Raw genomic sequence first — 144,179 nt, forward strand, 5'->3', positions numbered from 1 at the left:
ATTTCCACGTACCAGATCTGAGTGATTCACGTCCCGTACCTAGTTTAAGCTATAGTTTAGTGTGTGAGTATCTTTGTGCAATGTCATCCCCATTATTTTATATGATACCCTTTTCTTTTGAAAGCGTGTGTGGGGTGTTTAGAACTCAGTTAGGCGTTTTGAATAGCATGCATGCGGTATTTCATAGCACTCGAAACGTTAGTGTTGAATAGTAATCAAAAAGCGGGTTCTGGATTGCATCTCCCTGGTATTACATCAAACCCCAACCCCAACCCCCACATATATGTATGTAGTATATCTTTAACAGTTCGTAAACTTTGCCTGGGATTGTATGGGTGTGTTTGTGGACAATATGTGTGATATGACGAATTGTCAAGGCGTGTGTAGCATTGTAAATAAAAATTAGCATTGTCATTCCCGTTTGTCCCCATAACTATTTTGTCTGCAATATTATGTATATTTAATTTATATCATGAGCTTAAACTCTTCCGTGACTGAGGATAGAGGCTTGGCCTCCAGTACTATTATCATGGTTATAAATGGTAAACAATATGTTTCCTAATATTTAAGTTCAAAGCCCGACCATGGTTACGAATTATTGATTTCTTTTATTACAAATCATTAGTTTTCCAGAAAATAATACTGCGTCATAAGTCAGGTGACAGTTTATATATAAAGAGAACAAGTATTCATTCCTGTTTTATATGTCTTTGGGGATCTATGATCAGAGTGTTTAGTTGTGTTCAGATAAAACATTAGAGGAATCGTTTACTGAAATTATTCATCAGACCTACAAACTGTTCATTGACATTTTTTTTTACTAAAACACTACTTTGGGATTATTTTGAATTCCTTCAAAGACAGGATTATATCATTGTGATACATCAAGACGATCAAAACTATTGAAATCGTTTCTGAACATTGCATTTTTTACATTGATAAGACATTTATGAATATTAGCGATTTAATTCACAAAAATGCAAGTTCCACTTAAATTTTCAGATTGTAGCTTAGCAAAACAAATTTATTTGTTGATTTTACTAAACTTGATGGTTTCGCTTCTTTCATTACATATTTTATGACCTTGAGTTTTAACACTATAAATATTTTTGTCATTCTAAATTCGTATGCCCCCATAATAATGTTACCAAGTTAAACCTATGCTCAAATTGAACATCAGATTTTCCTTGCCCGAATATCGTCTCATACAACAAACTACTGCAGGCATTTGTAATGCCGTATTACCAACTTATTTCTGTTTCTCACTTTTCAAATAGAAACTGTCTACGGACAGTATCGATAAACTCATAATCAAATACAGAACTCAGTGAGTTTTCCATGATTTGAAATTTCTCACGCAACTGATTCTAGCTAATTACCTATAGTCAATTATACGAATAATAAGTAGTGACTGTTCAAATTCAAAGGCACTTAACATTATGCAGAAATTCACCTGTATCTAGAATATCAAAGACTTTTTCCATTTGCATAAACTTACAAAATCATTCTCAGCAGGGGCGGATTAAGGCTCACTGGTGCCCTAAGCACTGACAAATCTTGGTGCCCCCCTCCTTTCCACGTACACCTGGGAAGATAACCCTACTGTGCACCATGATCAAGAAACAGAACATTATGATCAATTTGCACTAGTTTTATCAATTATTTTTTACAAATCTTCATTCGTTTGTTTTTCTTTTCACCCTTTTCTCAACTTTGTGGTGCCCCCTTTGGCCCTGGCGCCCTAAGCACGTGCTTAGTCTGCTTAACGGTTAATACGCCCCTGATTCTCAGTCATGAATAACACGAATCCTTGAAACAAAACACTTTGTTCAGTATAGACTTTCCTGGTTTCAGCTTTGAAATAACAATGCGAATGCTGTGCGGCTAGCAAAGGGAATACCTTATGAATCTTGATTAACCATCTAACACTTTTGGTAATAATTATGTGTTGATACGCCTCTCCGATTGCCCCAATGTTTAAAACTCAGATCATTGTATGTATGTATCCTGTGTAGCAAATTGTATTTCAGATACACACGTACACATGTAAAAACAAAGAGTAGCGTGAGAGCCTCAAAAACAAAAGAAATACATCGATGTCATCAAGCTTTTAATTCCAGCTTGCTATATTGTGGTTCAAACAACAGAATATTTAAATTGTTTGTCACAACCTCGATCATTATCCTATAGATCTGTGGACGTAGCTTAACTAGACTAGTTTTCCCGGATGTTCATTATATCGATAAAACTTGCAAACATGAATGCTTACGTTTATTCACTGTCACGTGATTAATTTGATTCATGTGGATTGACTCGTGAGATTTTGATGTACCACTAATAATACGTGCAAATGGAATATTGCGTAACCTTCCATCTCAAATACCCAACTCACAAAATTACTATCTTCTACCTGCCAGATATCGTCAAGTCTTGTTGCAATGTGTAGCTGCAGACTGCACACAGGCGGCTCAGGGGATAGGGCTGCTTTTTACGGGAGTGAAGCTACAGTGGAACTCGGCATCTCCCGGGTGATGAGTGGCCCTTGTTAACATTACACTGCTCGCCTCTTTAGCATCAGGAATGCGTTTTAAACGGTGCCCTAAGCAATGCTTGCTTTCACCTAACCCTGGTCAGCATTCCACGGCTGATAGGGATCCCACTGTAGCGGTTTAAACCGTCACAAGAAGACGTAAGTGACGCTTCTCACCAGCCGTACATGGAAAAATCACATACTAATGGACAGTACATAGCTCTTGTTGGTAGAGAACTGGCTAATTTAACATCAGTAAGTGAATCTCGCCAGCTGAGGAATTACAACTAATCGAAGTAGGAGCCACCGTCTGGAGCTGCCGAAGTAAGTAACATCGACTTGAAGCTGGTGATGGGTTTGCCCAAGTCACAGCCAGTTTGCAAGGTCCCAAATTGTTGGAATGACAGACTAATGCAAATTAGAATCGCAGTCTGCTAACAACGAGATGCAACTATCATCAGTGTATATGCGCAAGGAAACTTTTATGTACAGCCTACCATCACCAAACCTCACCTGCAGTGGACACGTTCACCTATTACTGAATTGCTGAAGCAAGTGTCGCATTTACCAGAGGACGCCCAAAAAGTCAGGCGCGTTTGAGGTACTTATTGAAAGACCGGTTTTTTATAGATACTTCCCGCGATTGACCCCCAAAAACAACTGCGCTAAATCAGTTAAACGCAAATATAGTTACTAATGCATTACCTTTAATCTAGTCGTAGAAATCGCAATAACTCGTAATGTTCTTTATTTTGACAGTTTGCGAAGTGTACAAAAAAAAAACGTTTTTCCTAAGATCAGAACAGATGTAAATATTCAGCTTACATAATGCTGGCATATTTCCTATGAAGTTGTATTACGTTCTTTCAATTCCATCCTGCTCTGATTATTCCTGTATTATGTGACTTTGTTCGTATCTGTTCTATTATGTTCAGAAAATGTATCGATAAAACATAGAAAGAAAAAGTGTCGATTGTGAGGATGACAATAAGATCTAAAGACAATGACGTAAACCAAAACAAATTATGTTGTGGATTGAATATTTATTTTTTAGTCGAATAATTAGGCAGACGGTCTGAACTGCCGGTATTCTTAAGCAGTTAGGTACTACCATCATGTGAAAATGTTACTACCTATCTACTTGCACTAGTGCACAAATATATATGTATGTATGGATGGATGGATGGATGGATGGGTGGGTGGGTGGGTGGGTGGGTGGGTGGATGGATGTGTGTGTGTGTGTGTGTGTAGGTATGAAAGGTAGATATGTATGTATATATGTGTATGTATGTATGTATGTATGTATGTATGTATGTTTCTACAGAACGATAGAGAAATGGAAGAACAGACAGAAATGTGAACTGAAGTATAAACTGATCAATAGCTTGCTTAATTTATGGTTCTATGGGTCAACCAAAATATCCTGAATTAAACTATCATCTCTCGTTATGATCGACAACAACGCAGTAGAGGAACCTTGTGTTTAATATGAGTAATAACCAAATCACCTAAAATGAAGGTCAGTAATAACCACTTTTGGGTAAAAACAACATCATTATGACCCAATATTCCGACAAACTGTATCTTTGAATTATCCATGTTATATTATAAGGAGTTATTCGAATATTTCAGTACAAAATGGTAATGCATGCAAAGAGGAACTATTCCAAATTTAGAACTAATCTCAAATAAAAAGTAAAATATATCGACGGAATTAAAACTGATAATTGGCATGACGACATGAACTGCAAGCTCTGTATAGAACATTTCTTTTACTGCAAAACTATATTTTTATGACGTGTAAATGTTTCTATATTGTCATCAAATACACTACAACAGTGGATTAATGAAACAAGAAGGCATGCAAGCTTTGATTCAACTGCATTATCATTCATTAAAATATGGTGGGCATATATCCTTTTACTCTTTTGGTGCAAATTTCAAGCTAACCTTTCTAAAGAAGAATATTTTAGCGTAAATAATGTTTTACAAAATCAAAATATTGTTCCCGTTGATGACTGGATCTATGATGTAATAGTCCACCAAATATTGACCCAATGCTTTTTATACAAAGACATATACATAGTATGAAAACATAATGGCCAGAATGTCTGAGATCCCCACACTTTCTTAGTATTCAATAATCTTAAGCCCTCCAAAACTCCAGGTTTATGTCCGGAAAGGTACTGCAGTCGACCATCGGATTGCTGTAAAATATTCAGAAATATCATTAACATACAAAGCGTGTTTTATTCGAGTCAGCACAAAGAAGTCATTCAAAGGCTTTATTAAACAAGTTTCTTCCAGACTCGGAACAAAAGATGAATACAAGTTTGTATTTATGAACAAATATATTTGATTAGATTTCCAAACATCTTAACAATATAGTTTGAATTTATTTCATAATTAATTGGAATTTATTAGCATTCGGTTCGATGCATCGAACAACGTTAGTGTAAATGTAAATCGTTTTAGTTCGAGTGTGTGATAAGAATTCACTGCTTGAACACTCACATCAAACAACAGGCCAATCTTCTAAGATTCAGTAGGAATTTAATTACCATAACATAGAAAGAGAGAATGATTATTTATCTGATATACCAAGCCGCCAATAATTATTACAGCTTAAATAACATAACAAAGTATTGCATACTTTTTTCTACTTTTTATATACAAATCTTAGAATATATATATATATATATATATATATATATATATATATATATATATATATATATATATATATATATATATATATATATATATATCACATGATTTATATTGAACCTATATTAAAAAGAAACGTTTGTCATTTAAATACCCACACTTTGCTAGGTAATCGGAATGGATCTATTTGTAGCCGGGTGAGGTGGAAGTGGGTACAAATTAGTCTAGCCAGAGTTGTTGTCTTGATGCTTTCTAACTGGGCTGAAAATGAAAGACGTTTTTATTTCATTAATATCTTTCTTATCATATGAGGTACAAAAAACAGCGGAAGAACAAAGTGTTCATAGAATAAACTAGCCAAAAAGTGTACACATATACATCTTTTGTCATGTGATTTTTAAATTATTAGAGAAAAAAATTATTTTGAAAAATACTATTAAAATTATGAGTCTTGATATGAAAACAAATATTCACATTGATTATACATTTGTATTGTGAGTAGTACTTTCATTCTCTAACAGTCTTCTGTTGTTTTTTTCTCTAATAAACCCTTCATCCGTTTGTTGCTTATTTTAATAATGTTATCCTGAAATTAGTCATGTTTCGTTATCAAAGAACTGAACCTCATTCTTACATGATCAATGAAATTATGAGGCTTTCATTGCACCCTGCAGCAATAGAGACTGTGTATGCATAGTGTGTTATCACTTTTTAAGGTTAAAAACCCATTACATACTGCAGCAATAGAGACTGTGTATGCATAGTGTGTTATCGTTTTTCAAGCTTAATAACCCATCGCACACTGCAGCAATAGAGATTATGTATGCGTATAGCGTTATCGCTTTTTAAGCTTAATAACCCATTGCACACTGCAGCAATAGAGATTATGTATGCATAGTGTGTTATCACTTTTCAACCTTGAGAATCTATTACATACTGCAGCACTGGAGATTATGTATGCATAGTGTATTATCGTTTTCCTAGCTTAAGAATCTATTACACACTGCATCAATAGAGATTATGTATGCATATTGTTTTCATTTTTCAAGCTTAATAACCCATTAAACACTGCATCAATAGAGATTATGTATGCATATTGTTTTCGTTTTTCAAGCTTAATAACCCATTAAACACTGCATCAATAGAGATTATGTATGCATATTGTTTTCGTTTTTCAAGCTTAATAACCCATTAAACACTGCAGGAATGGATTATATTTATGCACAATGTTTAATCGTTTCTACGGCTTAAGAATCCATTGCACACTGGAAGAATGAATTATGTTTATTTAGAGTGTATAATCGTTTCTACGGCTTAAGAATTCATTGCACACTGCAAGAATGAATTATGTTTATTTAGAGTGTGTAATTGTTTCTACAGCTTAAGAACCCAATACACAATGCAGTAACAGAGACAATGTTTATGCACAACGTGTAATCGTTCATATAACTTAAGAATCTATTACACACTGGAAGAATGAATTATGTTTATTTAGAGTGTGTAATTGTTTCTACAGCTTAAGAACCCAATACACACTGCAGTAACAGAGACAATGTTTATGCACAACGTGTAATCGTTCATATAACTTAAGAATATATTGCACACTGCAGGAATGAATTATGTTTATGCAGTGTGAAGTCGTTTCTACGGCTTAAGAATCCCATAACATACTGCATGAACGGAGGTTGTTTATGTTTAATGTGTAATCATTTTACAGTTTTATGACTTCATAAATCATATAAAACAATGTTCAGTTGTTAAAATTACAAACAGTTCAAAGTAAAACAATTAATCTCAATAAAATAAAATATGAACTTTAGCTCAGCCGTGAATTACAAACATTTTCGAAGAACACTAGAAGATGCATGAATACGGAAGTTTTCCTCCCTTTTGTTACTTACTAATAACTTATTGTTTTCTGAGTCTCATGATGATATTTTATCCAGTCAAAACACTTGTTAAAAAGGCTTGGTCAAACTATTTCATGATTCAATTCCAGCTCAAATCAAACAAACTATAAACATAATGTTACTCGGGATCAGGTTACTGTAAAATGGAATAATAGATCTCCTGTATTTTGTCAACAAGTAATGGCAACTATTTAAGTTCATGGTTGCAATGTATTATTTTGAAATGCATTCATTCAACGGTTTAATGTATTTGTGTTGAAACAGTTTTTTAATGTGCGAAATTTGTATTTCGTTTTAAGTCTATCGTGACTACAGTAACATGGAAAAACAAGTTATGTCTGGCCCAGAAATTTTAACGTTTGTATGCATACAACAAATGCTTATAAACATGCATATGTATGTATGTATGTATGTATGTATGTATGTATGTATGTATGTATGTATGTATGTATGTATGTATGTATGTGTGTGTGTATGTATTATGATTCTGAATTCTTGTGTCTACATGTTGCTTCGTTCGATAGAGATTTACCAGGAGTAAAGCCCGTGTCTTTAAATCCATTTTCAAAGTAGAATCTGTCTCCTCTTTTCAGATTGGAAAATTGTTGTGAAATAATGCAGCTAAAAAGTGGCCCTACAACACCACCTGGCATGGGCGTCTCTGAAAGACCTCCAGGGAAAAGATCAATATCGTCTGGATGACTGAAATGCCGTCAAAAAATATATTACCATCCGCAGATATATGGGGGTGGGTGGTATGACTGTCCGTCTATCCGTCTGTGTACGTCGGATTGACACATGTCAGGTCTATTCAGACATATGCACACCAAATCCGGCATAAAGAGAAGCATATAGCTGATTACCTTTTAAACTTATTGAAAGGATTGAAATAGAAATCAATATACAATCTCTATAGACAGGTATTTCGCACATTCATAAAAATCAATATACAAACTCTATAGATGGGTATTTCAAGATACCATCCGTAAAGACAGTGTTATGTGTATTTGATTTAATTTATTTCTTTGTTTGTTAGTTTGTTAGTTTTTTTTAATTTCCTATACTTGTAATTGTAATACAACTTTATTTACTGGAATAGAGCTCAGTTCTGACTGATTTGTGTTTACATTTTGGACGTAAACAACTTTATAGAAACATTGTATCTAATGCTGACCTAGTTCCTGACCTTGTATAAATACCTGACTAAAGAGCTTGTATCTTGACTTTTATTAATAAGTGAAAACCTGTCTATTGGGTATAGAGTTTGTATCTTGATTTTTATCAATGTGTTCCTGACCTTGATTCAGAACCAGTGATAGTGTGTGTGTGTGTGTGTGTGTTTGTGTGTGTGTAATTTGGATTTTTAACGTAGCCTTAACAATTTTTCAGTCATATCGCTACGATGTTTGCAGTGTGGCAGTTTATAGTGATGTCTAGCAGTGGGGCATCATGCTGCAGACATGTAGCATGATGTCCCACCCAGTCACATTATCCAGACAGTCCTAACACGCACATCTTAATGCTGAGCGCCAAGCGAGTCAGCAAATAGTACAATTTTTATAAGTCTTTGATATGAATTGGCCGGGGATCAAACCCACGACCTCACGACTTTATAGAAACATTGTATTTAATTCTAACTTAGTTCCTGACTTTGATTCAAAACCAGTGATAGTTTGCAGTAAACAACTTTTTATAGCTTTTTTTTTTATTCTTTCTCAGAGTAAGATTTATAAAAGGAAATCGAGGCCATACTTGGAGTACGTGACAAGTAACATGTAGCAATTGTTACAAACTCTGGTTTTTCCATGGATTGACCCACATCTGGGCATCTGTTTGGCGTTGTAACTAGATTTATTGTTGATGTTTTGAGAAATAATAGTATATTCCCCTTAACACTGGAGCCATCCATGCGTTCTACATTGTGACCAGTTGTGGGCTAAGTATTTTGTTTTCTTCAATTTATTTGGATTTCAAGTTTGTTTCTCCCTGGAAATACTAGTGCTCTAAATTAATTCTTTGACAAGGACATTTATCGAAATTTATACAGAATTCAAATTGGAAAATTATTTTCTGTGATTCAACAAGGAACTTTTGACACATCAGTACGACGCTGACCACAATATACGTCATCACCTTCCATTTTGGATTTTATCGGGATTCGAACTCAGTTTCATGAAGACATTTTGTTTCTAGGATTTCTATTTTTTAATTCATTGATTATTTTTGGATTTGATTCGTAAAGCCGTAAGTTCTTTTCCTTTCCTTTAGCTTGTTTTTCTAGGGAAATACATTATTTGTTAAATTTTATAAAGCTTGTTGTCTTCTCTTTTTTCTTGTTACGTTTTGTAGGAGCCTAAACACGTAACAATAGGTATTTCACACATTTATAGAAATGAAGATACAAACTCTATACTCTGTGGACAGGTATTTCACACATTAATATAAATCTAGATACAAACTCTATAGACAGGTATATCACACATTGATATAAATCACGATACAAACTATATACTCAATAGAAGGTTTTCACATATTGATCAAAGACAAGATACAAACTCTACAGACAGGTATTTCAGACTGTGATAGAAATCAAGATACATACTCTATAGACAGGCATTTCACACATTGATAGGAAATCAATATACAAACTTTATACACAGGTATTTCACACCCAAACAGAAATCAAGATACAAATTCTATAGACAGGTATCTCACACATTAATAGAAATAAAGAAACAAACTCTATAGACAGGTGTTTTATAAATTCGTAGAAATCAAGATTCAAACTCTATAAAAATCAAGATGGAAACTCTGTGTACAAGTACTTCTCACATTAATAGAAATAAAAATACAAACTCTATAGAAATGAAGATACAAGCCCTATAGACCGGTATTTCACACATTAATATAGATCAAGATAAAAATTCCATTAACAGGAATTTCACACATTTCAAGCAAAACACTTATAAAGTGAACACTTATAAATTGAAATCAAACTATCACGCAAAACAAAAGTATAAAACTTTTACCTTTTATCCATCACAAAAATGAAAGAATAAATTAATATTCAATGAAAGTTTTGTTGTATTTATGGACAATTCACGGAGTTCTCGTTAAAAGACAATATTTCTTTTTCTGATTGTAGCATGTATGATAAAACTAATATTTATATGTGTGTGTGGGGGGGGTGTATTTTCAAAAAGGTGCATTACATGTTTTTTAAAAAAATGTACATTAAAGGGTTTATATATTTTCAAAAATGTACATTACATGGTTTAAAAAACATGCAGATGCAGACGGTTGCCGGGGTCGGATATTGCAATATAACGCTTAAAACATGTCAAAGAAAATTATAGGCAATTCGTTTGGATAGATGTTTTAAGAATCATAAATTTCTTATATTATACAGTATCAGTGTTGCCTTCGACAATCTTGGAAGTTTCAAAAATAATGGAACAGTAAAGTGATGATGATAAACTTAAAGAATTTAAAATTATATAAGACTTTTGATACTGTGACCATGTGACCACTGCGGTAGAGACTCAAATAATACTTCAAGTATGAACAAAAGTTCTTGTTGCAGATGAATTCAAAATGTTATAACTCTCTTTAATTCTTACCACCCGATTGATGGTCAGTGCATATATTTACAATTCGTACAATCTAGGAAGAATAAATAGTTTAAGTGAAATCAGGGAATGCTGGATTAAAATTCATTTTCTGTCAATACCTTGAAATCAAAGCTAATGGATCAGATTTTACCTGTACACCGCTCGTAGCTTCTCCGCATTTTCTGTCAATACCTTGAAATCAAAGCTAATGGATCAGATTTTACCTGTACACCACTCGTAGTTTCTCTGCATTTTCTGTCAATACCTTGAAATCAAAGCTAATGGATCAGATTTTACCTGTACACCGCTCGTAGTTTCTCTGCATTTTCTGGGCTGTGATCTACCAGTCCTCCAGTGTCTTGGCCGAAATGGAACGCATACGGAAGTCCACAAAATTTTCTCCACGCGTTGTAACCAGGCACGCCATGATCACGACTTCGCTGGATGTTCAGGGATATAAGGTCTAGGCTATGGCCATCCATATCTTTGAAAAGGTTGTCTCTAACAGCGGTCACTACTTTTTCATCTGCTTTGCTTAGTGGTGCCTGAGATAAGCCAAATCCAACATACGATACGCCCATACCATTCTTTGAAAATGCCAGAGTTGGTCTGTTGAACATATCATCACTCCTAAAGAAAAGTGCCGCTTGATCATTTACGTAAGGAACTGTGTCCGACAGGAGAGTGTGTGCAAAACGAAATGCGGCCACTGCAAATCCATTGGCGACGGTGGGGTCTATTTCGTCATCGTAAACATTGGCATATCCGTGTTTTGATACTTTGAGACCATACTGGAGAACTCGATCTGGACCAACAATGTAGGGCAGCCAATAGGCGTACGTAATATGTTGAATCTGACCAATCACAATCTTTCTTGCCTCTAAATAAATGTCTTCATCAGACCATAGAGGATTCAGTTTTCCAAGAATGAGTGCTATGCGGTTGTGCTCCCTGAGAAACATGACCTGAACTGATGTTAAGCCAGGCATGACATGGATGCGAAAATCGCCTGCAAGTAAATTTAAGCAGAGCAATCAAGAAAAGAACAGGAACTTCCAGTATTAGTTTGCTTCGAAATCTTAAAACTGTTTGTTTAAATTCAACATATATTTTGGGAAAGGGTAATATCTGTTTCACATAAGTGTTATAACAAGGAAACAAAAGAATTGTTCTGCATGTTTCAAGCGAAGGAATTTCATGCAAATTCATACAGCGAGTCTTGGTTTATTTTTCACTTTCAGAAAGCAAACACTACACATGAAAGAGGAAAAAAACACCTTCCTCACGCATATACACATACACACACATAAAGACAACTGGCCTTAAATGAAATGACATAAGCAATCAATAAGATGCATTCAATTGAAGCAATTAGCATACTGTATCAATGATGTTGTTGTTGTTGGGTTTAACGCCATTTTTCAGCACACGATAGGCTATACATGGCGGCCAGTATTAAGGGTGGAGGAAGAACCCGGGAAAACCGCGGAAAGAACCACTGACCCACGAGAAGCTACTGGCAAGCTTTCTCACATACCCACATTGGCTGAATCCGAGACTCGAACCAGCGCAGACAGAGGTGAGATGGCAGTGATCCGTAACGGAGAGCGCTTTAGACCACTCGGCCACTCGGGGCCCCTGTATCAATGAAGTAGCAGCCGTTTTTACGGACGTTATTTATACTAGTATCAATGAAGAAGCAGACGTGTTGACGGACGTTATTTATAATAGTATCAATGAAGCAGCAGACGTTTTGACGGACGTTATTTATACCAGTATCAATAAAGCAGCAGACGTTTTGACGGACGTTATTTATACTAGTATCAATGAAGGAGTAGACGTTTTTACGGAAGTTATTTATAATAGTATCAATGAAGTAGCAGGCGTTTTTACGTACGTTATTTATACTAGTATCAATGAAGTAGCAGACGTTTTAACGGACGTTATTTATACTAGCATCAATGAAGCATCAGACGACTTTACAGCCGTTATTTAAGTCCTTCGAAAAAAATCTTGTTAGACTTTTTTATCTTTGTAATGTATTTCTCTACTTTAAAATACCTTCCTTAAATTTTAGATGAAGGTTTCAAATTTTAAGGATGAATATGACTAGTGAGGAAATGTAAACCCTTTAGAATAATTTGCATTTCCATGTACACTAGTTCTGGTAAATGGCATTCAATTTTGAAATTTTCTATACAACACTGCTCTAGACTAAGTCATTTATAATTAAAGTTTCTTTGTTGAAGCAAGACATGAGGAACTGATTCCTTCTCTGAGTGACAAATAAATAAATAAATATATATATATATATATATATATATATATATATATATATATATATATATATATATATATATATATATATATCATTATGTAACATTTTTATTACCAGAACGTAATACATCATTTTTACGTAAAAATCTTAACCTAAAATTTGCTATATTTTTTGTCATGGATAGGAGCAAATGAAAAGATTTATTAAATGGTCCTTGAGAACCATGATGTTTCATTTGATAGCGATATATATATAATATTTATTCATTTCTCCTGGTCAGGACGTCACTGACTTGTATGCTACCTCATAACGTTCAGTTCATGGCCTAGTGCAGTTGAAATGTCATATGTACAATTATACACGTTACTTGTTTCTCTAAATCAAATGGTTATGCAAGACAAAGACTTTGTTTACATGACTATGATGTTGTATAAGCATAGACTTTGTTTCCATGAATACAATCGTGATGGGCCTGTAACCTATCGTATTGGTCTTTGCTTGATTAACAAACATTATTTTCATTTCAATAAAGGTAAGTAATTGTATTAAAGTCCATCAGACATTTCCCCGCAATATTTTATTATATGCATTCAAACGTTCTGTTTTATTTCGATGACACGTCAGTTTTCTTTCTCTTCTTTTACAACAAATATATAGGAAGACACGATACGCTTTATTTGGGAGAAGTGTACAACTTACTCCATTAAACAATGATTCAAAATTACACCAAGAGCAGATGAAATGTTAGTAAAGATAATTAATAAACATAACACAAGATGGTATATAAATTGGTGTCAAACAGATGCAGAAAGGAACCTAGCAGAACGAGAGCCGTAATGATCTCTGCGTTCTGTTATTTATATATTCCTCGCTAATCATTTCAATAAAACATTTACGGATACAAGCAACCTCGTGCTCTTCAGAACCAAATAAAAACAGTAAGAAATAATGTACTTACGGTCCCAAATTATGTGACATGAAAACATTATCAAGCAAGCAAATATTAACATATATAATTTTCTTAAAACTACACACTTTAAATGAGATTTCATACGTGGCGTAAAGTTGCACGTGCCTATAGCTTTGTACCACTTCTACTATAGAAATGACCTAAAACTAACAGATTTAACTGATACTAAGATTATGTATGGATAAAATGACATGACGGTAGAATTTGAACATGTATGTATATGTTTATGTGCGTGGATAAAATATATATATATATATATATCCCAAAATGTACTTTCAGTCTCACTAACCTGATTTCATGCAGTATATACATCACAAAACGTACTTCCGGTCCCAAGGACCTGATTTTATACAGTATATACATCACAAAACATTTCCGGTTCCACTGACCTGGTTTCATGCAGTACATACATAAAAAACATACTACCGGTGCCACTGACCCGATTTCATGCAGTAATGCTTCGGCGAATCGAGTTGACAACTTCGAGTGTCCGTGGATCCAGGCGGGGGAAAAAGACCAGACGGCGATATTCGTAACATGCCTAAAATATTGCATTACTTCATTAGACAAAGAAGCATGACTAATGCAAAATCACTTGGAGCATAAAAAAATATATGGCCAGAATACGTAGTGAGTCTAAAAAGAAAAACACATTTTGAGTAGATTAGTTTCACTGAAACATTTGCACGGATATAACGACATCTCAGCGTAGCAAGTTTTGTATTGGATAGTTTTCTCGACCTGTTTTCAGTTCATAATGGTGTTTTAATTTAGCATAATGAAAATAAACAAACTTCTTCGATCAAAAGAATTTTTCCTCTGGTACATATTGACCATTAAACAATTATAGTATCGCTACAAAAACGGCAATGATATTAAAGATGCCAAAAAACAAAGCAGTGCGGCAAAATAGTAGTGTATCTTCCATTCTTTTGCAGATACAATACGTTTTAATTCTAGTCAGACCAGGAAAATTATCCCTCCAGTATATTTTTCTAATTTACATTTTAACACTTAGTACAATTATTACAGCTCCTCCTCCTTCTTCCAATATTGCTGCTACCATCGCCACTACTACCACCACCACTACTATTACTACTACTACAAAAAACTAATTATTATTATTATTTATTATTGTGGTTCTTCTTGTTCTCGTTGTAGTCACCATCCAAAATGTACCAACCTCTTTCAAAAGCACGAATGGTCTTGCTGTCCGCTGGTGTTTGGCCATAGAGAAAAGATGCATCGAGGAAGGAAGTCGCTTGGTTCACCTGATTTCTATGACCTAAAATGTCAATTTTACAAGAATAACAATGGTACTTTAGAAAAGTATCAAGAGTGAATGCGCCAAAAAATACATTAAAGAAATTTTACAAAATAACAGAAATGAAACTGAAAAGAATTTTGAATGAAGACTGAGAAGTAGATATATGCTAGCTCTACTTAGATATAACTCCTTGATGTGGGGATTTCAACCAATTCAATTTCATGATTGTAGACACGAAAGTGTCAATTACCACAACGATGTTCTTTTGCCGGTAGTTAGGACAGTGCAGTATTTATAGATCCTTTGATACACTTGGTCAGTTGCCACATGGGATTTCACACAGGTGATACAGTGTAGGTTAATTGGTCATTTGCCGCATTGGAATTTATTACCTTACAATCTGACTTAATAGCGCACCTAAGCTTTCCCATCCCAGTGTACTATTCTGGTCTCCTTCCTAATGTACTATTCTAATCCACTTCCCAACGTAATATTCTGGTCTACATCCCAGTTTATTATAGTAGCTAGACTTGGGGTACTAATGGTTATATATATGGCTCACAGTGAGCCAGTTTCTGGGTCTATTCTGGAATGTGATCCGTCGTTGAGTATCACTAGGTTAGAGCTGTATACCCATTCCTCAATTAATTTTCCTTTTATTGTTTTGGCGAACTCACCCCCATCTTTTACTGTGGGTGTTAAAATCTCAACAAATTATGTACTCGTTGCCACTACTGCTAGACATTTGGGCATACATTTGTGTAGGGACTGGGTGATTTCCTCTCCGGTCATAAATATTGAAAACCTCGAGCAAAAAATGTCCCGTGTGGATACTTACAGAATGGTACTCAAGTGTTTTCAGTGTGTTGTTACTAATTTGTTTTATTGTGTAATTGGCAATGAATCGCCGACGTAAATGGCTAGTCCCCTTCCCTTCATACCATTGTCTCTATTGTGAAAATTGCCAGTAGTAATCCTGGGATTTTCTGGATATGTCTGGTAGCACGCACCTTTATATGTGATTCTTGCAAGCAGACTATGTCTGGTTTGATAGTTTATTTTGTTTCGTTTGATTATTAATTCAGGGTTTTGCTGCAATAGTTCTCGCCAGTTTCAGTGATAGTTTCTTTAGTTGATTATTAATTCAGGGCTATTCTTCAATAGTCCTAGACAGTACCACTGATATTTTATTTATTTAGTTTGATTATTAATTCAGGGCTATTCTTCAATAGTCCTAGACAGTACCACTGATATTTTATTTATTTAGTTTGATTATTAATTCAGGGCTATTCTTCAATAGTCCTAGACAGTACCACTGATATTTTCTTTATTTAGTTTGATTATTAATTCAGGGCTATTCTTCAATAGTCCTAGACAGTACCACTGATATTTTCTTTATTTAGTTTGATTATTAATTCAGGGCTATTCTTCAATAGTCCTAGACAGTACCACTGATATTTTATTTATTTAGTTTGGTTATTAATTCAGGGCTATTCTTCAATAGTCCTAGACAGTACCACTGATGTTTTCTTTATTTAGTTTGATTATTAATTCAGGGCTATTCTTCAATAGTCCTAGACAGTACCACTGATGTTTTCTTTATTTAGTTTGATTATTAATTCAGGGCTATTCTTCAATAGTCCTAGACAGTACCACTGATGTTTTCTTTATTTAGTTTGATTATTAATTCAGGACTATTCTGAAGTAGTCCTCGGCAGTTCCATTGATATTTTATTTAGTTTCATTATTAATTCAGGGCTATTTTTCAACAGTCATCGGCAGTCACATTGATAGCTTCTTTAGTTTCATTATTAATTCAGGGCTATTCTTTAACAGTCCTCGGCAGTCACATTGATAATTCCTTTATTTAGTTTGATTCTTTTTTCATGGCTATTCTATTATATTGGCTTCCCTTTTCAGCAACTCTTCCCTTATTTCAGTGTTTCCTTTTTGGTTGTGTCTTCTATGTATTTTGAAGACATTTTTGTGGATGGAATATTTTGAGGGAATATTCAGGTCTTTCGTCTGCTTATTTCCTGAATTGATATTATTCTTGTTCCTGTCGAGATTCCTAAGTATTTGCTGCCTGAATTGATATCCTTCTTGTTCCTGTCGAGATTCCTAAGTATTTGCTGCCTGAATTGATATCCTTCTTGTTCCTGTCGAGATTCCTAAGTATTTGCTGCCTGAATTGATATCCTTCTTGTTCCTGTCGAGATTCCTAAGTATTTGCTGCCTGAATTGATATCCTTCTTGTTCCTGTCGAGATTCCTAAGTATTTGCTGCCTGAATTGATATCCTTCTTGTTCCTGTTGAGATTCCTAAGTACTTGCTGCCTGAATTGATATCCTTCTTGTTCCTGTCGAGATTCCTAAGTATTTGCTGCCTGAATTGATATCCCTCTTGTTCCTGTCGAGATTCCTAAGTATTTGCTGCCTGAATTGATATCCTTCTTGTTCCTGTCGAGATTCCTAAGTATTTGCTGCCTGAATTGCATGAGCTGGTGTTGAGATATATGTGTCTTGACACAGCTACTTTAATGATGTGACCAATGCGATCTAGCTCCATGTACTTAGCGGCTTGTTGGAGCATGCTGCATTTGACTATGATATAATGACGTCTTGGTCTAATTATTCTCAATTCGCCTCCTTGCGCTTTGGATAGGTTTGTTGCAATGCTCGTAGTGCTTTTGTTGAATACCTGAATGTTGTCACTGCTGATGTGTGCGGTATGCTCTTTTATGTGGTATTTGGTATTGTGACATTTTAGTTTGCTTGATCCCTCTGTCTTTTCTTTTTTTTGTGGGGGGTTGCTTCTATTGGAGCTATCAGTAGCCGTCATTTCATTGGTTTGCTGGTATCGAATTTTCATACCTTTTCCTTGTTCCGCTTGGTTGCCTTGGACTTTTCCCCTTGGTTGGACTTGTCATCTGTTTTAGTCGATCTGGCTTTGGATTGACCATTTTGGGAAGTTTATCCTTTCCCTTTGTACACGGCTAGTTCATGAGTGATTATCGGTACAGGGTTATTTCTCTTGGATCTGCCTAAGTAGGGGTAGAATTGTTCTATTTCAACTATCTAAGATATCTGTGAGTCGGTGCTCTTTGGAAGGTCCAGGTGTTTAACTGTTGTGGATCCTTTCTTGTTTCGATAACTTTTCTTTGGGTTTCAGTAGGTTATTCTTCTGTGGGGTTTCTGAAGATGCTGCTATTGAAGGGATTTTAGGTGAAGTGGTGTTCTTGAAAGCCAGTCCTATATTGTCGAGCACGTGATTCTGTTACGTCATATGTTACGTGCCTGTTACGGTATGCCTTCATGAAGGTGAGTGAAAACGTCTAATACAGAAGCACACTTTGATTTTAAGAACTTAAAACAGCCACATAATATTCTTGTATAAAATCAATATAATAAAAATTACGCTATATTATACGCTGAAGAATAAAGAAAACGATTATGTATATGTTCACTTTGCATGTGCAATAAAATAAAATATTATAGTGGCCACTACGTTTCTTGTAACTAATGTACTATGTTTTACCGAATCGGCAGAAATCATCTTTAGAAGGTAGATTCCGTACAAAGTTCATGCAGTTACTTTCGAAACGCAGGTCACCTGGCGGAATATGAATCGGAAAACACTCGGGTCTGCAAAATGAAAGAAAACCTAACAAGACGTATTCAACAAAAAATGAATACATGGGTTCGTAGATAAATATATTCAAACAGACGTCGACAAATGTCACAAAACCTACGGGTACGTAGCATTTTTTTTATCGCGTATTGTAAATAAATAATCATCATATTGTATAATGTACGCATTCCACTTTCTACACAAGTATTTCCAAAAAACCGGATAGAAACTGAGTCGTTTGAATTTAAATAAGATTAGAATTCATCACAAAGTGACATCATAATAAACGACAACTTTTGTTTCATCCTGGCTGCTGGCTACCCAGTTGTATTTACCTGTTTACGGACAATTATTCGAAGTATCATTTCTAGCCATTTTGGCATTAATACTGGCCGCCATGTATAGCCTATCTTGTGCTGAAAAATGGCGTTAAACCCTATAACAACAACATAACAACTAGCCATGTTGGTAACGTTTTTAGACAATCTTTCAGACACTATTATCATTGAGTATCTGACTGCAATAAATCTTGACACTCTGATACTGAAGAAAAAACTGGACAATAGACAGAAAATAATGAACAGTTTTCAAACAATTTTAAGTAATCGCATACTTCATGACCAATTTGATAACTGTATAATAATGTATTACTACGATATATGATTAAAGTATTACTACGGTATATGATTGATACATTAAGTATTATTACCATATATGACTAATACATTAAGTCTTACTACGATACATGATTGATACATTAAGTACTACTACGATATATCATTAATGCATTAAGTATTACTACGATATATGACAATGAATGCATTAAATGAGGTAAGCATACACACCTTTTTTCCAACAGTTTCTCTGAGATATTGCAACACATGATGCTGGAGTCGCTTACCCCTGAAATCCGAGATGAAATAAAACCCACAGAATGACACATATAGTCATTATTACTAAAATTGGCAATTGTTTTATCTAGTCATTAGTACCAAAAAAAAATTAATCGTTTCGTCTGTAGATATTGGTACAATATTTTGTCATCTATATTTTCCAAATGTAAAGCATTACATCCTCAAAAGACAGGAAACGGCTTAAAGCAGGTTTTCACGTAAAAGAAGACACTGCATTAATATGATTTGTTTTTTATGAAGGCATCATATATAAAATGTTAAGATCTGTATTTCATAAGGTAAAGTGAATTTTTTTTTTACATTCTCGAAATCTGAGACATGGACCTGATTTAGTCAAATGTTCGAAATAAGTAAATGGATACCTACTTATGGTATTTCTGAAAATGGGCATTTCATTCAAGAAAAATAAATTTCGACATTATTTAAATTATATCAAAGAATTTATTTTTCTATATTATAGAGCTTGCAATTTTTTCATATATGTTTCCCTATTTCCACTGAAAGTAAGAACATATGTCGTTTCTGCAACATACACAATAGAAACATATCACACGTTGAACTTCGATATATTTCAGTAAAAATTTGACAGGTATCATAATGTTCAGTCTTTTAATTCTTGTCGGATCACATATTTACCGCATGGATGTATTTAATTCATGTATTTAATTGATTTTAATCACCTTCAGATAGGCAGACAATTACTCGTTGTCATGTTGCTCTCCTTCTGTCATCAAATAATGTTGTTATAATTTATCCGTCTTACTCCAAACTCTTAACTTCCGTATTAAGATGACCACGTTCCTATTATCAGAATAAATCATTGTACAACAGGATATTCGTACTTTTTCTCAAAACACTACACTCCCCAATAAAGGTAGCTTACAAGGTCCGCGTAGTTTATAATGCCCTGCAGTTCCAAAGAAAAAAGGTGCCTGCATGTGTAAGGCAGAGTTGTAATTATACAACGATCGTACAAATAGCATTATATCACTTAGTGTACTATCCAGAACAAGTATACATATTCATTTACACAGCAATAAAGTAAGAAAGAAATTACAGCATAAACTATTTGACACCTAACAATGGATTTAGTCATATATATATCCAAACTCAATTTTACATTGTGTAATTTTAGTTCAGTTTTTGCCATCCACTGGCAAGTTGTAGCTTTAAAAAAAAACAACTATATATTGATGTGTCATATACTGGCTGGTTACAACGACAAAAATACTATACAACTTCTGTGTTCTTGTTACGACTCATTGATAATAATCTAACAGAATAATAGTTGTCGACAGTTTCATAATATTATTGCAATCCAAATAATGAGCATTTTCTATTTCCACCGAACAGTCCAAACAAAATGTTTTCCTCTCAAATAATATATAATTAAACACATCTGCAGACTTATAACAGGAACACAAGAAATGAGGATGAATCCAAAATCGGAATGCATCAGATTTCTGTTCTTTCCTTATATGCATCTTCTTTTGCGACTGTTTCACAATATACCCCACGTGAAGAATCTTACTACTCATCTTGTCTTGCCTATTCAGTTCACTTAGCCCAGCCAATCGGAAGTTACTGAATTCTTCTATAATCGCCTAAACCCCATCAGCCAATGAAAACTAAGCCAAAGACGTCATTCATTCTTAGTACTAAGCTTGTATGTAATTTTATGCTTTTTAAAACTCCGGTCGCGTAGGCAAAAGCTAACTAAGGATATTCTGTTCGATTTACAACCATGAATAAAATAACAAAAATATTAAATACAATCAACTACCAAGAGTTACAAAAAAATATAGATATATGTAACAGTTTAATACCGGCTAGCTTTAGCTGTAAAATACAATATACATTTTATTTTCATATACTGGTTTTTTGTTATAACGATAAAATACACTATTCATTTATGTGTCATAAAATGGCTCCTTGTACCGATAATATACGCTTTTCATTTACTTGTATGATTGGAAAGCAACTGGGTATAAAGTAAAAAGTTATGTTGATCTTGTCACTGTCAACCCCATTCATTATACTGTCAACCCCTTTCACTATACTGTCAAACTCATTCATTATACTGACAACCCCATTCATTATACTGTCAACCCTAGTAATTATACTGTCAACTCTAGTAATTAGACTGTCAATCCTATTCATTATTCTGTCAACCCCATTTGTTATACTGTCAGCACTATTCATGATGCTACAAAACCCATTCATTATATAAAAACACTGGCACAATATATTAATCAAGATATCTCTAAATCTATATTAGGTACCGTGAAAACAGTGGCAGTTTATGACTGCATCGTTTGATATACTATATATTTCTAATTCTGTGTGCAAATGGCAGATTTATAATACGGAACTTGAAACATGTGTGTAAATAGGAATATACCTACAATGACATCATTCAGTAAGACACGTATAAATAAGAATATTGATTAAGCTTATGTTGTTACACTAAACGTGCTCATCTAGTGAGTCGGACTGTGACCGTATGTGGTTATCCTATTTACCATATGTGGTTGTCCTATTTACCATATGTGGTTATCCTATTTACATTATTGGTTATCCTTTTTACCTTATGTGGTTATCCTATTTACTTTATGTGGTTATCCTATTTACTTTATGTGGTTATCCTATTTACCTTTTATGGCCATCCTATTTACCATATGTGGTTATCCTATTTACCATATGTGGTTATCCTATTTACTTTATGTGGTTATTCTATTTGCCATATGTGGTTATCCTATTTCCTATTTACTTTATATGGTTATCCTATTTACCTTATGTTGTTATCATAAACGTACTGATCTATACATGCATGCGGCAGGTCTTAGTCTACCCTCCAATGCAATTGGTAAAGTTTTATAATCGGGTAAGACAACATACCTTTTAATCCGGCGGTATCCACGATATCATGATCAACCATTTGACCCCATTGCATGACGTATAAACTGAGGTCCCTTTCAATTAGAGGGCAGCACGGATCTTGTCTATGCACAATATTGCTGACCATTCGGGCACTGGGAAGAGGATGTCCATCCACACTTAATTGGCGGGGTATGGATACACCTTTAATAAAAAAAACATTACAGTAGTAGTGGTGGCGGCGACGGAGGTACTTGTAAAGAATAAGGGGAGGAGAAGAGAATGCAATTCCATGCCAAAGGAGTTGAAAACCAAAAATATTTTGAAACAACGTTTGGGGCAAACCGTCAAAATTCAGATATAAAATACATTCTGTCAAATAGTGAAACTGAATTAAAATAGCATAATATCCAAGAAAACGAAATATTTCAATTGGAAAATCCCCAAACTAGGTTGGTAGATTATAATCGAATAAATCTACAAACAACCATGATACAGGCAATAGTTTGACTCCAGCATTGTAAAAAAGTAGAAAGTGTTAAAAGTTGAAATGCAAACTATTGCTCTGCCCTGATGTTGAATGACAAACAATATATGCAGTTGTGGACATGGAAGCTTCTTCTGGTACGATACGATAACATGCTGAGATAACCTAGACATTAAAGGACTAGTCCATGCGGAACAGGAAAGCTGTAAATGAACCTCTGAAAAATGGGAGATAGAAAGGGTAAGCTGCTAATGAATAAGTAGGAGCTCTGGAAATGAAACCTACACTCTGGCGCATTAAAACCCGGTGATTGACGGAGTTATAGAAAGTCTGACATAATATACTCCAGTGGATATACTTACTATTTTCAAGGCGAGTTACTGGAATTTCAATAAATTCTCAGCCTACGTTTCATCACTGTTACTCTAGTACGAGAGTTAGGACGACACGAGTCAGAATACCAGCTAACGTAGACCTCTGCTAGTTTTCTGATTAATGACCTGATGTTCGTGGACGAGATGAAGCTCTAAATATAGTGTGGTAAAACGACTCCATACTATAGATAAGGACGCTTGCTCAAAGAATAGAGATTCAAGAAGAGCTTGACTATAAGTATCCAGCGAGGCATAATGGACAAATACAGAGGACATCCAAATAGCGGTTTAAGATATGATCGCATTACAAACATTAGTGCGCAAGGGACAGTTTTATGCACACTTTTAATGTTGTATACACCTGCCTAATATAAAAATTCATTAAAAATAAATTACATTAGTTAGATCAAAAAGATCCATATTTTTGGATAGGTATAATATAGCAAAACAAAAGAATATCATTCACCTGACCTGACAATTCAGTGGAAATTCATAGAATTAAAGGTTTAAGCACCCCACCCCCCAAATCAATACATGCATTTTTCATGTCCGCAGGCCATTTTTTACAACACATGATCCTCACAGTGCAAACACACGCTCTTTCCCTTGCTGATAATTATTAAAACCATTGTGTACTTAATAGCTTGTTGCAATTCACAACAGTTTTCATCCAGGCAGTTTATGAGATATTCTACTTGCCTTGAACCAACGTGTCAACTGCTATAAGTGGCTACCTCTGCACCCTAGCCGACTATATCCTGTGCAGTGCCTTCATGAGGTGTGCATGCCCCACATCAATTTCAGTAACAATACAAGCCAGAAAGACCAAATTCACAAATATGTCCATATCTTTCATTATTATAATAATAGCAAAAAATCGTCATACCATAGCCTTTAAGACATTTGCCTTGGGCCAGCTTAAGAAACTATCCCCTGTCACCTTAAGGAAGAGACAGATTACAAATACTATGTGGTTCTTGACTAAGGCAGCATGGTACAAGACAAGAGTATGGGTATTATTGAAACTTCGAAAACACCAGCAATCAATACCGAAACTGATTTCAGAACGAGATACAGAGACGGTAATGTGGATAGCAACAACATGGAGCTGAAATATCGAAACATAGAGAATAGGAAGCTTTGATTTATATCCATGGTCGATGTCAAAATATGGCTGATGTACGCTGGCTTTACCTTCCCGTTTGAATCTCCGAAAGAGGAAATGTATGTCAGGGAATTAAGCAGAATTTTCAGCCTTTTTTCAGTTCCAAGACCTTGTCAAACAACAAATAAAACAGTGGGTGCGAGCATGCAAAATGCACAGTAAAGAATAGAATAAAAGAAAATGACACTTCATAAGCAGTTTATAATGGGAACATATTTCTATTAAGGATAACTGGACATGGAAACATGCAACAACTAAAGAAAGAAAGAAAGGAATTAAAGAAACGGACAAATTGCTCTAAAAAGTGCAGGTCTAGACACTCCATGTTAATAACGCAAATGTAAACCCATCAAAACTAGTCACAAATCCACAGAGTGAAGGTGACACGTGACACATCGTATTACTGAGCGTGAATGTGAGTATCAAAATCGGTACGACTATCCAGAAGTCTTCTATAAAATATGGGCATGAGTGAGCAAATAATTAAATAATTAAGAACAACGCAACTACAATCCTTTTTTTATTGCAACAGCCAGACCCACAACATGCTGCAGCATAAGACTTCAGACATACGGCACTAGGGAATCAGAAACAAAGACCAAGACAAATCAGTGATCGTGCCAATTTTAGTGGGACCACTGGAAGTAATGGCTAGTAAAATTTGAAATGGCCTCACAAATCTTTTGATCAGCCCTTAAATCATGTCTGTTATAGAAAGATGCTCTGAATAGTAATATAAATGCAGAATGATCGTAAGGTCTAATATAATGGAAAACGGTCTGATTTCAGGAGAATATACCAACAAAGCAATATAAAATAATAATAATAATAATAATAATAATAATAATGATAATAATAATAATAATAATAATATTAATAATAGGGTTTCACTACCGAGTGCCACAAACCACCTTCATGAGTCTGGCTTGAATCCCGTGCTTCCCCTATGTAAAAAGACAACAGTCATTGTCAGCTGAAAGGTTCTTAAACCCGCAAATACAACAATAATATCACTCTAATAACCTAATGGCCACACACGGTGACAATCTAATAAGTTCACACCTGTACGATTTTCTTTTGTCATATCTGTTTCATTCATTAGCAATAATTTCCAAGCTGAATATTTAGTACTTTACGCAACAGTTATAGTACGATGCGTCAATTTTTGAAAAATATTTAAAAGGTGTTACCGTCCAGGTATGCTGGTGGTACAAATCTCCTCTCCTCTCTGTTCGACATTCCCCACAATGGATACTTTAGATTATTGCATTCACCCGTCAACCTCCTGTATCGTTCTCCTGGAAAGCATCTGACGATCCTAGGTTGGCATACTGAACTTATCAACTTATCCCAGATTTCAACAATTCTTGGACAGGCCTGGATCTTGTCGATGGGCGCGTTGAAACTTAAATCCAAATAACAATACCATGTAAATGCACGTACAAAATATTTGTAATGTCTCCTCGATCCCGAATTTTTTCTTTCTAGAAGGCAGTCAAAGCTATATTACTTTATTATACATTTTCAGAGCACCTGATGGTAAGATCCACTACAATGATATGTGAAGTCTATGTATTGGACATATGTGAAAATGTTGCTAACATCGTTCACATACATGAGTTCTTTTAAGAGTTCGAGTTGTTTATGCTGGTGTTCTCAATGTATCGACAAAGAGTTCGAGTTATTTATGATGTGTTCTCGATGTATCTAGAAAGAGACGTGGTTAATAACCCATGAGAATTTAGAAATACCGAAAAGTATTGTGTGCAGGTTCCTTTAATACTTCACAAATCAAAGAAAATCATCAGCAAAACACATCAAATTCTATTGTCACTTTGTCCCAATCAAACTTTTGTGATTCCAACCATAAATAATCTCTTTTAATGTATTCATAAAGGATTTTTATACTCCGACTCCACCACCACCACACCCTTTTCCCCAATCCAACTCCACCACCATTATACTCTTTTCCACACTCCGACTCCACCACCACCACCTCTCTTTTTCCCACTCCGACTCCACCACCACCACACGCTTTTCTATCACCTGAAGTTTCACAAACGTTGACAATAATGTAGCTTTTCAACCATGTGATATTTTGGTTGTGTTATTTTATAACCATAACGAATGGTTCTAGCATTTCCTTTAGTGATAGATGGATCTTTTTAAGATGCTTTGAATTTCTGGGAATATACGATAATCCAATAATCATAAGGGTTGTTTCCAGTACCTCTTTAAGTGGATGATGGATTTTGAAAGCTGCATTGACTTTCTGTGAACAGATGGAAGTTTAGTCTACATTGAACCGAGAACCCAATAACCATGATGATTAGTTAACACTATAAATAACTTTGTTCTACTGTAAACAAAGGCCAATATTTCAAGTTCAATTTTTTTATAAAAAAGCAAGAACTATATATTTGGTGCTGCGCATACAAAACTCAATTGCTCCACATCTACGAAGGAAGACATAATAACGACTGATTACCCTATATCGCATAGAGATAGAGAAGTGTCCTTTTCTCTATGGTCACTCACTTCTATGTTTGGCTATAGGAAGAATGAAAGAAAATGTTGTTTAATAATTTTGAAAGAGCTCATCAATTAAAAGGCAGTTACTGGTACATTTCGACTTAGTGCTTTTGATTCTGGCCAAATCAACCAAATCGTCATTTAATATATAAATAGATAAGTAAATAAATAATGAAAACGGCAGGCGAAATCATGTACCTTTTAAATCTTTCTTATATTTACGAGACCAATCAGATAAGGAAACAAATGAGAAGATTTCTTAAAATAATATTTCATCATCCAAAACAATGTTTCAATTAAGAATTCCAAAGTGGGCTAAGAATGAATCAGCACGAAATGGCAATGGCGGTGAGTAGATAAGAAAGAATTTCCAAAGATAATAGGTATTGCTCCTAAATAATCTCTATTTGAAAACTGTATCGTTGTTGAAGATGAATTTCATTTTAGATTATATTATTGAAACCAAGGCCCCAACGCTTGACAGGCTTGAGGAAGCTGCTCCTGAATTTTGTGCTGCTTTTAATAATAAATGTGCTTTTTGACTATCTACGTTCATCATTCACTGGTTGTCGTCAACTTCGTTACTGTGTTACGTGTTTAGGCAAACAAGAAAAAAGTGAAGACAACAAGCTTTGTAAAATTTGACAAATAACTTATTTCCCTATTTAAACAAGATAAAAAATAAGAAAAAGAATTTACGGTTTTAAGAATCTAAGAAGAAAAAGATCCAAGAAAAAAAAATCCATGAATTAAAAATAAAAATTCTTAGTAATAAAATGTTCTAATGAATTTGAGTTTGAGTCCCGACGAAAATCCAAAATGGAATGCCGTGAGGAATGCCGTAGTCAGTATAGTACTGAAGTGTCAACATTGTTGAAACACAGAAAAAAATATTCCAGTTTTGAATTCCGAACAAAATTTCAATAAATATGTTTGTCCGAGAATTCTGTATGAGCACTTAAATATTCACAGGAAAAAGAATTAATAATTCCATAAAATAAAATTTCAGCTCAAACTGGTCACAATGGAAAACAACACCTTAATGTCTAAGTGTTTTAAAGCCCAAATAAGTTATTATCATAAAACATCACTATTAAATCTGGCTACTGCGCAATTCCGGTAAAACCAGAATTTCGAAATAACAACGTAGAGGCTATTTACATGTCTAAAGCCACATACTCCCAGTACAACCTCGATTTCACTCATAACTCCCACACTAAGAATGAATTTAAAAAAAAAAAAAGCCTTTTAAAAACGTTGTTTACTTCCAGTCATGAAATAAGTTCAGGAACTAGTGAGCTTTGGGATACAATGTTCTAATATTAGGTTTTCGAAAAACTGAACTGAATTTCTGAAAAATATCAAATCGAGAAAATCAAATTACATTACAATAGCATGTACTGGAATAAAAAAATTAAAACTAACAAACAAACAACTAAATTAAATCAAATACAAATTAGATATACATAACAGTTTTGTTCATCATACATAGACTGTGTTCGTCTATATTGGTGTGTTCATCAAGCACTGGCTGTCTTCGCCTACCTCAGTGTGTTCATCAAGCACTGGCTGTCTTCGTCTACCTCATTGTGTTCATCAAGCACTATCTGTCTTTGTCTATCTCATTGTGTTCATCAAGCATTGACTGTCTAAGTCTATCTTATTATGTTCATCAGGCATTGACTGTCTTCGTCTACCTCAGTGTGTTCATCAAGCACTGGCTGTCTTCGTCTACCTCATTGTGTTCATCAAGCATTGACTGTCTAAGTCTATCTTATTATGTTCATCAGGCATTGACTGTCTTCGTCTACCTCAGTGTGTTCATAAAGCACTGGCTGTCTTCGTCTACCTCACTGTGTTCATCAAACACTGACTGTCTTCGTCTATCTTATTGTGTTCATCATGCATTTACTGTCTTCGTCTACTTCAATGTGTTCATCAAGCACTGGCTGTCTTCGTCTACCTCACTGTGTTCATCAAGCATTGACTGTCTTCGTCTACCTCAGTGTGCTCATCAAGCACTGGCTGTCTTCGTCTACCTCAGTGTGTTCATCAAGCACTGGCTGATTTCGTCTACCTCATTGTGTTCATCAAGCATTGACTGTCTTCGTCTACCCCAGTGTGTTCATCAAGCATTGGCTGTCTTCGTCCACATTATTTTGTTCATCATGTATTGACTGTCATCGGTCTACACCATTGTGCTCATCAGGCATTGACTGTCTTCGTCTACATTATCAGTGGTGTCAGAAAGCATCTTAACACTGCTAAGCGAGAACGCCGTAAGGCTCAGCATCATTTGTTGTTATCTGGTCTTATTATTCATAAGCAAATATAAGAAGCCGCTCAGAAGAAAGTCACAAACAAAGTTTACGCAGCGAAATCAACTTACTTCAGTCCTAAGGTCAATGAAAGCTCTAGCAGCAGGGAGCCATTCTGTATTACCATATCTGTCTACTTCTTTTTCCAGAAAAGGAGGTACTATCTCTTGAAATTTCTTAAAACATTAAAAGTAGGACAGTGTTTTCCTTTGCCAGCTCTAATTCTTTTAAACGAATTTAAAATTCCCTTTCATCCTTCTCTTACTGTAAATGCGTTTGCTCTTTTCGTAACTGCATTTGGCTTTCTCTCTCCTCATTCTCTTTTTGCAACTCTATTCGTCTTACTTCCATCTCTCTTTCAACTTGTATCTATTCTATCTGAAACCAAACCTGTCTTATGTCTAATTCCAACCTTTTTATTAGCTCTACTTTCAGTTTTAAAATGTTTTACCACTCCTGGGTAAAATTCTAAAACATATTCTCTACTTTTCATGATATTGTAGAAAACGCTTGCCGATTTCACTAAAGATTTCAAAATTGTAAAATTATATTTGGGATTTTAAAAATTCAAACACATGGGGAATTCAAATTTCAAGAAACAAAGATTTCTGAAATATTTAAACAAAATTCATATATCCAAGGACGAGCAAGCCAATTTCTTTGTTACGTGTTTGGGTTCTCATAAACGGTAACAAGAAAAAATTAAAGACAACAAGCTTTGGAAAATTTATAAAGGTGTGTGTATATATGTATATATATATATGTGTGTGTGTGTGTGTGTGTGTGTGTGTGTGTGTGTGTGTGTGTTTATAATTCTCTATAATTAATTCTATATACCTTGATTTCTTTCATAGGAAACCGGAATGACTGTGTAGAAAAATGAGAATTAATTACTAGGTTGTCATGCGAGTGTGAATGCTACACACGAGCGCATTTAACACCGATTGAGTAGCATCATTCTTTTGGTGATGATTGCTTCGTCGTGAGTGAATACGGGCTCGTGTGTGTAGGCAAGGCGATCGGTGCCGGTTACTCATGGGTCTAGGATGGAATCTCCGTAGATTACGAATTAAAATTATATGGAGTATGCGCATTTGGTTATAGTTCCCCGTTTTAAGGAATTCTTATATTTGTGTGATTACTTGTGTGATTATTGGAATTCGGCGCAATGGAAATATTCCTAGCCTAAAATAATTAGCCAATTATTAGGAGTAAACGTCACGGAGTGAAGTGTTAGTGAGTTTCCATGATGCCATGGTTCACTAGTAGTGAATTCGGGCCAAAATCGAATGAATGTCCCGGTCATAAGATAGTCTGTATTAAAATCTAGTGGTGTACATTGGTGGTGGACTACAGTGGCAGTATTTACGGTAGGAAACCGGTAAATTAGACAAGGGAATAAATAAGAAGGGACTTGGCAGATACCGTTTATGTCACCATGGGGGCAAATGTGGTGCAGTTATATTGGCGTAATGTGTCTAGAGAGCATGCGTTGACTGGCCTAAGGTGGCAGAGTTAAAATAGTTCCCAGTGTTAGCGGGTACTCGTATATTTGCTAAGGCATGAACGGTTGGCGCTACGGAAACATGATGAAGATAAAACATGCAGATGTGCGGTTGATATATATTTGGCAGGTTGTTTTATCTGTGGTTTTACATTAATTAGAGTAAAATTTAGGTATAGAACGGACACGTACATGATATCAACATTTATGCATTGAATGGGCATCGAACTGTGTCTGCTCGATACAACAAAATAGAATGCAGGGCGAGAGTATGTAAATATCCAGTTTTAAAAATATCTCCCTCTATATATCTATATATAGTTCCCAGCTTGTCGTTGTTTGCAAATCTGTATGGCAAATCAATATATGTTTCTATGTTTAAATGTCCTTTCCACCTAATTCATGATATAAACCACCACAAAAATAGTTTTGTCACAAATATGAAATTTGTTGAAGAAACGTCCATGCATAATGTTCTGTTAATAATTTCAATTATTTAGAAAGCGCATACAACATGCATTTGACATTAAGATCTGGATGGGGTAAATATAATTCGTCTTCTAAGACTCATTTTAAAACATTCACCAGGTATATGAATATATTTGGAAGTGTCTTAATTTATAGCTTCACCACAACGACAGGCATTGCGTAAATATTTATTAATACATCTCAAGCCGAAGAAAACAGATCAGCAAACCACTTCCCAAAGCGAACGAATCTCGGCAAAGTAGACAGGTTGTGAGGGTACTACATATAAGGGATGTAATCATTCCTGCCTGCATGTATGCAGTAGCAGCGTGAAATTAAGGGCAACCTCACAACGTTACATTTTGTTCTTATGAAATGCGTGAAATACTGATTTCTATTTTTGCAATATTATGGGACAATCATAATGTTAATACCAGTAATTAACACTAATTTAATATTCTCCAGTACAGTAATTAATCTGCTGAACTGCATTTCCAAGTTATTGATTGATATCGAGATACCAAACATTTGGTTCTTTAAAACTAATGTTTACAATAAACGATTGGCATGGTAGATTCCATCGTGTCTGTATCGAAGATGCTTCCAGACATAACGACGTTTAGCAACTTGGAAAACAGGTCAGTTTACAACAACAATAAAACCCACCATCGGGTCAGTTCTGTCGATGCAAAATCAATGATGATTCCTTCGTCCACATCGGCAGCGGTACCACGTTTCAGATTCTGGAAAGCTGCGTAATGTTGGTGGTAAGTCCATGGTCCTTGCGATGCCGGTGGCTGATCTATTCCTATTAGATAAAAAAAATGTGCATTCAAGTAAAACTGTATGAAAATATTTTTATTCTTTATTAAGTTTCAAAAGACGTTAATTGTTAGGCGATATCCTTGGAACACATCTACCATGAAAAGAATCTGGCCCCAATGTCAAAATATTTACATAGCTCCTTCATACTTCGTGATATCGTACAAATCGTCTGTGAGATATATGAAGGCCATGAAAGGCCTTAATCACTGATGGGTCCAGAGTGTAAATATGCGAATTATCAGTTCAACTGCCATATGGTTTGCAATTAAATCCAGTACGTTAGTTATGGTAAAAAAATGCATGCGTATCGTTTTTTACACTGTGGACTGCTAAAGCAAGTGCTACAAAATGTGCTTTGCAAAGCCTATAAGTTAAAATTCTTCACCTTGGTTGTTTTCATTTGCTCGTGAAACGATGGTCATTTTTCCGTATGACTGAGTCGAAAGGCGCTTTAGGGAAGACAAAATGAGATGTCACCTTCGATGCACCTCTGCTCCAGTGATACGTAGACATTATAAATGTATTTCAATGCGGTGGACTTAATATGCACCGAATATAAAACGTTAGTAGCAATGCGGTAGTCCTATTTATAAGAGAGATGCATTGAAGATAAAATGTTAGTTCCACCACATTAAATATAATAACTCGACTTGTCTTTATTGTTTCATCGTAGCTTTTATAACAGATGGATTTTTTTCTTTCATCTTCCTCTACAAGATTGTTGCCACGGACAGTCTGGACCTTCCACTATCACCCATTCCTATATCTCAAACACATTTACAGTTGTGTCACATTCATTAATAGCTTTCTAATGCCCTGAATCTTTACTGGACATGTGTCACACCAATGACTATGCTGAGGCGGAATATTTGGAGACTTGTCTAATTCAATGAATATGCTGATACATAAATCTTTACCAGATACCCGTCAAACCAATGACCATGGTGATGCCCTGTATCTTTACTGGATACCTGTCAAACCAATGAATATACTGATGTCTGAATCTTTACTGGATACGTGTCAAACCAATGACCATGCTGATGCCCTGTATCTTTACTGGATACCTGTCAAACCAATGAATAAATCGATGCTTAAATCTTTACTGGATACCTGTCAAACCAATGAATAAATCGAGCTTAAATCTTTACTGGATACCTGTCAAACCAATGAATATACTGATGCCCTCAATCTTTACTGGATACCTGTCAAACCAAAGATTATGATGATGTTCTGAATCTTTACTGAATACCTATACTGATGCCTGAATCATCACTGGATACCTGTCAAACCAATGCCTATGCTGATGCCCTCACTCTTTACTGAATACCTGCCAAACCAATGATTATGCTGGTGCCCGAATATATACTGGATACCTGTCAAATCAAATTACTGTGCTGATGTCCTGAATCTTTACTGGAAATCCGTCAAACCAAGGAATATGCTGATGTCCTTAACCTTTACTGGATACCTGTCAAACCAATGAATATGCTGATGCCCTCAATCTTTACTGGATACCTGTCAAACCAATGAATATACTGATGCCCTCAATCTTTACTGGATACCTGTCAAACCAAAGATTATGATGATGTCCTGAATCTTTACTGAATACCTATACTGATGCCTGAATCATTACTGGATGCCTGTCAAACCAATGCCTATGCTGATGCCCTCACTCTTTACTGAATACCTGCCAAACCAATGATTATGCTGGTGCCCGAATACATACTGGATACCTGTCAAATCAAATTACTGTGCTGATGTCCTGAATCTTTACTGGAAATCCGTCAAACCAAGGAATATGCTGATGTCCTTAACCTTTACTGGATACCTGTCAAATCAATTACTATGCTGATATCCTCGATATTTACTGGATACCTGTCAAATCAATTACTATGCTGATACCCTCAATTTTTGCTGGATACCTGTCAAATCAATGATTATGCTGAAGTCCTGAACCTTTACTGGATACATGTCAAATCAATGACTATGCTGATATCCTCGATATTTACTGGATACCTGTCAAATCAATGACTATGCTGATGCCCTCTATCTTTAATGGATACCTGTCAAACTAATGCCTATGCTGATACCATCAATCTTTACTGAATACCTGTCAAATCAATTACTATGATGATGCCTAAAACTGGTTTGGTCTCGTTTACTCTGGTTCAGTCTGTAATGTGTACAGAAGCAACATGCGGATGTTTGGAGAAAAAAATCTTGAAATGTTTTTTCACTGTGATACACAGACAAAACTACATATGTATTATGTTCCGAGCGGGTGGAAAGAATAAGTTTAATACCGCGTAGGAATTTCGAGGCCATGAGGCGGAAATTCTGTTCCAACACCATATCAAATGAGCTGCCCCTTTTTGAAACAAAACACTTATGTTGTTTTACATAACCCCCTTTTATTCAACCATTATTTAAAAATAATTATTGGATACTTCTTAACAAATTAATAAGGCAATTGAAGTTTTATACAACACGCATCATGTACATGTATTTAACCGTAGTTAAACCTATACAAACATTGCAGTCGCGTCATTGGTCTGTCTGTATTTTAGAAATGGAGTTACCCTTTAGCTTTAATTTTTTAAAACTGTTGTATGGGGCATAGACTGATTTAATTTGCAATCATAGGCAAGTGAATTGTTCCCTTGCTTCTCAGATGGAATATATATTTTTGGACCGGTAAGTGGCCCGTATTGTTACATTCCGTTTGCTAGGTATACACTCTACTTCCAACCAAATTTCAGGACAAATTTAATATTCTAACAGTTATTAAATCCATTCAATTTTAGACAGAAAGTTCATTAAATTTACGTACATTCGAACTCCTTTACTTTTATGCTTCCCATTCATAAAAGAAATTGCTGACGAGTTAAATTTAATGCAATAATTAAACAGAATTAAGAAATCAAAGATAAGTTCTCTTTCTAACATGCGGACTGGACTTTTAATATTCATTTGAATATTATTTAGAAAGAAAATTCTAAACAATATCGCATTATTGATATTTTTTCTTCTCTTTTTTTCTACTTGAACAGTCGCATGAATTAAATATGTAAACATACATTTCTTTCCTTGTCCCCCAGTAATCAAACCAACGCTGTACGTAACGGGTGTAATACTTTTAATTTGTGTCACAATCAAAACAGCTGCTGCTCTCTCTGATAATTCTACATTTATGCTGCTAAATATTGTCAGATTTATCCTCTTATGTACTGAACAAATTCGATTCTTCGGTGATTTTAACAAACAAAGTACAAGTCCCTCTATTTAATGTACACCTGAAATGACAATTCAGCAGGCCATATTTTTGAAACTCTGAGATTTTATTTGATTTTTTGAAAACTTGGTACTTTAGATGATTCTTGAATATATCTTGGGAATTAAATATCACTTTGCACACCAGCTTCTTCAAGAGAACTCATGGTCAAACGTTCTTCCCAAGATGATATTGCCTACCTCAGCAACCTCTAATTTATCGGCTTGGGTACTGTGTAATGCACCTATGCTGCCCTTAGGCCTACGGTACTCTCCAATTATACCCAAACGCAAAAAGCAGCCATTTTTCATCAAATAATAACTGCATTTCATAAAATTGTTTGCATTTTCGAATATATTTAAAATGTTTAGCAAAACAGCATTCACATTATTTTATAAGCGGACTATTATTTAATATTTTTACTTGTAAAAGTAGTTCCAGGCTGGATGTGCGACACAGAAATTCTAGGTGAGCGATAGGGGATGTGCGATAAGGAATTACAGAATGAACATCTGTATCGAATGCCATATCATCCATGTAAGATTAAAAACGATTTCAAATTGCCTCAGTATGAGTAACCTAATCCATATACTAATCGGTGTATTAAAGCTGATTCTTACTAATAATATACCTTCGGAAGAAGACTGCATGAAATCAGACTTGTAGCCTGAGTACGAACACTTAAGGGTCAAACACAGGTTGAACTATTTCTATTCTTAAATTGTCTTCACTCTTCTCAGCTGAATGAGTTCAAGTAGGGTTGGAAGATCGAAATGACGACAAAAAATCTACAAGAAATCTACATGGCTTGAAGATGTCATGCGTAAGTAATTCAGCATCGAATCAGGCCCGACACGTCGACGCCTCAAAATATGGTTTTCAGTTTCTGAGATGGTTTTCAGTCTCTTTGTATTTCTGTGCTTTAACTATTATGAAAAAAAAACTGTAAAACCAGTGCAAATACTGGATATATTACTTGGTGCACGATCAACCATTTTGAAACTTATTGAATCAAATCAACGTTATCAACTTCATCACAATGAGTTATTGAAATAGAATGTTTTGACAAGCTTCTTATACAACAAATTACATTTGTATCCTGCCTGCGAAATTCTCTCTCTCTCTCTCTCTCCACTCCATTTCGACTGTCCCTGTTTAGCTCAAAACCATTGTTTTCGTTACCTTTAATTTTTCTTTTATTCCGAGCCTGCAAAGGTGTGACTTTTTTGCATGTAAATAATATAGGGTCGCTTACTTTTATTTACCTATTTATGGACTTAATTGGAAACAACACTCAAATAAAAGTGCTCATTTCAACCCCATTTGTCTCAAATATGGCAATACAATATATTTAAGCCAACCAGGTGAGTCCCGTATATTACCTTTGAACAGAAAGGCAAACAATAATTGATGCCACAAAACGATAATTTGAGGACGGAAACAGCCTGGTCCCATTTTCTTCGAGCACAAGAAAGACAATATTTTTTTATTTTGATATTGTTAAAGCACAAAGAGAATATAAAATAATCTAATAGAGTCAGAAAATTACCAGTTGACATAAATTTACTGCTGATGCACTCGTCCAAACTCATATCAAGTTAAATAAAATGTTTAATTTTATATAATTTAAACATTGATGATTCTAAATTATACCTATTTTACTCACCAATGTTGAAGAGGTGTTCATTCAAAGTCATGACGCGTCTATAGGTCAACTCTGCATTGTGTACGGCTTTTGAAATAAGCTTATAAAGCTGTTCGTCAGTATATTCCTTCCATTGTTTACAGGAGCATGCTATTTGTACCTTATCCAGAGACAGGAGAATAAGCAATACCGAAATTGACCAGAGTCCCATGGTATGCGATGTATACCGTCTCACTGGAACGTCTGTCTACTTGTCTACTTCTTGGCAACTACTGGTAATCATTTGTACCAATCATCCGGGGAAATGAGAATTGGAAAATGATTGGTTTAAATTTTAACTGCATGTTTTGCATATAAATTGTGTGCTTTGCAGGTAATGGAAGTGTGATAGATTGAGGTACAAATGACAGAATTTCTAAACAGGTAAAAAAAATTAAACATACGCTCTTAACAGATAGAAGATGGATATGTATGAGTATTCCAGATGATCAGAAATGAAAATGAAGTAAAAAGTTTTGGTACTGTGCATGTTTGTTACTGTATGCTAATTTATTGTAATTTTAATTATTCTGGTTGTAAATAGAATGAATAGATGAACCCAAACATTTGTATTACAGCGCCGTTAAAAACGGAGCAACACACATTCAAACATATGCACAGTTGCACACGCGACCACAATCGGAAACATAAATTGATAATTGAGAATTGTCATGAATGAAAATAGACTAAGGTAATATGACTTCATTGAAACATTTAAAAGAAATTGATCTTCCATCCAGTTATTGTTTTATTATGTTTTTTCAGTAGCTGTACGACTTCCTTAAAAGAATGCGTGTCGATATGTGTATTCCTGCATACATACGCTGCACACGGTAGATAGCCTTCGAGTGAAAATTATTTGGTATAAGTAGCTATATATGAATACCCAACACAAGGTAGATAGCCTTCGAGTGTGGAAACTATTTTGTATAAATATATATCCGAGTGCATATTCAACAAGAGATGCGGTGGCTTAGTGGATAGCGTGCCAAGCTCGCGACTGAAAATGAATTGGTTTGAATTCCAACAACGGATCAGCGCAGATTGCTTTACATTGTTTGTACCTGGGAAATGCAATTTACTACGTTTGCCTCCTTAACCAAATAACCTATTTGTATTTGTAATACGAAACGTGGGAGGATTTGAATACCTAACTCGTGTTGGTAGACAAAGACAAAGAAGCGAAAAACAGACCAGTATTATGAGAAGGAAGTCAACAATATTTCGTTCGGTACTGATGCGAGGTTAGTCCTAAAGGGAGTAGTTCTGCATTACATTCCTCAGACACTTCCTGGTTGATGGAACACATTAATGTCAAAATTGTAGTAGAGTCTTCAAATTATATATGTATGTTCAAATACGATCTCGTTTTGTTAAGTACTTTAAGGAATTCGCGCCTGAATTATATCAATCGATGTTTTATGTATACTGAATATATATTTTAAACTTAACCATTTTCCATGATCGTAAGAAGTATGCAGAATATTTACATAGCAAACTTTGTGCATGATTGTAAGATGTAAAAAAGATGTTTACAACCATCTGAGTTCAAGGTTTGTCTCGTTTACAATTAGTTTGGAATGTTCCTTTGGATTGATTCATATTATAAGATGGTGTAGGTCACCAAAAAATGTGAATAAATAGGGATTCGGTAAACAAATAATTTCTTTTATGTTTATATAAGTTCCTAGGAATCCGTTGATAAGAATTTATACTTGTGATTTCATTTGAGAGAGCAATTATTCATTTAAAATATTAAATGGAATTTCTAAAGTGCTCATTGACTTTGAATAATACATTCCTTTGGATCTTTGTTACTATTATAAAAAAAACACCCTGATTGCATCATTGTGGTATATCAGGGCATTCAAGACTATTCAAATTCATTCATAACGTTCTATATTTTTGGATTTGTGATGGGACATTTATGACTACTTGGAATTTAATTCGCTTAAAGTGTGTGTCGTGAAATTTCATTTATATTGTAGAGAAATAACTGCTGGTTGGTTGTAAATAAATTGTTGGTTTCTCCTCTTTCTATTTCATAATTTACGACTATGAGTCATCACAGATGAAAGAACAGAATTCTTATTATAGCTTAGAAAGGTAATAGTGCATAAAAACTAACGGTAAGGAATAATTATTGTGTCTTAAACATAAATTCACAGAGACGCATGTAAGGTTAATAGCAGTATGTATTGTCTAAACAAGAATACTCCAATGTTTAGGCTGGACAATGAACAGCACTGAAAGCTACTGCAGTGTATACATCATAAGGTAAAGGTCATTTGTCCTGCCATAGCTTGATCATTTCAATGCATTGACTAAACAGCGAAAATATCTTTTTTCTTGTCAAGCACATAATTCTTAACCACATTGACTACGCGGTTAACACTACTGAGGAAAGTGGCACGCGTCATGGGGTTAAACGTGTTTGTCTTGCCACAGCAGGAGCATTTCACGACCTATGTGTGACGCTAAACAATACTGAGAATAATTGTATTTGTTCTATTCTTAAAATTTGTATGTATATGATTTTATAGAACGTTTTAACTTTCAAACACGAGGGTCGCTTTAAGAATGATTATTTGATGGTTTTTGTCCAATTTAGGAATTCTTCTTTAAAGTTATAAGCTATACACATGTCACTATTACAGTGCAACAGTTTTAACTATATAGTTAAAGAGTACAAGTGCTATCTTTTTACGTCTGTAGGGACTTAAACTATGTAAAGAGACAAAGGTAAAATCCAACAAGCATTATGTGCTATCACCACTGAAGAAGCATTGCTCTAATATCCAAACATTTTACTTCAAGATAAATTCAATGAAAGTGAATGACACAAAAGTCCTTGAAAGTTTCACGTAATCCAACGAAATTATTAAATATCCATGTCCTTGAATATTTTCGCAATGTACATTTTGATTAGAACAAGTGGCTTCTCTGCAGTTTCGACGTTCACAGTATAAATAAATCAAATTTTCTTTCCGATTCATACAAGCCTGAAATATAGCTGAGGAATGCGTATTTAATTCCTTTATACAGCCACTATATACGCATCAAATAAAAAAATTCTGACTCACTAGAGAAGATTCCATGTATTTAAAACATTTTGTATTAAAATAAACATCATTAAAAAAGCACCGTTGTTAAATCTTGATACAGAATTAATGAGCACCTGTGTTAACTTGATACAAGATTAAATACAGAAGGAAGAAGGCGTATGTCGAATTTTGGAATACAACTGAAAATCCTAAATTGCTCAGAGTAATATTTGCTTAGTATTTATTAGAACTTATGGCACTAAGCTGTGAGAAATCAGCAGATAAAATGCCATCTACTGAATTATTCAGTCTCTTAAATTATTAAACTTATTTTATTTTTCTCATTTCCTTAACTGAATAAAAACTCACAAGCAATCATATATATCATATATTTTACAGGCCGATCAATACTACAGCAGACTATCACATATTGCCTGTAGACGTTGATCAATAAAATAAAGCGTCATCTGGTACCTGCTATGTATATATCTTACACGTTGATCAATAACAAAATAAAGTATACCTGGAAGGTTTTGTTGAAACGGAATTGCAGTTGCTTCTCAGTTTTCCTGTTAACACTGAGACGAGGAAGATTAACAGTGATTTGTACCTTCACAATAAAATTGTCCCAATTTTAACTGATTTTATAAACTGACTGATAAAGTTACCAGTAGGTATCCTGACAGTGATTTGTACCTCTGCAATAAGCGTATCCCAAATTAAAATGATCAAATAGGTATCATGACAGTGATTTGTATCTCCACAATAAGCGTGTCCTATATTCAAATAATAAAAAGGTATCCTTACAGAGATTTGTACCTCAACAACAAGCATGTCTCAAATTCAAACGATCAAATAGGTTTCATGACTGTGATTTGTACCGCCAAACAAAATGTATCCCAATTTTAAAAGATCTTTTTAAACTGACTGATAAAGCTAAGAAAAGGTTTCATAAAAGTGATTTATACCAACATAATAAAAGGGTCCCATATTTAAATGATCAAACAGGTTTCATGACAGTGATTTGTACCTCAGCAATAAGCGTGTCCCAAATTCCAATGAAGAAATAAGTTTCATAAGAGCGATTTGTACTTCCATAATAAGGGTGTCCCTGATTCAAATGATCAGTAGGTATGATGACAGTGATTACCGTCTGTTACGAATATATGGTCTTAAACTAAGTAACAGAAAAGTACCAAAACCATCAAGTATTGTAAAATTCAACAAAAAATTTATTTCCTTAGAATTCAAAGCGAAAATGTAAAAAGAACTAATTTGTATTAAATTCCAAAACGTTCTGAAATTTCTAACACAAGTTCTGAAGGAAATTTTAGTGGTATTTCAAATAAAATCAAACGCTGAATGCGGTGACTTGCCTGTAGTGGCCAGTAGTCTCGAGTGTACTAATAAAATAATGGCCTGAAATAAAATGATGTGCCAGCATTATTTTAACGAATCACAATAATATTTGTTCTAATTTAATGTAATTCCAAGTTAATGTTATTATGGATGAGCACTTTGTATTTCTATAGAACGATAATATGAATAAATAATTCCAGTACAAAATACTATATAAAAACTAAGACAAAAAGATCAAGCCTACTGAGAACAAAAGAGTTCTTTTCTAGAACAATGTAATGTTATTACATTATACTCAAGAACATGATAAATATAATTATCTTGACTCGGACTTAGATGGTAATCTGATTATTTAACCATCACTCAGAGAGACATAAAACAAAGTTTTTCATTTTTTACAGAATAAATAATCAGTGATTTTGGTAAGGTAGAAAATGAACTTGTTTTTTTAACCAGATCAGTCACAATATATAATTTTGTATAACCCAAAGCAATGAATTTTAAAAAATGCAAATCAGATATATTTAATACTACAAAATAAGTGTTTCCAGATTTAAATAATCATGTTAAACAGACTGATGAAGTTAACAATAGGTTTCACAAGGACGAACTATTTAACAAAGTGTAAACTTCGGAGGAAAATAATGTCAATAATATCAAAATTGGCAGTAAATGTAACAGTTGTTGACTATAATGTGTTAGCAAAATCTCATTACTTCTATATCAAATTGATAAGAGCAGAAAAATATGTTAGGTGCACATGATTTGCTTAATCAGCCATTCAACACATGGCCAAAATGCTATCCAAACATTTTAAGCATTATGAAAATAATGCAGCAGAGACACCCAAAGTTCAACAATATTTACAACTAATCAACAATAGGTATCAACAACAAGGGTAATAATTTTGAAACTATATGTACTGATCCAGCGTTAGGAATTAATCATCTCTTGAAGCCATATGTACTGATCCAGCATTAGGAAACATTTATCTATTGAAGCAACATGTACTGATCCAGCATTAGGAAGCATTTATCTGTTGAAACAATTCAATTTAAATGAATGTGACAAAATAAGTATGGTAAAAAAAACATGCAAAGATTATAGAGAGAAGCCACAGAGTTCAAGACAATCAAACCGTAGACACGTGACTATTTGATTTAGATGGTTAAGGAAACAAAATTTAGTTACTTGGTAGTAGTGAATGGGGATATCCTAGCGTCAATGGGACTTAGCATTACAAAACCCCCTGGGACACTCTAGCGTCAATGGGAAATTTAACATTACGGAAAACCCTTGGACACTCTAGCGTCAAGGGGAATTTAACATGGCAATAAATCGTGGGACTGTCTAGCGTCAAGGGAAATTGAACATGGGAATAAATCGTGGGACTGTCTAGCGTCAAGGGAAATTGAACATGGGAATAATTCGTGGGACTGTCTAGCGTCAAGGGAAATTGAACATGGGATTTTTTTTTAAATAAAAAAAATAAAATAAATAAAAATAAAAAAGGGGTAGGCAATTGAAAGTTTATCTCTTTTCGAGAAATGTGGGTGGCCCTGAAAAGGGCCTTTGGGTTTCTTCTTCTTCTTCTTCTAACTCCTTAACTTCTTTATCCATCCCCTTATTTTTTCCATCATTCCTTTCTTCTTCTTCTTCTTTTCTGTTTCCGGTATCCAGTCCGGGTGATCCATGGCTAGGAACTTCTGTTGGATGTTCATCCAGTTAGCGTTTAGTTTCTCTAGTTCTTCCTTTTTCTTTCTATTTTTTTCTTCTTTTCTATCTTTTGCCCACCTGTCCTTTATTTTCTCCACTTCTTCATATATCACCTTTCTCATCTTTTCTTCCCCTTTTTTCAATTGTTCAACACTCCCTTTGACAAAGGGCCACTCTGACCTTTGTTCTATCTCTTCCAAGAACCTTCTTACTTCTTTTACCTTCCCCATGGCCTCTTTTATTGTCCCCACTCTCACATAAGGGGGATTTATCAGCCCTCTCAATCTCTTTACTTCTTCTTCAATTAATCCCTCTATCATCTTTCTGGCTAATTTTAGTTCGTTCACGTAGTGCAGACTTGTTCTTAACTTCCAATCTCTTTTAATCCTTTCAACTCCATATTCACCATCCACCATCCAAAAATAAACATGCCTTAAATCATTAAACAGTTGGGACACTTCCATCTTCCTTTTTAATTCCTTAGAATGGTGCGAACGACGAACTTTGTGGGTTCTTATAGTTAAAGCGCGGACGTGATGGAAAACATCCCCTAAAACAAAATTAATATTACCTAGATCATAACCAAACAACGCGCGGACGTGAAGGAAAACATCCCCTACTTTTCTCATTTCATATGATCTATTATCCACATACCTGAAGCAACAATAAACAAACCCCAAATCTACTATCCACACACGCAAAGCATTAAAATGAAACCCCAAATTTACTATCCACACAAACATACGTGATCACTTACAAAGCCCAATAATCTACTATCCACACAAACGTACGTCAGCTCTTACAAACACATACACTCACAGCACATAAGAGTCAGTGTTTATATTCACACTACTCTACATACACACATTGGCAAATGGATTACTATTTCTTTTCTAGAGATTGGGGTAGCCCTGAAAACGGCTGTTTGTTTTTGAACTCCAGTGACACCTGGTTAATGATGGCACATTCCAGGCCTGGAACCACACACACATCTTCTTCCCCAGTCTCCTTTTACTTTTTTTTCTTGGGAGTGCAGAGGTGGGATAAGTGGCTTCAGAATCCCAATCTTCTGTCTCTGGGATTCTGAAATTTCCTCTCTCCTTTTCCTCCTCTTCCATTTTTCTTCTTTCCTCCTCTTTCATCCTTCCATCTTCTATTATGGCCTCCGCGGCCAGTTCATTTATTATGCGCCTGGCATATTCCAGGTGCATCTGGAGTTCAAGAAGTTTGCTTATTCTGGTATTCATTGTCTTGTTAACGAATGAACAGGGTAGCTAGACTGCCAAGCGAGTTTCAATTTATACTAAAAGCGCGGACGTGATGGAAAACATCCCGTAAAACAAAATTGATCTTACCTAGATCATAACCAAACAACGCGCGGACCTAAAACAAACACTCACTCACTTTTTTATACTACCCATCACTATTCTAAAAAATTTTATTAAACAAATAATATACTATCCACATACGCAAAGCAATCAAATCAAACCCCAACCAAATCTACTCTCCACGCACGTCAAACAACAAAACAAACATGACCATTATCTACTATCCACACAAACACATACACTCACACCACAAAAGAGTCAGTGTTTATATTCACACTACTCTACATACACACATTGGCAAATCGATTATTTCTTTTCTAGAGATTTGGGGTAGCCCTGAAAAGGGCTGGTTTTTTTTGGTTTGCTATGGCAATCTTTTAGTTTCTAAGAATGCGATGTCCTCTGACGATAGACTTTCTGACGATAGGTCTGCTTCTTCGGAAAGAGAAGAAGAACTCTTTGGTGTCGATACGACAATCGACAAAGCCTCTGTCAGGTTCAAGTTGCTGCTGCTGCTGCTGTTGCTGCTCTCTCTGCTGTTTCTGAAGTCTGTACTTCTCTGTCCATTCTTCTTTCTCCCTGTTCACTTCTTCTCTGAAGAGCTCTTCTATCAGGTCTTCAGTGATTTTTAAGATTCTCATATTCTCTATCTCTTCTGGCTTCGGTATCAGACTGTGTCTGACCCTATGCAAATTCACGCAGGCTTCATTTAGCTTAGCTAGTTTGGAGCACATCTTCGTAGGAGGATGAGTCGACAATGGATGGTTAGACTGGAGGCTACCCCCGGCTTTAAAGTGAAAGCGCGGACGTGAAGGAAAACATACCTACACGGTTTTAGAGTCGAAACGTTCAATGAGTGTCATGAGAGGGATAGTAAGAAGTCAAAGAGCATGAATCAAAATTCTTATAGCCAAACAAACGACGAAGGCATTTTTTTTTAAAACACAACATTTTTTTATTCAAAATCACTTAACACTAACAAACAACTCTAACATTTTTTAACAATAACCCAACAATATAACATCAAACATTTTTTTTTCAACTCACACATTCTTTTGGACAAGGCTGACAACGTTGTGAATGAAATTCTGATTTCCACTGTTGGAAGTCATTAGGCCATTGATGGACATTACGTTTCCTAGCTTGAGACAAAAGATAAGCATAATGGTCACAAAACCATTGATCTACTTTCACATCGTTTCTAGAAGAAGAACGAGGATCAAAATGAGTCACTAAATGTTCTAAGGAATAGCCCAGGCTGCGATGATGCAGAAAATACACTCAATATTGTCCACACACCAAGGAATCTGTACCTTGTAATTTCACATTATTGAATCGGGTGGTCTGAGCATTTCTTCTCATAAAGTCAATGATATCGTCTTCCAAAGGGGGCAATCCATACGAATCGAAATATTCCACACATCCTTCTTGAGGAAAGTAGACGGCTACCCAGTGGGTTCCTGGGAGATGACTGTCGTCCGTGTTGATCACATAAGCTAGATGGTCTTCAGGTTTGCAATGAGGGAGTTCATCTTTAGCACAGACGACAGGATTCCAAGAAGCCGTGTACGAACTGTGGTTCAAAAGGTAATAAAGTTCCCAGGTATCCATTGATTTGTGTGGTTTTCTTCTTCTTCTTCTTCTTCTTCTTCTTCTTCTTCTTCTTCTTCTTCTTCTTCTTCTTCTTCTTCTTCTTCTTCACAGGCAATGATAAGTGATCAATTCGATCCTGACTTTTTGCTTGAAAATGTCTGACAAGTAAAAGGCGTTTAGCTCCGACTTCTTACTCTGCTCCAAGAGAGATTCGATGCGACGGCACTCCAGAGACGTTAATGGAGGAGAAGAATGTTTATCCAAGCCTTTATACCACTCGTTCAACACGAATTCCATCTCTATGAGACCCCAAGCTTTGTCCAGATATTCGTCCAATTTTTCTTCTTGACTCAACATTAGACATTTGTCGTGTTGAATTTGACTGGGATGATCGTTGTGATATCCATAGCACTCTTCCTTGATCAATTTTTTCATTATATCTGCCAGGAATGTAGCAAAACAGGAAACTAAATGGGCTTCTTGTTCTGGCCATCTTGACTTCATCATGATAACTTCTTCCCCGGTCTCCTCACATTCCATCTCCAAAGTTTCTCCACTAGGTAAAGAGGGATAACAGTCTTCCATGGCTTCTAATAGTCTAGAATGACTTCTCTCAAACTGTTGATTTCTATGGTATTGTCAAATTCTGCATACAGGAGGACGTTCACTGTGTGATCTGGAGGTGGATTTGCAAACTGAAGTTCCACACGAATCTGACCGGATTTTATAGGGTGGATATGTCCCTCATCGCTGCCTTGGTCTGGAGTGAAATCAAAACCCCACAAAGCATAGCCTCCTGCATAATCGTCGGACGAAATACCGTGACTGGTGTTGGTTCCTAACTGTCCCGTGGCTTCGTACAGGGACAAGTACGATCTCAAATAATTCTTCGCAACACCAAAGTTGGGCTCAAAGGGTCGGGTACACAAGGTCTTGCCGTCGCGACTGACTTCGATCTTGGACACATTGTAATGTTGAAACTCAAAAGGATTTTGATCGTGGGTTCCGTTGAAGGCTGAATTCCTGACGATACCAACAATCAAACCTTTGGGTAACTGTCCTTGGAAAAGATGATCTTCGATCATAGATCGCTGTCCAGCGGGAATGGAGAACGTTTTTACTTCTACGCGTGGTATCGGATACTTGGCGGTCGTTCTGCTCAACGTCTGACTGACGTCGTTTCCCACATTAGGCAACACTTCTACACGACGCACGTAAAGTCGGGCTTCTTGAATGATAGTTTTGTATTCATTGGCATGGGCCATCAAATGGAAAGCGGCACTGCTACGATTCAGTCTCAGACGGATATCCACCCCGTTGAGCAAATACTTTTCTTGTAACCACATGTCCAAATGCAAACGATCCATCAGTTCTAAACTTCGCCCTTGCAGAATTTTCTTACGACGGTCGTTAAACCCCACATTGTGAGGATTGTCATCTTCTGTTAGGATTGTGTCGTTAAACGTGGCTACACCTGCCGTGTCAGGTTTTCATACCACGTAAGCATCCAGATGAGTATTCTTGGAATCTTTTCCGTACGTCAAGAGATTTTCCAGGTAGGCACGATATGGGTAAGTATCCATGTTGCTGCTGACCAGTTTGTTATTCAAGTACAAGTCCACTTCGCTGAACAAGGAATGCATGAAATTGTTGACAGGAGCTACTCTAGCATCGCCTCCTGGATTGGTGTTGTACGTTTTGATCACGTTCACTTTCAAGTACAGGTAACTGGTATTCACATCGATGTAATCTTCGGGCTGTCCTTTGATTTCAAACTCGATGGGAACGGAATCGCTCAAAGAGGAGACGGGATGAAATTCCACCCACTGGGATTCTTGCATGGTCATCATGGTGGGGGGCATGGCAAACAGATCCAGTTCCGACTTGGAACAGGCGCAAGACTCTCGGTGCATCATTTTTTTCTGTTTTTTCAATAATCGAAAACGTCTAAGTCTCGAACGGTTCTTCTTTTCTTTGTCTTTCTAGCTTTAGACGTGTGAAGTCTGGTGAAAGGGTGTTTTCTTCGTCGTCTCTTTCTGCCTTGTTCTTGCTGAATGCCTGACTCGGTAGCGTGCAGGGCATTTATAGGTGTTTGTCGTCGGCCCAAAAGGTCTTTACCCGTTTGCAACAAGACATTTTTGCCTGCCCTCATGAAGGCTTCTTTGGGGTTTTGTTTGTCGATGATGACATTTTGGAGAAATTCTTTGCCTTGCGTCAATGCCGCATCTTTCAAGGCGTGCAATCCGCGTGTCACCATCGGTTTCAACACCGGGGCCACCGAACGAAAGGCTGATTTTAACATATCTCCTAAACCGTGTCCTCGCTGTCGAGCAACCCCTCGGTACACTGGATACATGACTTACGAGTCGTGAGAAAACCGTTTTCGAAAATGGAGTTTCACCGTGACTTTTCCTTTGGTGAATGGAATATTTTGTCCCAGACCTCCTTTTATAGCAATGTTGACCGTGTCCAAATACGACTTACTGACAGGTAAATAGTGAGGATGTACAAATTCGCGGTGAACGTGGTAAGTGTTTCCACCTTCCTCGTCAGCGGTCGTGGCAGAATCCACATTGAAAGGAATGACACGCAGTAACGGCACAGAGGTGTGTCCCACCACGTTATACTCCACCACATCGGAGTACACAAACATCAAATTCAGTCCTTGGTTCAGTTCTACCGGGGCACGAAATAACTTGCTAAAAGACTCGTTGTCGTAAATGATTGGTAATTCCTTTTTCTTGATCATGGCCATTCTCATGTCCATGTCTCCGCCCAACATGTCAAACAATTCAGGACAAAATAAAATGGACACGATTTTACTCCCGTCAAATTTCATCAAGAAGCGACGAGCTGCTTTGTGGTATTCCATGGTGACACTTTTTTGACACTTTCCAAAGCTTTAAGAAACACGACATTAAACCTGGAGGCTATGGTGCTGACTAAATGTTGACCACTAAAATAATAGCCTGGGGGAATGAACAAGTGATAGGTGGTGTACTTTTGATTTTTTGTGCCAGGGATTTTCTTGTCATATTTGCCATAGGTATCCAAGTACTGTTGCAGTGGTTCGTCATGAACTTCCACATCAAAAAAATTTTGATTGGGAAGGACATTGAGGACTAGGGTCGGGTGAATGATTTCTACTAAAGCCACTTCCCAATGGTCTTCGTGATCTAATTTAATGGCCTGAGGTAATTTGGCCGTGTAACAGCACAACGTGTTGTTGGGAAACACCTCCATGGAACTGTCACTGGGTAAGGTTAAGTAAAATTGGTTGTTATTGTTCATAATTCCAGAGTTCTGTGGCTGTCCGAGGGGTTACTGGACGTCAGAGGAGTGTCTCCGCCCAAAATGGGGTTGTTGTTGTTGTTGGAGTGGTGACTGACACTGGCACTGGATACAAGGTTCCCGTTGTTCCCGTTGGAAGAGAATTTCAGGGAAGGATTGGGAAGCAGGTAACCGATGCAACTGCTCAATAAAATGGTCCACAATTGTTTGTCTCCTTGTTGCAAACTCAAATTGGCGATGGTTACCCCGATGACAAAATACACCACGAAGATTTGGCAGAAAAAGACGATTTGCGACACGAAACAACTCGGTCGTTCAGTTAGGTAAGTAACCTTTGTCGAAAGTACGTTTGGTTTTGCCAATGCGTACCCAATCTCCTACGGCCAACACTCCACTTTTCTTGGGGGCAGCCCTCGTCGGGGACGTACCAAACAGGCGCTCAAACACCAACACTTCGTTGTCGGGTGTCACCTCTTGCGGGGCACGTCCGATGCTTCGATGGTAAGATTGGTTGTACGCTTGCACCAGGTGCGGTAAGATGTCCATGTACTTCAGAGTGTAGTGATGCGTAAAATATTTCCATATGCGTTCTTTCAAAGTGCGTTGAAAACGTTCCACGATGCTGGCTTTGGTTTCGGGATTCTCAGTGGTAAAAAAAATGAATGTCACGTTTCTTTAATTCTTTTTGGAAAGCTTGGTTCAGAAATTCTGTACCTTTGTCCGTTTGGTGACGATCGCTTTGTTTCAACACCCGTTGCAGGGCTCGCACTAACTCGCTGCTGGATTTGGAAGTCAAGGGCACGACCCAGGCAAATTTGGAAAAGACGTCGATGACACAAAACAAATATTTGTAGCCACGATTGTAGCTGGCCAAATGAGAGACATCGGCTAAATCGGCTTGCCATTGATGATCGATGCCTTCCACTCGGGTGCGACTTTTGGAAAACTTGCGTCGAATGGGTTTGTGTAAAGTGTAGGTAGCTTGTTCTTGTAACCATCGTTGCACTTGAGGTAAACGGAGACTTTTCAGTCGCGTTTTGGCAGCACGATACAATTTTTGAACTCCTGCGTAACCTGCAGGATGGGAGGGATTGTAGTAAATGCTGGCTAACACTTTTCCATTTGTTGGTTTGTCTGTTAATAAGGCGCACCCACTCTTGGAAGATGCTACTCTTTTTCTCTTGGGGTACTTTCTTGGATTGCAATGTTCTGCGTGTGCGACCGCAATAGGTGTCGAGGAGGAGGATATCGGAACAGGGGATATCGGTTCTTGCTTCACTCCTGTCTTCACTTCTGTCTTCACTTTCTTTTTCTCTTGTGATGAAGAAGGGGTGGTCATCATCTTTTTAATCCATCCAATTCTGGAGGTAGGTGGTGTTGTTAACTTCCGTACTTTTTCTGGTGGAGTTTGAAACCCTTCTTCTTCTCCTTTTTCTGTCTTGGTCACTGGTAGTGGTGGTGGTGGTACTGGTGATGGTGCTGGACTTTTCGTCAAGGTCTTAAAATATTTCAGAGTGGGAAGAGCTGTTTCGTCTAAAGCTTTATGCTGAAAGAGTTGCAGTCGTTGCAAGAGTTGACCGTACTTTTGCGATTTTTCTGTTTCGGACAAATCTTGGCGATCCATCAAGGACTGCAATTCGTGTTGTAACTGGGACATCTCGCTCAGATGGGGATTGGGAGGTAAATGCTGGGTGCGTTGTTCTTGCCAGCGATGGTATTCCATCCATCGTTTGTAAGGCACTAAAGCTAGTTTTCGTCCTTCCATGGGGTTGTCAGGGGTCGATTCTGAGATCTTGGGACTTCCGAAGGCCTTTTTATCTTGCTCCCACCAGTCCTCCCAACATGGTTCCCAAGACTCCTTTCAGCAATGGGCCTAACAAGAGGGGTAAAATGCCTCCACGTTGGACCAACATCTTCTTTTGACGAATGGGAATTTTCTTTTGAACCATTTGGCGAAGAACGTGACGATGTTTGCCTAAGCATTGTTTCTGGTGTTTGGACAAAGGGATCGTGCCTTTCAAGACGTTCAAACAACATTTGCACACGGTATCGATGACCTCATTGGAAGCTGATTGAATAAGTTTTTTTCGTAGGGGTGGAGAAGCTTTGGACAGGACAGATAACATGTCCCCATGTTAGACCAAAACGTGGAGGTAGTCCTTTCCTTTTCTTTCCTTGGGGTTGTTTAGAAGAGGGATGTTTTTTGGAGGGTGACATCTTGGAGTCTTCAGCACCAAAAAACACTGATGCCCTACTTGGTCACACACCTTTTTTTATACTGGAACGCGTCGCCACTGACTGTCTTTACGACGTATCAACTTGAGGACAGGCATGACACGTCGTGCAGGGGTACGCAACGGACTAAATCGAGCCAGTTCCTGCCTGGACAAACCCAGTAAACTTTGTAACATGCCCGATCTTTCTTGGACCTTGATTTTGGCAGAAGGTATTTTGTGAGCCGCGGCCACTGACACTAAATTGGAGGGCCGTATCACTGGAGAAGTTCTTGGGGTCATTAACGGAGACGTTCTTGGTGTGATCAACGTCTCCATGTATTCTTCAGTTCTTGGTGTCATCAACGGGGAAGTGAATGAACCTGAGGCTACCGGAGACGCGGTCACCGCCGTTGCAGGTCGTGGTTTGCGAGTGTAAGGTTGCGTACGGGCCGTAGTGCCTCTCTTGCGACTAGTTTTCTTCTGTGGACTTTTCTTTTTCTGGGGACTTTTTCTGTTTCTTTTTCTGGGGGCTTCTTTTCTTTTTCCGGGGTGGTGACTGGTAAGAGGAGGGTCCCGCCACTAGAGAAGTTCTTGGAGACACGGGTCTTCTTGGGGACTTGGTCTTGACACCGTGGCTCTTTTTCTTCTTCTTGGAGCTTCGTTTGACTTTTTTCTTGGGGAGAAGTTTGGGAGCATTAGGATCCCATCTTAAGAGAGAGCGAATGATGACCCCTCCTAGAGTACCGCTCCCTCCAGGTTTCAAAATGATTTGTTTTTTGGTTTGAGTGTCGATACGAGGATCGGCCAGCTGGTCAAAGCGACTTTGTTTCGATCAAAAAAGCGTTTGGTTTGATGAGGAATCTGAATGATCCCTTGTAGTAATTGACGTGCAGTCACCGTGAACCATCGTAAGACTTTTTTGAGACTAGCTTCTAAGACACGAGCTCGTGTTTGTGGATTTTTTTCTCGACTGATGCCATACAAGGCACGAATCAATTTGACGGGAAGATGCGACTGAAGGGCGTCATGTTCAAACTGTGTGAGACAGACGAAAAGTGTCTGAGGTTTTTATAGATTTTTTTTGTGGAATGAAATCAAGTCGAGGACGGATACGTGTACAGGACAGGCCCTCCGTCTTGGGACCAGTGGTGAAACAAGTGGGTACGAAATCGCAAATCATCGGGGGTCGTAGGTTTCAAATCGACGAGTAAATAGGCGTGTGGAGTTTGAGTGGCATCGTCCTACGCCTGAGTCAGCCAAGGCGTCCCTAACTGTTTGGCTAAGACTTGCACTTGCGATTTATCTCGAGGGCTTTTAAACAAGACCACGTAATGCGCATTGAGACTGATGGTGCGATGGGCTTTACTTTGTTGAAACAAATTTTGGGTGATGTAAACGACACTGGCATTACGGTGATGCCCTTTGCGCGTGAACCACAGTTTAATTTCTTCTTCGTCTTCTCCTAACATATCGTGGAAAATGACCAAATGGGTTTGACGGGAGTCAGAGACGATGCTGTCGTCTTCTTTAGGAATGCCTTCCACAAACACGATGGAATCGCCTATACTTTCTCGCAAGAGGCTGTACGCCGATTGCCACTCTTTCTAACACCACACGATGCGTTGCGGTGGTCGATCGATCAGATGATGTTTATGTTCGATCAAACGTTTGACGAATTAGGTTTTGCCTGAACCGCTAGGTCCAGCAATGAGCATGTTAAAGGGATGGCGAAGATACAAAACCTCCCAACTGGCACGATCTAGGTGTTCGTCGATGACTTTGACAGTAGAGGAAGAGGGAGCAGAGACAGCAGAGGTAGCCATAGTGTTAGGAATGTCACTTGTGACACGAAAACAAATAAGACGAGAGTTTATATACTTTTTTCAGGACACGTTTATTGAATGTTTTAAACATGAATACGAAAGACAAAAATACATAAAAGCCAAAGGCTTAAATACAACGATAAAAGGCACATCAAAACCATCAACGTGGAATAGAAACAAGTGTCTGTACAACATGTTTTGGGTAATGTTCTAACCAGTTCTATAGGGGGTAAGGTCACGCAAGTGTCCTCCCGAAAGGGTCTTTCAGGCATGTCCACGACAGTCCTGTCCTGGGTGACGGGTTCTTCTGGCACTGTCTCTAACACAGGTTGAAAAGTAACTTTTTTCCTTGAACAACTCTCGTGCATGCTGGGCCACTTCTTGGGTCCATGCCTCAAAACCCCCCCTTTTTCCAGTCACGAACATCTGTCCAATGGGGGTGTAAGTCACAAGCTACACATACATCATCATACACGTCTTCGGAAGTTAAAAGTTGACGAATCTTTTTTTCCTGTTGAGGTCGAGAAGTATCCAGATGAAAACGCAAGACTTTAAGCAGAAGGAGTCTTTCGTGACCATTTAAGGCCATTGGGGTGGTAAGTACTGATCGTAAAGAGTCCACAAGGAATCGGCTGGTAAACGAAATCCCAGAAAACAAGTCACTAAGGCACACACCACTTCTCGACCCAAATTGAATGGATACAGTTCTTGTAATAATTGATGGTAATGATCCACGGTTTGAATATGGCCATTGAGTTCCTTCCACGGAATCTGTTCAATTACATGTGATAAAAGTCGTGGCATGGCAGCCTGTTTTTATACTCTCTTTGTTTCGTAAACAATACACGTACTTTCTGGCCAGAGATCTTCGTTCTCCATTGGGGAATCTAAATGTTGCATACTGTAACCTAAACGTCAGAGTTTGTTTAGAAGTTTCCTCTTCCGCTAAGTAGATTCCACGTAAAATATGTTGGTAATCCTTTAACTTGTCTTCCTCAATGCGTTGCACTAGGTGAATCTCAACACGTAGATCATCGGGGGCCTGGAAGTATTGAACAAGGTCTGACCACTGAAACAATTTCTGACGAATCAGTTCTCTTATACCATTCAGGTACCAGTGGTTCAAACACCGGTGACGTAACGGATGCAACTGTTCTTTACGTTTGACTTGTATTTTGACTAGCTCTCGGTAAATCCTTTCTCTCAATTCCACAGGCAAAGCACGAATGTTCTCTTGTAAAGTATCCATGAATAGGTCATACTAAATCCTCTTTTGTCTAACTCAAGAAATGTACCGTTTGCACAGACATGGTTTTACTTCAGTGTCGAATTTAAATCGTTTTGTTACTAATTTACACATTACAATTCGTTCAGAAGTTTCCTCTTTCACTAAGTTCACATTGTGTACAAGATGTTGGTAATTCGTTAACTCTTCCTCTGGAATTCGATGCCGTAAGTTTACAATGTAGTAGATAGAATCATCAATAGCAAACCAATCCTTTTTAAAACTAGGGGATAGTTGATCAATGTCTGTCCAATGGAACACTTTCAACTGGATCAGTCCTTGTATAGCATTCAGGTACCAGTGGTTCAAACACCGGTGACGTAACGGATGCAATTGTTCTTTACGTTTGACTTGTATTTTGACCAGCTCTCGGTAAATCCTTTCTCTCAACTCCACAGGCAAAGCACGAATGTTCTCTTGTAAAGTATCCATAAACAGGTTATGGTAAGTTACTTCAATGTCTCGGTCCCACTAAGGGTAAGTAATGACAATTCGGTGACCATCGAGCATGTTCTAAGTAGGCCGAATCTTGCGGTTCCCAGTGGTGAAGTGACACACCGCAACTGAAGCACTTGACTTTATCCCCTTCGCCCAAGTAGAAAAATCCGGCTCTGGCTAATTCTTTGGGGGTCGGTCCTCCCAGATACTTAGGCCATTTTCCTTTGAACGATTGAAGACGATTTTCAAAGTCGCAGTATTCCGACAAACGCACAGGAAACGAATATTCGTCTTTCACAGGTTCGTTTCGATGAGGGATGGGTGACATGGATAGGAGTTTGCTCAGGGCTGGATGACGTCCGTAGGGGGGTAGACGTGAAGGTGGACATCCACCTTTAAAACGAAACCCAGTAAAGTGTCCAAGAGGACGAGCGGCAACGCTTTCGCATCCCTCAGGTTTGACACGCACATCATCACTTTCCATGATAGGGGTAGTGACACTAAAGTTCCCATGATGCTTTACGGCATCGCTAAGGTCACAACGTACAGCATCGTTCCCATCGCAAGGCTCACAATCGCATTCCACTTCAGAAGCCCCAAACTTGAATTGTGCCTGTCTGAACTTGTTTTGTGTTTCTCTGAAAGTATTCATCTTGTTCGCTTGGTCTTGGTAGTCACAATGAACTATCGATCTTGCCTAGGGTTCCTTTTTATATACAGGCCAATACCGACGTGTCCATACGGCAAAGTAAAGTGGTTGGGAAGTCGCACTCGCTTCTGGTACACGATTTGATAGACTTTTTCCAAGGGTCGACTGACGATGTGGTGAGTGGGTAAACGTACAATCTTGTTGGGCTGATAGGTGGTCACTTTAAAGTGTTCATCTTCTCTAGACTGCAAGGCTTCTTTCAATAACCAAAGTTGACCACTCGACTGGTACGATAATTCAGAGTCAGTCCTTTCACTTTGTACTGCGTGTGCACTTCTCCTTGTTTGTCCCGGTATTCGTAACCGTAATTTTTAGGACCGCCACTGGCGAAACTTAGAATCTTGTCGTCCGGGTGCTCGTCTGTCCAGGCTCCTAAACGGTCTCCTTCGATGTCAGGGTGCTGTTGACTCGAGTGATGGATGTAAATGCAACTGTCCGTGTCAAAGTACAGGACACGTTCCCCTAACAGTTCTAAAGCTTCGTACAATTTTAAGCGAGCGTGAGCTTTCACGTAATCCGCAATGATGAAATTTCCAAAAGGGTCGTCTTGTACAAAGTCCAGATCTTCTTCGTAATTGACCAAGATCAAATCCTCACGAACGACGTCCACGTGTTTCATGTATTTGGTTTTGTCGTGAATCATCTGGAAGTAGCGGGAAGGTTCGGTCAAATATTCCGTCTTGGGTAAACACGGTCGTTGTGCCATTTCACCCCACAAGCAATTTAACATCACTTTGGCAAACGATCGCCCGTCTTCGTTTTTCTCGATGTGATCTAAAGTGATGCCTTCTTGTTCATAGTATTTCTCTTTGGTCTTCGGGAGTGTGACACCAGGAAGGATAGCCGCTGGCTTCTTGCTTCAGTTTCAAAAAGGCATCCACGTAGTCTGCGAAAATGCCTTTCTGCGTGGGGTCACCCTTGTGGTATTGTTGTGTCTTGGGAAAGTGGCACATTTCGCACACTTTTAACAGTTGGTATCCCATGTCCAGAGCTTTGAACAATTCCACGCTGACCCACGTCCCCGTCAAGGCTCGTTCTTCCTGGGTGTGCTGACAAGGTTGGTCTTCGTTGCACGTTTCGGCACAAGTACGGCACAAAGGAAACATCAGTTTGCCTTGGCAATGGTGAGGTAGCACGGGATGGTACAAGTCCGTGGGAGGCAAAACTTTACACTTGATCAAGCCTTCGTATTGTCGAATGTTTTTCAGGTCGATGTGTTCCGTGAACAATTGCGGGTGCCCTGCAGGAAAGCAACAATATTTGCACACGTAGAAATACAGCGAACAAACGTCCAAGTATTTGATTTCTTCTCCTTTCTCTTCGTCGACTTGGTACAGCAAACAGGTGGCACTGGTCCTTCCTCCGTACAAACTATCCCTCGGGTTCAGCGGGTCCATAAACTGGTAACTTTCCACGAGGCGTTTAAACTCGGGATCGGTTTTCAAACGGTGATCGTATTCGTGTTCCCACATTTCCACCACTATCCTTCCTGATCTAACTTTAGACGTCGCTGACAAGTGGCCTGGTACAAGTCTTCCATGGTTCGTTGTAAAAACTGATTTTTAGTGCCGCGATCAGGGTAACAGACGGGACATCCGTGAAATAAGCAACCGTTAAACTCGTACACGATCTTGGGGTTTTCTAAGTCCCAACCATCGACCGAATGCCTTCCGATGGTCTTTTCGACTCCTCCGTTGCGGGCATGCTGAATCCACTTGTCTTCCTTGTCGCACAGGTAATGTAACCAGCGTAGGGCTTTGACCGAGTATTGACGTTTGACATAGTTGGTTGTTTGAGGACTGATGACAGCCACGGTGTTTTCAGGCATGAATCGTTGGCGGTACACTAAGGAACACGCTTTGGCAATGGTGCAAGCTTCTTTCAAAGGATCGACCCCTCCGTGTTCCATGAACAGTTCTCGAAATTTTCCACAGCAACGCCGTAAAATGTCCACGTCGGAACGACAATACTTTAGCATTTCTTCCTGAAAGTCGAAAGGGTCCGAGGCGTGAGCCTGGTACCAAGCGTAGAAAGCTTCTCGTTGTTCGGTACGCATGTTGTCGGGGTCGTAATAGTGAGCCTCAGGCAAATGGGGTAGAACGGCGTGTTGGTTGGCTTCGGTATTGAAAGAGTGAGGAAAGTACCCTTTAGCCATTTCTGTCATTCCAAACGTTTTAGGCATTCGACTCAAAGGCATGGCCAAGTAACTCATCAAATCTTTAAACTGCACTTGTCCCACTTGCATGAAAATGATTTTGGCTCCGTTCAAAGTGACTTTAGGACGTTCGGTGCCATGCTCCGTATAGTATCTGAGAAGAAACTGTCCATCGTATCCGGAGAAATTGTGAGCCATTATCGTGGCATGACGATGACAATCTCCGTAACGTTCGATGTCCTCTTGGCTCCACGTCTTGTCTAAGACCCACTGTGCGAAATCGGCTAGCGTGTTCGGTCCCAAAAAGATTTTTTCACGCCCTCCAGGAATCTTGCTGCAGTGAGGGCAATGACTGAATATAGGTTCTTGAATGCACTTTTCGCACGTTTGATGAGCCACGCAGAAATTAGGAATGTGAAGGCCAGTCTCTTGCATGCATCCGAAATCGAAAAAGATGAAATTGCCTTTTTTATTCTCGTGACCGTCCTCTTTCTCTGGTTGGGGTTGGTATTTTTGCACGTAACATTCGTCTTCCAAGTCCACGATGTGTTGACAAATGTGACATTTTTTCTATCTTGAACACACGTGTGCCTTGGCACTATTGGTACGAATGCCTTGTCCACACGTGGGGCACAATCTCAGCAGATGACAAGCGCATTTCTTCTGTGAACCTTGCATCTTCAAATGTTGTTGGTAACAGGCAGTGCTGACAAACGTGCGCAGACAAGTTGAACAATGCACTGGTTTTTGTCCTTCGCTCTGACAGGATGGAGAGGCCAAACGTCCTGAGCATTTCGATCCACAATGCTTGTGTTGCTCTCGATTGTTATAACCATAGTCACATTTCTCAGAGTAATAACCGTATCCCAGGAATGCGGTGATACTGGTAATGGTATCGAAATATTCATCGTGATGATAGACGTGAATGTATTTTCCATCCTTAAAGTCTTTCCCTCGAAATAAGAGAGGCCCACGCATTTCTTGAGGATGCACTTTCAAGGTGTATCGTGGGGCTAGGGCATCTTGCAATTTTTGCATCTCAGGAATGCCACAGGGTGTGTCTTTGGGCAAGCCAGATTGTTGTAACAGGAGTTCTGTTTCGTTTCGTTGTTTGGCTCGGTCCGATTGGTGAATAGTTTTCCAGGCTCTTTTTCATTCTACCGTGTCGTTCTTGTTGGCATAGGTTCGTCCCACCACGATGGCCCTGGCTAAACACATCTGGTCTTGAGGGTTGTGAATTCGGACGAGACTTGTTTTGGTGCTGCGAAGCTCGTCCACCACTAACATCTTTTTGCGTCCAGTCCCTTGAGGAGGAGAGACGTGGGTCATGTCCAGTGTGGCTTTTCCATCGGTGATGTCAAACTGGTCATTGGATTGTTGTACGTGTTGAATCTTGTCCATGACTTTGGAAGCGGTCAATTCTGCAGGGCTGCTAAACTCGATCCAAACAGGGGATTTCAAACCGTCGTGTTGTATGGAGAGTCTCAAGCGATCGTCTTTTTTGGGTTGACATTGTCGCTTGAGTTTGGTAAGTAAAGAATCCCACACCCCAGTGATGAACCCTTCTGCTTTCTCCAACGGTACTTCGGACTTGAAATCTTTAAACTTCACCGTGTATTTGTAAGCCGTAGTTCTAAATTTTCTAGAGGAGCGCATTTTTGGCTCTCGAATGTCATAGTACTTTTCAGGGTTGACTAAGGGTGGTGAACTTTGTTTAGAGGGTTTGGATTCTGGTTCACTCATGTCCTCTTCAAAATCACTGGCATGAATTTGTGCCAAGATTTCAGCCATGGTACGAGGCGATAGATCACGTTTCTGCCTCTTACTTTCTTCTTCTTTCTTCTCAAATGAATTGGATCGTTTCATCTTGAGTGTAAAATGTCAAATGACTCAAGTTAAAACACCATGGACTAATTTATAGTCATGGCAGACCAGCGTATATAAAAAAGTATTTGTCTTGTCCTTTCACTATTTATTTCACTCTCTAACCGAGCACAACGATGGAAGAGACTCCCCAAATTGAACGTTTCATCAGAGCTTTGCGAGGGGTTATTAGAAAATTCTCTTCAGACCAACCGACGGACTACTCTCCTTCCTTTCGAGATAAAAGTCAAGATACTTGCTATATCTGTCAGAAGAAAGGGCATTGGTCTTCAGAGTGTCCAGACCGTCAAAAAAGAAAAAAAGGGGTTAGAAAAGACAAAAGTCAAGATACCTGTTATTATTGTCAAGAAAAAGGACATTGGTCTCCAGATTGCCCAAAAAAGAAACAAGAGGAGTCAGAAGAAAAGAGGGATTCTTCAGAAGAAGAGAGGGATTCTTCAGAGGAAGAAAGCAGACAGGTAAAGAAAAAGAAACAGGAGAAGAAAAGAAGAAGGGAAGAAAGTGAGGAGGAAGAGGAGGAAAAGAATGTGACGGTGAAGAAATTTAAAAAACAGAGAGACTAAACAATGAGACAGAAGAAGTCTATGAACTTTTTAAAGTGCTCTGTTGTGAATTGTGAATTGGATTGTTAATATTTATAAAAGAATAAATTAAGTATAAAAAGGTAAGTGTCTTTGATTTTAAAAAAGGAACGTACACTCACGCACTCATACACAGACACGTACTATAGGGGTAAAATGGTTTTTTTTTTTTTTTTGAGTTATTGGCAATTGAAAGTCTATCTCTTTTCGAGAGACGTGGGTGGCCCTGAAAAGGGCCTTTCTTGGTGTAGGGGTGAGTTTAAGCAATCAACTTTAACTGCCTTAAGCCTTTGCCACGGCCGAGGCCTACTTCTGGACTGCGTACTGTTGATGATGATGATTTGGTTGAAATCACTAAGGGTGGTACGGTAGGCTTAGTCACAGGGTTGGAGTGTTTAGCTCGGGAAGGTCGTATTCTCTTCGGTCGTAATAAATACATTTGTTTCAGACTTCTTAATGCGCTAAAATGTCTAACAATACCGTGACCGTTTGATTTTCACACCCTTGTTTCTTTGCTGCTGCTTCTTCTTCTTCTTCTTGTTTTTTATTCTTACCTCTTCTTCTTGCTGTTGTTGCTGTAGCAGAAAAGCTTGTTCCGCTTCCTTTTGCTGTTGTATAAATTTCTCCAATTCTTCTTTCTGTCTCTGTCTAAAATTCTCCACGTGCGGTAATGAAGGAGACGAAGGTTCCGGAACAAATTCTTGCGAGGTAAGAAAATCCACAAAATCCCAATTTATCTCTTCTGAAAGTAAGTTCGGGTTCCCTTGGGTGGTCTCCACTGCTGGTGCAGCCCAATTGATCGTTTTCTGAGTTTCCGTCATGTTGAATAACTGTCGCATAGATTGACTGCACACAGGCGCTAGCAAATCTATATAGACCACGTGACGTCACAGACTGCTCTCTTCGGATTGGATGCGGGCTGACTGAATTATGTAACGCGTGTTTGGATTAGTCAATGAACTCAATCCGTTTCAATCCTTCCTCTACCTATAAATAAGCGTAGTTCACTGCATTCATTCACCTGTTCTCGGCGCCTCAAGATGTGGACCGATGTGCACTCTTCAACGCTTGTGTCAACGATGATGTTCCGGACGGACATACCCATGTATGTCCGATCCAACTGGACAATTGTCCATAGGACCGACACGAACCTGTGGATACGTAGGATCTACGTAGAAAGACAAGGATGCCTGAAAAGAGTGTTAGTCTATGGACCTACCATTAGACGAAGCCTATGACGAAGAAGATGTTGCAGATGCCCTTTATGTTAAGGGCATATTATCATAAACCCAAAGGCCCTTTTCAGGGCCACCCACATTTCTCGAAATGAGATAAACTTTCAATTGCCTACCCCTTTTTTTATTTTTATTTATTTTAATTTTTTTATTTAAAAAAAAAATCCCATGTTCAATTTCCCTTGACGCTAGACAGTCCCACGAATTATTCCCATGTTCAATTCCCCTTGACGCTAGACAGTCCCACGATTTGTTCCCATGTTAAATTCCCCTTGACGCTAGAGTGTCCCAGGGTTTTCCGTAATGTTAAATTTCCCATTGACGCTAGAGTGTCCCAGGGGGTTTTGTAATGCTAAGTCCCATTGACGCTAGAATATCCCCATTCACTACTCTTGGTACTTACGCGAGGAAAAGCATTTGTGAAAAAGAAAAATAAATCAAGACAGCCATACCGAATGGCTTGTATCGTCCTTCTGGTGTTCTGATTTGTCTCTGTTTTGTCGCGTCACGCCAAGGCTTCACGTCAGGTTGCAATGATACTGATCATCTGTACCGTCTTACTTCGTGTAGAACTCATGCTTGTCTTCAGCGTATTTCCATGTTAGTGTGCCAATGTCTATAGGTTACTGCATTTGGAAAATACGAACGAGTTTTCCGGATGCAATACTGCACGACCTTGGGAGTGCAGTATATCCGTCCGACAAAACGGGTTCATATTTTCCCATACAAATGCAGTAACCTTTTTACTATATGCTCATTTTCCTATTTTACCTAAGGTTTAATTATATAAACAAACTACACCGCAAGAAACAAAGTAACTGAATGTTTGCCGTATTCCAAACTAAATATACAAGCGAAGATTCATCATTACACAACAACAACATTATTAATGCGCACATAACTCCGCCCAGATAGATTTGATTTTAGTTTCGAAAGAAAGTGGCATTTTGGTCTACTTGAAATTGACATTTGGAGTCAAATGGTGAATGAATGCGTACTGCAGTAACTTTTCCATTTGATATGGACTGAATAGAGTTTGGTATTTTTTCGATTCTACGAAATTTCGTGATTATGGACTGGATTCTTCTGTGCAAATTGTACATGAAATACATCGGATTAAAGCAGTGAGGGAGAAACGTGTTGACATCTTCAAGTATGTTTGTTCTGTCATTGACTATTGAAATAATAATGTGGGGAAAATATGAAATCTTTTAATTGCAATTATCAAAATGATGCTATGGAATTTAATGTTTTTTCATGCTGAGTGCAGTAAGGAGGATATAATTGCGCTTATATTCGATATTGCAGTACAATTTCGAAATCTGTAATCAAGCTTGAGAATTCATGACATGACTCATGTAATTCGGATTTGCACAATAAAGAAAGTACATTTTGAGGAAATTTAGGATGTAAAATTGTAAGTATAATTTTGCCATTCTTATTACCAGCTAAAGGAGACAGTTTATGTCTTGTAACTTGCATCTTATTTGTAGGTACCCAGCAATTTTATGAAATCAGGCGTCTATCGCCAAAATCCGAAACATTATATCAAAAAGGTTCACGAGTAATGAAGCAAAGCAGATGGTATGTGGCAGTCTGCGAAACATCTGCTTTAATTCATTCAGAAACAAATTTAATCAACCAAAACGTAAAACGTCTGCTACATGATTTGTACATGATTTGTCTACAAAGTAGTTTCTAATGCACTATTGGGAACACGTGTCCTGCACGTGTGGGCAATATGAAGGTCTGCAATATTGTAAAATACTGAACGATTCTGACAATGTAATGTTAACGGAGAAACAAATGAGCACATAATAACGTCTCTTACTCTACTCCCAGTCATTGGAAATTCGTCATGGTACGTTACAAGTTCACATTCCTCGGAAAATATATTCAAGAAACACCATGAGCAAGTCTTGAGACACAATAATACTGGGCAGGTTCGAATTAGCAATTTTTTTAAAACAGGCATTCCTCAAAAGTGCCACACAGCATCAATGTCTCTTTCGTAACGTAAGAGCCATGTAGACCTATAAGTGTTTGAAGAACAAAATGTTCTATAACAATTTGAACGCCCTTGTCATTTGATGCAGTAGAATCATTCTATGATGAGAAAAGCCTCACAAAGTGTTCATATATCTGCTCACCAAACCTTTCAGATCTATCAAAGTAGTCCTAGTGACATCCGGCCTTTCAAGTCTGTCAACGTATTCATACCGATAAACATTTTTTCCGCAAATATTTATCATGCATATTGGTAAATTCTCTCTGTATATATCTATTATCATTCATCAGTTAAGCCATTCTATCTGTATAGAGTCAAAAGAATTTAAAGTTGCAATCAACATAATCGTAATTGTAACTTTTTCTGGTCCTTCTTTTATGAAGCTATCGGCTTTGAAAATTGTGCTAGATTATATTTCTCACTGTTGATCGATGCCGCTTTTTCTATTGATTTGATCATTTATTAAAAATAACTTGATAAGTATATAATTTTGTAACCATGCAATTTATGATTCTTCATACACTAGTTATGCGACAATAAACAACGCATATTTAAATACTTGAATACATAACATATGTCACCAAACAATTGGTTTTCATTTCTTGAGAGTTGATTCAAGGTAGAGTCAAAATCCTGATATAATGCATGTAGCTGTTTTAATTATCGAAAATTGTGCTGGATGCTTCTTGTACGATACTTTAATATAGTGCGTGTCATTTTCGCATTCTCAAGTTAAATCATACTCTCAATTGCAATAAATAACATACGGAGCTTGTGTTTCGTATGAAAATATGTCATTTTACAACCGAGCCTTCTTAGGGTACCTAGATTGCAACAACGTCGTTTGTGGTCTAAAATGGTGTTTCACGTGTATTCAATAAATTCAAAATATTTTGACAAGAAAAAGTTTGTATTCTGTTATGTATATTTTATTTAATTATATCTGATCTGACTGTTTGTAAGTTTTAAAATCTTTTTATTTTTTTAAATTTCATTATATGTCAAAATAATGTAAGTCTGATTGTTAGGAACTTAATACTTTTTTTAGAAAATAGTTTGACTTTCACTGTTCGTTTTAGTAAACACCAGGTGTTGACCTAGATCCTAACCTTGCTTCAAAATTAGTAGTAACCACGTAAATAAGTTTTATTTTTATTTTAAAATGATTGGGTGTTGTCGAGGTCATGATGGGACGTCGTGATTTAAGATGTAAACAATTGTTTTCAAATTTTATTTCTTAGAGTAAAATGATTGGTTTTCGTCAGGGTCATGTTAAGCGTACGTGATATAAACACGATCACATGACCATCCCTTTCGATTTTGCAACTTGGGGATTTTTGAAACTGCGATTTAGAATATGACATAACCTTTTTCTGGAGACATGATCTCAGTTGGGCTATTACGCAGGAAAGTGCTGTGACGTTTGGAGTCATTTCAAATTACTTGGATTCAAAAGGATTATTTCTTTTTTTTCTGGAAAATACGTGTGCTCATATGAAATTCTTGAACAAAGACAGCTCTTATAAAAATGTATTCGCATTTCCAAAACAGGAGTGATATTTCTTGTTTCTACAAGGAAGTGTAGATTTCAACACAACACAGGTTACAGCATACGTCATTGTCTTCTATCTTGGATTCTTCGTCGGGACTTGAACTTGAAATCATTAGAATATTTTATTATTAGGACTTCTAAAATTTTACTCGTGGATTATTTCTGGGTTATTTTTATATTTGATTCTTTAAACCGTAAGTTCATTTTTTAAATAATTTTTACAGTATTTTCCCAGGGAAATAAATTATTATATTTTTAAAAGCTTGTTATTTTCAATCTTTCTTGTGTTACTGTTTATTCGAGCCTAAACACGTAACATAAGATATCTTCACTTTCATGCTATCTATAATGACACGAATTTTGAAGAAATATTTTCTTTGAAGTTAATAATACCATCCATCTTTAAAGTTATTAATTGTACAATGTTGAAACATATTTAACATACCGATATATTTTTGGTTCTCTAATTCAGTTAATCTAACATACTTTAATATAGTTTCTCTCTATACTAATCCCCTAATCCCTCTTTTTTAAATTTCTTCACGCATATTAACAGATACATCCAATTCACTTTTCCTTTTAAAGTTCACTATTGTCACCAGACATATGTCATAGAGATTACATGTAATATGTCTTGGTGTTTCCTTGAGTACTCACCGATTTCCTAGAATTTGAGCCCAAGTATTGGTGTTTGCATAAGTACTCACCTATTTCCTAGAGATTAATAAGCATGTCTTGGTTTTTGCATGAGTAATCACTAATTTACTAGGGATAAATATGCATGTATTGGTGTTTGCATGAGTAATCTCCAGTTTCCTAGATATTAGTGTCCATTCTTGGCGTTTGTATGTGTAATCATCAATTTCCTAGAGATTAGTATGCATGCTTTGGTGTGTGCATGAGGAATCACCAATTCATAGAGATTAATAGGTACGTTCTGGTCCTTGCATTCATGGGTTAATTCAAAACAATTCACAAAACTATTATACTTTTTACTTACCCTTCAAGCTCAAAGATCAACATAGGTTTGTTATATTATTTTCCATTCAAAACGTTAGCGCTCTGTCGCTGTTCATCTCAAAGAAATACGAACAAGTTATGTTTCTGTCTTTATTAACTGACCATAATTATAACTCCAAGTACATGATTTCATTTTAACCGATAGATCCATCCTGCACATTATGTGTCCCATACATCTGATTAGGCTGCCCTTCTCTTCTGCATTTCCCCGGAACATCAAGCTTTCCAGAGACTAAAGTCCAGGTCAGGGAACATGCCACAAGGCGTTGGCGGATTCCTGGGGAAAAAGATGAAACAACGCATATTTACTGCATTGAAATCTTTGTTTCTGGCGAATAATTAAAACAAAGAATTTTGGTTACTAATTTTGGATCCGTCATTTACATGATTTTGTATTTCTTCTTCACATTAAACTTCGGTTCGTTCATAAGGGAGAATCGTTGGCGTTACCATCATTTTGGTATGGCACTGTACTTAACCTTATTTGCTAAACTTGTTATACACCTGAGTGCAAATAGAAGGAACTAACTCTCATCAAGTGCTTTAGTGGACTCCCTACTTTAATTGTTTCACTACCTAATTTAAGTTCTCAATCGGAATGGTCAAATAGCAGTTTTATATGAATCCATGTATACAGTCTGACGATCAAATTGAACTGAATGTCGAATCGCAATTTGATATGAGTCCTGCTTCCATAATCTGACAATCAAATTCGAACGGGAGTTAAATTACAATTTAATATGAATGTATGAAGCCATAGTCTGAGGTAAATACGAGACTTGGTATACACCTGCTGATGCACGAGACGTTGCATCCAAATGAGGTAATCCGTATTGCTGATGACTGCCAAGCATATTGAATAATAATGTTTTGGTGACTGTGACCATGTATGTCATTGGGAAGTTCTTCTTATCTTATTTTCGCACAGATAATATTTATGATTCCATGGATATATTTCAAAGTTAATCTCACACTTGAAATAATAGCTAATAAAACATTTCATACGCAGCCAGAACTATTGTAATTTTCTTGCGTACAAAGGTTGGAAAATCTACTCAGATAAGGGAAAGAATCTGCAGCTAAGTAATATATATATATATATATATATATATATATATATATATATATATATATATATATATATATATATATATATATATATATATATATATATATATATATACATACATACTGATTGGCGAATGATGTCTGGGTCCTTGAATACAACGCGTATCATGTAAAAAGCGATGCAGATGATCTGCTCCCGCGTCACCAGCCCATGAAACTATATAACTAAAGATATCGCTCTTTATACCAACGGACAATGACCGTTTCCATGCTACGTACTTATTTCCTGGACTCAGTACACACTATTACCATAAATAATGCTAGGCCTTAAACAGTGGATAATCCAGTAGGGACTTCGGACCTAAGTCAAATCCTCTTTTTAGTCAAAATAAACTCTTTTCAGAGAAACAAACAAAAACTAGCTGTTTTTGTTCAAGTGATACAAGCCATCTCTTTTAAAACCATTCCAGAAAAGTCCTGCAAACCTCGGATTATTAGAATGGTTTTTAATATCACTGATTAAAGGTGTATTTACACTTAACAGCCTCACCACCATTAGTGAATACGTCTTTCCGCAAGTCGCTGATATCGGGACGGAAATTTATCTTCGCAGACTTGTGAGAAATTAAACGTGCATTTTTTGACACAAATATGCTTTGTTTTTCTTGAAATTAAAGACTGAAATATCTGTATGATGTGATCATTTTGATGCTTAGAGGCTGTCTTTATTTCCATTGGTCTGCTTCTTATAACACAGTTGGTTTAAACAGTTTTTATTTACAGAAGTCATCGTGGAAACTATATACAATCAAACAAGAAATAGAGAGGATTGAGTAATAATTCAGGTCTCTCTCTCTCTCTCTCTCTCTCTCTCTCTCTCTCTCTCTCTCTCTCTCTCTCTCTCTCTCCATTAAGAACATTATTCACTTTATAATAAGTCTGACGGGATTAGTGAAGGCATATATTGCAAACATTAAAAAAGCTAATGAGGTATCGTGAGAAAATTAATATCAGACAATAACTTACGAGCGTTTATATCAGAAACATGTTACTGTATACCTACAATTTAACCAATGAGGGTGTTGGCATTGATGAAGTGGGGGTAGATAAAAGACTTTTAACTTCAGCTCGGGTGAAATGTGTTTATAATAATACAATACGTACTGGAAATGTAACAGAGTAAGATGAAGACATAGGTAGTTATCAAGCAAATTATTTAGATGTGATTATATACTCACTTACCGCTTTAAAGATCTCCTCGTTGACCAAAACCGACTGCAGTGGTTTACCCATTAAATAACGAAGTTACATCTGTGACGTGGGGCAATATTTATATTGTTTGGTTTCTAATAATAACATGTTTTGTGCAGTCTAATGGAAAATGCTAAGTGGTTTCTGCTACACCGAGTGAAATTTTGTTGGCAAATGATTTTGCAAATTTAGTCGTTTTATGAACTACAACCAAGTCATCCATGTTTTGTGTGCATAAAAAACGCTAGACATTTGGTGAAATCAAATCCGACCAGACATTTGGGGGAATCAAATCCGTCTATACATGTGATGAAATCAAATCCCTCGTGTGTCCTAAAGCCATGGCATAAGACATTTTTTTAAATAAATTAGTCCGTGCTTGCAGTGCTTTGCTGAAAATATGTCCTGTCTTATCTCTAGCTATGATGTAGATTGTGTTCCCTTCCAGACGATTCTATCTGCTTCCGTTCTGTATTTTTCTATTTCGTCTTTTTCATACTGGGTGCAGGTACTATACCATGCTCCAGTAGAGGTCTTGATTATGGTGAAACAAAGAATTTCTATGACATTCTCGCAATTTTAATTTTCACGCTTCATAGTATATCTAAACTTTTCCATGGTTTTGTAACAATATCCTGTATATGTGTATTCCAAGATAAGGATTCCTTTAAAGTTACGCCCAGGTTGTTTTTAAGAAGTGGCATTCCTTGTAACTATGTTATTCATTAAAAGATGTTACTTCTCTTTCCGATATTTTCTGGATATGGTCATCGATTTGGTTTTTGTTTGGGTTTAAATCATCTGACCATCGATTAAAAATCGATTAGTCCATCAACAGATTTGATTTTCAGTAAGTCTTTGTTTAAACCACCTCCTCAGTCATCGTTAGGTCCTCGACAGCAATTGAAAATGGTGTATCATCAGCAAACAATGAATATCAGTAACAATATCAATACTGTAAATTAAAAATAATAATGATCAAAGTACAGATTCAAAGTTCCACCAACAGCTAATAATCATATTTATTAAATCCCAACTCCTTTGTGGGACTTGTTTTCGAATTTCAAAGTGGTCTAAATATTTCCACTTAAGAAAATACATAGCGAATTTTACTTACATAGCATGTGGCATTCTGAATGGGTCTACCTGGATGTGTGGTAGATGGAAATGGAGACATAGGAGCTTTCCTAGAGTCATCTTCTTGACGGAGTTTAGTTGTGCTGAAAAATACAATAAGCATGGTCTTATCTTCGATGTAGTGGAACCTTTGTAATATGTGAGGACAACTAAACATTGCATGGACTCAGATATGCCTCGCATAACTGCCTGACGGGTCAGGGTCTACACTTATGGCTCGAAATCATATTTAGTTATTGGTGTAGACCCTGGACTGAAATCAAACAAATTTTGTGATTGCGCTTGAGCTCGGGAGCTTGTTTCAGAAATTCACAAAGAATTTAGCATTTGTAACATCACATTTGATTTGCTAAAAATGAAAACAAAGTCCAAAACACAAGCCTGGTTTCGTATTTTTCGAAAATTTCAAAATCAGAAACTTTATCTCAAGCTCAAAAATGATGTCATGTATAATACTTAGAGTACCACCTACTTCATGGAGATATAGCTTTATAGTAAATGGGACCCAAGTTAAGAAAATTATAATGTTCGGTACTTTCCGTATCATTGTAATTAAAGGTATTGACTTTCCAAATTAAGAAAATACAGCGACTGGTGTCTTAGAGCATTATGAGACGGTCTGTCTGCATTTGTCTGTATTAAAACGGGTCAAATCAACACATAGAGCTACATTATGATGTTTTGATGGATATAATAACAGAGAAGATATCATTGGTCTTTCATGTTAAAACCAAAATTTTAACGAATGTATACGGGACATTATTTGCTCTCCTTTGGCTGGGTCACACACACACACACACACACACACACACACACACACACACACAAAGGTGGCAAAGTGGTCTAAGGCGCTAGCCTTTACAGATCACTGACATCTCACCTTTGTCCGTGTGGGTTCCAGTCTTGGTCGCGGCAAACGTGTGTATGTGAGAAAACGTGTCAGTAGCTTTATGTGTGTCTGTGGTTTTTCCAAATTTCTTCTTCAGCCATAGATACTGGCCGCCATGAATAGCATATCATGTGCTGAAAATGTGGTAAAGCACATAACAATTACAATAACAAGCTGGTTGGCTGTTAAATTGAATTTTCCTCAGTTTATGAATTCCTAGTGTGTGTGGGTGTGTGTGTGCGTGTGTGTGTGTGTGTGTGTGTTCGTCCAAGTACTGATTTTTCACAAACATGCACCTTGTAGAAATTACAACAAGATGTTACTCTAAAGAGTTACCGCTCCGTTGGCCTGGTGGTTAGAGCCTCTGGCTCCGATACAGGATGTTGCGAGTTCCACCCACACCGAGTCATACCAAAGACATAAAAATGGTACTAATAGCTGCCTCGCTAGGCGCTCAACATTAAAATGGTAGTGTTAGGACTGGTCAGTCTGGTGTCAGGATCATGTGACTGGTGGAACATGATACTGCTAGACATCACTATAAAATGCCACACTGCAGATATCGTAGCGATATGAAAAATTGTTAAAGGTACCTTAAAAATCCAAATCACACATACCTACACAAACACAGACTCAAAGATTTACCATCGATTGAAAAGGCATTAACATAGAATTATATGCATGAAATTCTAGTGCTGGCTCAAAATATTCCCCCTAATTCACTCACAGCAAGTTCATGGTTACTGTCGTTACCTGTACTGACTCATAATTTGCTGTTAATTTGGTTCAGACACCCAATACTAATCAAAGTTCATGACAATTATGCTAATAAAGATTTTGTTAGATTTTTCATTTGAATATTTTAGTATTACATTAACATCCCACTCATACAGATTATGCTTAAACTTAAATAACCTTAGTATTACATTCATATCCCACATATAGCTAATTTATACTTAAACTTAAATGAGTTTAGTATTACATTCATATCCCACACATAGTGAATTTATACTGAAACTTAAATAACCTTAGTATTACATTCATATCCCACATATAGCCAATTTATACTTAAACTTAAGTGAGTTTAATATCACACTCATATCCCACACATAGTGAATTTATACTTAAACTTAACTGAGTTAAGTATTACATTCACATCCTACACATATTGAACCTATACTGAAACTTAAGTGAGCTTGGTATTACATTCATATCCCACACATAGTGAACTTATACTTCAACTTAAGTTTAACTTGCATCTTTTCTAAAAGAATTTTCTTTATCAGAAAGTCATATTTTTTCTCAGTATGGTGACCAGTCTATACTCCCTCCTCCCCCACCCTCCATCCATTTTATCACTTTGGTTTACATATTAACTACTTCATCTGAATAAAAATAAATGCGTTTTCTTACCTGAAATCCCAACCCATAATCATTGAAAATGTATGTAGAAAGGAGCGACTGTATTAGCGTTTTCAAGACAACAATTCTGCAAATAAATTTGCCAAGTTACTTTGAGATTATGTGTGCATATGTACTTACTAAATATTTTGACCTATTTTATTTACCTTCAGTGAATCCTGTATTTGGGAATGCGTTTTCATAGTAGAATCTGTCACCTTTCTTAAGATTCAAGAATTGTTGTCCGACGATACATCCAAACAATGGTCCAATCACACCGCCCGGAAGCGGTGTCTCTGAAATCCCACCTGGAAAAATATCGATGTCATCGGGATGTCTGAAAAACACAAAAACAGATACATAATAGATATATAATTGTAAATACATTATCAGTGGTAGGTGTGTATAGAAACGTGACCAGAAGACTCAGATGCCGGAGCATATCAAGCATAATAGAAAAACAAAAAATAAAAATTCGATTTATAAAGGGGTATGGCAAGAAATATTGACATTTGAATGACTAATGGAGTGAAAACGGTAGCATGGATATCATTAAATGAGTTCTTTCTAGCAATTTTACAAAAATTATTTATGTGAATGTTTTCTTTTTTCCAACGAATTTATGTAGTGATCTTTCAACCATCAACAGAAGCTCTTTGGGTATTTTGGACAACCCAAGAATCAGTTTTCCTGAAGAATTACACAGTCCCGCCCCCAATATCAATCAGTAATAAATACAACCGTGCTGATATTTGTCAAATTATGGAATAGTTAAATCCGTTGAACTAGCTAATTTAGTAATTTGTATCATTCCACTTTGACTCAGAGTTATTATGTCTAATTGTGTCTAATTATATCTAATGTCTATTTAGTACTTTGTATCTTTCCCTTTTGACTCCAAATTATTATGTCTAATTGTCTGATAAAGAGAATCTAAAGTGCATACGCCACCTGACTGTCTAATCCGGACAAAATTTCCACTGTCATATTTAAGCGACTCCACTGTACCATTTCCCACATTCACTGGCATGTCTACTATTTATCATATTCACTGCGGTTTGTAATATTTACCAAATTCACTGCCGTTTGTACTATTTAGCATATTCATTACCGCTTCTACCATTCACCTTATCCATTGCCGTTTCTGTTATTTATCACAATCACTGCCGTTTCTACCATTTACCATATTCACTGCCGTTTCTACTATTTACCGTATTTACTGCCGTTTCTACAATCTGCTATATTTACTATCGGTCCTATTTTATTTACCATATTCACTGTCATTTATGCTATTTGCCATATTCACTGTTGTTTTTACCATTTACCAAAATCACTACCGCTTCTGTTATTTACCATATTAACTGCCGTTTCTAACGTATACAAAATTCACTGTCATTTCTACTAGTTACCATATTTCTGGCTGTTTCTTCTATTTACCATAATCAATGCCGTTTCTACTAATTATCAAATTCACTACCGTTTCTCCTATTTACTATATTCACTGAATTTCTACCATTTACTCGACAAAGGTAGCAAATAAAGATAAATCGTTTCATTTCGGCAAATGACGAAGTGACGAAAGACATTCTATATAAAGTGCGACTGAATCAACACGCACTGTATGTAGTAAGTAAAGAAAACAATACTCGTTTATTTAAGAGTGGTCGCTCGTGAAACTGATGTACATACCTTTTTAACAATTGATATTTTGGTATACCAAATGGTTCCAGTAATCACAAATCACTAAATATGTAAACGCTAGTGTGTAGTTTTGTGGCGTGACGGGTTTTGTTATGCCGCAACTGAAGTAGGTGTGTTATGGTTGTGTTGGGGTGCTCCCAATATCCTATTTGAATTATTCTAGAAGTCCCACCCAGGCTCGATTTTAGTTGGAAGCTAAATTAGTGAAATATAGATGTAAAGCTATGAGCCTCCAGTCAGCAATGCCGACAGTTAAAAGATTGAATATTCAAAAAGGTGAAATTCAACGAATAACAATGTAATGACAATTCAATAATCAAATGATTAAAATTTCCCAAGTACTCTCCTTCTGTTCATCCCTGTGATAGCCTATTACATTATTTGATTAGTAGTGTGAGATAGCTTTCCATTTGTCCTTGTATTCTACTCATCTGTGTGGTCTACTGTCCTATTCCTCCAATTCATTCTCCTCTTCCTCCAGACTTTCTCCAAATTACTTCTCCTCCTCGGCTTTTCTATATTCCTCCTCCAATTCCTCCTCTTCGACTCATTTTCCTCCTCCTCTTCGACTCCTTCCCCCGACTAGACTTGTCAACTCCGACTGTTCTGCTAGTCTCCTTCCATCTCCCCTCTTAGAGACTCGGGACTCAACTCAACCGGAAGTTCTATCCCCCAAAACGTTTCCTTTATGAAGCTTTGTCTTTCCTTAGAATCTCCTCTCTAAGTTTTACCGCCAAGTTACGAGTGGCTTCCACGGAGTAACCCTATATTGCTCAGCAATCTTCCTAGGCGAGACTAAATTTTCGCTTGCTAGTTAGAAGTTATAATTCGGATCGACATTGTTATGACAATCCCGATTGGAGGTTGCTTTGACCCGATCAAATCAAACTTAGCGGACAATGTGCATCTCGCTGTCTGTTCACGTGGGGACGGATTTAAAACACGCCCCGGTCCCTCGCAGGTTCCTCTGATGTTAGGACTAAGCTGTAACACATAGGTGGGAAGTCGCGCGATCTAGCGCCTGTGCCGATTCAAGATGCCTGTTCGTCTCTCTGGTCACGGTAACCTTGCGTAAGAGATTAACTCTAGTCTTCGGCAATGTTTAGATATCAAAACATGGCTTGTAATAATACCTTAGTTTATACACGACTTACTAACTGAGGCTGAGCAAACGTGACAATTTTCTTGCCCTATTTTGAGATGAATATCTGTTCAATATGAGGTTATATGCATAACACATTTATGGGAAAAGGACTTCGTCATTAATTTGTCCATAAAATTATAGCTTAATGAACACTTAAGAATTCATCAAATTTGAACAGGTTGAATATCATTGACTCCTCTTTTCAATACACACACAAAATGGTTTTCTAGAGAGTGTGTATCAATGTGACTCCTCAATAAATACACAAAGACCTTTCGAGATTTTTTAAACCGATTTAAGATATTAAATAGGTAGCGCAGCCTATCTACTTCGAAACACCGATCTGATCTAAATAAATGTAAAATGCCGAAAGAATTCCTTCGCCAGACCTATTTAATATCTTATTATCAACACCTATGATTTTATAATAATTTTCGTTCTTCGCATACCTATTCGGGTCTTCTTCCGCCAAAGACTTACTAATGTGGGAAGTATCACCACGATTACTTCGAGATTTTTCCTTGTATTCTGACAAGAAACCCTTACTTAATGGTCGAGTTTGTTACTTATTGATTGACATTGGTTATTACGTATGTAATTCAGCCGAACCAAGGTCACCAAAACATCTGATTGGTACTATATAGATTAAACCGCATTTCCGATCAACAAGTACAAAAGTATAACCTAGAAAATGCATAGCTGTAATTCTCACGCAGGTGATATGGGCCAAGCCCGTATTTGTGGTCATAAGCGCCAAAATTTCACCCCAGAACGTGTATAGCTATGACACTCGTTTTACCAATTTCACACTATCATGTCCTGTAACGGTGTGAGGAAGCTATAACGGTCGATAAATCAAACATTTTCTCGCTACGGGCAATATCACTGTATCATCGTAAGTTCAACATTTAAAAATTGTCCGCTTGATGAATTGTTAGAGAAGATGATACATAAGTTTAATAGATGACAGCTGACTGTCAGAAAAAATGGGTTGTTTGTAATAATCATAAAACCTAATGAGTAAGCATTATATTTTACTTCCACGGGCTTTCATTCTTAAGCAGAAGATGATTCTGGCTGCTACTATTGGTTTGAAGCAACTTGAAAATTGTACTGAAGAATAGCATGTGTGGATCTCTCCGAGAGAGAGAGAGAGAGAGATCTAAAGTACATTTGATATGGAATATTATGGTATATAACATAGGTTATTTTATGTTAAAGTCCACCACGACGGCACAAATAATGAGCATCCGTAATGCTGTCTTGTCTATGCCCTTAATTATCAGATATTCCTTGGATGATTTTTCGAAAGAAATAGACTTTGATGCGAGGTAATCAATTATATTTTGGGAAAAGTGTTGAAAAGTCTGGTTTAGAAAGAAAAATAAAACAGTTATAATAATAATAACTTGCCTGATAGGAGGAAGGGACGATTTTATTTCGATACTTCTACTTCTAAACAGATGATCTGGTAAACAATTTATCATATCGGTTGGTATTTCTATAATATGGATGATCACCAATCCTATCGGTTGGTATTTCTATAATATGGATGATCATCAATTATAACCCCAACGTACACTTCACTTTTATCTCCAGTAGTGCTATATATAGTGAAGTGTTTGCATATTAATACAATTACACGTAAAGGCTTGATGATAGCCACGGTCAATATTTTGTTTATATTACACTTACACGTAAAGGCTGGACCATATACACGGTCAATATTTCTTTATAATACACGTGCGCGAAAAGGCTTGGCCAACTCATTTCATATATAACAGGACACTGGACAAGCAGGGCTTGTTCTATTTAACTTTATATTGCTTATAAGTTCAAGTTTCCTTCAAATATTTAACGATTCTTCTCAAACCTAATGACATAATCCCAATTTCATATAGAGAAATCAAAGCCATTAACCGAGTCAATACTTCCCTTCATTCCGCACGAAACTGCTTAAACGATACGATTGTTTAATTTTTCAACTTCAGTTGTTTAAAAACTGTTACTAAGTAAATTCGCTATGCACACAAGGATACGTTTAACATTATAGTCCAAAGCCCAATATAATAAATGCCACGTCAATTACCTATAATAACGTATTGCCAATTCAAACTGTAGCTTCTGACTGGTCTAATGCCACTATGTGCAGTTGAATTTATGGAAAAGTCTGGGTGGACGAGATCTGAACTACAAAGGTTTGTTATGTCAGAAAAAATCCCAATCTCATATTGATAAATCAAAGCTATTGACCGGAATCAATATTTCACTTCATTCCGCCCAAATCAGAAAGATGGTCTCGACACATTAAAAGTTAAAACACCGTTGTAGTTGTTGTTGTTGTTGTTGTTATTGTTGTTGTTGATGTTGCTGTTGTTGATGTTGCTGTTGTAGGGTTTAATGCCATTTTTAGCACAAGATAATCTATACATTGGGTGGAGAAAGAAGCCGGGAAAACCCTGGAGAGAACACGGACCCTCGAGAAGCTATATATATATAATGTGGATGTTTTCATTGTTGCTGTTTTTATTTCTTTTTTAATCTTTTAGGTACATAAAGATGGACTGCATCTAAATTCTTGGAATACGTTTAGATTATCCATGGATATTATCTGCTCAAATTCTATCTTACGCTGGTTGAAACATACACACCATTCGCTTTGTAAAATATCTATATCTTTGTCTATAAATATCTCTACCTAATTATCGTCGTGAATTACAAATCGCATTAGTTAATATTCCCGCCATTCCCAATTTGCTTCTCTCTCAATCAAGCAACACACACACACACACACACACACACACACACACACACACACGGGTATGCCCGCCTCTCCCTCACCCTTAAAAGTGTGAATGAGAAACAACATAAACATTGTCCACAGTAAGTCTTCTACACAGTTGAAGAGTTACAATATATCATATCCTGAAAACGCTTAAATGCTGGAGCTATCGGGGTAATGGCTCATGGGTCCCCACCACGCGTTCATCCTACTGACCTCAATGATACCCAAGTTTCCTGGATTCGATCCTGACACATATAGTCTCGAACGTGACGTGCGATACCATTAAAAACAAGATAATCGATTGTATTATATTGCATTTTAGAATAACCAAAGGCCGAAGAAATTAATTAAAGTCATGTGAGCCTTTGTAGTGTTATTTACCTATTCTCGTTCCATTCATGTACTTTTTTACCCTGACTGATACATTAACCCAAATGTACATTAAAAAAACTTTACGATAACTACCATTACACATGCTTATTAGATAATATGTTAATGTTGATTACAGACACTAATGTTCAAGTTAAATAAACGACAGCTAAAAACAACCACAGTTACATAAACGACATGCTAAATAAATGACAGATAAATCGACAAAAATATAAAAATAACAACAGCTAAATAAACGACAAAACTGGTGTTTTGAATTATCCCTCTGATGTCTTAAGTATTATGGTATCCATTTTCCTCCAATGGCACAACGAAGTTACTGGAGAGCCCCATAAAAGGAATAGATGTCAATGGACTTTTTTATATGGTGTTAATGGGAAGAGAGATGGTGAGAGATTGTGTGTGTGTGTGTGTGTGTGTGTGTGTGTGTGTGTGTGTGTGTGTTTGATTTGTAACGTAGCTTTAACAATTTTTCAGTCATATCTCTACGATGTCTGCAGTGCCGCAGTTTGTAGTGATGTGTAGCACTGGGGCATCATGCCCTTGACATGTGATACCTTACGTTAAAAATCCAAATCACACACATAACACAGTGTCCTGGACACTGAATACTTGACGAGATTCAAGCATTCAACTATATATCCGTTTCATATTCTATACCCTGAAGAGTTTTAATTAATTTAGGAATTCAGACAGTAGGAGATTTAATAGCAACACTGTTTATCTTTTAAATGTAAACACAACCATTGCATGTAAACACTTGCAAATTTGTTTGGCAGTCTTTCTTTTGCTACAAACAAGTACAACCAATTCGTATTGAGCCTCGCAGCAGCGGCCTTCATCATACGAAAGATTTACAAATCCTAGCCACAATATTCACCCTGTCTTGACGTGCTTTCAGATCTTCTTCCCTAGAGTCGATTGAAATGAGATGCATAGCCTTGCATGACCGAGACATTATCACAAGTTAAATTCTGTTCTAAAATTTGGTATATATTGAATACGAATGGGATGTTCAGAAATTTCCGTATAAGGAAACAGACACATTAAGCCTATCATCCAACAAATCATTGGTTTACGACAAACTTCGCAAAGTTTCCAACAGCTTATTACTTCAACCCGTTGGTAAATTAGAGAATATGGTGTTTACGAACATAACCCTGAATTAAACATGATACATACGGGGGAAAAGGTGAATGTTCCGCATGCAAATTTCAACCTAAGCCTCATTTATTAAGCCTTCAGTCCCATGGTTAACCACATAAATGAGTTCTTAGTACCTAAGACTGAAAATCCTCAATGACATTGCAATCTCTTTTAAAAATGTTGAAGGCAATAGCGGTTTGTTGCATGTGCAAATTCAAAGACCTAAAGCAGAATCCCATAGGACTGGAACTAGATACGTTGTATAAATGGCACGTCACGAATGCCAACAAGTCCTTTTTTTATCGAGTTATGTGTCCGCTTCAGCAGTAGACAACTTTTTGAGAATGGAACATTAATCAACCAAAAAAAAAAAAAGAAACTTAATTCCGCGTTTCATAAATATTTGCCGCGCATGCTCTGACCTATGACAATCGGATTACAATCAACATTCAGACAAAGAGGAGATCTGACAGACAGACATTGATAAAAAATTATGTTCTTGTGACCTTCGGAATTCCCTGTCTAATTAGTTTTAGTAGCCATTTGATTTCGTTTCAGTGTTTTCTTTTGCAACAATATACTCCTCAAGACGTTTTTTATTGTTTAATTTCACTTTCAGCAGTAAAAGAGTTTCAATTTGATTGGCAAACCAAGTCAGCAATTCAAAACGTCGCAGTGGCATCTTATGTATTGGTAAGCAGATCTTGATTTTAGTTGCATTCAGACCCATGAACAACTACAATTTTGAATATTTTACTGTATTACAGTCATTATTCCCATAACGAACAACACTTAGAAATTCACACACCTACTTTAGGTTCGTGCAGGACAAAGGTTCTGGTTTCTAATGGACGGTTTGATTCAAGCCAGAAAACCTGCATTAAAGCGTGAATACTTTACACATTTAGAAAATTGTATTTTTTTGTAAAACTTAAATAACCCATATATCTGTTTTTATAGTCGAAGCGGTCAATAGTTTGACAAGATACAATGTACGTTACAACGGATTTAGTGCAACTAAAGGAAGCATGCATGCTCGTCTTTATCATGGGTAGACATTCAGTCTTATTAGTTTATCTGCCTATTGTAGACGAACATTTCATTCCAGCCTGATCAACCCAAATTGTATTATACAATGTACAATGTGTACCTCAATTCTCGTTTACAGCCTGTAAGAAAAAGTGCAGAGTGCCTTCACTAAGATGTATCCAATATCTACATATGTTATCCCATCTTTATTATAAAATCATTTTTTCTCCATTAAGGTGTATAATAAAAAGAGTACTGCATGTATATGGGAAAATATGAACTCGTTTGCTCGGATTAATACTTCACTCCAAAAGGTCGTGTAGAAAATAATCCGAGAAAGAAAAAAAAACTTGTTCACATTTTCCCATACAAATGCAGTAACCTATGATTACCTGTACACTGAACGAAGCTTCCTGACGTTCTCTGCTGAATGATCGACTAGGCCTCCAGGTCCGGTGCCGAAGTGGAAAGCACAAGGCAGATTGCAATGTTTCCTCCATGCATTGTAACCGGGCACTGCATGATCTCTGCTTCGCTGAATGTTCAGCGATATCAGATCAAAACTTTTGCCATTGTGGTCAAGGAACAAGTTATCTCTGACACTGTTCACAATCAAACCGTCAGCTTTACTGGCAGGATGGATGGCTAAGCCGTAACCAACGTAAGAGCAACCTTGAGCCTGGTCTGCAAATATCATACCTGGTCGATTGAATGCCAGCTCGTTTCTAATATGCATACCACTGTCCTTCATAAACAATACTGTATTTTGCAGGAGAGTGTGACCGAACCTAAAAGGTGCAACTCCAAATACGTTCGAGATCGTTGCATCAGTATTCATGTCATAGACTGTGTTATGGCCCTCTGGCTTTGGCGTCAAACCTGTCCTCTTAGCAAATTCGGGTCCAAGAACGTATGGAAGCCAATGTTTGTAGGTGATATGCTGGATCACTCCAACGACAATTTTTCTCGTTTCTTGATATATGTCCTCATCACACCACTTGGGGTTTAGTTGTCCAAGGATTTTGGCGATACGATTGTGCTCTCTAAGGAACAACACTTGCAAAGCTGTCAAACCTGGCATGACGTGTATTCGGAAATCACCTGACGACGACAGAAGAACAATTATGAGAACGTAATGAAGAAAACAATATATTACATTTCTACTGGTCAAATTGGATTCCTCTTGACCATTCGTGCCTGCTGGACAATAAATATCTGAAAATGACTAACCCGCAGGAAAATTTAATTTTTTGTCGAGATCAAAATAATTCATGTTTGTCACTTTTAGAGGACGATAAATATTTTGGACGTGCACAGATAAAGTTAAATAAAGAAGGCGATTTCTAAAAGTTGCAAAAATTAACTAATGCGTGTGTCTATACTGATCAAACTATAAAAGGGACAAAATTTTAAGATTTTAATTTTTTTGACACTCGCTACTAATTTAGCTACAACAATCTCATATACACAAACAAGCTTCACCTGAAATAAAAATTCACTCTTGTGCAATAAATTCGTTAATTAATAAATGAAAATGTAATAAATTTCTGCCAGTCCATTACACTCTATTCTACGCCCTCATATTAAGTGCAAAATAATATTTTTACGTTGATTTTGCTTTTACCTGACTTCATACAGTAATGGCCAGGACGATCTGTTTGACATTGCGTTTCGTCAACAACACCGGGTGGGAAAAGGTCCTGCTCTGTCATTTTCAGAAGTCCTACAATGATTGATACATTAGTTTGTTATATATTAAGAAAAGTGAACTAATGACTATCATGTGTGCCCGTATATGAAGGCGGATCCAACTGCGAAAAGTTTAAACTGAGATCTATCTTTGCATAATCGCCCGCAGATTGCGTTCTACACTCTTCTTTGATTAGAACTAGCAAAGAATAGTGCAGGCATATTATGCGTTGGCAGGTCTGTGTCAACGATGCTCCCAGTTCGTTGCGCTCCATGCACAACAGCAACAGCAACAGGATTTTCCTACTCTTTGTCGTATCATCCTCTTCGAGTTCGTCATCATTTTGTGATGTATTTCTTTTTTAAATTTAAAATCTAAAGTTTCACCAGTACTATTTCTTATACTTTGGACATATTAAGTAAACACTACCGAAAAATACTGAGCCCCTTTTCCTAAGAATATTAATATGAGGTTCATACGTTGCCCATGTAATGATTCACACATGGCACACTACATTATATGTCAGTAGCACTCTAGAATTGTCGATAAGCAGTATTTGATTGACATTTATCGATAGGTAATTGTGAAAGACGTGTGTAAAATAATTGGTTGGATAGTTCAGAGATAATCTTAACAAAAAAAAGAAGAAAAAATATGGAAAGTACTCTATCAAGCTTTCATGACATAGTCTTATAAGAATAGTTATACTCAAACCTAGAGCCAGCGACATCAGAAATGGAAGTTAAGTGAAGAAGACTGGAATAACCGATGCAACAAAACAAAATTTAGGTTTCTTCTCTAATAATATCGTACTACATTTACATTAGATTACTAATACAGTCATATATAACATTTGCTGCTCAGATATTCCAGCTGATGACATATATTCTGGAACTTTTAAAAATTACAAAAATTATATCGACTTAGACAAATATATTGTCCATTTGTTCCATAGACCAAACAGAATAACAAACTGAGAATAAGACTGTTTTAGCTCTGAATTTTCTCACCTTTGCGATGAAAGATGTTGTTCAGGTAAGTTCTTTCCTCTCTTTGATCAGCTCCACTTTCAAGACGTGAAACTTTGTTTAAAATATTGCATGTTTATTGTTTTCTGTAAAATGTCTATATAGTAATGTAGTTTGCACTCTACTTCAAGCTACTGTTTTCAGTAGTAGCTACAATGTTAGTTAGGAACTACTCCCAGAGACATGGGTTTGCCGCGATACATCGTAGAAGATAGCAGTTGTGTATTCTGAACGTGCTTGATTAATTTCTGTGTGTGTAGCTGCTTGTGTCGTCCTGGATTTCATGTCAGATGGGACCCCCAAAATACTTAAACTTTTGCAGTGAGTCAAAAATGGATTTCAGGCACTTGGAAACGGTAACTCTGTGAATCCAGTGGATGGGGCAAAAATAGAAACGGCCTTTTGAGCGCTTTCGGATTGCCACCACGTGTAATGCTCATCATAACAACTTTGGTGCAAAGACGAATGCAGCAATAAAATATCGTCTGGCAATCGGACTTTTTGTTGCCAAAATGCTAAGTGAAAGCATAAATTACCATAGCAAAAGCCAGAAGTACTGACGAAAAGTCCAAAACGTGACTAAAGTCAGTCTTTCAAAGATTTTGATGAAATTTCGAAACTGAACAAGGCATTATGCGTTAAACCTTGATCGGCCAATAGAAATAAACTGCGTCAGCTGCGAAAAACAAGTCATGATTGTCAAGCAAATACACAAAATGTCACAAGTGCAACAAGAAAACACAGTAAAAGTGAAAAAGGCCTTACTAATAGTAAACTGTGCGGACGTTTAAGAAAAATGTACTACTTTGTTATTGTCTATGGCTCATTGAGATTGTTTGATTTCACATTCAGCGAAACGCCAGATCTAGTACATGCAAAAACGTTATTTTTTTATCTCAGTAACTATATACGATGATGATAAGAAGACAGGCCACGCGTTTTTGAACATTTGTGAGACCTCAGACCATTTCATTATTGACACTGAAGCAGGCGCAATAGTTATGCCTGAAACAATTTAAAACTCTCTTCCAATAAAGCCAAAGCAGAGACGACTGCAATCTACGTTTTTCTGCCCTGAGGGAGTCTATAATCTAGAGGCGAGCTTATGACACAAACATTATATAAGGAAATATCATACCGGTTTTGGTTATGCGCCATCAAGGGCCTAAGTGTCACCAATCTCACTGGACACGAAGTTGCGCATGCAAAGGGTCCTGTGAAGAGAGTTGAAGAGCTCGAAATAAACAACCTTTGTGAACCTTGGCCTGCAGAAGTGTGAACCATTAAACATTGTATTCAAACATGATACCATGCCATAGAATATAGCCAGGACCGTACCATTCCATTGTGTCGAAGGTGAATGAATTGACAATATGTAGCAAGAAGGCATCATTGAGAAAGTACATGAGCTCACAGAATGGTGTGCTCCTTTGGACTGGTATCAACTGGAACAAATTTAACAAGGCTATAGAATGGAAATATTTATGCTTCAATCTACATATCACCCAAGCCGACAGGCTCCATGGTCTTCTCCAAACTTGATTCAGAAAGAGAATTCTACCAAACACCTTTACATCCGGAAAATGCAAAATTTACGACCGATATTACACTGTTGGGTCCTTACTACTTTAAACTAGTCGAATTTTGTATAATGTCAGCCCCAGAAACTAACCCTTCCCAACAAAACCAAAACAAAGTCGGAGCTACTGACTGATAATGAATGGAAACGGCCATTGTGAATGATATACTGATTTACGGCTGAATCATGGAGGATCATGACAAACGTCTACATTTGGCACTTGAAACATTCCAAAGGAGTGACTTTAATCTCATCCAAGACGAACATGAATGTTACAAGAACTGAAGTTCTTCGGTCACGTGATCAACTCAGATGACATCCCCAATCTAGCAAAGGTTGCCGCATTGAAAGACCAAGTTTCTCTATCAAATATCAGTGAGATTATCACACCGTGGGCATGATCAACTACCTTGGTAGATTCCTCCCTATTTTTTCTACAAATAATTCGACCAGTTATGATCCTGATTTAAACTGGTTTAATCTTGGAAACTATTGCAATATATATATATATATATATATATATATATATATATATATATATATATATATATATATATATATATATATATATCGCCATTGGTATTACCAAGATTGGCAATTTCCAAGCACTCACACAGCTTCACATATCTGATGAGTCTCTTAAGCTGAGCTTGACCCTGTGTTTCCTGTAAGTCACTAATTCAATTTGCACCATGGACGTGAAATCATAATAATGTGTTTCGCAAAATTATTTCATATTTATAACTTTGCTGTTTAAAATGTATGAATAAACCCAAGGCATTATAAATTGTATATGGTGGTGCTAAGCGCCCTAATCATCCGAATGTACGCTTAGCTGAAGAAACATCTGAGGCATGAACATGTCACTTGTTTCGTGATGGAGCAAGCATCTCACACAAAAGCAAAGATATGCATTGGTCTCCTCGTTCAGATTCAAAATACATATATATAATAGCCACACCGATTTTTTATGCGTTGTATGAAGTGAGCACCCATATGAGATACTCTGTGTATATTTGATTTAATCAAAGGGACGGGAATAAATATATGTTTACATTTATACCTCTTTCATATGCTCGAATTTCGCGAGCATCCTCGTCATTATGTCCATAGAGGAAGGAGGCGTCAAGATAGGACGAGGCTTGATTCAGCTGATTCCGGGGACCTGAGTAAAGGATAAGGTAAATATTTTATATCAATTTGAACCATACCGTTTATAATCACACATGCAAACATAAAATATACAAAATATACCGTATCTCTGGATATTTCGTGGAGATTTCATTTTTTCCATTTTGCCAACAAGAGTGCAATTATCACTATGTCATTTTTGTGTTTGCTTATCCAGATATGGTTTGACATTATATTTGGTTGCTTCGTTCCATTAATAGTTTTTGCTATCTCTGCAGTTGTACACATTATTAAACTATAGCCTAAAGGACCGTTGATTCAACAGTAAAGACAGCTACCGTAATAAAATTATTCTCATATCTTTCTAAAACTATGATGTAATTTATACCCATAATTAGTCAAGAAGATGATGTAGTTATTGTAGTTGTTGTTGATGATGATGATGATGATGATGTTGATGATGATGATGATGAGGAGGAGGAGGAGGACGATGATGATGATCATCATCATCGTCATCATCATCATCATCATCAACAACATCATCATCATCATGATCATGATGATGAATATCGATTATGTTAGGCTCTTGTACAAATTAGGACAATATTTATGTTCCACATTAACCAATTTATGATATTTCGGACATAAATAAAGTCTTTCCATGTAACTAAACATGTAAAGTTATAGGGTCCAATCCCTTGTTGAAAACTAAGTCACGGCATAACTGCACTCAGTATTATTATTCAACACTCAGTATTATTATTCAATTCTTAACTGTCGTCTGCTCTTTTTTGGGAGGCGTATAGGTTGTGGGTGTGGCATATCATCTTAGTGATTTGCAGTCTCAACCGTATACATTTAAATAAAAATTGTAGTAACCAGTTAATATAAGTTTACTTAAGTTTTATGTTTTTTTGGCAGAGTAACAAACGTAGGTCATTTAGTTCAAGGCAATTACATTGAAGTTCCTTGCCAAAGGACACATCATGGTGGCTGACCGGGACCTACTGAATGCTAATATTAAAACTTGCACTGTTTCAGACGAGAGTCAAGGAGGCACCGCGGTTCGTAGCAACGGGTTGAACTCCATGTCAAGCATGACCATCAAGTGATCTTCACTGTGTGTTTTATTTAGAAATAAAATTTAGTGCCACCAATAACTAAGTTCAGAATGAACTGTGTTTTGTAAAAAGAAAATTCAGCACAATATAGGCTATACATGGCGGCCAGTATTAATGGTGTAGGAAGAACCCGGGCAAACCCCAGAAAGAACCACCGACCCACGCGAAGCTACTGGCAAGCTTTCTCACATATCCACATTGGCAGAGCCCGAGACTCGAACCCACGCAGACAGAGGTGAGATGGTAGTGATCCGTGACGGAGAGTGCTTTAGACCACTCGGCCACTCGGGCCCGCCCCCCCCCCCCTCCATACTTGTCAACATATGGATACAACCTATTAATATGACTACACTTTTCTGCATATGGATACAATTATACATACAGTTGTCTGCAAATAGGTACAAATATTCCTACACTTGTCTGCATAAGGATACAATATGCCTACACTTATCTGCGTATGGTACAAATATGTCTACACTTGTCTGCATATGGGTACAATATGCCTACACTTGTCTGCATATGGTACAAATATATCTACACTTGTCTGCATATGGATTCAATATGCCTACACTTGTCTGCATATGGTACAAATATGTCTACACTTGTCTGCATATGGGTACAATATGCCTACACTTGTCTGCATATGGTACAAATATATCTACACTTGTCTGCATATGGATACAAATATGCCTACACTTGTCTACTTTGGTTTAGTTTATGTGCAGTCTTGCTAACAAGCTCCTTAGGAAGGATAGAGATAAATACAGACGAACACAAAGAACATACATATTGCATCCCTAATTAGCTGGTCAGGTTTAACTTGTCTTGTTCGTGCTGTGCCATCACCTCAAACGTACACTAGCATTAGAATTATAAGCGATATTAGCTATTTTTATGGACGTGCTTAGCGATCATGCAAAACAAATAATGAAATACGGTTTTGTATTCTGTAGTCGGAAGATGTAGATATTTTGACGTTTATTAATTTCAAAAGAGCAGTCTTTACATGACACCATCATGCGAAGAGAAATAGGAAGATCAACAAAACGGAAACAGTCAATTTGTATATATTACAATAAGATTAAACACGATGAGATAAGAACGTACCGTACATAATATATTTTAAAAAAAAAAACGGACTTATTGACATTTCTCTCTTTCATTACTATTTGGTTTTCTGTCAATACTAAATAGCTATGCACATTATATTTTACTTGGCGTTTCTCTTTGCTTCTTGACGCTTAACATATACAAGTATCTGACAATAAAATAGACTAAGGTATGTATCATCAATCAGTGCCTTATCACAAACATTATATTCCCTTTCTGTATGAAATTTCCATCATTCATTCTGTTTCATCTTCTGAAATGTCGCTCAATAATGTTCTTAATTTATCGAAATCAACGTTAAAAATAAATTACAAAACCATTAATCAACTATGTATTAAATACGCACGTTGCCAAACAAAGCAAACATTTATCATAACTCACCAAAACCGCACATGTCGTCATGCCCGGCAACTGATCGAACAAAATTCATACATGGATTTGAGAACCGTTCATCGTTTTCCGGTATAGATATAGGGAAACATGCGGATCTGAAAGATAAAATATAATAAAGAAACCAAGATAATACTTTAAACGGTTTTTTCCTTGTCACAGATTTATTTTCAGTTTCTAAATGGTTCCTTGCCTTCACTAAATTATCTTAATAATTGTCTCGAAATATATTTTTCAGAGAAAAATACTCGATGATAGAACAGCATTGTGAATACCCGTAGCTTTAACACATTGAAAGGGCATTCCTAATATGGACAAGGTACGACTATTCTGTGAATCTTACGATGTACTTACGCTTCAAGCACATTCTTGTGTACATTGCATAGATTTTAAAAAATATTTTGTCATTTAAACAAACAACAACAGCAGCTTGAAACAGTGCACGACCTTCTTAAGAATCATTTAAAAGTACCTTGGTCGCTTTAATTATTTCCCAAATCCCTATTTTCTGCTTATAATGATTAAAGATGTGGTACGGAATGCTAAAGTAAGAAAACCTGTTGGAATGTTATTCATTCACGAAGGAAGATACAAGTTGCTTGCAACTTAAAACTGATAAATGCCAAACGTACCTCTGACTAAGCAGTTCTTGTGAAATGTTGCAACACATGATGTTCCCGCCCTCAGCACCTAAATTTGTAATAAAATCAAATACTTCAAAGGATTTGTTAAAATTGCAAGTAATATTTAATACATATAAGCGAAGATCCTAGAGAAGTATTTTCCAGCTGATTATCTGGGTTGAAAGTTCCTGCCACAACCCTACTGTCATAACAGGAAATAATTGTAGATTTGTCTTCGTCTTGTGAGTGATACATCATATTTTACTGGTATATATGTACATAGACATCATCCTGTTTACAGTTTTATCTGTGGCATTTTCATTTACAGGGGAAAAGCAAATACAATTAGAAATGCGTTCATTTTCTAGCAAGTAATAAGCAATCTATCACACTGGCCTCTAATCAATGAAAACAGCTGTAATGTCTAAACTATTTCAATAAACTCAAAGGAAAACAACATTATGACATATGATTTGTCAGGCTGATAAAGCTACATATTTTGTCACGAATGGCGGATTTTTCTTTGTCATTGCAGATTTGTGGTGTCAGTAACATATTCGCTTTTGTCCTTTGAAGCATGTATACGTGTGTGTATGTACCGCTGTCTCCATATACAGCACGACATTTCAAATAGTTCAAGACTAATGCTTCATTGATAGATTAGTGGTGCTTATCATTCATCATTCCGAGAACTAAGGCATCACCATCATTCATTGCTTACCGTATTCGCTACTCTATAAACCTCATCATACTACGAAGAGATTAGACTCGGATCCGCGATCGCACAATTAGACTCGGATCCGCCACAGTATAATTAGTCTTGGATCGGCCATAGCATAAGGCGCCGATAGATTTGGATCTACACAAATCCTCGTACTCGTGCTGTCAAACAAACGGTTAAAACCTTGATGTGCTTGCGCATAATGCGATACCAGAAATAGGACTATATGGTACGCTGCTGGGCTAGAATTATAGACAGAGTAATACGGTCTTCGTAATTCTATATCCTGTAAACTGCTTTTCAAGTTAATGTCGTAAATTGTTATGACTTTAAAACCAAAAATTGCATTTGCTAAAAAATTAAGTGCGGAAAAAAAGAAAAACTTCATCTTCAGTTATAAATTTAAATCGATGAAAAAGGAACATTGAGAAATGAAATGTTAAAATCGCGAAAAAAAAGAAAAAAAGTAAGAGGAATGGAGAGAAACATACGAGACGTAATTCAAGTCATTTTTATATAACAACATCATAAAATATTAACAATATCGCCGTTTCCTACCAACTTTTTCATTCATGCCTGCCGGGAACATATGTTTTCTATTAGTATCAACATTTATTTATGAAGCTGAGAAAGACAGTCTATCAGAGAGTGCTTCAAGAAATAAAAACGATCCCAAATACTAATTTCTAATAAATTAAATTTTATTTTTAAAACAAACGCTCTGGAGTCATTTAATAAAATGAGTACACAGATGTTAAAGAAGCTGTAAAGTCGCATTTTGGGGGATAAAGGTGATAAACTCAATCAACATATGGAGACGATGATAAATATAACAAAAATGTATACTAAACAATCTGTCAGTTAAGCTTCCTGGGAATCAATAATCTGAAGAAAAAAACATTTATTTGAAAATATTTTCCTTCACGAGACGTAGCATGATCCATCTGAAATTGCATACCGAAGTTCAAAGTTAAGGTGGGCATACCTAAGCAAAAGTTCAAACTGCAGGCTAAACTTTGCTGATACAAGCTATTCAAAAGTATGATACATACATATTCAATAGAATAACGTCAAAAGAGCCAAAAACCATTTTCAAATGAAACATTCCTGTTCAGAAACATTATTTTGCCTTCATTTTATAAATTTATATAATGTTAAAACGTTCGAATGTTCGAACTGGATGTAATAAGGCATAGATGACATTGTTACTCGTGAATATGTTATATTTTACAAAGCACAGAAAACATACTGCACTCATCTAAATCCCATATTTGCATAATGTAATGTATATTCCATAGTTGCATTAAATCCCAAAAAATTTTTTAAACCAACAGAATAAACACATTCTCTATAGCCCTTAAATGTTTATACCCATTATCTTATTATCTAAATCAAATCAGTTAGTTAGGTCTATTCTTTTGCATGAAACAGACTACTCGTACCCTCTCTCTCTCTCTCTCTCTCTCTCTCTCTCTCCACCTTTAGTGCGAAACTAGTTGCACAGAATTTTCGGCGTTTGTGTTGTTTTTTATCACAATTCCACCTTTAGTGGACATTTGTGACAAATAATTTTTATTTTTCGTAATTAGGATAAACACAAAAACTTTTTTGAATTTACTAATCTGGGAGTGCACGTCTCCATAAGGCCCCGCCGAACGTTTTGGCCGGTGGAGGAAAATATTGGAAATATAAGAAGGGCAGCAAAGAATTTGAATATTGAATAGTGATCGACTGTAGCCACGTTTTGTTGTTATATACATATTGGTGACTCATGGACGGAAAAATTGTGTAAATTCATGGAGCTCAACTATGGAATGATATTCGGACCAGGAAACAAGTGGGAAAAATTTGACTTTGGTGAGTTCCCAATGTAGTGCAATGATAGAAATGTACAGTTATGAAAGCTGAATAGCTGGACTTAATCAGTCTCTCTTTATTTCATTTATCATCACGAGAGGTAGGGTTAGTGTGGATGTGAGAGTGTGTGCATTCTTAGTGTTATATGTCAATAAATGTAATATTATTCTTGTATTTCGATTGTCTTCGTCTCTTGAGTAACTAACCCTGTCCTACCGCGTGTATTTTACCTCGTGTAGGGGAGTGGTACAAGTCCCTAAACTAAAATAGGCACCGTAATTTCGAAAATATTTGAACACGCAGCGGGAGCTAAGCCTCAAAACTCACAAATCCGAGATTATACTATAGCAAGACAATGGTCAGATTATACTATAGCAAGACAATGATCACAGAGTTACCCAAAGATGGAAACTCCTTTTGATATTTGTTGTTCCAACCTTATTAACTTTAGTAACACACTTTTAAGTTTTAGTAATATGAGTCAAGAGTTTTTGAGTTGCATGTTCAGGCATCTTCTGGAATACATGCTCAAATTGCCCGAGGACACGTGGCTGAAACGTGCTCTCCAACAAATTAATTTCGAAGATTAAAAATGTATCAATTTCTTTAAACAGACACCTTTGTTTTATTATGCTTTGTATAAAATTAAGACTTGCCCTTCTCAATGGCTGTGTCCGTTAGATCATGATCCAACATCTGTCCCCACTGCATGACATATAAACTTAGATCTCTTTCTGCAAGAGGGCAGCACGGGTCCTGCTTGTGAACAACGTTGCTAACATGGCGCGCGCTGGGCAGTGGTTCACCAGACACGCCAACCTGTTTAGGCATGCTTACGCCTGCAATAAAGATTCGTATGGTAAACACATCTGAACAAGACAAACATGCTTCCTTCCAAGCTCACTCTAAGAATAACTAGAATTTTGTCATGGATAATAAAGTAAGGAGACATTTACAACATGGGATTAGGGTCGACGCCAAAAATGAGATAGCGTCGGATGTGGTTGACTCAGTAGTAGAGTCTGCAATCTGAAAAACAGCAAAAGTTGTTTAGTCATTTGAGACAAGCTATAGATTTCCTAACCTGACTACAACAGTGTTATGCTTTAAAACTGAAATTTGGTTCTCAGACCTTTTATTGCTTTAGCTTAATGCCATACTGGGTTTACGTCCAATTAGATTGTCTTCAGAATAGGCTTAAAGTAAGAATTAGTTTATATCCAATTAGAATGACGGTCTTAAAAAGAAGCTTAATGTCAAACTGGGTTTAAATGCAATTAGATTGACGGTATTCCGTATAAATAAGCTTATTATCAGACTCAGTTTTACACACAATTAGATTGCTGGTAATTCTCATAAATAAGCGTTATATCAGACTGGGTTTACGTCCATTTAGACTGATTATCTTTAAATTAAGCTTAATGTCAGACAGGACTTACGTCCAGCTAGATAGATGGTCTTCAAAATAAGCTTAATGTCGGACTTAATTTGATCTTGATGGTCTCCCTCATAAATAAACTTAATACCGGACTGGGTGTACGTCCAATTAGATGACTTGTCTTCCTGATAAATAAGATTAATGTCAGACTATAATTGTGTTCAATTAGATTGATGGTCTTCAAAATAAGCTTAATGTCAGACTATAATTGTGTTCAATTAGATTGATGGTCTTCAAAATAAGCTTAATGTCAGACTATAATTGTGTTCAAGTAGATTGATGGTCTTCAAAATAAGCTTAATGTCATACTATAATTGTGTTCAGTTAGATTGATGGTCTTCAAAATAAGCTTAATGTCAGACTATAATTGTGTTCAATTAGATTGATGGTCTTCAAAATAAGCTTGATGTCAGACTATAATTGTGTTCAATTAGATTGATGGTCTTCAAAATAAGCTTAATGTCAGACTATAATTGTGTTCAATTAGATTGATGGTCTTCAAAATAAGATTCATGTCAGACTATAATTGTGTTCAATTAGATTGATGGTCTTCAAAATAAGATTCATGTCAGACTATAATTGTGTTCAATTAGATTGATGGTCTTCAAAATAAGATTCATGTCAGACTGTAATTGTGTTCAATTAGATTGATGGTCTTCAAAATAAGCTTAATGTCGGACTTAATTTGATCTTGATGGTCTCCCTCATAAATAAACTTAATACCGGACTGGGTGTACGTCCAATTAGATGACTTGTCTTCCTGATAAATAAGCTTAATGTCAGACTATAATTGTGTTCAATTAGATTGATGGTCTTCAAAATATGCTTAATGTCAGACTATAAATGTGTTCAATTAGATTGATGGTCTTAAAAATAAGCTTAATGTCAGACTATAATTGTGTTCAATTAGATTGATGGTCTTCAAAATAAGCTTAATGTCAGACTATAATTGTGTTCAATTAGATTGATGGTCTTCAAAATATGCTTAATGTCAGACTATAATTGTGTTCAATTAGATTGATGGTCTTCAAAATAAGCTTAATGTCAGACTATAATTGTGTTCAATTAGATTGATGGTCTTCAAAATAAGCTTAATGTCAGACTATAATTGTGTTCAATTAGATTGATGGTCTTCAAAATAAGCTTAATGTCAGACTATAATTGTGTTCAATTAGATTGATGGTCTTCAAAATAAGCTTAATATAAAACTATAATTGTGTTCAATTAGATTGATGGTCTTCAAAATAAGCTTAATGTCAGACTATAACTGTGTTCAATTAGATTGATGGTCTTCAAAATAAGCTTAATGTCAGACTATAATTGTGTTCAATTAGATTGATGGTCTTCAAAATAAGATTCATGTCAGACTATAATTGTGTTCAATTAGATTGATGGTCTTCAAAATAAGATTCATGTCAGACTGTAATTGTGTTCAATTAGATTGATGGTCTTCAAAAAAGGATTAATGTCATACTGTAGTTGTGTTCAATTAGAGTGATGGTCTTCAAAATAAGATTAATGTCAGACTCGGCTTACGTCCAATTAGATTGATGGTCTACAAAATAAGATCAAGTGCTAGAACAAACTTTGATTTTAATTCATCGTCTGGACACGCCTGTAGTCTGTGCTAAAGTAAGCTTTCGTTTGGTAAGATCAGTTTTGATTTTTGCGGATCATTTCAAGCTTGGCCTGGTACAACATAATCACATTTATGTCAAAAGCTAAATGAGCTTTTAAGTTTTAAGGGACAATTTCACAAGGGAGTACACGAGTGAGCTGAAGCAATGATTTAAATACCAAATTTTCTGACAGAGTAGGTTAAGAGATATTTTGCTTACATCGTAAAGTTTTAAGAAGTTTGCATCGTGATATTAAACAAGCACCTGATGTTTCAGCTTTTAAAAAAGTATACCACTAAAAATATTTTAATGAACAATCCTAACTTCATGATAGCAAGTTAGTATGTTAACCTTGAATACTAACTTCTCTTATAGTACTATTATTGTACGCAGTAGATATTAACCTAGAATAATTTTATTAACTTCTGTTATATTTGAATTCTTGTATGCTGTCGGTGTTGACTTTGAACAATTTGTATTTACTTGTTATCTTGGAATTCTTGTCTGCGGTAGATACTAACCTTGAATAATGTTACTTTTTATACTTTAATTCTTGTATGCTGTCAACGTTAACTTTTAATAATTTGTAATTACATCTGTTATATTTGAATTCTCGCATGCCGTTGGTGTTAACTTTGAATAAGTTGTAATTATTTCTGGTATATTTGAATTATTGTTATGCAGTAGATGTTAACCTTGCAAATGCTTTACTAATTACATTTTTTAATGGGTTTTTGCATTGTTATCCTGTAAAATAGCTATTAGTCAATTAGTTCATCACATGTAAATAAAGGATATTATTATTGTTATTATTATTATTGTTATTATTATTATTATTATTATTATTATTATTGGTATTATTATTATTATTATTATTATTAGAAATTCGTTATGATCCTGTGCTACCTTATGTTGTTTAGAACTGTGCAAAATTTAAAAGTTCATGAAATTAGTCGGTCACAATTTAGGATGCAATATTTTATTTACTTATTTTATGCTCTTGCGCTTTTATTTCGAACACATCAGACAGTTTAAATTTTACATGTTAGAGGTACAAATATTAGGTTCATGTAAGAAAAGGAAACTATTGCAAAGACATTAAACCCTTTAAAAATACCAAGCTTCGTGTAGTTAGGAAAGCAACCGAAAGCTATACGGGTGAGGTACTGCGAATCTTTCTGGCTCAGTAGACACGAAATAATGACCCTGCGGTGCACAGTTTAGGAGAAGAATTGGTCGTTATATTTTCATCTCTTTACAGCAAACATGAACTGTGGAAGGTCCCGGGTTCGAATCCCGGCCGAGTCATACCAAAGACTTGAAAAATGGTACTAACAGTTGCCTCGCTAAACGCTCAGCATTAAGAGGTTAGTGTTAGGACTGGTAGGCCTGGTGTCAGGATAATGTAACTGGGTGGGTCATCATGCTATATGTCCGCGGCATGGTGCCCCAGTGCTAGACATCACTATAAACTGCCACACTGCTGACATCATAGCGATATGACTGAAATGTTGTTAAAGCTACGTTAAAAATCCAAATCACACACACATACATATTTACATACACACACACGCGCGCGCAAACATTAATAGTAATAGTATGCTCAATAACACGTGCACATGTGCTGAAATGTGAAGACAATGAAAGTCACAGCATTTGTATTTGTAATCTTGCGCTTTACACGTAATGGCGTCTGTTATTATATTTGTATGAATATTCCTACACATTACACGTGATATTTTAAATATTTATTGATGCATGAGTACGAATATATGTATGGCCAACAGGAAGAGCGTTCCTGAGGTAATAAACATTAATTCTAACTGCCCTTACAACAAAATGTTTCATTTGTGTCGAATTTAGCATAACGATTCCATACTGTACACGTTGTTTCGAGCATTCTGTACTTTACTAAGCCACAGTTCTATAATTATATACATTTACTTACGTCGTGATAAAAGGAATATAATGCCTTCGGTTTTATTTTCAAAGTTAGCACATTGCACAGAGGAGGAAAACCCAAAACACCATTCTCGTGTTGTCACACTGATACAAACCCAAAACACCATTCTCGTGTTGTCATGATGATACCAACCCAAAAACACCATGCTCGTGCTGTCACGTTGATACCAACCCCAAAGCACCATTATTGTGTTGTCACACTGATACCAACCCAAAACACCATTCTTGTGTTGTCACAGTGATACCAACCCAAAACACCATTCTAATATTGTCACGATGATACCAATCCAAAACACCATTTTTGTTGGCACGCTGATACCAACCCGAAAAACCATTCTTGTGTCGTCACGCTGATACCAAACCAAAACACCGTTCTCGTATTGTGACGCTGAATTTTACCTCTAAGAACAACATTTAAACTTGCAGCGTGTGTTGTTTATTAATATGTTGCTTTCATCTGACGATATAACATAACAAAAAGGTTCCCTCACGTGAAGAAAGTCACGATAATTAAAGTTCATCAGTACTTAGATACTACTTCGTGTTTTACCAAAATCTAAAAATAATATCCACGTACATTTTCTACAGAACGAGTGTAAGAGAGTCGATCGTGAGAAACATATCAGTTCATATTATGCTTTACACTTTATATTTATTTCTGTTCTCTCGGAAAACTTATCAAAAAATATATAATGGACTGTCATGAGAAATGAATAAGCATTCCGTTACCGTCTTGTAGTTTTGGCTGCAGTTGGTACTGCAAACGTCGTCGTTGTCGTCACTGTTGTCAGTTTAGTCGGCGTTGTTAATAGCGTTGATGTAGTGTGACTGTCAGCGCCCTAGTTTGGTCGTTTAAATCAGTCCTGCTCTTCACTCGTTAAGTTTTATTCAGCAAAAATAAAAAAAAAATCATCTTGCCTAATAGCATTAACAGTCCCGTTTTTTCTAAGACCGCGAACTAAACATATATCAAATACAATAAAGAATACGCTTAGTGTTTTGCCCCCCTCCCCCCCCCCATCCTATGTATAACGTCTACATCGCCAACCGTCAGCGTACTCTAATGTCCCTTTGCAATGGTTAGTATAATCTCTGACACAAGACCATGCATACTATATGCTATCCGTAAAACGTTTGTATTAAACGAATCAATTAAACTATTTTTAATCTATATATTGTTTGCTAGGCATGGCTGGGTACATTTTATCTAAAAACATAAACGAATACGAGGGCAATAAAATGTTTCGCTCACCGTCCATGTACATTGGTGGGAGAAGACGCCTGTGTGGTCGATTCGACCTACCCCAAAGGGGATTGGCCAGGTTGTTGCAGGCCCCGTCAATCCGGCGGTATTTTTCTGAAGGATCACAAGTCTCCTGTCGGCGAATGCACACAGCACCTATCAACTCGTGCCAAATACTGACAACCTGCGGGCACATTGCAAGTTCCACCGGGCTCATTTGTAGGCTGTTAATAATAGTAAAAGTTGTTGTAGCAGAAACTGACTACATCTTGAATTAAATAAATAGTGCAGGTTTTTGTGCAATACTTTGATTCTTTCATGCCAATTTAAAGTAAAAGAAATAGTTGTTTGCTTTTATGTAACATTTTACAGTTAAGTGATGATGCCATAATGAATACTCTTTGCAGATATTTAAAGTGGTAAAATCATTGTTTGGTCCTTTTGTTGTGTATATTTAATTTATGTTTTATGCTACATTATTGATTGTAAGTTGTAAACACAATATTTACGTTGCTAACTTGTGTCCATGATTGTGGGTTTTAAAAATAGTGTGTTTACTGAATTCAGGGCCAAACTTGTTTACAGACAGGCTAGGTTTTTCCGTTGGAAATCTTCACAATCTATTGCGATGTAGGTCAAGTGGTTTGATAAATAATGTATTACTACTGTAGCTGAGTCTGCCAGATATAACTCTAGATGAATTATTTACTTAAATTTTTTGAGTTACTAAAATGCTAAATGGATTAATACAAATTACGTTTCGAATTATTGTGAATTTTAGATGTTCTGGATTGCATCATTGTGATATATCAGGACATTTAATACTATTGGAATTCATTTTGAACATTCTATATTTTTGTTCTTGTGATATGATATTTGGGATTATTTCTAATTTAATTTACAATACTCTGAGTGTCCCATAAACTTTTACTTTGTATTGTAAAGAATCAAATGGTCTGTTGATAATACTTAAAATTGTTGGCTTCGCTTTCTTTCAGTTACATGCTTTGAAACCTTGAGCCGTAACACTTTTGTTAAAAAAAAAAAAAAAACATTTGTCTCCGTGTGCTCTTATTGAAAACAATGTATACCTTAATTAAATACCGGCAATTGTAGGCAGGGGGCATGAATAAAATGTGAGTTGACAATGATAACGTCGTTAAATATACAAACGTACGCCATGGACATTTCCGTAGTGGCATGGTTGACCATGAAACCAGAGTCCACCTGTACGGCGGCCTCAGAATTCAGATGTTGGAAAGCTGCATAGTGCTGGTGATAAGTCTTCGGCTGACTGGGACTGGTGTTCACAGGCTCATCAAAACCTGAAAATATGATTATCAAGCCAACGTTAATGAGAAGCAAAACTAAGCAGCCATTCCGGTAGCGTTTGCAGTTTGTTAAGGTTTGGATTAAAGTTATTATCTTCATATCCGTTGTTTTCACGTGCCGTCACAAAACGCGTGCACTTCTTAGCCATTTGTATTCCCCAGCTGAGTCTACAATAATTTTTCCCATATAATTATGAAGGCAGGTCTCATTTTGTGCGTGAGGATATCCTAATACATCACATTCTGTTGCACATGTCAACCGAAGGGGACCGAATACGTGACTTTTCCCCTTTTTAAAGCAAAACATTGAAATTTCAACCGACTTTATTATTCTTTCATAAATAAATAGATCCATCAATAAACAGACGCAGAAATAAATGGATACACAGAAAGTAGAAATATGTAATGATTTTCAATTTTCATGGGCTGCAACCCAACATTTGGTTACCGCTCAAGTTATTAAGCCAATTATTAAGAACATTCGAGCATATTCGGTTCTGATATTCGACACAAAGTCATGTTCCGTTTGGCACATAGTTGATTTTAATCCACTGAAGATGAAACTTCTTTGAATGGTTATCGCTTTCTTTCAGTATCATCCTATGTCCATCATCTCCACCACAAATACAATATTTGACCATACTAATTAATATTGGTTTGTCAGCTGTCTTTGGCACAAGCACTTGCTTTCGCAAAAAGTATTTGTACGTAGAAATTCTATCATAATACACGTACTATTACATTTTAATTCCGTAATTGATATTGTATCCCGAAGATAATTGTCTGGAAATTCTCTATGAAGATGACAATCTTAGGGACATCATGCAAAATATTTTTTTAAATTCTTAATATTGCCTATTTGTCAGAAATAACTTCATTTCTATATGATGCAATCTGCTTGTTTACGGCTAAACTTTGCTATTCCTTCTTTCGATATAAGCCAGGGAACTTCCAGCTTTATTTTTCTTTCTGTACTATAGAGGAACTTAATTTCAAGTATAATCTGTATACCATTTCGATGAAGCGAATATCATTATCGACAGCTGAATCAGATTTTTATCTTAAATATACGTGATGACTAATGTTGACCAAGGTTTGTTAGGATATCAAAATGGCTGAGCAAGGTGCGCGCGCATTGTAGTATGGGTATCTTCGTACACAATCTTGACGTCTATGAAAATAACATTTAGCGGCTGAAACCCTTGATGAATTCCATCATACTTGGCATGAATCATTGTGAAGTAATTGTATTTCGTTCACCTCATCGACATTTGGGGTTAAGATCACAGTGCAAGATAATTCCTAAAATCATTGATAGGTTTTGTTCATAATTGGACTGAAAATTTACGAAACTGAGGCGATTTCTTCTGTGACACGTCAATTTATAAATTAAATATTTTGGTTTTGCTTCAATTTTCTCATTTGCTGATTTTTCCTAAATTTCCCATTGGATTATGTTCTCTATCATTATGAAGAAACGGCAATTTGCTCTAATTCATTCTTTCGACCATGGGGTCCAGGTGACAGTTGAGACAATTTACGTTAAGGCTTGTTTAGAGTTTTTCATTTGCTTATATTTCCTTATATTTTATGGATTATATTCGTGCCTGGAATGCATCGACATTAAGCTTACGAATAATTCTGTAACACACTTGCTCAGCTTTTTGGCATTTATGGTCTAGATCACATGATTCAGGGAAATGATCCAACTGAGGGTTCATTAGCGACAGATCAGCAAAACTAAAGTGCCATAATATTTATTTAAATGGATAACTACAAATTTTAATGGCGGAGAAAACAAGCTTTAATGTGTTACATATTTTTTTTATACATTCATTTGTCTTATTTTACCTGTTTAGGCGCTAATGAATAGTAGCAAAAAAAGAGCGAAAACAAGTTTTGAAAAATTTAACAAATTATTTTTTTCCTGGAAAAACATTGCAAAATTTCAAAAATAAGAACTTACGGTTTTAATAATCAAATCCAAAAATAATCCAATAATAATCCACAAATTAAATTTTAAACGTCCTAGTAATGACATGAATGCAAGCTCGAGTCCCGACGAAAAAGCCAAGATGGAAGGCGATGACGTATCCTGTAGCCTTTATGGGGCTGTATCGACTACAGTTCTTTTTTAATTCTACAGACAATGATATTCCGGTATTTGAGTTTCCAAATAAAATTTAAATAAATGTCTTTGTCCAAGAATTCTATATGAGCATTCAAATATTTCTAGGAAAAAAAATTAATCTTTTAGAATCCAAATAATTTGAACAACAGTTAACATATAACTCCAAAATGACAACAAAAGAAACCCAATTTACGCCCCAGTGTTTAGAAGCCCAAATGACAGGTCTCTCTCTAAGCAACACTATTAAAACTAACTTATGCGCAATATCAGAAAGCCCAGAATTGCGAAATGAAGGCTGTTTACATATAAAATTTCTTATAGCCCCAGTATGACCTTGATAAAAGACCAATCATTTTACTCTGAGAATAAAATAAATAAATAATTGTTGTTTACTTCTCTCACTGATTTCTTAATCAAGGTCGGGAACTAGGTCAGTTTTAGGTGTTTACAACTGAAGAGTCAAGGTCAAACTATTTTCTGAAAAAGTTCCTACTAAACAAAATTACATTATTTTGACATGTAATGAAATGGAAAAAATATTTTAAAACTTACAAACAATTAAATTAAATCAAATATATATAACAGTTGTTTTTCCAATTTTTAATAAAAATTATATTTTCCCCATTAAAACTTATTTAAATAATCCATTGCACTCTTTACAGATTAACATCTCGTTACAAGACTTGTTTTCAACATGAAGCAGTCAAATTTCATTCCATAAAATGATCGAGAATCAGCACTTTTTGTTTATATTCATTCTCAAAGATAAGTTTCCGTGCTTTTGAACCATCAAAATAATTAAAAATATGTACTTTTAAATTCATTTTTTAAATGGAGAAGATTCACGATTTTTAGAAAATAGTCCAGCAAAGTATTTTCAGCAATATTAAAATGTAAAGGGAACTATGTTAAGAGAACTCAAATCCATACGTTCATCACCCTTAGTATATACAAATTGTTGTCAATTGTAAAATCATAGTCGTTTTAAAGCAATTATTGATAAAATGACATTAGTAGATTCCTCGAGGATTATATGCTATTTATAATGTGTGTGTATGTAAAATCAGTGGTCTGGGGTTTGTGCTGGTTTCGTCTAAGAGCTCACCTATCCTCAACAAATACTCGTTCAATGTTTTCTGCGCCTGTAGGGCCGCCTGTGCTTTCTGAATGGACTGCGAGATGACCTCACGTACTTGTGCCATATTGAGCCTCGCACAAGCCGGTGGAGCCTGGCCCGACACGATGTTGTAATGGAATAGTACAGCTGACCACATCAGTAAAGCGTTCAAGGCTCTATGTGATTCCATCTGAAATAGTATACAGATTATATAAGATAAGCAATACCTGCTGTGATGTTTTACCCCAACCCCTTGTATTATACATGTATTTATAAGTCTGTAAGTGGAGCCAGGTAAGCTTTGTTTTTCCAAGTGCCTAAGTTGGCTAATCTTCTTACGTAACCCAGTCTTTGTTTGAGCTCTTGAGTGGAAATCTGGCGGGAATCTTTGTACATGGGAACACGTGACGTAGACAACTTCAAAGAGCCGGAAGCCGACAATGGTAGGCTGGACAGTACATGGGGACACACAGACTGACATTTTTATGATTGACAGTTCGATCAAATGACCAGAGTCCGTCGCCATCCAATCGGGATGCGTTGTAGGTGGGACTTGATTCGAGAAACTGACATAAGATTTGTACAAGCCTGAAATTCGTCAGTTGGTGTTTAAGAGTCGCAGTGACACACACTCCGTTAGCCATTCGTAAAAATTGGCGGAATTTAGGAAATTCATGAAATAGCTTCGATCAGGAAGCTTTCGGGGGACGAAAGAATTTCAGAGAATTTCGGGGACGAGAGAAGTTCAGAGAATTTCGGGTGACGGTGAGAGATACCGAGTGAATTTCGGGTGACCTCAAGGGATATCGTCAAGGGTTCCGGATACTAGAAGAGGAACCGGAAGTCAAGATAACGGCAAGGAACAAGGATTATAGAAGAGGAAGCGGAAGTGGAGATCACGAAAGGAGAGAAAGACAAGGGAACGAAGAGATTTAGATGAGTAGCACTCAAGAAGGGAAAAATCTCCTCACACTGTGAACTCAAATGATGATCAAAGGGATCATTGGGTGAAAGAGAGACATTGATTACTTTAAATTCTTTTAAATTTCATTTATTAAATTGTTATTGTTTAAATTTCATCTTTGTATTTCTTTTAATTTAACTGTCGGCATTGCTGACTGGGGGCTCGTAGCCATAAATATATTTAGTCAATAAATAATATAGTGTCCAGAATTAACCTTCTGAATAAGGACCAGGGGAACTTCTCATAATTCGTTAAAGTCTATAAGAAGAACCCCACCCCTAGACCACCACACACCCCCACAGTGGGCGCTTCGTCCGGGATATGAATTAGACATATATATTATTTTGGGACTTAAAGTTATTGGTAGAAGTATTAGTGAACAGTGTGAGATATTTTCCATTCTTTGTATTTGAAATTTTGTGATTTTCTCATCTTGTATTTTTATTGTCATATGTGCAGGCTTTGTAGATCTTCCATTCATAGCAGTACGTGTGAAGCAGATATCGAACAAATATCTTACCTGAACGAAACTAGTTGTTGTCGACAGGTAAGTATTTAAACTGGTATTACAAATATCTGTATATTGTTTGAATTTTGAGACAAGGTATCACTTTACATTAGTATAATGGCTACCGAACGACAAATGATAAAGGAATACCGCGCCATGGGGTCGGAAGATCTTGGATACGAGGGAGATCGCCTGGCAACCTTTATAGAAGAAAGGATCAAGGAATGGAAGGCCGAAAAAGCAGCGGAAAGAGAAGCCCAGAGAGAACTAGCCAAGATAGCAGCGGACCAAGAGTTAGCCAAGATAGCAGCGGACCAAGAGTTAGCCAAGATAGCAGCGGACCGAGACGCCCAGAAAGAGCTGGAGCTAGCCAGACTCGCTCACACTCTGGAGATGGAAAAGGTCAGAGTTGAAGCTAGGACCAACGGACGGGACGACGCCAGTACAAGCTCTGGAACAACCGGCCGACCTTCCATCGACCACCGGATAGTCCAGATCAACATGTCACGCTTCAATGATAGGGAGGAGGCTATTGACGATTTTCTCGTCCAGTTTGAGAAACTCGCACGCGCTCATCAGGTCCCTGAACAGCACTGGGCCATTAATGTCTCAGCCTTTTTGCAAGGTGCAGCTCGGGAAGTCTACCACGGCTTAACTGCAGAAGAGGCTGATGACTACACTGCCCTCAAGAAGGCGCTTCTCTGCCATTATCGGCTGACCGCCGAGACTTACCGGAAACTTTTCCGGGACTCGGTGAAAAAGGTAACAGAGACCCACTCTCAATTCCACAACCGTGTTCGAGGTTTATTTGAGAAGTGGATGAAAATGGCCGAAGTCGAACGCACGTACGAAGGGCTACGCGAGGTAATACTCAAGGAACATGTCCTGGGTACTTACCGTCGCGAGTTGACAGTTTTCTTAGCAGAAAGAGAACACCGGACGCTCGAAGAGATCGCTAACATGGCGGAGCGATACGAGCAGGCGCACTCGAAGAGTGGAGGTTCCGGGGTTGCTGACCGACCCCGACCCTCTGAGTCGCGTCGTATGGGGGAGGTTGAGCCGGCTGTCCGTAACCGTCAGGGCGACGGGAAGGTCGGAGGGGCACCTACAGGTAGGGCTGCCGCCTATCGACCTGGACAGGCCTCACCCACGAAACCAGGACTTGCAAGTCGGCGAGGGCCGCCGACATGTTTTAATTGCAAGCGCCTGGGGCATTTTGCCAGGGACTGTCCCAAGGGCAGGCAGACCCAGGTGAATGTCGTAGCTAAGAAGGAATGTGTGCCGGAAGCGAGTCGCAACCCAGCCAACCTTGCGGTCGCAACTGTCAATGGTGAAGGCGCCACCATCTTGTATGACACTGGGTGCAGCGTCCCCGCGCTTGTCGACAAGAAATATGTCAAGCCGGAGGACTATACAGGGGAGGTAATAGAAGTTCAGTACGCGAACTGCGCGCGTGACTCATTACCAGTAGCTGTCATTGACCTCGATTCACCATACGTGAAGGGGAAAATTGAAGCTGCTTGCTTGGAGGGGCTATCACATGACGTCATATTGGGTTGCCGTTATGTGTTACCCCAGCCGAACCCCGAAACCTGTACACCTATGCCAGTGAGTGCTGTTGAAACCAGGGCCATGAGTCGACAGCCGAAACAAAAGCCAATCCAAGTTACATCGACACCGGTTAGTAATGTTATTCCAGCGGAGTTAAGGAAGCTGCAACAGGAGGACGCAACTCTGGCGCAGTTGCACAAACACGCAGAAGCGGGAACAGAAAGGGAAACTCCGAACGGCGCGGTGAAGTTTGTCTACAAGAAGGGAATCTTGTATCGCCACGCCAGGAAACACAACGAACACTTCAAGCAAGTCGTCGTGCCAAAGGAAAAGCGTTGCGAAGTACTGAAACTTGCACACGAGAGTCTCATGGGTGGACACATGGGAATTGCTAAGACGCGTGACCGTCTTGTAAAAGAGTTTTACTGGCCAGGGGTCCAGGGAGACGTAAAACGGTTCTGTCTCTCCTGTGACAAATGCCAGAGAATGGCACCGAAAACGGATCAGCGACCCATCCCTTTGGGGAGTACGCCCCTTATCGATGAACCATTTAGACGTGTTGCCATGGATTTAATCGGACCGATAAAACCCGCGTCTGCGCACGGAAATCGATATATTTTAACGGTTGTCGATTATGCTACACGCTATCCGGAGGCCGTTGCGTTGCGTAACATTGACACGGAAACCGTCGCGGAAGCTCTGTTTGCGATCTGGTCAAGAGTCGGAGTGCCCGACGAGATCTTGACCGATCAAGGAACACAATTTATGAGTCGTGTGATGGCGGAGGTGAATCGTCTCATGTCGATTAAACACCTCACGACTACACCGTATCACCCCCAATGTAACGGATTGGTCGAACGGTTTAATGGGACCTTGAAAAACACGCTCAAGAAATTGTGCGAAGGCCGCCCCAAGGATTGGGACCGGTATATTCCGGCCATGCTTTTTGCATACCGGGAAGTACCGCAAGCGAGTTTGGGGTTCTCTCCCTTTGAACTCTTGTACGGGAGAACCGTACGCGGCCCAATCGCCGTACTGAGACAGCTGTGGACAGACGACCACGCTGTAGAGGAAGTACGCACTACCTACCAGTACGTCGCGGACTTGCGCAACAAACTGGAAGAGGTTTGTTCTCTCGCGCAAGAAAATCTCAAACGAGCTAAGGCGCAACAGGCGAAAAATTACAATAAGCGCGCAAAACCACGTCAGTTTGAGGTAGGGGACAAAGTGTTGTTGTTGTTGCCCCAGGAACACAACAAGTTGCAAGTTTCCTGGAGGGGTCCATACGTCGTCACCAAGAAGGTCGGAGGTCAAACCTACCGGATACAGCTACCGACGAAAGAGAAATTGTACCATGCCAATTTGCTCAAGAGGTACCGGGAAAGGGAGACCGCCAGCGATTTTGTTGTCGCAGCGATAGTCACCGAGGATATCGAAGGCGATACGGAAGGTGCTAACACTGTCCCGAGCTGTCCATTAACGAGGGCCGAGACTCCGTCGGACGTGGAGTGTGACCCCATGTTAACTGAAGGGCAACGGAACGAGATAGAGACCTTGCTGGCCGGATATTCCGACGTGCTAACAGAAAAACCCGGGAGGACGACGCTTGTCGAGTTCGGGTTAAAGATGGTGGACGACCGACCAGTTCAGTGTAAACCCTACCCCTTGCCCCACGCGAAACGACAAGTTGTAAGGGAAGAAATCGAGCAGATGATTGCTCTGGGAGTAATCGAACCTGCCGACTCTCCGTACAGCTCACCAGTAGTCTTAGTGCAGAAGAAGGACGGCACCCATCGGTTCTGCGTCGACTACCGGAAGCTGAATCAGGTGACAGAATTTCAAGTTGAAATGCTACCTGACCCCGAACATATCTTCGCTTCGGTCTCGAAAGCGAAATATTTTTCCAAACTGGATTTGTCCAAGGGGTATTGGCAAATTCCGGTAAGGAAAGAAGACCGACCGAAGCTTGCTTTTGCTACTCCCGACGGGACATACCAATGGTTGGTGATGCCGTTCGGGGTACAAAACGCGCCCAGCGTCTTTACCAGAATGATGCGGAAGTTGTTGGAGCCCTTGCGCGATAGGGGTGTCCACAACTTCATGGATGACCTCTTGTTAGCTACAGAGACATGGGGTGAACACCTCGCTCTGTTAGCTGACGTTTTGGAGCGGCTACGTCAGGAGGGCTTGACAGCCCGCCCTTCCAAATGTCACCTTGGTTTCAGGACATTAGACTATTTAGGACATACCCTGAGCCAAGGCACGCTGTCTCCAGAGAAGTCGAAGGTGGAGCAGTTGAGAAACGCCGCACGCCCCACCACGAAAACGGAAGTGAGGTCATTCCTGGGACTGGCCGGATATTACCGGAGGTATGTCGCTAATTTCAGCGCGATTGCGGGCCCGTTGTCTGACCTAACCAAGAAACGGACCCCGAGTAAGTTCGTTTGGACAGATGCGTGTGAGCACGCATTCCAAACGCTAAAGGATAGACTTACATCCGACGCAGTTGTTCGTCTACCGGACTTGGATAAAGAATTCGTTCTGCGCACCGATGCATGCGACACGGGACTGGGAGCAGTACTGCTCCAGGAGCATGACAAGACGCTTTTTCCTGTCGCATACGGCAGCCGGAAGTTGTCTGCTGCCGAGAAGAATTACTCAGTATCGGAGAGGGAATGTCTCGGAATCGTGTTCGGCATATCACGGTTCGAGCGATACCTATATGGACGTAAGTTCATATTGGAGACCGACCACCAACCACTCGCCTATCTGGCGCAGGCAAAGTTGTCCAATGGTCGATTGATGCGATGGTCGCTGTTTTTACAGCAGTACCAGATGCAGATCAGATACGTGAAAGGATCTGAAAACGTAGGCGCAGATTTCATGAGTAGAAGCGCCGAAATGATATAGATCATTTGTTATATTTTCGTGTTCATACTCAGTTTAGCATTTAGTTCATTTTGCTGATTTTGTTCTTTATATCGTGTAACACTTTTGCTTTTTTAGTTTGAGTGAATAAAATCCTGATTTTATTCTCAAGCGTGGGGGAATGTGATGTTTTACCCCAACCCCTTGTATTATACATGTATTTATAAGTCTGTAAGTGGAGCCAGGTAAGCTTTGTTTTTCCAAGTGCCTAAGTTGGCTAATCCTCTTACGTAACCCAGTCTTTGTTTGAGCTCTTGAGTGGAAATCTGGCGGGAATCTTTGTACATGGGAACACGTGACGTAGACAACTTCAAAGAGCCGGAAGCCGACAATGGTAGGCTGGACAGTACATGGGGACACACAGACTGACATTTTTATGATTGACAGTTCGATCAAATGACCAGAGTCCGTCGCCATCCAATCGGGATGCGTTGTAGGTGGGACTTGATTCGAGAAACTGACATAAGATTTGTACAAGCCTGAAATTCGTCAGTTGGTGTTTAAGAGTCGCAGTGACACACACTCCGTTAGCCATTCGTAAAAATTGGCGGAATTTAGGAAATTCATGAAATAGCTTCGATCAGGAAGCTTTCGGGGGACGAAAGAATTTCAGAGAATTTCGGGGACGAGAGAAGTTCAGAGAATTTCGGGTGACGGTGAGAGATACCGAGTGAATTTCGGGTGACCTCAAGGGATATCGTCAAGGGTTCCGGATACTAGAAGAGGAACCGGAAGTCAAGATAACGGCAAGGAACAAGGATTATAGAAGAGGAAGCGGAAGTGGAGATCACGAAAGGAGAGAAAGACAAGGGAACGAAGAGATTTAGATGAGTAGCACTCAAGAAGGGAAAAATCTCCTCACACTGTGAACTCAAATGATGATCAAAGGGATCATTGGGTGAAAGAGAGACATTGATTACTTTAAATTCTTTTAAATTTCATTTATTAAATTGTTATTGTTTAAATTTCATCTTTGTATTTCTTTTAATTTAACTGTCGGCATTGCTGACTGGGGGCTCGTAGCCATAAATATATTTAGTCAATAAATAATATAGTGTCCAGAATTAACCTTCTGAATAAGGACCAGGGGAACTTCTCATAATTCGTTAAAGTCTATAAGAAGAACCCCACCCCTAGACCACCACACACCCCCACACCTGCCTATTGTATAACACGATTTCGATTATTTTATATTTTGGAAACATTGCCGAAAATACTTCATAAATTAACAAAATACAAAATAAGACCCAATTTAAAACACAAATATTAAATAAAAACTGAAACCTAATAATAAACACCTTGTTATAATACGATGGATATGATAAAATATAATGACACATTATATATTTTAATAACTGAGCGCAATATTGTACAAGAGATACGTCCCTGGCTTACCATCGCAAATTTCCAAGCTTTATTATTTTACATCTTCAGACTCCCTCGCCCTTGACCCATGGCCTCAAACCCCCACCGTTACATTTATTTGTGTCCTCGTTCTATGACTGTATACTTGAAATATATGTATATTTGCCCTCGGTTCTCCTCTCAGGGACCGCGGGAAGGGGGCGTATCCCTCTCGCTAATGCTTATCATATGTATTATGTATATTTAATTTCCATTGTTTGAAAGTTAGTTTTTTTAAAGTTTTTTTTTTATTTCATTACATGCAGTTGAAATGTAACATTCTATGTTGGACTTGACCTTGTCCAAAACTGAGTTCTTTTCTGCTTGACCTGAAATTACTTTTTCTGTAAACAACTAATACATAACTAATTCATTTTCTATGTGTATTGGTTCAAAATCATAATTGTTATTAATAGAAGTAAATATGTTTATTTGGGCATAGATCTGGCTTTTGGAATTTCCTTAGTGTATCTGACATAGTCCAGGTTCTGATTTCTAATAATAAGTAATACTTTTATTTTGTAAACATCAGGATCAGTCTAAAAGGTTATTTTTAATTTGGTAATTTAAAATAAATGCTAATTGTGACCTAAGGTCAAGTAAAGAAGTATATAATCTTTCTACTGAAAGGAAATTTCATTCGTGCTTTAAATTCTAGCACAATCAAGCTGTACTATATGTTGTGCCCATTATTATTTTGAGCTGGAATCTATTTTCTTCAAACTATTGAATTCGAGTGATTATTTTCTCTGGAAATAAGAAAGTGCTCTGATAAAAAATTTGGATAGAGACATTCACTGGAATTTATAGTGCGTTCAAACCTGGAATTATATTACTGTGATTCAATAAAAGACTTGGCACATCAATACTCTACAAGCTATAACAGACACATCAACGCCTTCAACTTTGGAGTTAATTTGGACTTCTACTGAATTTTATTGAGGACTTTAAATTATTATCGTAACACATGGTCATCCGATGTACAAATTCTGTCAATTTTCGCAAAAGGGGTTTATAACGAGAAAAAAAATTACAAACAGGTAGACAAAATGATAAATGGAGAGCCCAAGTTAAACCGTGCTGTTATTTTTCTTTATTACAAGGGCTCCGAGTGGACGAGTCGTTTAAGCTCTCCTTTACTGATCACTGACATCTCACCTTTGTCCTCGTGGGTTCGAATCTCCCGTTGGTCGGTGCTTTTTCCCGGGAATTTCCCAGGTTCTGCCTCCACCCTATATATATATATATATATATATATATATATATATATATATATATATATATATATATATATATATATATATATATATATATATATATAGTGGTCCCCTTTCCTAATTGGTCATAGTTTGGAAGATTCTGGCAGACGACAGAAAGTCAATTTGTAAAATTAATTAGTCACAATGACAGGTGTCTGTCAGGTTTGGTAATGCAGGGCTGTAAACATCTGCCATACTGAACCACAGTTGTGTATAAAATGTGGTCCTATGAAATTTTGCAATATGCTTCTCGCGGTACCAGTTACGAAAGGTATTTTAGAAGTTCGGAATATTTTGCTATAAATTTTTATTTTTTATTTTAACTTTTCAATTAAAAAAATTGATCGATAAAATAATGTTTGTAAATTGATCCTTAGCAGTAGCACTTCAGAGACCGGTAGATATATGCGTGTGAAAGGGGCCCCGAGTGGCCGAGTTGTCTAAAGCGCTCTCAGTTACGGATCACTGTCATCTCACCTCTGTCTGCGTGGGTTCGAGTCTCGGATTCGGCTAATGTGGGTATGTGAGAAAGCTTGCCAGAAGCTTCTCGTGGGTCGGTGGTTCTTTCCGGGGTTTTCCCGGGTTCTTCCTCCACCATTAATACTGGCCGCCATGTATAGTATATCGTGTGCTGAAAAATGGCGTTACACCATACAACAACAACAACAACATATACGTGTGATGCAACATAGGTAAGTGACGTAAAAATGTCGGAAAAGAATGGTTCTGCCACCGGAAAACTTTCGTCTGCTATTGGTGAACAGGTTTTAGTAGTTACGAAAGGTATAATTGATTATATTATCACTGGTAGCTTTTTAATATATTAAAGAATCATTTAAAGCTCGGACCCACATTTGTTTGACGGTTGATGCAGTACAGACTCGGGTTGAAATCGCAAAACAGATGCTAATCAAACATGAAAAGAATGATGAGGGACGTTAGACTGAGATTGTCACCAGTGATGATAAGTCGATTAACTTTTTTTAACACGAATCAAGAGAAAAAATGAAGTATGATTTGGAAACAAAACCAGCAGAGACCAAAAATTGCTGAACGTAGTCGGGCTGTTAAGCAGTGGCTGATTATGGGTAAATGGCGCCCGAGGCGACGATGATGGCCAAAATAGCCCAAATTGGTTTGAGGCCTCCGGGGCAACCGCCCCGTCAGCTCCCCCACGAACCCCCGTTAATACACTACAGCTGTCAAGAGAGCTTTAGTGTGTGTGTGTGTGTGTGTGTGTGATTTGGATTTTTAGCGTAGCTTTGAACACCCTCCATACAGCTCTCATTAAGCTCCAAGTGAGCACTGGCTGAATCACGTGATCAGATATTCGCTGAAGGGCAGATGATAAAAACGTAAGCAGCCATCGGGTTGGTAGTGAATTTTTGCAGTTTTGCAGTGTACGAGCAACAAACTAAAAGGTGTCTAAATGTGGGACTTAATAATTAGCTAATCAGGCTAAACAAGGGAGTAGAAGTGTATGGTGAGTACTTTGAGGGGATGCGCATATGTATTGTTTATTAATGAAGAACTTTACTGTGCAGAGCGCTAATCTTCAGAACCCCTAATATATGGGAAAATGTGAAATTAGTCTACAAATGGGGGAACATAAAGCATGCAGAGGATTAAAAGGTCTATACTCGCCAATAATGAACAGAAATGTTTTAGGAACAGGAAATTTTGAGAGGTTATCTTGTTTGTAACTGAAAAGAAAAATAAATTTTAAAAAACAATAATAATGTTCTGTTAATTCAATTTCATACCGTTCACAGACTTGGAACCACTTCAATGTTAAAGTAGCACTAACCATTATGTAACGGAATCGAAAGCAAACGTTTCAAATACTGCAACTCGTGTGAACCTGGCTTCACGGATGGGATTATACTGACAGAATTAGGTCTGACTAAGAACTAGGAGTAGTTAGAAACTTAAAATATTTTAATTTTAAATAAGATGGTGTTTCCATAGGTTTATAATTGGACTTGAGTTAGTGCCGTGAATCCATTATTAATGCATTAAAAAGTACATAAATAGATCAAAAGCAGTGAACTCCGGTGTGCACGATGTTGTGTCAAGGAATGTACAACAAGGCAACGTATGGTGTACACGATGTTGAGTCAAGGAATGTACAACAAGGAAACGTATGGTGTGCACGATGTTGAGTCAAGGAATGTACAATAAGGCGACTTATGTGCCACCTTATTAAAGATGGTTAAAAAAAAAAAAACTTGAGAATTTCTAGATTCAATCACAATAAGTTGGCTCGAAACCGGCGAAGAACGGGATCATGCAATGAATATAAAAGTAGCAATAATATATGGATATAAAATTCGTTCCAAAAGAGAATCGAAACCTTGCAGCTTGTACCTGTGTCATTCAACTCATGTACTATTTTTCCAGCCGTACCAAACACACCAATGCGATATTGACTTTTGGTTATCTAGGAGATGATCGACCATGGTCTTATTGCGAGTAAACAATAAAATTAAATATGAAATTAAGGATGGCAAAACAAAATACCTGAGCATAGATATAAAATAGAATAACACGAGCCCTCTGTTTGTACAATATAACAATTTAATCTATTACATTAAAAAAATGAAATTGAACATGTTGTGCAAATGATTCACTTGTTCTCGAAGTTATTAAACTACGTGAAATTCAATTTGCCGTTCTGTTATACTTTTAGAACAATTTTCGTCGTATGATCGAGTTACTGATCGAACTCAGATTGCCGGCATGACATCATCACCTTGTGCTTCCTGATCGTTTAAATCACTACTGGTTATTGGTCCTCTCTCTCTCTCACTCTCTCTCTCTCTCCTCGGGTCATCAACATCTTGGTTGCAGACTGGGCTCTGTTTCCGACTGTGCATAGTAAGTGTGGAGCTATCTCCTTATGTTTATCATTAGATTATTTCCCCTGTCTATTCTCTGGATAGGAGTTACTAAAAGTTACACACACCCATTTCATTTGGATAATTTGTTTAACGAGAGAAATTACTAATTAATTTTCTCTGAGTCCCCAAACATTCCCCCCTCAGACCTCCTATATCATGAATTTATTAATGATCCGAAAGGAACAAAATATTAGGAACTTTACAAAACCGTTATAAAAAGGAATTGCAATCATCCGTAACTCAAAATTCTAACGGAAAATTTAACCATTTAATAAAACAAGACTTGAATATAGAAAACTATTTATTTCTGTTATATAGGAATCAGTACTTACCACTAATAAAGTTAAGGACTTCCAATCACAGAATCTGTTAAAACCGGTCTATGGGGCAAAGATCTTTGAAGAAATCATTGTGATTAAAAAATAACATCGGGGACGAATACCGTTATTTATTCATTTCTCCCAAATTTCGCTTAAAAAAAGGGTATTTGTTAAAACGTCCTATTACTGCAAACCCTCAAATGCAAAATGACAAACCTTATTCGCCACAAATAGTCGCAAAATTCTCAAACGTCTTGCCAATTTTGTTAATCTCATTATGAATACAATACCATAAACTTTATGCTATTTGTGGAATTGGAAATCTTTCGTACTTCATAATGATATACTTTGTTGTCTTTTACGACTTTTGTACATTCTAGCATAGTTAATGTATTCTGTCCTAAAAATGTTATATGTATGTGCCCGACTGTTCTAATATTTAAGCACCCAGACGTTCCCATATTTATGTTCCCAAATATTTTAATATGTATGTACCCAAATGTTCTATTATTTACGTACCAAAATGTTCTCATATTTATCACGAATGTTTATTCTTACTCTGATTGTAAACGTTGACCAATAATGTGACGTGTATCTTCAGAGTTTAGCAAAGTCCCTTCATAAAAATGTAGCAGTTAGCTATTATTACGTACCACCTGTGAGAAGCCGGAGATTTACTTTCATTATTAAAAGTTTTGTTTTTCTGGTCCAACTCGCAAAATTTAAATTTTAAAAAGCCTCATTGCAGACATTGAAATGAACTAAAGAAAACTGACTTACTGATTAACTATTAATAAAAGAATATTCGATCTTTATTTATTCGAAATTGCACCAAACAAAATTGACAGCGTACAAAAAGCGGACCCAGAATGCCTAATATAATGACAGCGTACAAAAAGAGGACCCAGAATGCTTAACATAATACAGAATGACAATTAATTTTAAACATACAACACGTTTATATGGGCATAATGAGCAGTTTTGCAATCCGCATGGATTACCACTAGTACATTTTCCACAATACAGGTAAAATTATGTTGATATTTGTGTAGATTTCTTAATTACAAATTATTCATGCTTGTTTAATGAGGCGATAAGCCTATACATCAAACCGGCACTTGTGTTTTTTTTGGCACAAAAATACAATCGACATTTCCGCACCCGATTATCTGTTATAAGTACATCTTTCATCAAAGGCAGTAAGCCGTTGCGTGTCATGTTTGATTTGTGGTATATGACGGAAGGGCCTTGTCTGTCGGGAGTAATGTGTCACGTTATATTTGTTCGCTTTGTCAAATCGTCAGATACTAAATATACACATCATTCACGTGTAATCAAAGGCAATACCTGTACGAAACATATGGTACTTTTTTTAAAGGAAGAATCGCATTGACGGTTACGAACTGTAACAGTATTTATATCGATTGCAAACAGACCATGATGCAATCCGGATTTTTTCTATAAATGAGAAATTCGATTGGAGATGGTCAGTAAAATTATTAAATATATGGCTGGCAATGAAGTACACGGTAAATTTTCATATATAATGCAGACTTTGTTCTGTTTAATTATCTTTCAAAAGATGGCTAGTAGGTTAAGTGAAACTCTCTTGGCTATATTAATATCTATTAGAAATGGGACATTTTTTAAACTTTCACAAACTTAAATGACATCACATTGTCTCTACGTACTGAAAAACCAGATCTAAGAAAGCTCTAATGATAACACAAATGTAAATGGAAACTATTGTGTGAAAGCTCCCAATCAACATACTAAGGAACACAGATATTAATAAAGGAAAATGATATAGCATGACAACATTAATTTATAAATCATATCACTAAAATTGTACATTTATTATAAATAATGTCCAGCACTCTGACGTTGACATGGTAAATAATCTCTTTATTTTTCATCATCCTTTTCCATCTTATTCCACAAAACATATCATGCATTTCACTGACAAAGAATATCTATCTACATTCACCCCAAACCCACCCAACTCCACACACTTACCAAGACCAAAAAGACCCACTACCTATGAAAGGTGCATGAAAAAGACTTTCCGAAATAATTATATTCACTTGTCAATGAGCTCATATCACGAAACATGGCCAAATTATTGTTTTAAACAGCAACATGAGTTAGTGAGAGACAACTGCAACATAAACAACTACCGATAAATTTGTTTCTTCGGGGTTTTTGTTGACTGTTTCACGTGATAAATTGAGCATAACAGAGTCAATCGTTCCGACACTGCTTGTTTACTGTATCTTTCATTAACCGGTCAGTTTTGAACAGATGTAATACAAAAACAATTATTATAATAGCTATTCTCAGCAAAATATCAGAAATTGGCTGTATTGATTGCATTAATTACAATGCACATTTTATTGCATACATCTTTCCTAGTCGCAAAGTACAAATCTTTTAACTTTCAATTTATTTATTTCAACAGCTAGGCGATAAATATGCCTGCCTGTGGTATACATATACATGTATACATATGGCATGCTTATATATTAATAGCCTACGCAATAGACAAAGCTTTCAATCAAACAAATTCCTGTCTTGTGGTAACTTTTACGCCTGTGTAGGAAGGGCCAAAATTAGAATTTGGAGATAGAAAATTATTAGTATTTTGATGGCGAGCAAATGCTAAATTGCAGGCAAAATTCAAGTGAACAAATGGTATATATATATATATATATATATATATATATATATATATATATATATATATATATATATATATATATATATATATATATATATATATAAATGATCTTAAAGGAGTCGACTTAATGTCAGCTAAGTATTCGCTATTTGAAGATTCTTAAAGAGTAAGTCAAAATATCGCCATCACAGGATCCTTTCTTTGAAGATTGTTACAGGATTGTATTATTTACTAGTTGACAAATCGTCAGTTCGAAGATTCTTGCAGAGTATGTTGAAATGTGAACTAGGTATCCGTTGCTTCGTCAAAGATACTCATATATTTGCATGAATCTTCCTTTCCGAATAAGAACAAAAGTTCACATGAAAACATTACTCTTTGGCTGTTTAGCCCCCTCCCCCTTTAATCTGGTATGATTCGTCAATATAATCGCATGAAACTAGTCAAATCTGAATAACAAAGAATACCCATCGTGCAATTTGTTTGTTTACCCAGTTTGCATTCTGTTTGATTATTTAGGTGTGAAAAACAATGTACAGATGATGTTGTGGACAAAACGTATGCATGACTACTGGAAACATTGTCACGATATTATGCAGGCAAGAAAACGGTATGCATTTTGAGCGTTAATGGTTTACTGCCAATGGGAATTCCTTATGGGACTCCTGCCAATGGAAATTCCTTAGGAAGACTCTTTCAGCACGTTTTAAATACGGGAAGAAAAAAAAAAAACATTGTTTTGCTTTTTGATAATTCCTGTAGAAAGGTTTATTTGCAACTGTAGACATTTTAACCATTCCGAATACTGCATCCGATGCACTATAGTAAGAAAATATCATTGTAAACAACTCGACATAATCAACGGTTCTTACCGTGCACCACAATAACATGCTGAAAATCACTTGGAAATTCCAAATGAAACATCAAATTGCACACATGTTGCATCCAAATTGCACCACATAACTGTACTTTAGAAATTTAATATGGAATCAATTCAAATGCAGTTAATGCATTAAATGGATATATATATATATATATATATATATATATATATATATATATATATATATATATATATATATATATATATATATATATATATTTAAAGTAATGATCATATATAATTTCAATCGCTTATCATTTCATACTGATACATGTAAAATGTTTTGTTTGTATGGACCAAACAATGTAATAGAATTCAGACAATTACGGAATGCAAAGGCACTTACCTCAAATCAGTGGCACAGTCTGTTTCTAGACCAAACTGAAACACTTACTGGATTCCGCGTGCTCTCTTGATTCCTTAACCCTGCGTCTAATTTTTTGCTTTAAGCATATATATAGGGAGAAAGGTGCGCAATTTCCTGTGTTTTGTGAGGAAGGTAACATATCTTCTACAAGTATTTTATTGCATAAGATCAAAACAGAGGGATGTTAACATGATTTTGCTTTTGGTGTCACTTTGTCTTTAGAGTTTTATATAGCACACTCATCAGAAAAGGTCTGGAATACAGGTGTTATGTCTAGTGGCATTCCCAACAGCTGAATTATTTTGCATATGAGAAGCAAGAGAAACAAAGAAGGGAGAAAGAAAGAACAAATATAAAGAAAGTGCAACCTGACTAATCCGGGTTGGTATGAAGGATCTTGAAGAGAATCAGAGTGAATGAATGCTCGTGTAATTTGAAACATATCTGATGAAGTTATTCTCAAGGTTTACGAAACTAATCTTTTTGCTGATGTACACATCAGAAGTAGAGAGTGTGTACTTGAATGCAAAGATAGTGTGTACATGAATGTTAAGAAAATGTGTACATGAATGTTAAGAGAGTGTGTACATGAATGTTAAGAAAAAGTGTACATGAATGTTAAGAAAAGGTGTACATTAATGTTAAGAGAGTGTATACATGAATGTTAAGAAAAAAGTGTGCATGAATGTTAAGAGAGTGTATACTTTAAAGTAAAGAAAGTGTGTACATTAATGTTAAGAGAGTAAGAGAGTGTGTACATGAATGTTAACGACAATGATTACAATTACATTTATTATACACTTTAACTGTGCTCATTTGAAGGTTGCAGGTAAACGTTAGTATATGTTTGGAGATGTAACTTGCGAATTTTCAAATAGATATACATGAAACTTGGTATAACTATACATCATGATTTGGTCACATGAAAGTTTTTATAGCTGTACTTCATGATTTGGTGATACAAAACTTTTTATAGCTGCACTTCATGATTTCGTGACATGAAACAAAGTGCAGCTGTGCATCATAATTTTGTGACAAAAAACTTTTTATAGTTGTGCTTCATGATTTGTTGACATGAATCTTGGTATAGTTTAACATCATGATTTGTTGACATTAAACTTGGCATAGCTGTACATCACAATTTGGAGACATGAAACTTGGTATAGTTGTACTTCATGATTTCGTGACATGAAACTTGGTATAATTGTACAGCATGATTTGTTGACATTCAACTTGGTATGGCTGTACTTTATGATTTGTTGACATTCAACTTGGTATGGCTGTACTTCATGATTTGTTGACATGAAACTTGGTAAAGCTGTAGGCTATGATTTGTTGACATGAAAATTGGTATAGTTCTACATCATGATTTAGTGACATGAAACTTGATATAGTTATACTTCATGACTTGGTGACATAAAACTTGGCGTAGCTGTGCATTATGATTTGCTGACATGAAACTTGGTATAGCTGTACATCATGATTTGTTCACATGAAAATTGGTATAGTTGTACTTCAGGATTTGTTGACATGAAACTTGGTATAGTTGTACAGCACGATTTGGTGACATGAAACTTGGTATAGGTGTAGCTCATGATTTGGTGACATCAAACTTCTTATAGTTGTACATCATGATTTGTTGACATGAAACTTAATATAGACGCACATCATGATTTTTTGACATGAAACTTGGTAAAGTTTTACTTCGTCATGTGTTCACATGAAACTTGGCATAGCTGTAGATCATGATTTATTGACATGAAAATTGGTATAGTTCTACTTCATGATTTGTTGACATGAAACTTGGTATAGGTGTAGAGCATGATTTGGTGACAATAAACTTCGTAAAGTTGTACATCATGATCTGTTGAGATGAAAATTGGCATACATTTACATCATGATTTGGTGACATGAAACTTGGTATAGTTGTACATCACGATTTGGTGACATGAAAATTGGCATAGATTTACATCATGATTTGGTGACATGAAACTTCGTATAGTTGTACATCAGAATTTGTTGACATGAAACTTAGTATATTTGTACATCATGATTTTTTGACATTAAACTTGGTATAGGTGTACGTCATGATGTTTTGATAGGAAACTTGGTAACGTTTTACTTCATGATGTGTTGACATGAAACTTTGCATAAATTTAGATCATGATTTGTTGACAGGAAACTTGGTATACCTGTACATTATGATTTGTTGACATGAAACTTGGTATAGCTGTAGATCATGATTTGGTGACATGAAACTTGGTATAGTTGTATTTTACAATTTGGTGACATGAAACGTGGTATAGCTGCAGAACCAATAGTTCTACATCATAATTTAGTGACATGAAACTTAATATAGTTGTACTTCATGATTTGGTGACATGAAACTTCGTATAGTTCTACTTCATCATTTTGTTGACATGAAACTTGGTATAGTTGTACTTCATGATTTGGTGACATGAAACTTCGTATAGTTGTACATCATGATATGGTGACATAAAACTTAGGATAGTTGTACATCATGATTTGTGGACATGAAACGTAGTATATTTGTACAACATGATTTGCTGACATTAAACTTGTTATAGCTGTACATCATGATTTGTTGACATGAAACTTGGCATAGCTGTAGATCATATTTGGTGACATGAAACTTGGTATATTTATACATCATGATTTCGTGACATGAAACTTCGTATAGTTGTACATCATGATTATGTGACATGAAACTTGGTAACGTTGTACTTCATGATTTGTTGACATGAAACTTGAAAAAGCTGTAGATTATAATTTGTTGACATGAATCTTCGTATAGTTGTACATCATGATATGGTGACATGAAACAATATAGTTGTACATCATCATTTATTGACATGAAACTTGGTAACGTTTTACTTCATGATGTGTTGACATAAACTTTGCATAGCTGTAGATCATGTTTGGTGACATGAAACTTAGTATAGTTGTAGATCATGATTTGGTGACATTAAACTTCGTATCGTTGTACATCATGATATGGTGACATAAAACAGTAGAGTTGTACATCATGATTTGTTCACATGAAGCTTAGTATAGCTGTACATCATGATTAGTTGACATGAAACTTGGTAACGTTTTACTTCATGATGTATTGACATGAAACTTAGTAAAGCTGTATGTCATGATTTGGTGACATGAAACTTCGTATAGTTGTACATCATGATATGGTGACATGAAACAGTATAGTTGTACATCATGCTTTGTTGACATTAAACTTGGTATAGCTGTACATCACGATTTGTTGACATGAAACTTGGTAACGTTTTACTTCATGATTTGTTGACATTGAACTTGGTATAGCTGTGCATCATGATTTGTTGACATAAAACTTGGTAACGTTTTACTTCATGATGTGTTGACATGAAACTTGGCATAGCTGTAGATCATGATTTGTTGACCTGAAACTTGGTAACGTTTTACTCCATGATGTGTTGACACGAAACTTGGCATAGCTGTAGATCATGTTTGGTGACGTGAAACTTAGCACAGTTGTAGATCATAATTTGGTGACATTAAACCTTGTATCGTTGTATATCATGATATGGTGACATAAAACAGTATAGTTGTACATCATGATTTGTTCACATGAAGCTTAGTATAGTTGTACATCATAATCAGTTGACATGAAACTTGGTAACGTTTTACTTCATGATGTGTTGACATGAAACTTAGCAAAGCTGTATGTCATGATTTGGTGACATGAAACTTCGTATAGTTGTATATCATGATATGGTGACATGAAACAGTATAGTTGTACATCATGATTTGTTCACATGAAGCTTAGTATAGTTGTACATCATAATCAGTTGACATGAAACTTGGTAACGTTTTACTTCATGATGTGTTGACATGAAACTTAGCAAAGCTGTATGTCATGATTTGGTGACATGAAACTTCGTATAGTTGTATATCATGATATGGTGACATGAAACAGTATAGTTGTACATCATGATTTGTTCACATGAAGCTTAGTATAGTTGTACATCATGCTTTGTTGACATTAAACCTGGTGTAGCTGTACATCACAATTTATTGACATGAAACTTGGTAACGTTTTACTTCATGATGTGTTGACATGAAACTTGGCATAGCTGTAGATCATGATTTGTTGACATTGAACTTGGTATAGCTGTACATCATGATTTCTTGACATAAAACTTGGTAACGTTTTACTTCATGATGTGTTGACATGAAACTTGGCATATCTTTACATCATGATCTGTTGACACGAAACTTAGTATAGTTGTAGATCATGATTTGTTGACATTAATCTTCGTATAGTTGTACATCATGATTTGGTGACATGAAACTTGGTATAGTTGTACTTCATGATTTGTTGACATGAAACTTGATAACGTTTTACTTCATGATGTGTTGACATGAATCTTGGCATAGCTGTAGATCATGATTTATTGACATGAAACTTAGTATAGTTGTAGATCATGATTCGGTGACACGAAACTTCGTATAGTTGTATATCATGATTTGGTGACATGAAACATGGTATAGTTGTACTTCATCATTTGCTGAGATGAAATTTGGTAATGTTTTACTTCATGATGTGTTGACATGAAACTTGGTATTGTTGTAGATCATGATTTGTTGACATGAAACTTGGTATAGTTCTACATCATGATTTATTGACATGAAACTTGGTTAAGGTATATATCATTATCTGGTGTTATTGATTGGCATGTCAATGGAACTACCTGTAAGTCCAGCTCTCAGTTGTACATCATGATATGGTGACATGAAACAGTATAGTTGTAGATCATGATTTGTTCACATAAACCTTAGTATAGTTGTCCATCATGATTTGTTGACATTAAACTTGGTAACATTTTACTACATGATGGACCGCTCCGGTGGCCTAGTGGTTAGAGCGTCCGCCTCGGATGCGGGAGGTCGTGGGTTCGATCCCAGGCCGAGGCATACCAGAGACTTTAAAAATGGTACTAACAGTTGCCTCGCTTGGCGTTCAGCATTAAGAGGTTAGTGTTAGAACTGGTCAGCCTGGTGTCAGGATAATGTGACTGGGTGGGACATCATGCTACATGTCTGCGGCATGATGCCCCAGTGCTAGACATCACTATAAACTGCCACATTGCAGAAATCGTAGCGATATGACTGAAAAATTGTTAAAGCTACGTTAAAAATCAAAATCACATCACATTACTACATGATGAGTTGACATGAAACAGTATACTTGAACATCATGATTTGATGAGATGAAAATTTTTAAAGTTGTACTTCATGATTTGTTGTCATGAAACTTGGTGTAGTTGTACATCATAATTTGTTGACATGAAACTTGGTATAGTTGTTCATCATGATTTGTTAACATGAAACTTGTTATAGCTGTTGATCATGATTTGGTGACATGAAACTTTATATAGTTGTAGATCATGATTTGGTGACATGAAACTTTGTATAGTTGCACATCATGATTTGTTGATATGAAACTTTGCATAGTTCTACGTTATGATTTGTTGATATGAATCTTGGTATAGTTGTACATCATGATTTGGTGACATGAAACTTGGTACAGTTGTACTTCATGATTTGTTGACATGAAGCTTAGTAAAGTTGTACATCATGATTTGGTGACATGAATCTTGGTATAGTTGTACATCATGATTTGGTGACATGAAACTTGGTACAGTTGTACTTCATGATTTGTTGACATGAAGCTTAGTAAAGTTGTACATCATGATTTGGTGACATGAAACTTGGTATAGTTATACTTCATGATTTGTTGACATGAAAGTTGGTAAAATTGTACTTTATGATCTGCTAACATGAAACTTGGTATAGTTGTACTTCATTATTTGTTGACCTGAAACTTGGTAAAGTTGTACATCATGATTTGGTGACATGAAACTTGGTTAAGGTATATATCATTATCTGGTGTTGTTGATTGGCATGTCAATGGAACTATCTGTAAGGCCAGTTCTCAGTTCTCAGGTAAACATTATGTTTCGTGTCCAAACTGTCACCTAGAAACCTTTGCTAAAGATCCCGGAATTTAAACGTTTTCTTATGTAAAATCATAGGTTGGGGATCAATCAGGTACATATCATCTGTATAAATAGCATTTTCGTATCCCTAAGATCTACGTTATGTGTAAAGTTTACTTTCCTTTTGTGTCATAAATCATAACTTTGGAACGTATCATTTTTTTTAAATTGCAATTTCGTTAAAGTTTAGATTAGCGTTATCTATTTTTGGATCTCCGCTATACCTCACACAATTTCAAGGATAGTGAGATAAAAACATATTGTATTCATGTACCATGACACAAGTTAATGCCACAAAAATATTTTTATGTTCCAATTTAAAGGTCAATGCTTTTTTTCATGGTTAGGCTGAAGTTCAGAAGCTGTTCAAGTAATGACAATAAAATAATTTGTACGGTTTGTCTTGTACCACTAAGAAGATACCAGTTGCAAAGTTAAGGTAACAGTAGTCTAAAGGTTACTTTCTTGTGACGTCTTGGCTGTAACTTCAAGCCATTAAGAGAAGTATTAGCCGACACTGAACAGTTTTTCATACTTACGTTTTGGACTTTCATACTGTTAGCCATACGGTTATGGTCAAATTCCAATATGCATATATTTCTTGCCATGTCTTGACCTAAAAAAAACAGACCATATTCAGGGAGATGAAACTGACTATGCTAATATCCCTGATAATCTGACAGCCTTTCATGTATCACTTGCATGGTTCTATATTTAATGTTAGCATGTTCTTTCTGTATATAGGCTGTATTCCTGAAGCTGTTTAAGGTATTAGTAAGAGTGTATGTAATTGATAAATAGAAAGTATTTTGCACAACATATTCTGTTTTTTCTTAAGGTCAAGGTCAAAGCTAGGAACACTTCTATTGTCTTGTTAAGTTATGATATGACAATTGATGCATTCTTTTACAATGATCTTTAAAAAAATATGCATATTCTGTTAACACATTGTCATTCCATCCTTCTATTAACATTTGATTGTCTATCTCATAACAATGTGGAAGCTGGAGAGATTTCATGAAATTCTGCCCATGTATGTATCATAATTAAACGGTGTACATACGAGAAACAGACCCAACCCACCCACACTTACCCCCGTAAATAGGCTATGTTCACAGGAAGGGATAAAACATTGTTATTATGTGATCTTATTTTGTGCTTGTTCCGGAGAAAACCAGCCATTCTTTGAATATGAGCACTTGTTTCCAGATGCTCCTACACATATAAAATCTACCATTAAATTTATAGTGTAGATTCCGCGCCTGTGAGACAGCATCCGTACAGGATGAACCCTAATGTTTCAATAAGAAATTCAGTATTGGCTAGAGAATGATTTCAACAGAACCTAGTTGAAGTGACTGGAGTTCACCATCCATTCTTGTATCGAAACCAAATAATACTTTCCGCGTGTGCGCTGACTATAGAAAGCGAATAGCATGACCTAAACAGATTAATTTCCGTCGCCAATAATCTATGACTGCATTGACAAATTGGAAATGCAAAAAAGGTTACCAAATTGACCTTTTGAAAGGATTCTGGCAAATTCTACTGACGGAAAGGCCTCAGGAAATGCCGGCATTCGTAGCTCCAGATGGACTTTATCAATACAAAGTCTTGATGTTTGAAATAATTTCTCGCCTTGTACTTTTCAACATTTTAAAGAACTTGATTGCATCTGGTCCAGATAATTGTAATGCTTACATTAATGGAAAGATCACTTAGAGACAATGCGGACATTCTTCGACAGACACACTGATGTAAATTTTACAGTTAGTTTAAACAAAAGTGAGTTTGCTGTGTTTGTGTTACATTTCTAGGACATATCGTGGGACATGGACAAGTTAAACCTATAGGTTCTAATGTCAAGGTTATCTCTGAATTACCTAACCTATGCCTATCAGTAAAAAGCAACTGATGCAATATTTGGGTATGCATGGATACTATCGGAAATTTGTATTCCAATTTTTCCTTAATTGCTGAACCATGAAAAATTCATTAAGTAAGAGAACCAAATTTCATTTGTATGAAAAATGTCAGGAGGTTTTCGATAACTTAAAGGCCATACTTAAGAGTACACCAATTCTTTGAGCTCTAAATTTCAGTAAATCATTTAAAATGTCTGTTGATGTAAGTTATGTTGGGATTGGTGCACTAACGATTCAGGAAGACTAAATGATGTAGATCATCCATCATGTTATGTTTCGGAGAAATTTAACAAGCACCAGATAAATTATTCCACAGTCGAGAAAGAATGTTTGCCTTTGATACTGGATGTACAACACTTTGAAGTGAAAATTAGTTGAGCTTCTTCTCTGAGTGTTGTATTTAGTAACTCCAGCCCCCATACTTCAATGAAAAACAAAAATCAACGGAATTTGATGAGTAATAGTTCATTCTTTTTCTTTATTAGGGGAGCTGTTGTGTATATCTCATTTGCTTTGTTTGGTAATTTTGTATTCATTTTATGCTATGGATAATTGTATTTTTGGATTTGACCTTGTCCAGATCAAGTACATTTTATATCCTACCTGAATCATTGATTATGGGATTAGTTGGAATTTAATTCGCAATCAGTACATTCATTTTCACTTTGTATTTTAAGGGGATACATTATTTGTTGAATTTCACAAAGCTTGGTGATTTTCGCTCATTTCTGTTATTTACTTTAAGAGTCGTAATGTGACGTGCAACATTACGCTGTCTGGGTGTCATACTATAACCGAGGTGATAACACGTCAACATTATTTTGATTTTATAAATAATTCTCACGTATTCATTTATTACTAGGCAGTGACCGATCTGGAGATAATGCCGTGGTTAATCCTATAGTAGCAGACAAGCCTTGATGGGATCAAAAAGTTGGACCTGTTGAGATTGAATCTCTTATATATACATGTTGATGCTAACATAGCTATGGCAAAAGGAGCTCTTTAAAATGATGTTGTTCGGGAAATTCTTCCTTTCGCTGACTAATTCATTGGTCAGATTTTAATAACGACACTGTTGGTCCTGGTTTTGATCAAGCAAGAGGCATTGATCATAGTGACCCTCTTTTTCCTTTTGGGTCTTACAAAGCTGAAGCCACACAAGTCCCAGTCTGTAATTGGAGACCACACGAGTATCTGCTGGTGACGTATGGTTACTGAACTATCAAAATTTCCTCATAAAAGTCATATTTACAGGTGTATCTTAGTCTAGTCTATGAAACTCCCTAGGCTACTTATTTAGGTGTCAATGACAATAATAACAATATCTTGAATCAATTATGTTACATGTTTAGGACATTTGTTGGACACGGTCAAGTCGAAGCTGTAAAAGTTCATGAAAATGCTATCTCTGAACTCCCAGTGTCTGTTAGTAAAAAGTACATGCAATTTTAAGTATGGCTGGATATTATTGGAAACAGTACTCAGTTTTTGTTCCAAAAGTGCTAAATTCCTAGCCAGTTTGTTAAGTCATAGATGCAAGTTTCGTTGGTCTGACAAAAGTTAGGAGGCTTATGAGATATTAAAAGCCATCTGTAAGAGTGCACCAGTTCTTTCAGCTCCAAAGTTAGGTCAATTATTTAAAATGTACGTAGGTGCAAGTGGTGTAGGGGTTGGTGGAAAATTGATTGAAGCTTAAAATATAAGCAAGCATTAGAGAAATTATTCCCAAAATCGAAAAGGAATGGATGACTTTGATACTGGCTTTGCAACACTTTGAAGTATTAGGCTCGCTCATACTCCGATTAATGAATTCTTTGATCACAACCCTCTTACTTTCATTAACAAAATGAAAAAGAAAAATCACAGATTGTTGGGTAGGCGTTTGATGTTGCAGGAATATACCATTTAACATTTGGCACATCAAGCGATTGCAAATGCACTTTCACGTGTATGGAAGTGCGCTTTTGTTTTTTTATGCTATGTCGTAAATTAGTTGATTTTCCACGAAAACCAATTGTAAGATTTCACTGGAATGAAATGCGATACATAATAATGACACTGCCGAGTAGATAACAGGATAACCGTGAAATTTGGAGTCATTCTTAGATGCTTAGGTTGCCGAGTGGTAAAAATGGCGGCCTCCCATTAAAGGCAACTTAAGTTCGAATCTTGAAAAGCACGAGTTATTTGTTTCTTACTGTTCCATTTTCTTTTCTATTTTGAAGGTTAATTATGTAACTGTTTATATGTTCTGTTTGAATAATCATAAAATACAGCAGGTCATGAACGGTAAACCGCGGACATTACGCGGGATCCAGTAAGACATCTGCTACTACAGCCTGTTATATATTACATCTTGCTAGCCAATATGTTTGAGCATAAAATAAAAATAAAAACGTGTTTTTTTACAAGTGAATAATGGATATATTTCATCTCGTGGATGAAATACTGAGGTTTTGTTCCACTTGTGGAAACTCAATGAAATATATCCACTGGTTTCAAATAAACGTCCTCTCTTCAATCTTGTTATCTATTATATGGAATCTGCATCAATCGTTGAGCGTATCTTTGCAAGAAAATTAATGCAAATTTAAATTGATTATTCCTGCACGTATGATTCATGGAGACAATCTAAACGATATGCATGTCAGTTGATATAAAGTATACACCATTAACTATCTTTCATCGCTGTGCAGTGAGGGTCAGTTGTTACAATGTATACATCAACTGTCCCTTATCGCTGTGCAGTGAGGGTCAGCTGATACAATTAACACAGAGACTGTGCACTATGTATCAACCGTTCCGTATGGAGGCAATTATTTTTGGAAGCGGATTTCCATCCGTCCTTGCATCTTAGTGTAGTCTATTTATTTGTGTGGATTTAGCAAGGGAGATAATTCATGCACTATTTGCGAAGCTGAACGATGTATGGCGAATAAGTAATATTTACGAAGATAGGTTACTGTATTTTAATAGTTGTTGTTCAGTTAGTGCCCAGATATGAATAATTTAAAAGTAAGTTTGATCCTTACTCTGACAGGGGTCGTCTTAACTTCATTATGTTACGCTCTTCCAGGATGGATGCTTTTTGAGTTTACCAGCACGAAGGAAGATGTTCAGCTTGGTCTCTGGTACTATTGTTTGAAATATACAGTTTGCGACACCTGGCGAAATGCCGTAGAAAAGAATATCATGCCTGACGCCAGTCACTTCAGCCAAGAAGAGGAAATTCTCATGTGTAAGTGAGCAAATTGTTTTGGATATGCTGGTGGATAAATGGTAGTCCTAGTTTCCTTAGTCCTACCACAGGAGTCTGACGTTTTATCAATAAAGTACGGCGAAATCTCTGACAGTATGAAATCCCCTTATCGGTAATATAAATAAACACAAGGAGTGCAAGTGTGACCACAACCCTTCGCTCGATTCGACTTTTTCTCACGCGTCTTTTGTCGCTTCAGAATCGCAAGAAGACTGAAAAACTACAGAGTGAGAGCTGTGCTCATCAGGGAGATGCTTTTTGCAGATGACGCAGCTCTTGTGACCCACACCGAGGAAGCCCTCCAGAGACTGGGAGACCGTTTTGCTGATGCCTGCATGCAGTTTGGTCTCACCATCAGCTTGGAAAAAACAAATGTCAGCGTGCAAGATACCACCATTGCCCCTTCCATCAAAATCACCCTGGAAGCAGTCAACAACTTTACCTACCTGGGGTCAATCATCAGCAACACTCTCTCGCTTGATATGGAGCTGGACAGAAGGCTTGGAAAGGCAAACACCATCATGGCACAACTAACGAAGAGGATGTGGGAAAACAACGCACTGACAGAGCACACTAAGGTCCAAGTCTACCAGGCCTGCGTTCTCAGCACCCTTCTATATGGAAGTGAGATCTGGAGTACCTACATGAGGCAAGAACACTGGCTCAACTCCTTCCATATATGGTGCCTAAAACGCATCCTGAAAATCAGCTGGCAAGACCGTGTTCCACACAGCGAGATCCTTCAGCGTGCAAGTACCCAGCATGTACTCCCTGCTGAGCAAACGTCGCCTTCGATGGCTGGGACACGTCTGACGCATGGAGGATGGAAGGCTGCCAAAGGACATCCTATATGGACAGCTGGCCACTGGCATGAGAAGAGTCAGCTACCCCTCACTCCGTTTCAAGGATGTATGCAAGAGGGACATGAAGGCATGCAACATTTCACTCAATGGCTGGGAAGAGCTGGCCAAGGATTGAGACACCTGGAGACTGATGTTAAACAATGGCATATCAGTCGCTGATGTGAGGAGAGGCCAGTTGGCAGCGGAGAAACGTGAGAGAAAGAAGAAGAATGTGGCAGCAACCACAGTAACTCAGACTTCCCAGTATGTCGGCACCAACTGCAATAGGGACTGTCACTCACGTATAGGCCTGCACAGCCACAGCAGACAATGCCTACAGAGACAGACAACACCCTAAGGGTGCTATTCGCATGGTCTCTTGAGACTGAGTTGCCAATGATGATATTTACTGTGCTGTCTTTATCCTGGCGGAATGAAAATATGACACTATCATTAATGGACGCATCTTCATGTTCTGTTGACATGCATTTGAATTTGTTGCAAATCGATGGTAGTCGCAATGTTCAGAAGTAGGTTTGTGTGACGGATATGTTTCTTGAATGAAACGAAACGTTGCTTTACATTTCCAATAAGCATAATATAATTTTATTCATTTCATTAAAGAATAATATTTCAATTTAACCCGATTTCGGCATTCCCAGCTTTCATCGCTTTCCAGTCAACTGAAATGTAGGCCAATGAATTTATTAAGCTCTAACACAATAAAATAAATTGGCATGGTTACACTAACCTCACCGTGTCCATCATGAAAGATAACGCGATACTCTTGCCATGACCTCTTTTCTGTATAAGGCTTGCCAGACCATATTTGGATATTCTATGCTATATTATTATCAATCAAGTGGTGAGTAATGGCTTCTTGGTGGAATTTCAAACTTGCCAATAAACCATATTTACTTTTAATGCTCAGAATTTCTGACTCAAACCGCACCATATTTTTACTACAATTTGTTTATGTTTCCATATAAGGCCCCATTGTCCTTATATGGCACACAAACAAACGAGGCTGAGAACGGAAGTAATTTTTATTTGAACTAATGTGGCAGACGATCTAATAAAAAATATTGGATAAGAAAGGTAAACAAGAGTTTACAACAATTTCTACAATGATTTGCGATTCTTCTGGTATTAAATAAGAGGACTACTCAATTTATTTCATTATGTGCAAGGAATATGTTCAAATTGTTGATATTAGGCTAAAAGAGTGCCGGGTTTGAATCACACCCTGCCTGCTCGACACATATGTGCTCATGTTAGTGCCCCGTCCACAAGGTTGGAGTATGGGGTACTAATATTAGTACTAGGTACCAACCATGCAGTCTTTTTGGAAGTGACCAGAGGTCAGATGTTTAAAAATTACATTGACGTATGATATAAGGAAGATGCCCATCTTGACCACCTAATGACCACAGTTGAGGTGAAATGAGGTTAAGAATAAGGACCACCTAATGACCACAGTTGAGGTGAAATGAGGTTAAGAATAAGGACCACCTAATGACACAGTTGAGGTGAAATGAGGTTAAGAATAAGGAATGGTTATTTAGAATATGTGGTAAAAAGCATACATAGTGATTTGCAATGGCTCATTTCGTTTTTGCGCGTTTTTTTATTTAGAAGAGGGGTTGGCATGTTCATTGTTTCCTTTTACCCTGATTTGTGCATTGGAGACCCCCAAATATAATGTTTGACCCCCAGTTCTGATAACAAGAGGAGTTTTGACTCTCAATCTTGAACCACAAAGGGATACAATGATATTTAAATAAGTATATTTCAGGAAATTAACCTCTAATTCACAGAGATTATCTTTGTGCTGTAGTATATATATAGATAATACTTAAAAACTAAATCTATGTATGTATTTTGATATGTATCTCTTCTTTCCTTTGTAGTTAACTTCACGTATACAGCATTTGTGGTGAACCAAATTGAGATGACTCTGTCCTTAGTGAGTGGTATGATTGGGCTAGCCGTCTGTTACAAGATTTTCAAGCACGGCCGGCTGCAGCAGGGGAGCTATTCATTGTATAGATACTTAAGGACACTGGTTGCAGTTGGTCTTGTTGCCAATTTAATTGCTGGTAAGATATAGAGCAGGTATAGTTTGATTGAAAAAGGTAATTCCTTTCTGATGATACTAATAATATGATCAGAGCATGTGTTTTAGCTCACCTGGCCCAAGGCCAGTATGGTTAAATGTTGTATTCCATCAGATCTCAGCATTGCATTATTGTGGTTTAAATATATTTTATTTCATAAAATTGGAATTGTTGATTACAAGAGATATAGAAGTTTAAGATTAAAATGGAAGCCAATGGCTAAAGTTATCAAAATCAAAATTATTAAAATGTATCATAATTTTTCGTACATATCACTTTGTATTTTTCGAAAACTCAAAAATTATCGGACGTAAAATTTCTACTAAGAAGATTTGTGTTTGCAAAAAAGATCAAAAATACCATATTGCCATTTTGTTTTCACAGAAATTAATAATTGTTGGTGAGAAAATACGATTGATGCATAAGCTCTCTTATTGTCATTACAATATCTACTGGTGTTTATTAAGAAATGGACAAAGTACTGCACAGACCATACCTTCAAATATTATCATTAATTAGTTATACTTATTATGTCTGTCACCGTAACAAAACACCACATGCATTTTAAAGTTCGGAGGCCTTTTGATGTTTTCTTATCCAACAAAATTTACATCTCGGTATGTGCAAGTGAAGACCAAAGACCATTGGTCAACTAGTCTTTTTGTTTCATTATAGACATACAAACATAGAATTTAAAAACCTTGTCATTTTCTGTTGTAAATTTGAAATTCATGGACTCCGTTAAATCGATTTGTATATACACTGTAATAGACCTGGGGGCTTTAAAGCTGTAATATGATGGGTTTTTTTGCTGTGTCATAAATTTAACATGTTGTTCATGTCAATGAAGATATAAACTGCTGAAAGAATGAATTTAAACGTTGTAATGTATTAGAAATGTTCAGATTGCAACTTACTTTGATATCTGTATTAAACCATTCATGTTTATGTCAGGTGTGATTGCTGGTCATGTGGTAACAAATGTCATTGTGTTCAACCTTGCACATTGTTAAATACTCACAAAATCTTTTGGAGTCTTATTTTATAGAATTTGTCACACCCAAAAATATGTTTATGACACTTAAATTCCCATCCAAATCATCATTTGAATAGCACTAAGCTCGATGGCTCCAACAGCTGACATCACGAACATACGTCTGCACGCAAGATGGCTGACACTAGATCACATGACTGGTTCCACACAGTAAATTTATAAAGTTCACATTTTTTATTAAATTTCACTTGTTGATTGTAAGTGCAGGCCTTCTTTTATACTAGTATAAGTATGTTTTGAATATTTAATAGTGTATTCTTCATTTTTATGCAGGTCAATATATTTTCAGTGTTATCAGTGTTCATTGGTAGTTGTGTACTCTTCACTCAAGCTTAACAGTCTTGGTTACTTCATGAACTTTGACGTTTGACAGACACGACATAATATGCAATGTTTATATATTTGCTAATGTAAACAGACAAGTGATGATTGTTAAATTGTATATTAACCCTCAGTTTGTGTCGCTGGTTGTAGAGTATCTGTTTGGTACCATCAGACCTGTTCGGCGTCCCAAACTAGCAATGATTGGTTAAATTTACGTCACATGACTATTTTCCAAAGAGTATAAATAGGAGTGAAATTCGAAATTCGGCAGATAGCTGTCAACATTAGCGCCTCGATCAACATCTCTTCACCAAATAAAAATAACACTGTATAGAGGTAGTTATAATTACAGCTTTATTGAATGACATTAAAAAGCTGATAGATACTTATAAAAATAAGGCAAGTCTACAAATTTTAATTTCTTTATTCTCAAAAATAGACTGGAATTACATATATATAGTACAATAATAGGAATTAGTTCAGTTCACTGCTATTGATTCAAGGTTAATATAAAAGTAATATTGTGCCACATAAATAAGCAGCTATCTACTGCCACACTAAGAATTTAGGGATAACTTTCAAAATACTTACTCCGTGGGTCATCCATTTTTTGCTGAATGATTACGTTAAGGTTATGATTTTTTTTTGTTGTTGTAGTGTTTAATGCCATTTTTCAGCACATGATAGGCTATACATGGTGGCCAGTATTAATGGTGGAAGAAGAACCCGGGAAAACCCCAGAAAGAACCACCGACCCACAAGAAGCTACTGGCAAGCTTTCTCACATACCCACATTGGCTGAATCCGAGACTCGAACCCACGCAGACAGAGGTGAGATGGCAGTGATCCATAACGGAGAGCGCTTTAGACCACTCGGCCACTCTGGGCCCCTTAAAGTTATGAAGACCAGCATGTTATAGCATTTGTGTATTGCATATGTTACACGTAATCAAACACATACATTCATGTTTTAGTCATATTTCTTGTATTAAGCATCTTATCACAATTTCATAGTCAAATTAAAAAGGTCCGACTTTGACAGTTCGTTAAATTTATTATTACATTTATTCAAGTTATTCCATACCCCCACCCCCAGTCAGTTGCAATACATATGCTATCTTTTAAGTGCTTGTTCTGTTTTGAATTGGATATAATTAACCTTTTATTGCAAATCTATTCTACAATATACCCCTTTATTATCTTTTTTGGAGAGTTCGAATAACTAGTAATGCCAGGGCTGAGCAAATTTTTTTTTAACCACTAGTCCAGGACAAGTGGTTTCAGAAAATTCACTAGTCCCACCTTTCTCTTCACTAGTCCCACCTTACTCTTCACTAGTGCCACCTTACTTTTCACGGCTTCCAAAATGGGAATCACTTGCCGAGATTTGATGAGACATATGTACTTAATCCATAGAAAAAAACAAATGAAATAATGTACAACATAATTATTCCTTAAAAGAAGTTAACTTGTCAAAAACATTGGTTGTTATACATTTGGCTTCTTCAGGTTCATGTATATATGTTTTTAGCTGATGGATTTGAAAATATGTCCATGTATATGTCTGCCACATGCACCAGCACTAAACCAGAAGTTGATAGCTGTGTCTGGGTTAAAGTCCTTAAACTCTGGTCCATTTGCAGAAATGTTCATTTGCATTTGCAAACTCTTTTGGTTTAAGGAATTCCTTAAAGAAGTCTTGATTAAGTTTATTGAACTAAATCATAGTTCACACTGCAGGGCATGCAAGTACTTGGCATCTTTTATTACAGGAAAGCAAGAGAAGTAATTTGTGTGTGGGTGTGTGATTTGGATTTTTAACAGCTTTAATGATTTTTCAGTCATATCACTCTGATGTCTGCAATGTCGCAGTTTATAGTGATGTCTAGGACTGTGGCATCATGCCGCAGACATGTAGCATGATGTCCCACCCAGTCACATTATCCTGACACCAGGCCAACCAATCATAACACTAACCTCTTAATGCTGAGCGCCAAGCGAGGCAGCTGTTAGTACCATTTTTGTAAGTCTTTTATATGACTTGGCTGGGGATCGAACCCATGACCTCCCACATCCGAGGCAGATGCTCTAACCACTAGGCCACCAGAGCGGTTGGAAGTAATTTGTGATAAGGACTATTTCGAACCACACATTATGGTTCTTCCCCTTGCAACACAAAACTTTGTAACATAAATAAGTTATTATAATAATAATAGTAATGAGTTTATTTAACATAGTGGGTTGTGTGACCCTCAGCATATTTACAGAGTACATATACACACAATAATAATAATAATAATGATAGTAATAAAAATTAAAGAAATGCATTGGTATTAAGTTGCACTTAGACATAATAATCAGAAAGAGTCATTGTTATATACAGTAAATAAAATGTTGGGACAACAAAGTGGAAAGTTTGAGCATTTAGTTTAAGTAATAATATATTTGTCTAATTGAATAGGTTCTACTTCTCATCCGTTGAATTTGATTATAACTGAATGCATTTATGTGTTGTTTTCACAGATATCGCAATTGCATATGCATATACTTACAATACAACATGCATGTACACCTTGCATGGCCATTTTGTTCCCTAACAACATCAGTCATCTCATTTAATCAACATAAAATTCAGATTTAATTGTCAATAAGGTCATCAACAAAATGATACGTAGATTATACTTGAAATTAAATGCCCCTGTAGCACAAAAAACTAAATAAAGCTGGAAGGTCCCTGATTTATATCAAAAGACAGAATTAAGAAGTTGAACTGCAATCATGCCTATTGCTATCAAATAGAAAGACAGTTATTTCTGTTTTGAAAAAATATTTTGTATGATGTCCCCAATATTGTCATCTCGAAAGAGTATATCCAGACAATAACTTTCAGGATACAGTATCCAATGGCCTAATCGTTAGAGCATCCACTTCGGATGTGGGATGTCATGGGTTTGAACCCTAGCCGAATCATACCAAGGTCTTATAAAAATGGTACTAGCAGCTGCCTCACTTGGCTCTCAGCATTAAGAGGTTAAGTGTTGGGACTGGTCGGCCTGGTGTCAAGATAATGTGACTGGGTGTTACTGTCATGACTGGTCAGCTTGGTGTCAGGATAATGTGACTGGGTGTTACTGTCATGACTGGTCAGCTTGGTGTCAGGATAATGTGACTGGGTGTTACTGTCATGACTGGTCGGCCTGGTGTCAGGATAATGTGACTGGGTGTTACTGTCATGACTGGTCGGCCTGGTGTCAGGATAATGTGACTGGGTGGGACATGCAAGATACCCCAGTGCTAGACGTCGCAATTAGCTGCCACACTGCAGTCATGATATGACTGAAAAAGTTGTTAAAGCTTCATAAAAAATCAAAACACTCACACTCAGGATACAATATCAATTACGGAACTAAAGTATCATAGCATGTATATTATGCCAGAATGTTTATGTACAAATAATGCAAAAGCAAATGCTTGTACCAAGGGCAACTGACAAACCAATTTTAATTGGTAGAGTGGCACACAAAAAAGGGTAACTTATTACCCTTGGATTTCAATCCAACCCCGAAAGCCCTATTCAGGTGAAAACTATGGCCCTGAAAAGACCTCGATCGGCATGCTTCTGCTTGAACTAATGGTGTTGCAAAACCCAGACTGATATCACTAAATGTGTAAACATATCTGGTCATCTTAGGAATATTTAGGGTGGTGTAAACATATATAGTCATCTTAGGAATATTTAGGGTGGTGTAAACATATATAGTCATCTTAGGAATATTTAGGGTGGTGTAAACATTTATAGTCATCTTAGGAATATTTAGGGTGGTGTAAACATATATAGTCATCTTAGGAATATTTAAGGTGGTGTAAGCATATATAGTCATCTTAGGAATATTTAAGGTGGTGTAAACATATATAGTCATCTTAGGAATATTAGGGTGGTGTAAACATATATAGTCATCTTAGGAATAATTAGGGTGGTGTAAGCATATATAGTCATCTTAGGAATATTTAAGGTGGTGTAAACATATATAGTCATCTTAGGAATATTAGGGTGGTGTAAACATTTATAGTCATCTTAGGAATATTTAGGGTGGTGTAAACATATATAGTCATCTTAGGAATATTAGGGTGGTGTAAACATATATAGTCATCTTAGGAATAATTAGGGTGGTGTAAACATATATAGTCATCTTAGGAATATTTAGGGGTGTGTAAACATATATAGTCATCTTAGGAATATTAGGGTGGTGTAAACATTTATAGTCATCTTAGGAATAATTCGGGTGGTGTAAACATATATAGTCATCTTAGGAATATTAGGGTGGTGTAAACATATATAGTCATCTTAGGAATATTTAGGGGTGTGTAAACATATATAGTCATCTTAGGAATATTAGGGTGGTGTAAAAATGTATAGTCATCTTAGGAATAATTAGGGTGGTGTAAACATTTATAGTCATCTTAGGAATATTTAGGGTGGTGTAAACATTTATAGTCATCTTAGGAATAATTAGGGTGGTGTAAACATTTATAGTCATCTTAAGAATATTTAGGGTGGTGTAAACATTTATAGACATCTTAGGAATATTTGGGGTGGTGTAAACATTTATAGACATCTTAGGAATATTTACGGGTGTGTAAACATATATAGTCATCTTAGGAATATTAGGGTGGTGTAAAAATGTATAGTCATCTTAGGAATAATTAGGGTGGTGTAAACATTTATAGTCATCTTAGGAATATTTAGGGTGGTGTAAACATTTATAGTCATCTTAGGAATAATTAGGGTGGTGTAAACATTTATAGTCATCTTAAGAATATTTAGGCTGGTGTAAACATTTATAGACATCTTAGGAATATTTTGGGTGGTGTAAACATTTATAGTCATCTTAGGAATAATTAGGTTGGTGTAAACATTTATAGTCATCTTAGGAATATTTAGGCTAGTGTAAACATTTATAGACATCTTAGGAATATTTGGGGTGGTGTAAATATTTATAGTCATCTTAGGAATAATTAGGGTGGTGTAAACATTTATAGTCATCTTAGAATATTTAGGGGTGTGTAAACATATATAATCATTGTAGGAATATTTAGGGTGGTGTAAACATATATAGTCATCTTAGAAATAATTAGGATGGTGTAAACATATATAGTCATCTTAGGCATATTTAGGGTGGTGTAAAATTGTATAGTCATCTTAGGAATATTTCCCAAAATAAATATTTATAATTTTTGTACAATATATTTCAGCTGTGCTGATTCTGTTACCAATGGGACGATTTGCGAATGAGTTATTTCACTACTACCAATTCCATACAGTACTTGGAATCAGATTTGGATTTCCATATGCTTTGCTTCTTGGAGGGATTGGAGGTGTGTGCTTCTCGATTTCTACATTGCTCCTAATTTTTAGTCTTATTAGGCAACAATACAGAAGAGAAGTGGTCAGTATGCAACTGACCACACAACAGATACCAATGATGATTATTCAGACTGCAGCAGTGGCTGAGCAGACAGAAAGGGGATACTACCCAGTTAGTGAACCTCCTCCTTACTGCCCACCTCCAAACTATCCTGGAAATCAAGGGAACCCTACTGAGGATCGAGCCCCAATGCTGCCCCAGAAGCAACATATTTAATTTTTTTCTTCTTTTTCTTTGGCATGATTAAACAAAGCTGGTTGTAAAGAGTCATTTGTGGTTGTGTGAAAAAAAACAGGACTGTTAAAAGCCAGTTGTAAAGATTCAGTGTTGGTTGTGTCAATAATAGCATAATGAGAAACGACGAGAATCCTTCAACAAGATATAATACAGTTCATGTGTATGTCAGTTTTTGGATATTTATAACATTGGTATGTTACATGTCCATTTCTGACATTTCTGTATTTAGCTGTATTGACCCATCATGCTACATTAAGCATTACTTCCAAAATATGGATCAGCATGAATATGCTTCCAGTACAAAAATGGCAGGATCCACATTTCCTGCGAGTCTGTGGACATTAGTGCAAAGGTTGCCATAAGAAAGAAATGATCATCATTATAGCCCATTATTTTAGTGGTTAGAGTATCCGCATTGGAAGCGTGAGGTTGTGGGTTCGATCCAAAGCCGAGTCATACCAAAGGCTTAAAAAAATGGTACTGACAGCTGCCTTACTAGGTGCTCAGCATTAAGAGGTTAGTGTTAGGGTTGTTTGGTCTGGTGTCAGGATAATGTGACTGGGTGGGACATCATACTACATGTCTGCGGCACGATGCCCCAGTGCTAGACATCACTATTAACTGCCACACTGCAGACATCGTAGTGATATGACTGAATTGTTTTTAAAACTATGTTAAAAGTCCTTATCACACACACACACACACACATTATTTTAAACCACAGGAACAAATATTTTACCCAATTCATAACCGAAACACTTAAAAGACAGTCAGTGGTGTATTTTTAACTTCATTACATGGTTGAATAGTTGGCAGAGAATAGGATCAAGTTAAAGTGTGAAAAGTGGAAATTAAATAATGCAGGTCAGCGATGAGTCAGTAATTTTTATGGCATTGTAACTCATCTGGAATGCCTCTTGAATTTATCTCCAGAGCTTTATTTTTATGCCCAACTGGGATAACTGAAGGGCACATATATTTTTGCTGATATCCATCAATAGTTCTGTACCTCTCCACATCAATATTCATCAATGGTAAGTCTGTATAACCACCTGTCCACACGTCTTTATGTCCATATAACATCTAATTCTGAATCAGCTATTCAGTTTTTCAGACTTTATCAGTCTATGATGTGATTAGTATTCTAGCCATTATCTGATTATAGCAGGTTGTTAAACTTTTTGCAACTATTAGACTTGTGGTAGAAAAAATGTAGCAGGCACATCTGCATTGATATGAAAATGGCCCAATAAGGCAATTATAGTTATTTTTCATGTACACAATTTGAACCTTTTTGATCATCCAGACCATCCTGAGTTGTCTCCCTCATCATGTCCTTGGAGAAAGGCACTTTTCTCACACCCTTGTTTGTACGATCATGTTTTGCATTGTAGGACAACTGGATGATATCTATAGTATCACATGACTGCTGTCTTTCATCACATGACCTTCTACTGCAAGCATAGTGCCCACAGTGTGACAAAACTATCTGGTTTGCATCATTGTCAGAGAATTTTATCACAGTAATCAGGATAGACTTGTTTGCAACACATTTACATACTAAATGGAGCAGTGGTTGAAATTACACACTAATCGATCTGCCTGTACAGTTTCTTTATTTGGATTTCAAATTGAAAAGACCATTGCTGTAACTGTTCTTTCTACTACATTAATATTCTCATTATTGTTTATAAAGGATGAATAAATTTTAGATCAAAGCTAAATCATTTATTTTTTGTTTGCGTCCTAACTGTTAATCTTATGGGTAAGTTTAAAATGTGGTCACTGTGTTTTGCCATTGGCAGTCTCAACCTCTGTTCTATCAATGCCAGTATGTGTTGTGTTTTGCCATTGGCAGTCTCAACCTCTGTTCTGTCAATGCCAGTATGTGTTGTGTTTTGCCATTAACAGACTGAACCAGTTTTTTTTAATGCCAGTGTGAGTTTAAATATTGTTAAACTTAATTTTTCTGTGCAAACCTGACTTTTTTGCATTTCATCTTGAGGTGTGGACATTATCAATGTTTGTTTTGCTTTTTGAAGTTTCACTCAGTATTCACAATACACCATTATGACCCTCAATTTTATTTCAGGAAAGTGAGAAAAAGTCCTTAAATTATTTATCAGTGTTATGTAGGAAAATTCCACACTTGGGTTGAAAATTTTCAATCAGTCACTCTGCCGATCATTATTTCTATTGCAAAATTCTAAACCTTAGGTGCATTTTTCCTATCCAACCTCTGGGTGAAGTTTTCCTATCCAAGACTAATAATTTACTCAAAGTGCCATTAAATGAAAATACAACCAGCCATCACAATTTGCCTGATTCCATGTATTATTTTGACCGTACAGTGTATTCTTGTTAAATGTATTTTTCATTGTTACACTTATTTGTTTTTGGAAATGTTTGGTTTTCACAAGAAAATTTTTATACTATCAACTTTATGTGTAAATAGCAAAGAATTAACCTATGAGCGGGGAACTACTATTTCTCTTTTCCATATTTGATTGGTTACCTATCATTAGCACTTATGGATTTTTATAAGTGTGACACATCGTGACACATCCACAGTACTATCATGAACTAATTATAAAACTTGAGCTCCAGTTAGATATAAAAAAGCAACTTTCAGCTTTGGTCGAGAAACATGGATGTATTTTCAGCATCCAGAAAATGAAACTACTCCGAGGCCCTCGGATACTCATGCCTAAAGATCAAGATAAAATTCCCAGACTGTATATCAATGTGAAGGCATACAGTTGGGAAGGCAGAGGTTTGTGTCACAATTACTTGGATTCACCACATGAGCAGTATTGTTACTTGCAAGTAGCCTCATTTCAGCAACAAGTCTCGGGAACAGTATTAATAAGCAAATGAGACTGACTATTTTAATTTTTTCTGGATGGGGCCAAGATTTTCAAAATAATGGTAAAGTTAAATCGGCTTGTTGACCAGGATGATTTAAAGTTTGGGTAAGTGATTTCTTTCAAAGTCAGTTGCCCAAAGCCTGTGTCTGATCACTGTATAGTCACAACACCTGGTGATAAGAGCTTGAGGCGGACATCACTAAGCTGGGTCACAGCTGGAGTCAGCTCGAGAGAATGGCACAGAACAGGAGTCTCTGGTGATCTTTTGTGAGTGGCCATATAGGCCTTGCAGGGTGACGGGCAAAACTGAACTGAACTGAATAAATTGATCAAGTGTGTTCTTAAAATATTGAAATGTTATTAAGAAGAGCAGTCTGTTTAATGAAATAATTTTTTGAAAATATGGTTCATTTAACTAAAGGGAATGACTGAAATTAATATTTGGGACACTTTCTTCCTCTTTTATTGTTATAGCACTAAATTGAATTGACCCCAATTATGAGATGAGATGAGAGAGAGAGAGATATGAGAGAGAGAGATGAAGGCATAGCAGAATTTTACATTTTCTAATGTTAGTGAACTTGTATAAAATATTTGCTTTCCGTATAGCCTCCATAGAGTTTTAAATATTCAGTATATACCAAAATTTAACTTGTCACAATAATGCTTATAAGTTATGAGATAAAATCTCATTTTTTTTTTGGCATGTTCATTGCCTACAAGATTTATAAAGATCATATTTGTAACTATTTAATACGTTTTCCAATGTCTACATTGCAATTGCTACCTGAAGTCAGTTGTTTACTTATGCTTTTTTGGGGAACAGGTAGTAATCAGACTTTGGTACACCAAGCAGTAGTCAGACTTTGGTGATGCTGGACACCAAGCACTAGTCAGACTTTGGTAATGCTGGACATCAGGCAGTAGTCAGACTTTGGTGATGCTGGACATCAGGCAGTAGTCAGACTTTGGTAATGCTGGACATCAGGCAGTAGTCAGACTTTGGTAATGCTGGACACCAAGCAGTAGTCAGACTTTGGTAATGCTGGACACCAAGCAGTAGTCAGACTTTGGTAATGCTGGACACCAAGCAGTAGTCAGACTTTGTGATGCTGGACACCAAGCAGTAGTCAGACTTTGGTAATGCTGGACACCAAGCAGTAGTCAGACTTTGGTAATGCTGGACACCTAGCAGTAGTCAGACTTTGGTAATGCTGGACACCAAGCAGTAGTCAGACTTTGGTAATGCTGGACACCAAGCAGTAGTCAGACTTTGGTAATGCTGGACACCAAGCAGTAGTCAGACTTTGTGATGCTGGACACCAAGCAGTAGTCAGACTTTGGTAATGCTGGACACCTAGCAGTAGTCAGACTTTGGTAATGCTGGACACCAAGCAGTAGTCAGACTTTGGTAATGCTGGACACCAAGCAGTAGTCAGACTTTGGTAATGCTGGACACCTAGCAGTAGTCAGACTTTGGTAATGCTGGACACCAAGCAGTAGTCAGACTTTGGTAATGCTGGACACCTAGCAGTAGTCAGACTTTGGTAATGCTGGACACCTAGCAGTAGTCAGACTTTGGTAATGCTGGACACCAAGCAGTAGTCAGACTTTGGTAATGCTGGACACCAAGCAGTAGTCAGACTTTGGTAATGCTGGACACCAAGCAGTAGTCAGACTTTGGTAATGCTGGACACCTAGCAGTAGTCAGACTTTGGTAATGCTGGACACCAAGCACTAGTCAGACTTTGGTAATG

The 144,179-nt window shown here is 36.8% G+C and overlaps 3 protein-coding genes across 3 annotated transcripts in view; 1 reads left to right on the forward strand and 2 right to left on the reverse strand.

The window, feature by feature from the left end:
• Nucleotides 1-3,997: 3,997 nt before the first annotated feature.
• Nucleotides 3,998-37,499, reverse strand: LOC149794839 (peroxidase-like). Its single transcript, XM_089964494.1, has 12 exons — nt 37,265-37,499; nt 32,169-32,310; nt 25,871-26,085; nt 22,676-22,858; nt 19,709-19,766; nt 18,771-18,877; nt 15,150-15,251; nt 14,406-14,507; nt 11,016-11,727; nt 7,640-7,809; nt 5,356-5,458; nt 3,998-4,737 (listed from the first exon to the last, which is right to left on the reverse strand). The coding sequence occupies exons 1-12, from the start codon at nt 37,452-37,454 to the stop codon at nt 4,677-4,679; spliced, it is 2,145 nt and encodes a 714-aa protein (XP_089820620.1). The 5' UTR covers nt 37,455-37,499; the 3' UTR covers nt 3,998-4,676.
• A 29,096-nt stretch (nt 37,500-66,595) lies between these two features.
• LOC149794840 (salivary peroxidase/catechol oxidase-like) lies at nt 66,596-118,419 on the reverse strand. The gene is made up of 13 exons (XM_089963981.1): nt 118,292-118,419; nt 102,540-102,741; nt 99,150-99,297; nt 97,982-98,196; nt 92,367-92,549; nt 89,142-89,199; nt 88,501-88,607; nt 85,821-85,922; nt 82,085-82,183; nt 80,853-81,561; nt 72,433-72,602; nt 69,956-70,058; nt 66,596-66,796 (listed from the first exon to the last, which is right to left on the reverse strand). The coding sequence occupies exons 2-13, from the start codon at nt 102,739-102,741 to the stop codon at nt 66,736-66,738; spliced, it is 2,157 nt and encodes a 718-aa protein (XP_089820107.1). The 5' UTR covers nt 118,292-118,419; the 3' UTR covers nt 66,596-66,735.
• A 10,692-nt stretch (nt 118,420-129,111) lies between these two features.
• The window catches only part of LOC149794841 (uncharacterized), a 17,809-nt gene continuing 2,741 nt past the window's right edge, over nt 129,112-144,179 (forward strand). The window contains exons 1-3 of the mRNA XM_089964495.1: nt 129,112-129,534; nt 132,308-132,496; nt 139,146-144,179. The exon at nt 139,146-144,179 is cut by the window's right edge and continues 2,741 nt beyond it. Of these exons, the coding sequence (XP_089820621.1) occupies nt 129,297-129,534; nt 132,308-132,496; nt 139,146-139,534 (816 nt within the window). The 5' untranslated portion in view covers nt 129,112-129,296 and the 3' untranslated portion in view covers nt 139,535-144,179. The remainder of the gene's footprint in view (nt 129,535-132,307; nt 132,497-139,145) is intronic.

The sequence above is a fragment of the Sinohyriopsis cumingii genome, chromosome 7 (genome assembly GCF_028554795.1).
Source record: "Sinohyriopsis cumingii isolate HCF-2022 chromosome 7, ASM2855479v2, whole genome shotgun sequence".
NCBI classification, from domain to species: domain Eukaryota; kingdom Metazoa; phylum Mollusca; class Bivalvia; order Unionida; family Unionidae; genus Sinohyriopsis; species Sinohyriopsis cumingii.

Bases quoted from the DNA above. Each gene is read 5' to 3' on its own strand.
- LOC149794839 (XM_089964494.1), bottom strand. From the start codon at position 37,454: ATGGGACTCTGGTCAATTTCGGTATTGCTTATTCTCCTGTCTCTGGAT. The intron at 32,311-37,264 runs GTGAGTAAAATA...TTTATCTAATAG, and splicing joins TGAACACCTCTTCAACATTG to GAATAGATCAGCCACCGGCA. The intron at 14,508-15,149 runs GTTGGTACATTT...GCAATATTTTAG, and splicing joins CATTCGTGCTTTTGAAAGAG to GCATGTTACGAATATCGCCG.
- LOC149794840 (XM_089963981.1), bottom strand. From the start codon at position 102,741: ATGGAATCACATAGAGCCTTGAACGCTTTACTGATGTGGTCAGCTGTA. The intron at 89,200-92,366 runs GCAAGTCTTAAT...TTACAAATTTAG, and splicing joins GGACACAGCCATTGAGAAGG to GTGCTGAGGGCGGGAACATC. The intron at 66,797-69,955 runs GTAAGTAAAATT...CTTTTTCCCCAG, and splicing joins TTCAGAATGCCACATGCTAT to GAATCCGCCAACGCCTTGTG.